Here is a 144,179-nt window from a genome sequence, read left to right as displayed (position 1 = left end):
TAACTATGTGATTCCAAATAGTTTCGTTTTGTCATGTGATTGTGTTAAAACTTTATTGATGAGTTTAATTAACTTTTTTTTATAAGGTTAATGGGTTTATTAGACTATATGTTATATTATGTAAAACAAAATACTTTAAGGAACTGGTTATTAAAATTCGTTCATATCCATGATTAATTTTATAGTATATATGCAATTAAAAGTTATTTTTATTTTTGGTACGCGTTATAATATTTGACAAATGATATCCGTACATTGCACGAACGTAGAGACTAGTACTATATTAAAAACATGAATTCCCTATCGAAATGTTGACTGACTTTTTTACCCTTCGTGAATGTATTCTATGGGTGGATAAAATTGTAATTGTAAATACTAATTATTTTTCTGGAAAAGAAAACCAAAAACTGTCGTTTGTTGCCTTTTTCTGTTGAGTACAACTTATTCTTATTTAGGCTTTGGATTCATTATAAATTTTTGGATTTTTCTGTCAATTAAGGTTACTAATTAATGCTACGTCTTACGTTTTCTAGGTATTCTTTTGTTTTGTTTAGGTATACGATTCACTAATTTTTCTTTGATTGGAAAAATAAAAAATTGCCACGTCTTTTCTTTGTTTAGTTTTAGGATTCACTATTATTTTCTTTTTGTAGAGGAAAACCAAAAAATTGCCCTTTTTTTAGAATACAGGTTTCCTTTATTTAGGTTTAGATCCTTTTCTTTGTTTCGGTTTGGCATTGACTAATTCTTTTTGGTGGAAAAACTAAAAAATTTAGGACCGAGGCATAACTTTTATTGTTGTTGTTGAATTGACATTGTGTCTAAATATTTTTTGACGTATTTTTTCTTTGTTTAGATTTAACGCTTCTTTTTAGATTTAATTTCTTTTACGAAAAATGCAAAATTCAGCCATTAATATCACTTTAGGTTTATGATTAATTTAGCGATTATAATTTTACTTACGTTGATTTTTAAACTTTTAAACAAAAGCCATTTAGTATAAAGAGGAGCTCAATATTTCATTAAAAGAATTTTGATAGTGTCGGCAAAGGTAAACTTGCTTGTGCTTTGAAGTAAATTTTATAACCTTTCGTTTGTTCTTGAAGTTATGTTATTCTTAATAGATAATTGCAATATTAAATGTTGTCATGTCGTGATTATTATTTACAATATCTCATATACAATTATCATTTTAAATTGACTTATTTACATTTTGTACAAGTTGTTTGGATCATTAATGGAAAATGACACTGTATAGCCGCTCTCAAAATAATATCCGAAAAATATATATTTACATTCGCTAGCCGAAAAAATGTATAAAGTTTATATAATTTTTGTATATATATAAATATTATATATATACAAAAATTATATAAACTTTATACACTTTTCGGCTAGCGAATGTAAATAATTTCTGGCACATGCTAAAAGTGATAATAACTCATTCATTAATGTAGTTCGTTACAGAAAATTAGTTAGGCATTGCAACTCATTTCAATTAAATATCTTATTAAGTCACTTTTAATATCGTTGAAACTTGCATGTAAAACAACTTTAGTCTATTTCATATTCACCATATATTCGTCTTCTACCGGATTATTACAGTCTTTTTGGCAAATGAATTAAAGATTATGAAAAAGGTTTTAAAGATTCAGAATATTTAAGAAAAACAAAAGTAGGGGACAAGAGGTAAGAACTTACGAGAGTGATCTCCACTCTCCAGTACTGCAAGCTACAAGGAACGTTATGTATCTTTGAGAGTTTTAGGCTTGCGAGTATTTCTATTTTTTTTTCATAATGTTACATTATGTTTTATTTCAGTATGTAGAAACATCTTTTCTTCTAATTTTGATTGAATTTCGTGTCTTCACTATTTTTAGAATAATATTAATGTAGTCCTTTCAGAATCAACTACAAAAAATTCCATTATAATCATAAAAGACCGGACTCGAATGCATCTGGATACATGGTTATATGCTTGAATAGGGACAGAAAATTTGATCTTCAAAACATGTAAGAGTCGTTTAATAAAAATATAATTAATACATTCTACTTATGCGATAGTGATTTATTTTCTATAATCGTTTGAAAATAATTACTAGAGTATTTTTTATTGATAAAAATAGTACAATTTTTACGAGAAAAAATAAAAAAAAAATATCTTTTGTTAATTGTTAATCAGGTTCGAGTCTTCTAGAATGAACTTAAGAATATATAGCTTTCCAACAAAAATTCAGAAAAAACTCTTAAATCTCAAGGATATGTATTCAAAATTTAAAATAATGTAATTATAAAATTGGGTAATATTTAAGTTGAATATATAGTGACTAAGATGATTGAGGACTTCTTATGAGATTTAGTTTCTTATTATTATCAGAGTTATCTAAATATGTTCAACAATCATTATTTTTAGGAGTTTATTTTTTTTCATTTAACTTCTATCATATACATCAAATAACTTTTTAATAAAATATTAATGTGATATTTTAAAATTTTAATTTATTAAGACAGGGTACACGCGCAAAGCACGTACCCAAAAACTAGTAGCATAAAACACGTACCTTGTGCTCCAAATATTTTTTTAGTCCTAGTAGAATACAACTATATAATGTATTTTCCAAGAAAATAACACAATAATATGAGACGAGTCATAACATTGTACTAAAATATTTAATAACAAAGATAATTGATGTGTGGCTATAATTCATGGTTTAGCACACTATTCGCCTTGCATTTTATACGCCTTAATGATAAATTACACTTTATTTGCTCGTAATGAAGTCCATTTTATGTTTAGGTGAATTGGAGATGAAAGTAGAGAAAAGGGGATACTTAAAAGTCGAAAGCGTACTCGGGAACAGTTGAAAAGGAGAAGTTGGCGAAGCCAGGCCTACACCAGGCGTTATACATGGCGAAGCCAGGCCTAGAGCAGGCCTTATACCTGGCGACGCCAGGCGTGTAGTGGGCGATAGACCCGGCGAGGCGAGGCATAAGCGAAATTGACCAGGCTTTATACCTGGCGACGCCAGGCCTGGGGCGAGCTCCGCCAGGCGTTAGGCCTCGCGAGGCTAGGTCTGGGTGTGCGCAGTCCGAGTTTTGAAGACTTAGTTCGTCTCCGATTTTGACTAGGATTTTTCCTATACATTTAGGTCTTTTCCTACACATATAAATAGACCTAAAAATGCCACTTTGGAGTACTTTCGCAACTGAAGGCAAGAATAGTTTATGGAATCAACCGTTGGGAGTTAGAATCATCGATTTCTACATCCTTTCATCTTTACTTTGTAATTGAATTATGCAAAATATTTGGGATATTGTTACTATGAGTATGAGTAGCTAAATTCTTAATCTAGGGTTTTGATGGAACCTATTGAAGGATGATTTTCTTGTTACGTTAATATAAATTTACCGTAGTATTTTCTCTATTTGTTTAACTATATTATTCATGTGGTTGATTGAAAGGCCCCCAATTAGCTGTGCCTATTTAGTATGTATTACTCGGGAGAGAGTGCATATTTAGGTAGTTGTTGAACAACATCACTCCTAACGTATATGAGGGATCAATACGAAGGGTTTAAAGGTGAGATTAGGGATAACAAAACCTTGGTGCGATCTAAGTGAGCCGTACTTAATGCTAGCTAGCGTAATTCGGGAGAATATGTCTAGTAAATTGTGGTAATTACTCGGGAGAGAGTTACGACAGTCATAATGCTTATGATCGATAGAGAAGACTTAGGCGAATTTATAAAAAATATAGCGGAAAAGGTTCCAACAATAGGGGAAATCACAACCTTAGATCATTCCAATTCTTGTTTACAAACCGCTCGTAGTTAGTTATTTATTATTGCATTTTCATTACGTAATATTTAGTTAATAAACATCCAAAGTGTTATTTAAATATTTCTGAAGATTGATTGCGTGAATTTGTGCGAGTCTAGCAGTTGTGGTTGATATTAAAAGTTAAAATTGTGAAAAAGTTTAAGAAATATTTATAAATTACATTATATTTATAAAATATTTAAAAAATTATATAAATGTAATGTCGGATTGATTTGACTTTTTTTAGTTAAACCAAACCAAACTAATTATGGTCGAATTTTTTTTCCCAATATCAAACTAAATCACATTTGTTTTTTTTTTTTTAATTTGATTCGGATTATCGATTTGGTTCAATTTATCATTTTTCTTTGTATATAATTTTTAGAGAGGTCACCAGCGGTGGCGGAGCTTCTGCTCCTTGCAGATGCAATCAGAGCATCAGTTCCCTTTATTTTACTCTGTTTTTTTCTTTGAGAAAAAAAAATTTAGGTTGGGGTAAAACTACAGCTAGTATAGTACAATATGATGCAGCTGTAGATACGTAAATTTGGGTAATTTTTCAGGACAATTGAACGTCATAGTTCATGACAATCATGTGAACTGAATGTCACTTTTCGTCAATCTCAAATCTAGTCGCCGTCCTTTCTTATCCATACAACCCAAAACTACACAAGTCTCACGTCTCAATAGCCGCAAGTAGAGTTGAAAATAAACAATTTCACTATCGTCTTTAAATACTAGAAATTCAAATAGAACGCTACAGAATTCTCTATTGTCCATCCTAGTACTGTTCTTGTTTTAAGCTAAAGATATTATATATCCCAAAACCATATTGGTAGTTATGCTACATGTTATAGTATACTTCACAACCGATAACTTAAAATTCCAAAATTAATTACCTTAAGACATTCTCCTATATAATGTAGCCATCTAGCATGGGCTTCGGTCTAGTGTGACTTTTGCTTTTTCAGAAATCATTGCTAAAAGTACGAATTGAATTCCACCTAATTTGCATCTGAAGATCATCATACATTATATCCCGGGTCGTCTAATAAATTCTCCCCAAACATATTTCTAATATATAACACATCTTTATTTATTTTCCTATTTTCACAAAGATAAGAACTCTCTATAAGCTACATCCCGAAGATATACAATAGATTACATCTAGACCATACCTAAAACCCCATGTGAAGATATAAGAGTACTGGAGAAAAAGCCAGGGAGGAAAATCCAAAAAATATTTATTTATACAATATACAAACAAAAAAACTTAGTAGTACAAAAACAATCTAAGGACCTCGAAGTAAATAGATTGTCACATTATTCAAGGAATGATGGGACCAAAAGCCTGACACTCCGATAATGACTTCTGTTCACCACCTTCACATAAAAATAATCTCAACGGGCACCGGTACAAACAGTTGTCCCCTAACCTCAGTGTTACTGAACCCGGTTTTAGCTCCAACATTGGACCCGGTATGGGTCCGAATAAGTAATTCCCTCCTAGCAACAGCCTCTCAAATTGTGATACCCCTTGACCCGGCAGCACCATTTTTAATGCATATTGGACCGGTATCATACCCGACAACTTGTTGTTCTCTAGTGATAATGATGATAATCTGGGCATTAAACCCAAAAACCCGGGTAATAACCCACGGATCTCATTGTTGCTCAAGTCTACTGCAATCAACTGACTGTTTTGTAAAAAGTTCCCGGGTTGTTGAACCGACCCGTATTGGTTATACGATAGTGTGAGCTGTTCAAGAGAGGGATGGGTGAAGAGATTCGCTGGAACTGACCCACTGAGTTTGTTGTGACTCAGATCAATAACTTGTAGGAAATTCAGTCCGGCGAGACTTGCCGGAATGTTAACCTCTAAGCTGTTGTTTCTCATTGCAAGCTCGACGAGAGATGCCGGAAAAGTCGCCGGAAGTTGGCCGGAGAAAGCATTGTCACTACCATCGAGGAAAAACAAATTATTTAACTGACCCAAATCGGGAAACTCGCCAGTGAGCTTATTGGCTTGAAATTCGAGCCTTTTTAAATTCTTGAGACCGTTGAAAGTTGAGGGTATTGTTCCTTCAAGGAAATTATTATCAAGGTAAAGTTGTTCAAGGTGTGAAAGTGAGCCTAGAGAACTGGGAATTGAACCAGAGAAGGAGTTTCTTGACAAAGTGAGTCGTTGAACACGAGTTAGATTTGAGAGCGAGTCAGGTACTGAACCGGTGAAGAAATTATTAGTAAGGTCTAAGGTTTGGAGATAAGGTAAGTTCCAAGAAACAGAGGAGAGGGAACCAGAGTAACCCCATTGGTCAAGAGCGAGTTCAGTGACTCGGCTAACTGAGGATACTACAATGTCACAACGGAGACCACAGGTGAATTTTTCAGTGGAGAGATTGTCACAAGGATCTACTGAGAAATCCCAAGAGATGAGGCATGAGCCAGGTGTCACCGAATTGGGGTCGACGCTATTCTTCAGCTGTTTCAAGACTTCAATGTCTTGCCAGTGTGTTGTTGAATGTGCATGCAAGAACAGAGCATGGAGAACTGTAAGGAATATGAGAGTTGAAGAAGATGAGAATACAGAGAATAACGAACGATCCATTTCTGCAAACTTTTTTCTCTGTTCGTTTTTCCCCCCTTCCTTTTGGGTAATGAGAATTGAAGAAGAAGCACCTTTAAGATTGGTTTTGAAATGAGTTCACGAGCATATATTCACAAAGAAAGGTGAAGAAAAAGTGAGAAAGGCTTAAGTGAACACTTGGCAAGGAGGAGTTCAAGGGGTATTTGTCTTTATTCTCTTTACTCTCTCAACACCACTAGTACGACGAAAGAAGAAAAAATATGAAATGTATTATATATGTCAATAAAAAAAAAGTAAAGTTCAATAAATTAAATTAAAAACTAGTAATAAAATATATTAAGAAGTATGTCTTCAAAAATATCTGAAAAATATTTTGAGAAATTATTTAAAGATGGAGATGATTTGGAACAATTTAAATACAAAATAAGACATACAATTCAAGACAAAGGAGTACGCTAAATTTGGCACAAATGTCTTTTGGTGAGAGAGGCTCACGGGAAAATGTAAATTTCATTATTTTGCTTATTGAAGATAAGAAGAAAAGGGGAAAATGATAGCTCTCTGCGACACTGCCATTAAATGTTATATAGGCAGAGAGCGGGGACAAGGGTCCCAATTTATGGTTGTTACTCAGTCAACAACGTTCATTTCAGGCTCTGATTTTCTTTTTTCACAACATATTTTACTAATTTCCGATGTTCTCCAGCTAATTGATGTTCTGTTCTTTCAATATATTTATCTTGTAACTAACCAAATATTCTCTCATAATGACTGAACAAAATAGGCAAATAAAGGATTCATGAATAACTTAGCTCAGCAGCAATTGCGCTTGCATTGATTGAGAGGCACCTACTTTTAATTGAGTAGCAATCACTTTGCTTCGACCAGTTAAAGAGAGCCACTTTCTGATTCTTTCGAAAAAGTTACTACCAGTAATTTCTCTTTGCGTTTCACGCTATTTGTTTAAGGATATTCTTTTATATTTTCGAAAAAGAAAAGGTGTTATTTTAGCTCTCTATGTTTGACTTTCCTGGTTATTGGACAAATTTTGCTTCGAGAAATTGTCTTGATTCAATTGTTAATTCTTCGAGAAACTTACGCTGAATGTTTGTAAAGCTTTCGCCCCTGAACTTAAAAATTAGTCTGCACGAGACAAATGATAGACCTTACCTAGGAAACTATATTCCGACCATAAAATAGTGTTATGACCCGTGACCTAACATATATCAACCAATTAATTTTAGCCCAACTAAATTTTAGACGAATTATCATTACCCCATTCGTTGTTTCACGCTATTTTAACTGGTAAAACCTGACAAAACCCACCATTTGATTTCTTAAGCTTTTAAATATATTTAATACATGAAAATATTTATTGTAGTGTAGTTTATAAATATTTCGTAAGTCTTTTTATAATTTTATCTTTTAACGTATTATTTCAAGCTTTGACTTATAATTTTTGAATGCTCCAATAAGTTTTATAGTCCATAAATGTTAGTAACTCAAATAAATCCTAAACCAAAATCAAATCAATACTAATGATAATAAAAGACATTCAATTCAATTGTACTATAAATGAAAATAGTGTTGAATATCTATTTTTTAGTTTTTTCATGGTTTAGATAAAATGCATAACTTATTTTTCTTTTAGTGTTTAGTCATGTAAATAATAGTACTTATTAGTCGTACTTATTTTAGCAACTTATTAGTAATTTTAAATTATGTTTGTTTTCATTATGGCTTATTAATAATATTTATTTTATGCGTTTTTCTCATCTTTATTGTTGAATATTTTAGTACAATGCCATTAATCATCTCATATTTATATTATTTTATTAAAAACACCTTATATAGTTCTGTCTTACTAGGATTAAAGAAATATTTGGAGCACAAATTCTATGTTTTGTGCTATGAAGACTTTATGGAAAAAAAACCCGAAACAACCCGAAAACCCGAGAAAAACCAAGATTTAAAACCCCGATTTCTATTGGTTTGATTTGGTCTTTAAATTTAATAACCCGATATAATTAGTTTGATTTGGTACTTAAAAAATCCGAACCAACCCGATCTATGTACACCTCTACTTTTTGACATAGCCAATACCTCCCAATATGACACATTATAATTTATAAGTTCAAGTTGTTCAACTCATTAAAAAAAGCTTAAAATATGCATCAATGTTAATTGAGAACATACTATGTTTTAAGAGCATATCAAGGATCGCTTAGAACTGAAAATGTGTAATGAATATTTGGTTGGTCGCTGTGGAAGAATATTGATGTGCTGTGAGAATTCTTACCCCATCCCCCTGAAGCCTCATTGGTCTGGATTAGCATCTTCAATGAGACGTTAGAATCCCAAATATTTTAGTGCATCATTAAAGAACGCATATCAAAGATGTGGAACAATAAAAAATAGGCTACTCTCTACCAAATCAGAGTAGCTGGCTCATTTCTCTACCAAATTGGCAAAGATGCCTTATGATTCGCTATTTTAAGAATTACTGAATTATCTTTTAAGACTATTTTTGTCAATCGTAGGAGAATTGCTCATTGTGATGTTCGCTGTTTTAATCCATTACAAGCCGCCAAGTTGGTATCTTGCCCCTCATACTGTCGAGTAGCGCGTGATTTTATGTAGTGTCAGTCTCATCATTGCTAGCTTACTTCAGACTTTCAGCAATGTTATACTATAAAGTTGCTTACCCAACCCAAGGTTGTTAAAGGCTCGTTTAAGGTGGTTTCAACTCTAGAGCCCAGGTAAAACCACATTCTAACTTTCTCTTAGCTTATATGGCGCCTTAGGTGCCGTTGTTAGTATATGAGATAAGAATAATAATTCCAAAATAAATTTTAGGATTAACTTTATCTCATGTTTGGTTTGAAATATTAGTTAATCCGGAGATAACTTTAACACTAAAATGATGAAATTAATTATCCCATATAAAAGGTGGAATAACTAATCCCCATGGGATATCAAGATATCCCATTATGATATCCCACCATTATACGGAATGACCCCTTGGTGTATGTCCTTAAAGTGCAAAGGCATCCCGATCACCTGTGCTGTCTTTGACGGGGCAGTATTAGGCAATAAGCAGACCTAGTAAAATGATACATTAATTGCTAAATACTCTTATGAATGAATATCTAGTCCTTGGGTTCATTACAAGGAAACTACCTCCAAAAGACATACAATTACATGTTTTTGTCAAATAAGAATTTTAAAATGATTCTCAAACTTGATTGACATGACTTCATACTTTGTATATTTCGCTTTACTATAGTTACTTCAATTCTGTTGTCCAAATAGTTGTTTGAGTTATATGGTTACATTTCCTAACATCACATATTCGTGTAGGTTTTTTTATTCTTTTATTTGCTTAAGCCCACACTTTTGTCACACTGCGCGCCCCAGATTATGACTTTTTCCTCGCTTTCGACTACTCTGGCCTAACCCTGCTTTTCATATAATCATTATGGAAAAACTTTTCTCATCCTTAACCAGGCAAAACTCTAGCACAAACCCACCACACTAATTGCAGATTGAGAAACTTTAATAGTTTGAGAAGCGTAATGATGGTCGCAAAGGTAATAATCTGTGTTCCGCATTTTGATCCCCACAGAAAACTAGAATCCACCGGCTATCTACTAAGTTTAAAAAGATAAGCAAAAGATTAGAGAGATTAAAACAAATAATAACTAAAAAAAACATCTTTGCGGCTCTCTATATCTCCCTTCAGAAAGGGGAAAGAAATGATTTAGGAGGCAAACTTCATATACAACTAAACCTCTGCAATCCGAGATTAAAAGACTAAAAACTATTAAAATCATCTAGGATAACTTTGACCTTTTTATCAAGCGAACGCTACTCTCAATATTTACATTTGAGTAGTTTACTCTTGAAAAAAATATTTGTACATGAAATGCACATCTTCCTCTAGATAACCGTAAAATTTAGACAATTCCATTTACACATCTAATAGTTAAAAACATCTTACTTTTACAAACACCTTGAAGAAACATAAATGCAATCTTAATCCCTCTCCTCCAGAACTGTTTACTAAAATAACTCTGGAAGAGAAAACTGAAAGTCCCAGTAAAACTACACGAATAGAGATGAAGAAAAGAAACAAAGTGGTAAGGGGATCTGGGCAGGTTAGAAGACCTTTAGACAGGAACATAAGGAGATATTAACACTTTACACATCCATTAATGAACAGAAGAAACTGATCCTCAACCAAGGATATTCATTCAACGTAAGGTTAATTTACAAAATAGAACAAGGATAACAATGGTACCTTATAAAGGTGTTCGTCTTGGTTTCCTTTCAGGTGACCATTCAAATTTGCCAAGCCTTCCTTTATTCTGGTTAATGCTATGTATGTACTGCTTGACATACTTACGGTTCATCTCAAACATAAAAGTCATTTCCCGTATCTGTAAAAGTGCAGTATGTTCCATAAATTATAAAACTGTAAGACTCCAACCAGTGAAAATATCATAATAGTGAACAATGCATGATCTCCATTTCCAGGGGTAATATAAAATGAAGATACTGCAGGGCATTTTAGGTATACGCAAGTGTAGCTTAGATGGATTTTCTCATCATTGCCATGACTAAATAATACACTCACCAATTACTCTCTTGACCACCCCCATATCCCCCAACCCCGCCCCCTGCAGAGGCAATCAGGGGAGGGGGCAACAAGTCATAGCACTTAAGAAGAAATTGAAATAAAAGGAAAAATCATGGCATGACAGGAAATACAAAAAACTATCTTTATTGGTTGATTGGGAAACACAACATTAGCAGCCAGGTTAGGCCAAATAAAATTTATCCAGTGGTAGGTGTAGTCTAATATCCACATGAAACCAATAGAAAGCTACCACTTCTCAAATCTATATCTCAACTGCAAAAATATAGTATTTGAACTTTAGGATTGATTTTTCACAAACATAGAAAGAACACCAATGTAAATATCTAGTAAAAAGGTGACAACATAAGTAATCAATAATTTATGAAGAAAACATGACCAAGCTGTTTGCTGGTCTCATACTTAGTGGTGAAGAACTTTGAGCGGACAAGGCCAAGCTTTTTGGCAATATAATGATGGTAAAAACAATCCTTCTTCTACCAATTCAGCTTTGAATTTGGTTAACAATCTTTGTAATGACAAAACGGAAATCCCTAATGCATGGAGTTGTGGATGTTGGTCAAAGCTTGGAAGGAGTGTGGAGCATTTTAGTCAACTTACTTTACAAATAAACATCATCTTAGAATAAAATCAGTGCAGAGAATTCATGTAGCAGATGACACCTAATTTAGGATTGATTGATTGAAACACCATCCTACTGTGGGGAGAAGGTCCAAAATATGTATAAGATTAAAAGGAAAATTTGTATAGTTTTGCTCTAAAGGGAAGATCTAGGAGCCCCCGGGCTCCCGTCTAGTGGTAAGAACACAAGGCGTGATGTGTGAATCAAGCGCAATTCACAATTCAGATCTTGCCACAAATATAAAAAACCGGTATTTAAGGAGAAGGGTAGAGTGGCGGGCCCATTATCCAACAAGTGTGGAACAGTGTGCTGCTGGCCCTGGTGAATTTTTGGGTTTTCATATTAAAAGAAAAAGGAGAAAAGGTCTAATTAACTAGTCATCCTTTCCTTGTTGATTTCTTTTAAGTTTCCCTTTTTAAAAAATCTTTTTCCATTTATGTGTTGCTTTCATCTAGCATTTTTTTTTTATAAGGATTTTGCACTTACGTTGATTACGTACTTCAATATTTTGTTGTCAACGGCTAAAAAAGGTTTTGTTGAATTTTCTTATTTAGAAAAACACTTCTATGTATTTCTGTATCATATACAGATAAATTGGCATTTGGAAAATAAATTAGGGCAATGTATAAAGTATAAGCAGGTCAATTTGGAAATAAAAGATTTAGTACTAATAACCAAATGTTGGATTCTAAAATGGTGGAAAAGATACAGGCCAGGTTGCAACCTACTAACTAACAACCACCAGTAGAGTTCTTTATCTCACTTATCATGTCAGATATGCCAAAGCAACTTAATTTGCTATCTTTTTTTTGTATTAACGTGATCAAGGATGTGTTTTATACATCAACTTTCAGCAAATGCTTTGTAATTTTTCTTTATCATACCTCAACTCATAGTTTAGAAATACCTTGGATGGTTTGAACATCCTTATTTCTTTGACATGAAAAGCAATGTTTTATTTTTCAGTGAACATGTAAAGCAATGTGTAATATTTGTTAGAGAGGATCTCCGACAATTAAGTAAATAAGGAGCAAGAGTCATAGGACGGGAGTACTATCAACCACAAAGCTGAACTTCCAAGACAAACATGTAGGTAACATGCAAGAAAATTTGTCCCTTAAAGGTAAGGAGAGTGACATACCTCTATCACACTACTAGAGCTAAGAGTCAGATACTGCCCAGTATCAACTGACTTGCCATTCACTGCTATTGAGCACCTCCCTAGATTCTTCAGACAGAAAGATCCATCCGATTCCATCTTGATGCTTGCCTAAGTAAGAACACGTGGAGAAATGACCAAAAAAACGCATCCATCTAATGCAAAACAATAAGGATGGCACAACATATAACTATCTGTCCCAGGAAATTTTACTAGCTGACAAAGAAGGCATTCTGAACTAAAGAACCTTAGAAATATTTACCTCCACCAAAATGATATAAACAAAAGGCAATATATTGTCTAGAACTGACTGTTTCATAATATGTCTACGAGACTATGCCACAGAGGATTATTCATCACGATGTCTTCTAGCCTCACCACCCAAGTGCTATTACCTGGTTTTTCCTTAAAAGTAACCCACAATTGTGTTTTAGACATCATCAACCAATCACTGCAACTTCCAGTGCTTGATAACATTGCATAAGTAATTTCTTTATTAAAAGAACATTGCATAGCTGATTAAGCAAGAACCTTGAACATCCTGTGTGTTTAAAGCCACATCACTTTTTATGCTCGTACATTATTACATTAAAAGAATTAAAAAGCGCCAAAAGAATCTCCTTCACTGAAGTTTTAACATCAAGTTGTACCCAAATCAAAAAAAGAAGTTTTAAACATAATAACATCAAGTTGTAACATCAAAAGGCACTCAAAACAAAGTCACAAGAAATCATCATATTGTTTGACATGTCTCCTTTTCATCGAGTACATAAACACAAACTATGTCTCAAGGAGTACTCCAACATCATTCTTAACAAAGAAATAATAGCATAACATAGAAGATGCAAACTAAATAATTCTACCTGACGCCGAGAAATTTTGTTAGCACGGCCTTCTTTTCGTAAATCAATGTCAACCTCAACATCTTCAGTGGATCTTCCAAGTATGACCTACAAAGGCAAGCTCATTTGATCAATAATATGCAGGCTAAATGGGAAAGCTTTACAATAATCAGGGTTTGATTTCCCCTATTAAAGCTGCAAAACCATATAGTGCTGAAACTCCATTAAGAAAGGGCGAAGAGGTCATTTGAAAAGGGCTTAGCCACGATACAATCAAGAGGCAGTTAGAGTAGGAATATACTAAGATGAGATGTCGAATCAATTAGCTGCAAATCCTTGTAAAAGTTTGGACAAAAAAAATGATGAGACTAAATCCAAAAAAATATCTTATTTCTGGATACTAAACAGAGACTTAAAGCACACTGCACTTGATCTTAGCCAAGAGGCCAAGAAAGGTATTACATTGTCCAAGGCAAGAATCAGGCAGTAGCTGCAGAATCCATGTCAGTAATATAAATGCCTGATGAAAGACAAGGCACTCTAAGGAAAGTACACAAGTGAGAAAGAAAATCACATTTTTTTCTTAAGATACGGACTCTTTCAAGAATTATTAATGGTTTTATAATTTTTACTCATAACGTCATAACCCGAGACTAGACTATTCTATTTAATCTCAACGAGAATAGGGTATTAAAGCAATTTCATATTTTGTAATAATTTTTTCCAGGAAATCCAGTCAGCGGTCTCCAGCCAAGTTTCCTAGTTACACTACATTTCTTTATTGTTTACTGGTGTTACAAGTAGGAACAAGAAATTTATCCCTATAAATTATATGTATTCTTTCAGTTTTTTTTTTTTGGGATAAGATAAATGTATTCTTTCAGTTTATTGGTGGAACAAAATTCATTGAATGAAACTTATGTAGCTTCGTTGGTGCATATGTGACCTAGGGAAACATTTTCTGCTTCGTATTAAATGGAACAAGAAGATGCCCCAAAGGGAAGCAATTACAAGGCCACATGAAAAAAGTCTGAAAATCAGTCTATACTACTAAAACTAAAACTTCAAAGGAACAGCCGCATAGAAAATAGAAATCATAGATGTGGAAGAGCATTGCCCAGCAGAAAGAATACAAATAAAGAAAGAGGGAGAGACAGAGAGAAGACGAAAGCTGCTAGACTAAAGGAGACTGTTGAATGCTATAAATATAATCATTCAATTAAATAACAAATGATGCAGGTCACAATCTGAGATATCTACCTTGGTCTTCCGAATATAGTGCCTCAGATGACGTCCATATAGGATAGCAAAGGCCCCTCGAGGTGTCATTTCTCTTCGCGAACAAGAACGAGCACACTGTTCCAACCTGATGGTAGTCCTTTTAAAGTCTTCCGCCTGATACTTTGGCTCTGAATATCACATAACCCAACAGTTCAAAGTCATAATAATCTACATCATATAGCATAATAATAGGCATTTTATTTTTCACTATGATGTAAAAACAGTAGCTTCACTATATAACACACCCATTAGCTGTTGGGGCAATCAGGAATTTCTTACTACATCAATTAAAACAGTAGATAGTCACACACCTGCAAATGTATGGATGACTAAATATGGATGTTATCTTTGTATAAGACTATAAGTTCGGCACATCAATCATGAGAAGAAGAATAAACAGATGTAAAAGTGATACCACAGAGTAAGGAACATTCAAGTCTTAAAAGTTGCTTCACATGATTTATCTCCAGTAAAAGCTACAAATGAACACAATCCATTCAATTTCAAATAACTCACCTTGCCTAGTTGTATACGGGTCTTGATCTTGTGGATCTAAGTCCATATCTAGTATCTGAATATTGAAATCCCAAGATCAAAAGGTTATATCTACTTTGGTAACTCTATAGATGAGATTAGCTTAAAAAAGAAAAGTACAAGAATTACCAAAGCTTCAACATCAGAAAAATAAGGTACATCATCATCGCTCTGAGGTTCCTCCAGTTCTGATGTTGAAGGGTTAATTGCTGACTCTATAGCAGCCGCTCTGACAGAGCTTGATTCGCCAAATTGTGGCATCTTGATGAAAGTAGCAGAAGTGTCCCCCACCTGCCACCAACAAATAAGCAGCTCTATAGGTTTCATACGGAAATGCTAAGTAGTTCAAGGAAGAAAGTATAGATAATATTTCAAGTTTTGATACCCCTCTAACTCTAACAATATCCTCCTCTCGCACATCATCTTTAGATACTTCTGCATTTGCAGGCAATGATCTGCTTTGACCTGCGACTCCAGCACCCTTCTTGCCATCACCAGGAAGCGCCGGCAAAGCAGTAGTACCAGACACCTTTACACGGGCAGTACTATCGACGGATGGCTGCACCGGGCGTGTTTCTCCAAAGATGTTTGGTGCAACCTTATTAGTCCATGCAAAAGACTTGACGGAATCTTTTCCACGAGTGAAGGAGTTAACTCTTTGTTCATTTTTATTACTAGCCGATGACAGGTCCATGGAACTTTGACCAATTGTTTGAGTTGCAGTAGAAGCAAATGATGTAGAAGGGTGGATAAGCAAGAAGATATCGTCATTACAAGGAATTTCTGTATCCTCAGTGTTCAGTGTACAATGCATATTCCCATCAGTAAGCTGTCTTATATCAGGATTTAATGATGATTCGGATGACAAATTAACTTCACAATCAGCTCTTACATCTTGACTAAGCAGGGAGGAAGTGTTCACTTCTGATCCTAAAGGATTGAAATCATCAGGAACTGCAACATTTGCATTCGAATCATTAACTACTTCAGATTCATGGTCGTCTGAACCACCTGCTGGAATATCGCTAGGAGAATCTGGAAGGAGCTTAAGATTAGCTTTAGACAAGTTGTCCGGTGAATCCTTCCCATCCACTTCCATCAAGAGGATGTCATCCTCATTTGAAAGGTTCAAGAGTGAATCTGGGAGATCCGTGAATTCACCATCTGAGGTAGCTGATGAATCAATAAAATCAGTGCTACCAGTCCTGACCCCCATCATTGCTCCTGCAAAGACAAAACTATACATACATGAACACTTATCATAACTATCGCCATCACAAGGATAAGACCTTGTTAACGGCTTATAACATATCTCCAACGCTAATCCTGCTACATTTTCCATTGTGTTCTAAAGAGGGAGAATGACTGAACAGATGGAAACTCCAGTGTATGAAATGAAGAGTTCTGACCTGATTCAGGGGAGTGGGAATGCTGTCTGCTTCCGAATCCACAAGGACCCCTACAGATATTTTGATGGTTGTCACTTCTTGAATGAAAGGTGGACAACTGTTTTCCTTCAGGACTACCAAAGATCTTTCTCTCGGGAGATAACTGTGATAGGCAGGGCCGCTTAACACCTGAGCACTTTTCAAAGTCAATGGAATTGTCTTTAAGAGCATCATGAATTTCTCTGTCTTCCATATCAGGCTGAAAAGAATTCCTCCTCTCTTCTCTTAATGATGAAGCGGAAAACTCTTCCAAAAACCTACTTTCTCTTAGAATTCCATCTGGACTATTATTGTCTACTGAAATTGAACACCTACTGTTATAGGCTATACGGGAATTAGCAATGGCAGAAGTGACAGGCATGTCTCCAAGTGCTTCTGGGAAAGCATTGCGCAAGATATCCAGATCTGATTCTTGAAGCCCAAGGTCATCTGAGATACAATTCCCAAGCATACAGTTCCCATCACGAGACTGAGCATCAATTCTGACATGCTGCCTAAAATCAGTTCCATGTCCATTGCATTCGTGTAGATTTGGCTCATCCAGAAAGCCTAGATCGGTGGAGTTGAAAAATTCACTTCGAAATTTCTTCCGCATCGTATAGTATTGTTTACGAATGCTGTCCACTTTCCTCTTTCCAACAACATCTTTGCTTCCTTTAAAATTATCAGATTTATTAAACTTTGACAATGGATTGATCCCTGAAAGTTCAAGCTCAACCATGCGAGCAGAAGCTGGAGCTGCAACATCAGAATCATACAGAAGAGAACGCCAACGGTCTTGCAGCTCTTGCAACGTGAATCTGCGGGAAAATCGCACTGCCCCTCTAGCAAGGGCTTCTAAGGATGCACCAGCCTGCCAGTATATGCAAGGAAAAATGAGCAAGTTTATTTAAAAATAAAACAACTGAGTAAGACTTGGCTATGAAGCAGCTAGATTTGGAGTGCTGATAAAAAAAAAGATGTGGAGTATTATCCCAAGCAACAGTAGACGGTGGAAAGAGACGGACAAGTACTTCAAGAGAAAATAACTGAAGCATTTCTATCCTCATCAATGTGAGCCAAGGTAAAGTAAGAAACATATTAACTTTGTAAGATGCAAAAACAAAAGTATTCTTTTGATAGGTAATAAGCATTTCATAAATTCTTGCACTAAGCCGGTGCATGAGGCACAACTATGCAAACACAAAAATATAGTATTAAGAAATGGACCTCGGGCCTAACTCAACCCCAAAAGCTAGATCATGAGGAAAGGATTGCCCAAGACCATATAAGGAGACCACAATCCATTTCCCTCACCAATGGGGACACATAACTTATAGAAAGCAGATTCGGTTCAGGGAAAGACAACTAAAGAAATTCCACAGCTACAGGCCTTCAGTTCACAGGTTGAAAAAATGTCAATTCCTAGTAAAACAGTGAAGAGGGACAGTGAGACTCAAAGGTTATGGTCAAATCGAAGAACTGGAGTACCTAATAGCAATCATTGTTTAGCTATTAATAATAACTGATGCATTAGTGTCTTTCGGGACATTGACTAAGAAAAGACGTACATTACCTGATGTATAAATAAATATAAAAGAAGAACTAGATCATTTTTATCCTAAAAACATCCCACAGTTTCAATCTGATCGAAGCTAAAACTTCATCACGTAATATGCAACTACCTGAGCAACAAACATGTAAAATTGGCTGAATCTCTAGCATCATTTGTTAAACGCAGTATTCTCGTATTTAACCCCAATTTAACGAAAATTTGAAGAGTGTGATTTTTTCATGTACCTAGCATTTCCAGCAAATTAGCTACCTTAAAATCTAACTCTCCATGGCTTAGCCTTTCTATATCATCGCTATCAAGTCAAATTTCCAATGTTAAAGTTGACTGAACTGATTTAATAGCACATATATGCCTAATGAAAGACAATAGGTGTGAAAATACATAAAAGAATGATCACAAATTAATGCGAAAGTAGATAAGATCGAGTCGAAGATAAAGTGTAACCTCGACGGCGTTCTTCAAGAGGAGGTCATCTTCGGGAATCCACGAAACGGGAACTGGAGCAGCACTTGCCATCTCCATCTTGTAAACCCTAAAATTCAGCTTGATTCCAGAATTAGGAGAGCTACTATTATCATTCTCAATTCTGGTTTGAGGGATTTCGGAAAGTGGATTGTGGAATATTGAACTCACAGTGATGGTTCGGAATCGGAACTGAGATTTTGGAAATGTTTTTATAGCTTTTTTGTTGTGAGAGCGATGTCACGACGCGGGTAACGTGCTCCACGGAATCCAGATTTTTCTTTTCTCCGTTTCCGTAATACTTTAACGTCCCTCTTTTTCTCCTTTTTCAATTTTCGAATCCCTCGTACATAATGATTTTGAGGGCTTAGTTTAAAGTAAAATGGTTTGTAATAAGTTACTAACAACAAGTTGGTATTTTGGCTGTTTACTGGGTGTTTTTTGGCAAGCTTGCAAGTTTATTTGAGCATCTTTGGGATTATTTATGCTTCGAAATGTGTAAGTTAATAAATCAAAATCAGTTAAAATAATAGGTTGGTCACCTTCAATTTATGATTTTACCACTTTTAAGTTGACCAAATATTTTACAGTATCATTTTCCCTAATATTTTTTATAACACTAAACATGCAATCCAAATAAAAATTCTAACTCACTCTCTCCATTCAATTTTCTTCATTATTCTTATGTGAAAAGTATATTTGCCAATGTACTATTTGAAATTGTTCAATTTCGCTTATTACACTATCGGCCTATTCATACTATTGATGTTAGTATTTTTTTTTGGGGGTCACTAACGACGCCTCAACATGAAATGCGTGAAATTCACGTATTCAAATTCTTCGAGAAGAAAAGTTTAAATTTATCTTTCAAACTGTTGAATATAATTTTGGATTATCTTTCGTGTTGGAACTCCATTATGGGGTCAACAATAAAAATGAGAATGTGTTTTTAACAATTGAGGTAATAGTAGTGTATACGGTCGGAATTGAGCTCGCCTACGACATGATAAGTTAGGTTCGGAACATGACTAACCAAATAGTGAAGATCGATCTCGAGTCCCATCGAGCTAGAACCCGGGGTCAGAACGCCTATCTTCGAGAACATTGAGTCTGTAATCTCGGAGTCGGCCTTAGCTCCAATCAAGATCGAAGAAATATTGTTAGCATTGTTACACCCCATGTTTTCGTACGTGAAAGTAAGACATAAGTAAATTGATATAAGCTCGGAAATGAAATGTTACATCCCGCATTTCGTACGTTAAAGTTTCGCCGTAAGATAATTGACATCAGTTCAAGAACAAGATTATTTGGAGATTATAAGTATTATGCTATTTTAAACAAGTGATAAGTAAATTCGTTACGGTGAGAGGGTAAGCGAATCGAAGAAAATGAGTTTCGTCGAAGTTTGACAATTTGGAATAAAATACGGTCCAAGCTATAATACCCCGTATTTATGGACTAGTGACATACAAGGTACCACATGACCATGATAATAAGGTGTATAAAGTATGTTAAAAGTGAGTAGTATTATAAGTAATTTGAGATAATTCTTAATTATGTGGATAATTGGTTAATTATTGAATTAGTGGGGGATTAATGAGTTGATTAAGGAAAGGGGGTGAATATTTGGATAAGTCTTAGGGAGGCTCAACGTGGCAGCCAAGAGCAAGGTAAATGTGACTCTTAAATTAGGTTGAAAGGTGGCATAATTTGGACATTCTTTGGCCAAGTCATACTTATCAAGGTGGGCCCACACCACCAAGACTTAAAGACTTCTTGAATTAACAAAATGAAGATACTTACATCTTCTAAAGTGACTGGTGAACTTGAGCAAAGAAAAGTTATACAAGATTAAGATCAAATTCAAAGAAGAGATATATCTATCTTCATAGTAACGTAAATAGTTTCAGCAAGAGATTCATACGAGACTTCCTAGCATAATAGTAACATAATTTTGCGATTCTAAGGGAATACAGTGCAATCTTTCTCAAGAATATCATACGGATTTTTTCCTACTTCGATCCGCCATTATGTGTTCTTCGCAAAAGACGTGTAGTAGAGGGAGTGTCAAGAGAATCGGCTCAGGTATGTTAAGGCTATCCCTTCTTTCTTTTTGGCATGATCCAAATGATACAAATGAAATAAGCAAAATACACAACTTTCATAAATGACTCTATTCATAGAAATACTAGAGGTGTCTATATTCTTGATTCCCCATGTGTCTTATTATTCTATCATATGTTCATGGTCTCAGAAAATACGTAAGTTGATAAAGTTTATTTAATGACATTAATCAAAGGCATAATGGTCATATGATGTTCCGAAAGATTTTATTGACGTAGTTCTCATGCATTGCATTCATTTATACATGTACATTGACCCATGACCAGATGGCGTTATATACGCGTATATATATATATATGTATATGAGAAATGGGAAAAAATTACGGCGTTATATACGCATCACCACCTGATCAGCTGGTATACGTTGGTGATTTGCCCGCAGTGGCCGAGATGATATGATGGGATGCCCTCAGAGGCTTGATGATGTTATGAACGCATATACCTAAGCATGGTATGACATTTATACGCATATGCATGACATTGTAAATATTAAAGATTCATAGAATTATTCAGACTTACATGTTGAATCTTTTACTCCATGTTTCTCGCATGTCTATTATTTACTGATTTTCATTCCTTACATACTCCGTACATTATTTGTACTGACGTCCCTTTTTCTTGGGGATACTGCGTTTCATGCCCGCAGGTCCCGATAGACAGGTCGAGAGTCCTCCAAGTAGGCTATTAGCTCAGCAGAAGATGTTGGTGCGCTCCATTTGCTCCGGAGTTGCTTGTTGGTCAGTATGATTTAGACGTGTATTGTTTGGTATGGCGGGGCCTTGTCTCGACCTTTATGATAAGTATGTACTCTTAGAGGCTTGTAGATAGATGTCATGTATACAGATACTTGCATGGCCTTGTCGGCCTATGTTTTAAGTATATAATGGATCACATTGGCCTTATAGACCGGTATGTCACAAGTATGACTTTCTATATTAGGTTGGGTCATTCTATGTCAGGTATTCTCTCATGTTTACTCTGTTTATCTCATGACGCCCCTTCTGGCTCACTTACCTATGATGATATAATAAGAAAGATACGATTACGTTGGTACTCGGTTGAGTAAGGTACCGGATGCCCGTCGCGGCCCATCAGTTTGGGTCGTGACAAAAGTGGTATCAGAGCAGTTCTGTCCTAGGGAGTCTACAAGCTGATATGGATTTCTATATCAGGTTGGGTCATTCTATGTCGGGTATTCTCTCATGTTTACTCTGTTTATCTCATGACGCCCCTTCTGGCCCACTTACCTATGATGATGTAATAAAAAAGATACGATTACGTTGGTACTCGATTGAGTAAGGTACCGGGTGCCCGTCGCGGCCCATCAGTTTGGGTCGTGACAAAAGTGGCATCAGAGCAGTTCTGTCCTAGGGAGTCTACAAGTCGTGTCTAGTAGAGTCTTGTTTATGGGTGTGTTGTGTACCACACTTATAAGCATGAGGTTATAGGGCATTTGGGACTGTCACTCTTTCGTCTTACTCTAGATCGTGTGGTAGAGCTCACTTGTAAGAATTCAGATTCCTAAATTCTATTTTATTCATAATAAGATGATACCTACATCCAGACAGACGATTGGTAAGAGATATAGCTGTGGAAGAGTTGAGTCAGAGGAACTCGATTTGGCATCATGCTTATGATGGATAAATATGAGGTATTCAATAGATCATATGCATACTAAGATATGTAAGCTTCTTGATAAGGAATCCTTAAGGCAAGAATATCTATCCACCCATATGGTTAAAAGAAATGAGAGAATCAGAAGGTAGATATAAGTTTCAATAATGTAAAAGAAGCAATGTGAAGAAGGGTATGAGGTACCCAGTTAATGAATATTGACATTATTTACAATTCAAGCAGAGAAATATAAGTATTTTGAGTTACCTTCAACAGTAACAGAGGTATATACAATAGATCACACCCATTTCAGTTATGCCTTATGGGGGCTGACAAGTGTAGTTTAAGAGAAGGAGGGGATATCGGGATCTGGCTGGGGTTAGAGTAACCCAAAATGGTGAATGGATTGTTTGTGTTAGTTGATACTTCCGAAGGATAGTGCAAATGCGGTATAGATATCCTTATGAGACACCCAGATGGTGCACTCTAGAATGGTACAGCTAGATATGAGTACTACAAAGATAGGCACTGAAAGCCTTGAAGGGATAAATATTACCTTAGTGTGGCTCCCATCCCTAGTAGAGAAAGAATGTTAGGCAAACCGAAGAGCTAGTAGATAGAGCAAGGGGAGCTAAAATCAAAATAATGTCTTGTTCGAGTTTTCAAAATAAAGTGATAGACATAAATGTTAGCGGGAAACAAGAAGAGAGTTAATTAAACATTATGAGTAAGATGTGATACATGGATGACAACGGTAGATAAAAAAGATGACAGTATTATAGAGTCTATAGTCAAGTGAGGGAAAAGACGAGATGTGACAGGCCTTGAGACAACAAAAGAGTATAGGGCATAAAGTTATATCCTCATTTCGAGAAATAAGTTCATGACTCTAACGTGATTACCAAAAGGAAAAAGTTAGACCCCAGAGTAATAGAAATCAGTATGGACTGGTGAACAAGATAAACAAAACATGAATTAGGGACTGAGTAATTTGATAATAGTTGGCATCATGAGAAATTTAGAGATTGTGTTCCGGTGATAATAGAATGGACGACAGAAGAATAACCCTTAAAGGTCATTCAAGAAGACGTTTTCCTAAAGCAAGCAATGTGAGCAAAGTTAAGCTTAAGGGACTGTATGTGCCAGTTATACTAAGTGTCACCCTCGCGAGTAAGGAAATTTGTTATCCTTGGTACAGAAGGATTACCGCAAGGCGAGTAAGGATCATCCATGATGTGAAAAGACGCCTAAGAGAAAGAGGTAAAACATCTATATGTAGCTCGTCGTAGCCCTAAATCTTAGTATTCCCCTAGGGGGAATATGGAGTGATGTGGCATTAAGTCAGAATTAAGTGATTCTAGTAATTATGGAATGGTAAAGGAAGAATGCGATAAAAAAATGAAAAAGGAATGAGCTTGCACTTATCCAAATCCTACAGATATGCTACGATTCCAGAACATTATGCGAACACGATGTCAAGGAGAGGAAGTGAGGGTTCCTTCCCGGGATGTTATTGATAAATAAGGAGCCACAATGAGAGGTAAGTTAAGACAAAAGAAATAACCCAAGAAATATTACGCGGAATATTGATATGAGAATGGGCCAACGAATAGTTAGCAGTTGATTCAGGAAGAGCCTAGTTATGGCTAGGCAAGAGGATATAGACAAATCAACAGATCGTGCAAGACAAACATAGTGAACCCCAACATGGGGAATTCAGTCTCGCAGATATGACATTGTGATCCTTGAGAAATATTCAGATAGGAGTTGGGATAGTTAAAGGTACCGTATGAGTGTTACAGAAATAAGAGAGAGTCCCACCGGGAAGACAGTCAAAATATCAGTTCAGAAGCAACCCTACAAGCACAAGGGCACGGAGGTAAGTAACTACAGATAATTATAGGCGAGGAAGGACATCAAAAATTCTATCGGGTATACAACGTAATAAGCTCTCAGCTTTACAGGAGTCAGAGGGTCTTACCTAAGTACTACAACGAAAGACTAGCTGAGGAGATAAGGAAGAAGGCTTCAACCTAAGCATAGTAACTTGAAGAAGAAGGTCATGTAAAAATAGTCTCACTACAAAATTGTATGGACTTCAAAGGAAAGAGGCACATACCGTGGCTAATGAACGGGAAGTAAATATCAAAAGTAATATTCGAGGCCATATGAGTTGCACGAAAATTCTGACATGCGTGGGAACTAAGATAAGTTAAGTATGCACGCAACAAGGGGACATAAAGACCAGGAAAAGTAATAGCTTACATTTAAAGAAGGTTGAGAAGGAACGAAAGGAATTATTCGATCAATGATCCAGAGTTAGTTACGTTATAAATGCACTTAAGAGTTCAGAGTATTATCCATGCAGCATATATGTTGAAAATCATACAGCCGTAAAAGACTCTGGTATAAGTTAAAAGAAAGAATTGAGTCCAAGTCATAAACAAGGGATTGAATTGTTAGATGATGGTATCACGGATATTCCATAGCGTCTATGAAAGGCTAAAGTAATAATTAATACCATGAGCCACAGATCGGAAGATAGATTAAGCCTACCTAAAGGTTGATCTGAGGAAAGAGGAAACTAAAGAGTTACATTAACTAAGTAAATCAGGAGTCTGATTGTTGGACCCAGAAAATCATAGACCTCGTGATTGAGAATATTGAATAATTACCCTTAATATCAGAGGTACAAGAGAGATAGTACAACAACCATATTCTATAATAGCTCTATGATAAAGCCAATTAGAATAGTACCAGTCTCATAAGAAGTTAGTATGAAGTTTCTACCGGATTATGTATGCACCAAAGGTGCAAGTGTTATAATAGAGCTTCAAGTTGTGGATGTGAATTATACCTATGTGAAAGGGAGGTCATGAAAGAGATATAAGATATGATGTGAGATTTTAAGGTAAGTAAGGTAAAGGTGAACAACGTACGAGATACTCAAATGTAGAAGGGTGTGAATAATCCATACTTCGGATAAAAGGCTAGAAGTGTTGAGATTCAGTATCCTGGAATGATAGCGGCGTCATCAGTGGCATATCTTCCAGCCTATGGTTTCTAGGTATTGAGAGGTCTAGTTAAGAGAGTAAAGAAGAGTTAGAGACGATATAATATCTCGTTTGATGTTCCAGAATAACATAAAGAAATCTATGGTACAAGCAAGATGAATGAGGTTGCGAGTAGTATAAATAAATATGTGTAGATCGCAAGCTAAAGTATGGTAAAGCGATAAGGTTTTAGGATGACGTTTGGGCCTTCGATTGAGTAATGAATTGTATGAAATATGGTTATACCCACGTAACCAAGGGGGATTTCATGAATTGTACAGGATTAAAATACCCACGTAAGGTGAATCACATTGGGATGCTATGAAATATGGTAATAGAAGCATGGTATTGCCCCCGGGTAGATCAGTCTAATCATTTCAGATGTTCCTCGATGAGACGTGAGCCCTAGCGGCAGTATTACATAAGAGGTCAAGTTATCGGTATTAAGGCGAATCAACAATGGATGGATAAAAGTTACAAAGTATGAGATGAGATTAGACCATCATTCTTAAGATGAGCAGTAATGAGGAAGCATTAAAAGACTTAGATTTATACATATAGGATAAACAATGAGAGTAACCTGGATTTTGGTAGCAGACCTAAGTAACGATAAATCGAAGTAAGAGTTATGGTATAGTATGACCTACCTAGATGCAGTAAAGTCATACGAATGGATAACCGGGTCTATGAAATAAGATATAGCAATATTTGTAAGTTCGACAAAGTACCGAGCGAAGAACTTCAGTATACCCATAGATGCCAGAGGGACATCTTATCAAGATATGTATATGTTTACAAAGTGAGGCCTAGAGATTGGCTAAAAGTTGGAGGGAAAAAGGAGAGAAAAGTCGCATAGGCGCACTTACAAGGTCAAAGTCGTACATGCTGCATGATAGAAGGTAGCAACAAATACGAGATTTGAAGGATTCCGACCACAAGTCGTGGTGTGAGAAAGAGTCCTAAAGAGAGGAATGCCCTAGCCTTTGGATTTATTTACAGAATAGTCGCTTAGATGGCAAGAAGAGTACTAAAGTATTCAGAAGACATAGGTTATAAAAATGATAAGTGCATCAGTCAACATTCGAGGATGAATATTCCAAAGAGGTGAATGATGTCACACCCTATATTTTCGTACGTAGAAGTACGCCATAAGTAAATTGATATAAGCTCGAAAATGAGATGTTACATCTCGCATTTTCGTATGTTAAAGTTTCGTCGTAAGATAATTGACATCAGTTCAAGGACAAGATTATTTGGAGATTATAAGTATTATGCTATTTTAAACAAGTGATAAGTAAATTCATTACGGTGAGAGGGTAAGTGAATCGAAGAAAATGAGTTTCGTCGAAGTTTGACAATTTGGGATAAAATACGGTCCAAGATATAATATCTCGTATTTATAGACTAGTGTCATATAAGGTACCGCATGACCATGATAGTAAGGTGTATAAAGTATGTTAAAAGTGAGTCGTATTATAAGTAATTTGAGACAATTCTTAATTATATGGATAATTAGTTAATTATTGGATTAGTGGGGGATTAATGAGTTTATTAAGGAAATGGGGTGAATATTTGGATAAGACTTAGGGAGGCTCAACGTGGCAGCCAAGAGCAAGGTAAATGTGACTCTTAAATTAGGTTGAAATGTGGCATAATTTGGACATTCTTTGGCCAAGTCATACTTACCAAGGTGGGGCCCACACCACCAAGCTTTAAAGACTTCTTGAATTAACAAAATGAAGATAGTTACATCTTCTAAAGTGACGGATGAACTTCATCAAAGAAAAGTTATACAAGATTAGGATCAAATTCAAAGAAGAGATATATCTATCTTCATAGCAGCGTAAATAGCTTCAGCAAGAGATTCATATGAGATTTTCTAGCATAATAGTAACGAGATTTTTCAATTTCAAGGGAATAGAGTGCAATATTTCTCAAGAATATCATATGAATTTCTCCGTACTTCGATCTGTCATTATGTGTTCTTCGCAAAAGACGTGTAGTAGAGGGAGTGTCAAGAGAATCGGCTCAAGTATGTTAAGGTTATCTTTTCTTTATTTTTGGCATGATCCAAATGATACAAATAAAACGAGCAAAATACGCAACTTTCATAAATGACTCTTTTCATAGAAATACTAGGGGTGTCTATATTCTTGATTCCCCATGTGTCTTATTATTCTATAATCTTTTCATGGGTCTCAGAAAATATGTAAGGTGATAAAGTTCTTTAATGACATTAATCAAAGGCATAATGTTCCTATGAAGTTCCGAAAGATTTTATTGACGTACTTCTCATGCATTGCATTCATTTATATATGTACATTGACCCATGACTAGATGTCATTATATACACACACACATACATATATATATATATATATATATATATATATATATATATATATATATATATATATATATATGTGTGTGTGTGTATGTGTGTGTGTGTGTGTGTGTATGGGGGGGATATGGGAAAAGGTTACGACGTTATATACGCACCACCACCTGATCAGCTGGTATACGTTGGTGATTTACCCACAGTGGCCGAGATGATATGATGGGATGCCCTCATAGGCTTGATGATGTTATGAACGCATATACCTAAGCATGGTATGACATTTATACGCATATGCATGATATTGTAAATATTAATGATTCATAGAGTTATTCAGACTTACATGTTGAGTCTTTTACTCCATGTTTCTCTCATGTCTATTATTTACTGATTTTCATTCTTACATACTCGGTACATTATTTGTACTGTATTTCATGCCCGCAAGTCCCGAAGATGTTGGTGCGCTCCATTTGCTTCGGAGTTGTTTGTTGGTCAGTATGATTTAGACGTGTATTGTTTGGTATGGCGGGGCCTTGTCCCGACCTTTATGATAAGTATGTACTCTTAGAGACTTGTAGACAGATGCCATGTATACGAATATTTGTATGGCCTTGTCGGCCTATGTTTTAAGTATATAATGGATCACATTGGCCTTATAGGCCCGTATGTCACAGGTATGAGTTTCTATATCAGGTTGGGTCATTCTATGTCGAGTATTCTCTAATGTTTACTCTGTTTATCTCATGACACCCCTTCTGGCCCACTTACCTATGATGATGTAATAAGAAAGATACGATTACGTTGGTACTCGGTTGAGTAAGGTTCCGGATGCCCGTCGCGGGCCCATCAGTTTGGGTCGTGACAAGCATAACCAACATAAGACCGAAATATCTGTGACTGGTCGGGTATTATGGCGAGAATCTCTGTGCGTATCAGTAAGAAACCATCAATCAGCTAATCAAATGATTTTTTTACCTTTTGTAGAATTATACCTAAAGTAGTACTCCTCTACTATATAAATGGGGGGTCTGATAATTGATTTAACATATTGTAACACGCATCCCAAAGCAAAACATTGTTATTATTTCTCTTTAACCTCTTGTTCTTCTGTATACTGACACTGATTGAAGCGTACCTGGCTCGAGGGTGGCTAACCTTCCAAGGCTGATACTATTTAATTTGTGTGGTTTGCATTCACTTTGTCATTATTTATTACAATTGCGATCTAATTTATCATTTTGTATCAAGTTAGTCCGCATATCCTTAAAACCACTTATAAATTTAATTATTATCCTATTTTGAAGGTAAACAGTTTGGCGCCCACCGTGGGGCTAAGGATAATAGTGGTTATTTGATTCAAATCTCCTTAACACACACTACTTTTCACTTGTTCTTTGAAGTGTCTCTAATTTCAAGTTAAAACTCAAAATGTCGAACTCTCAATCAGCACCCCTTACATGTTGACAACGAGTCTGACCATCACGGTAAAAATAACAACATAGCACCCGGTGATGAGGTACCGCCCATTGATTCCATCGGAATTCCAATCGTGGGCCCGATTGACGCTAATTCATCTGTGTCTATCGACGCAAACTTTCCTACCGACCCCGAGAATAGTGTCTGTGGTGGAGCCCAATCGGCAACTCAAAATATTCAAAACATTGGAGGAGACGGGATCAGTTTACGGGTGATCTTCGAAATGTTGCAGGCTCAATAGGTTGTGATAGCTCAGTTACAGAACCAAAGCCGTGCACCGAGTAGAGTTGAACCCGATCCACCCCGGGAAGTCACCCGCATGGATGAACCGGTCGCAGAAAGGTCACATGAAAATGAATCGAGGGCTAACCCCGAGATCATAAAGTTGCTCAAAGAGCTTACAAAATAGATAGAATCAGGGGAAAAGAAAATCGAAGCTAATGACAAAAAGGTGGAAACCTATAATTTTAAGGTGGACCAAATCCCAGGAGCACCGCCAATGTTGAAAGGCCTGGATTCCAAGAAGTTTGTACAAAAATCTTTTCCTCCGAGCGTGGCTCCAAAGCCGATCCCTAAGAAATTCTGCATGCCTGAGATTGCATGTAACATCTTACACATGCGCCATCAAAAGGAACAACTTGGAGGATGATGAGATCGAGTTTGTCTTGTTGAAGAAGTTCGGAGAGTCCCTGTCAAAAAGGGGCTATGATATGATATCACAACTTACCTTCTAATTCTATTGACTCATTTGCTATGCTTGCGGATTCTTTCGTGAAAGCACACACTGAGGCCATCAAGGTCGAGACCAGGAAATCGGACCTTTTCAAAGTAAAACAGAAGGATAATGAGATGCTTAGAGAGTTCGTGTTACGGTTTCAAATGGAACGAATGGACCTGCCACCGGTCGCTGATGATTGAGCCGTTCAGGCTTTCACCCAAGGGCTCAATATTTGAAGCTTGATGGCTTCACAACAGTTGAAACAAAACCTGATAAAATATTCGGCCGTTACTTGGGCCGACATGCATAATCGGTATCAATCGAAAATCAGAGTGGAATATGATCAACTCGGGGCGCCTTGGGGGTCCGTTTATCCTGTCAGAACCATCGACAGAGTCAAGGGAGACATCGATCGTGAACCGAGACCAAATAGGGATCAATATCAACATTATAATGGAGACCGAAGAAGTAGTGGGTCCGGGCGAAACTCTATGAGAAATGAAAGGAGAAGTGATCGAGGTTAGAGCAACCGGGAACTCATGAGAAAAAACAGCTTCTACAGGCCCATCGGGCCTAAAGAAGCATCGAGGTTATCATAATACAACTTTAACATCGATGTTGTCGCCATTGTATCATCTATCAGACGCTCAAAGATATCAAATGGCCTCGACCTCTACAATCCGATCCAACCCAAAGGGATCCTAACCAGATGTGTAAATATCACGGCACTCACGACCACAAAATGGAGGATTACCGACAATTGAGAGAGGAAGTAGCCCGACTATTCAACAACTGACATCTTCGAGAATTTCTGAGCGACCGAGCCAAGAACCATTTCAGGAATAGGGATTCTACAAACAGACCGAACAAGAAGAACCTCAACACATCATTAACATGATCATCGGTGGGGTCGATGTCCCTCAAGGACCGATGTTGAAGCGCACCAAAGTATCCATCACGAGGGAGAAACGAATTCGAGATTACATACCGGAAGGAACCTTGTCTTTCAACGATGAGGACGCGGAAGGGATCGTGCAACCCCAGAATGACACACTGGTAATATCTGTACTCGTAAATAAAATTTGAGTTAAGCGTGTGTTAATTGATCCAGGTACCTCAGCCAACATCATCTGATCGAGGGTCGTGAAGCAGCTCAGTTTACGAGATCAAATCGTTCCTGCAATCCGAGATCTAAACGGATTCAACATGGCATGTGAAACCACTAAGGGTGAGATAACATTACCGGTGAACAACGCCGGGACCATCCAAGAAGCTAAGTTTTATTTGATCAAAGGAGACATGAGGTATAACGCTTTGTTCGGGAGACCATAGATCCACAACATGAGAGCAGTGCCCTCGACACTACACCAGGTGCTGAAATTCTCAATACCCAGCGGAGTCAAGATAGTGTATGGGGAACAACCGACCATCAAGTAAATGTTCGCGGTCGATGGAGTGATCCCGACATCCACAATTTCAACACTAGAGGATCCGAACAAGCTGGTCAAAGATGGGGCCAAATAGCAATCACTGTTATCAACCTCGATAGAATTAGAGGATCGAGGGATAGACGAGGATGAGGACTACGGGGTCCCCAGATATTTCATAGCCCCCTGATGACTCCGACGCTACAAAATCAATGGTCGAGGAACTGGAACAAGTCGTATTGAGTGAACACTTGCTCGATCGAAAGGTATACCTAGGCACGGGGTTAAGCCCCGAGCTCAGGAAAAAACTCATTCCATTTCTTATAGCTAATGAAGATTGTTTCGCTTGGTACCACCTTGATATGACAGAGATCCCACCGGAGATAACCACTCACAAGCTGAGCTTGAACCTAAAGTTCCATCCGGTCAAGCAGAAGAGGATACCTAGTCCGAGGTCAAACATGCTTTCATCAAAGACGAGGTATCTAAACTCCTTAAAATAGGGTCCATTCGGGAGGTTAAATACCCGGAGTGGCTAACAAATATAGTAGTAGTCTATAAAAAAAGGGAACAAATTAAGAATGTGTGTAGACTATAAGGATTTGAATAAAGCATGTCCCAAGGACTCTTTACCTTTGCCCAACATCGATCGCATGATCGACGCCACAACCGGCCACGAGATCCTCAGTTTTCTCGATGCCTACTCCAGGTACAACCAAATATGGATGAACCCGGGTGATCAGGAAAAAAACCTCCTTCATCACTTTGTACGACACATACTGCTATAACGTGATGCCATTCGGATTAAAAAATGCCGGTGCCACTTACCAACGCCTAGTAAACCGGATGTTCGAGGAAAAAATAGGAAAATCAATAGAGGTTTACATTGACGATATGTTGGTTAAGTCCCTGCGAGCAGAGGACCATTTAAAACATTTGCAGGAAACCTTCAACATATTGAAGAAATACAATATGAAGCTGAACCTAGAGAAATGTGCGTTTGGAGTTGGATCATGTAAATTCCTCGGGTTCATAGTATCCAACCGAGAAATTGAGATCAACCCCGACAAAATCAAAGCCTTCGAAGATATCACGGTTGTGGACAACGTGAATGTCGTGCAAAGATTAACCGAGCGCATAGCCTCCCTGGGGCGATTCATCTCGAGGTCCTCCGATAAGATCCACTGGTTCTTCACATTATTGAAGAAAAAGAATAACTTCTCGTGGACCCCATAGTTCCAACGGGCCTTGAAGGAACTCAAGCGGTATCTATCGAGCCCACCACTGCTTCAACACGCCGAAGACAGACGAACAATTGTACTTGTACTTGGCAGTATCGGAGATAGCGGTAAGTGGAGTCCTGGTCCAGGAAGAGCAAGGTACGCAATTTCAAATTTACTATGTTAGCAGGACCCTAGGTGAGGCCGAAACTAGGTACCCTCACCTAGAAAGACTGGCGCTCGCTTTGCTAAGCGCCTCTAGAAAGCTAAAACCATACTTCTAGTGTCACCCCATATGTGTCGTGACTACTTACCCGTTGAGAAATGTTATGCATAAGCCTGAGCTCTTGGGCCGATTGGCTAAATTGGTCATGGAAATTAGTGGGTACGATATTCAATATCGACTCCGTACCGCCATTAGATCTCAAATTTTGGCAGACTTTGTGGCCGACTTTACACCGACCCTAATACCCGAGGTCGAAAGAGAGTTATTAGTCAACTAAGGGACCTCCTCAGGGATCTGGAACCTCTTTATGGACGGTGCCTCGAACGCAAAAGGGTCCGGAGTTGGCATCGTATTGAAGCCACCAACAGGTAATATAGTTAGACAATCTATTATGACAGTGATATTGACTAAAACCGAGGCCGAATATGAGGCCATGATTGTAGGTCTCGAACTAGCCAAAAGCTTGGGGGCAGAGGTGATCGAAGCCAAGTGCGACTCCCTCCTCGTGGTGAACCAAGTTAATGGGACGTTCGATGTCAGAGAAGAATGAATGCAAACGTACCTGGATAAGTTGCATGTAACATTACATCAGTTCAAAGAATGGACTTTGCAACATGTACCTCAGGATCAAAACAGTGAGGCTGATGCCCTCGCTAACCTGGGGTCATCAGTCGAGGACGGCGAGTTCAACTCGGGGGCAGTCGTACAACTTATGAAATCGATAGTGGAAGAAGGTCATGCCGAGATTAACTCGACGAGCCTAACTTGGGACTGGAGGAATAAATATATAGAATATCTAAAAACCGGAAAACTACCATCGGATACAAAATAATCAAGGGCCCTGCATACGAAAACATCCCGGTTTAGCCTGTCCGGAGACGGAACCCCGTTCAGAAGAACTTTCGATGGCCCACTCGCGATATGTCTAGGACCAGGGGATACCGAGTACGTATTGAGGGAAATCCACTAAGGCACCTGTGGAAACCATTCAGGCACCGAATCATTGGTTCGAAAAATAATCTGAGTCAACTACTACTGGATCGATATGGAAAAGGATGCGAATGAGTTCGCGCGAAAATGTGATGAATATAAAATACACGCTCCGATGATTCATCATCCCGGGGAACTACTGCATTCGATTTTTTCACCATGGTCATTCATGAAGTGGGGAATGGATATCGTTGGCCCCTCCCGTGGGCACCCGGTAAGGCTCAATTTATATTGTTTATGACTGACTATTTTTCTAAGTGGGTGGAAGACTATGCATACGAAAAGGTCAGGGAGAAGGAAGTCATCGATTTCATTTGGGACCACATCATATGCCGGTTTGGAATGCAGCCGAGATCGTGTGCGACAACGGGAAACAATTCATCGGCAACAAAGTTAGTAAGTTTCTTGAAGATCATAAGATCAAAAGGATCCTATCAACACCCTAGTGGGAACGGACAAGCAGAATTGACCAACAAAACCATACTCCAAAACCTCATGAAGAGGTTGACACGCCAAAGGAAAATGGAAGGAAATCCTGCCGAAATCTTATGGGCATACCGTACGACCTCGAAGTCCAGTACCGGGGCCACCCCATTCTCACTGGTTTACGGCTCCAAAGCTCTAATATCAGTCGAAGTCGGAGAACCAAGTCTCAGGATCCGATATGCAACCAAGGAATCGAATGACGAGGCTATGAACACGAGCCTAGAACTATTTGATAAAAGGCACGAAGCAGCCCTTGTCAGGTTGGCCACCGAAAAATAGCGGATCGTGAGATATTACAATCGAAGGGCCAACCTTTGACCCTTCAATGTCGGGGGCTTAGTGTTAAGGAAGGACACACTAAACACCAGGAACCCAAACGAAGGAAAGCTGGGGCCGAACTGGGAAGGACCTTATCAAATTATCGAGATCACTGGTAAAGGATCATACAAGCTCGGAACAATGAACGGTGAGCAACTACCGAACAACTGGAACATAACTCACTTGAAGCGATACTACTGTTAAGGTACGACCCCATTTATTTTCTTTTATTTATTTACATTACGAACTAACACTTGCAGGCAATCATCAAAGAACGATGCAATCTTTAGGACTGAAAGCACGCATTGCACTCTTTTTCCCTTGAACCGGTTTTGTCCCAAATGGGTTTTTCGGCAAGGTTTTTAACGAGGCAACAGTAAATCATGCTAACTTAGAATTGAAGTCCGGTTACGAATCGGTATCGAAGATCACGACAACATTATTCGAGGTCTCTCTACGCTCGTCCCCGAACACTGGGGGGCATCACCCTCGGATAACGACTTTAGCAAGGAAGGAAACTTTATGATTGAATGGTCTCGGCTCGATCGATAAGATTTACTGTAAGGGCCAAACGGTCAAATAAACCATGCCCGCATAGACTACTCGAGCCCTGGCACAAAACTTGTGCACATGTGTAACTGTTACGCACAAGAATAAAAAGAAGTTTCTACCTTGCAGATAAATATCTTGTCCCTTAAGAATTTCTCTTTTTTCTTTTCCTCTTAAGGAATTTCTTACATTCGATCCCCTAAAGGTATCGAGCCCAAGGGCCGCCTTTATCCGGGTTCAAACGATCACTGCCAATCGAGGGCTGCCATCCAAAAACAAACTCGGACGGCTCGGGCTATCGGAGCCCGGGGGCACGAGACCTATTAGGCAGCATCTGAACCTTAAAGGCTACGACCATCCCCATTCGGGGACTGTTATCTTAGGCAAGTCCGGATAACTTGAAGTAACAAGCCCACTGGGCAACACCTGAACTAAAGGCTACGGCCATATTAAAACGGCTCGGAAACATCTGAGACCCGTAACAAAAAGCAAGGCCTTCAAAATTTCATAACCAGTTCTAAAGGCTACCTTCGGCAAACTATAATCTAAAAAATCATAAGTACTTTGGGGGAAAAAATGTTTCTGGTCATACTGAACTCACACGATGCCATAAACAAAATAATTTTGAAGGCAAGGCCTGTTCGAACCTCCAAACATGACCTAACTATTTTATGCTAAGGCATTTCAATCTTTGCAAACATAAAGAATAAAGCAAAGAAAAACAAAATTCTTAAACTGTCGAAGGAAAAAAACAAGCCTTGTATATTATATACAGTCTTGACAAAGGCCAAATGACCTTAACAAAAAGTGCAAAAGTACGAAAAAAGCAAAAAACATCTACAAAGGCGTCTAAATAGCCTGGTCTTCTTCGCCCCCGGTTCCATCGGAACCCTCAGAGTCTTCTTCTTCTTCTTCTTCATCGAGGTAAGCTAATTTCTTAGCCTCGGCCTCGAGCCCCTTAGCGATTTTGATCTCGGCCGATAGATCAAAACCCCAAGTATGAACCTACTCGAGGGCCTCTCTTCGTGATTGTCGCTTCTCGTATTCAACAATGTCTTTCAAGTGGTCCTTGGCTGCTTTGGCATCCGCCTTATATTGGGACACCATCTCATCGGCGTCAGCTTTAACCACCGTGGCCACTGGCTTGGCCGTTTCAAATTCCATGCCCATAATTATTCGATCAGAGGTAGCAGAACTTAGCCGAGATTAGAGCTCTTCAACCTTTTTGGCCTACACCTTGGTCTTTTCCTTTGCTTCTCGAAGCTGGGCCTCAGCCTAAGTCAGTTGCACCCGGGCAACCTCTTTTTCCGAGGCCAAACGATCCATCCTGCCCTTTCATTCGTCGGTCTCGGCCTTGACAACATCCATCTCAGCTCGCAGTTGATCGATTTGATCAATGTTTTATTGGACCTGCGGATTCCGAACGTTAGTCATCGAACCTAGCTCTTCGTCACTAACCTCAAATATTTTTACCTGCTCAACCCAAGTCGGAATGCTCCTTTCGAGCCACCTCCAGCTCAGCTCGGAAGCTCTTAACCCCCCCTCGTATTTCTCACTGAGAAGTTTGTACATATCTCTATTCTCAATAAGCTCTTTGGCTTCGGCCTCAAGGAGACTCAGCTCTTCTCGATATCAGAGGAAGATCTCGTGGTGAAACACCGAGGCCTGCGAATACAAGGAAAAATATTAAGATCATTAAGTAACCAAAGCTTGAAAATGAAAAGGTTTGGTAACACCTTGCCCGATTCAATGCCTGTTATGCTTCATTGAACAAGCATGGAGACTCCACCTCATTCATCTTTGATTGGTCTTCTTTAGTCACCAGGCACCGGAGGTAACTAGCTACCCCAACAGGCGCGGAGAGGACCCGGGCATCCTCCGGAATAGAAATAGTGATTGAGCGCTTCCGACCGGGATCGACACTCGGGGCAGGAAATCGGTTGACCAATCTCAGACTCGAGCTAGACCCACCTGTCCCAGAGGGCGAACTCCTTCTTGGTACTTCTAAATCGCTCAATCCGGTGAGATCCTCCGTGGCAATACAATCCACGTCATAAAAAAAGCTTTGGAGGGGATCGTTCGCTCCTTGGACCCCCTCATTTGAACGCTCCTTCGCCGCTTGAGCTTCACCGATCATTGAGTCCGTAAACAAAGGCGATCCCGTTATATCGATGACACCGTGTGGAGAAGAACTGGCATCTTGAGGGTTCTCAACCCTCACTAATACATCGACCTTTTGAGTTTGGGAGGGATTGGCCTCTATCGTCCCCCCTTCGGTTGATGACCATTCTTTAGGGGCCGATGGCTCCCGGGCCACTAAAATTTCATCCTCTTCAGACTCGTCCCTGAGCCGGTAGAGGGAGTCCGAATCAAGTATTTGGGAGCTTGAGGTTTCTTTTGGCTTGCGGATCAGCCTCCTCCTTGGTTTCTTTTTCTCCGAGCTCGGAGAACTCGAAGCCCTTTTTCTCTTCTTGTGTTCACCCTGTTTCGGAGCAGGGGACTTGTCACGACCCAAAATCCTAACAGTCGTGATAGCGTCTATCTCAATACTAGGCAAGCCGACAACATCAATAACCCACGATTCCTTTTTAAATACGGTAAACATAATAATTTAAGTTTAATAGAAAATCCCATAAATACTGGATATAAATGCACTCCCAAAAATCTGGTGTCACTGAGTGCATGAGCACCTATACATTACAAGTCTGGAAAACACGGTCTATAATAGTGTGAGACTAAATACATTAAACAAGGAGATAGGGAAGGAGAGACAAGGTCTGTGAAACACGACAACTACCTCTGAATTTTCGAAAAATTAATTGTGCGAAAGAATCAACACCCACTGTGTCCGGGATCACCTGGATCTGCACACGAAGTGCAAGGTGTAGTATGAGTACAACCAACTCAGTAAGTAACACTAATAAATAAGAACTGAGAGTAGTGATGAGCTTCACAGCTAAGTCCAAATAAAGTATTTTTTAACACAAAAATGGTAGGCATGCTCTCATGTTCAACATTTGAAATTCCACAGTAATTTCATATCAACTTCAACTGAAACAGAAGATAATGTCTTTCAGAAATTTCCAAAACAGTGATATATGACAACTGAAATGCACCAATAATGAAATCAATGCATCCTCTCAGAGTAACAGTCACTTAGTCCTCCCATTCACTCCAACCTCACAGTCACTCTTTCCTCGCAGTCACTCATTCCTTTCAATCACTCAACACTCGACACTGGACACTCGGCACTCGTACTCAGTAGGTACCTGCGCTCACTGAGGGTGTGTATAGACTCTGGAGGGGCTCCTTCAGCCCAAGCTCTATAACAAGCCAATCATGGCAAAATCAATAAAACATGCTGCGACATGCAAACCGATCCCATAAATATCCTCACAATCAGGCCCTCGGCCTCATTCAGTCATCAACCTCTCCAGTCTCTCGGGCTCTCAGAAATAATAATAAGCAGCCCAAACAACAATGATATGATACATCAATAATGGACAATAAAGACTGAGATAAAATGTGCAAATAAAACTGTGACTGAGTGTAAAACAATAATTTAACATATAATTCCACAAGTACATGACCTATGTGTGCCCTAATAGTGTAAACACATGGTTTAAACATGATTTATAGTTTGATTTATCTAATACGTAGAAAATGTAGGGATATCAATAGATTATTCAATTACACAGTTCTATGGAATTTACCAAGTCACAATTCCTACAGTGCACGCCCACATGCCCGTCACCTAGCATGTGCGTCACCTCTGTGAAAAAACACGGGAGAAAATATATTATTGATATTAGATACTCAATATAATACAAGAGGTCCTATTTATAGCTACAGTCTACAAAGTACATATTACTCCCATTCCAATGTGAGACTATACATAACTAACACTCCCCCTCAAGTCTGTGCATACACATCATATGTACCGAGCTTGTTACACATGTAATTAATACGAGAACCAGTAAGAGACTTAGTGAAAATATCTGCTAGTTGATCATTCGACTTTACAAACTTTGTAACAATATCTCCTGAAAGTATTTTTTTCTCTGACAAAGCGACAGTCGATCTCAATGTGTTTAGTCCTCTCATGGAACACCATATTTGGCGCAATATGAAGAGCAGCTTGGTTATCACACACCAGTTCCATCTTGCTAATTTCTCCGAACTTTAACTCCTTGTGCAACTGCTTGACCCAAAATAACTCACACGTTGGCATAGCCATGGCCCGATATTCGGCTTCGGCGCTAGATCAAGCAACTACATTTTATTTCTTGCTCTTCCACGAGACCAAATTACCTCTTACTAGAACACAATATCCAGATGAAGAACGTCTATCAAAAGGTGATCCTGCCCAATCAGCATCTGTGTACCCAATAATTTGCTCGTGGCCTCGATCCTCGATCCTCGAATAGTAATCCTTTGCATGGAGCTGACTTTATATATTGAAGAATGCGAACAACTGCATCCCAGTGACTATCACAGGGAGAATCCATAAACTGACTTACAACACTCACCGGAAAAGAAATGTCAGGTCTAGTCACTATGAGGTAATTCAATTTGCCAACGAACCTCCTATATCTCGTAGGGTCTCTAAAAGGCTCCCTCTGTCCAGGCAGAAGCTTAGCATTCGGATCCATAGGAGAGTCAATAGGTCTGCAACTCATCATTCTAGTCTCCTCAAGAATGTCTAAGGCATACTTCCGTTGTGAAATAACAATACCTGAGTAGACTGAGCAACCTCAATACCTAAAAAATACTTCAATCTGCCTAGATCCTTAGTCTGGAAATGCTAAAAGAGATGCTGCTTCAGATTAGTAATACCATCCTGATCATTGCTAGTAATAACAATATCAATAACATAAACCACTAGATAAATACACAGATTAGGAGCAAAATGCCGATAAAACACAGAGTGATCAGCCTCACTACGAGTTATGCCGAACTCCTAAATAATTGTGATGAACTTACCAAACCAAGCTCGAGGGGACTATTTCAAACCATATAGTGACTTGCGCAATCGGCACACACAACCATTAAACTCCCCATGAGCAACAAAACCAGGTGGTTGCTCCATATTAACTTCTTCCTCAAGATCACCGTGGAGAAAAACATTCTTAATGTCTAACTGATAAAGAGGTCAATGACGTACAACAACCATGGACAAAAAGAGACGAACAAATGCTACTTTAGCCATGGGAGAGAAAGTATCACTATAATCAAGCCCAAAAACCTGAGTATATCCGTTTGCAACAAGACGAGCCTTAAGCCGATCAACCTGGCCATCCGGGCCGGCTTTGACTACATAAACCCAACGACAACCAAGAGTAGACTTACTTACAGGAAGAGGAACAAGCTCCCAAGTGCCACTCGCATGTAAAGCAGACATCTCGTCAATCATATCATGTCGCCATCCTGGATGAGATAGTGCCTCACCTATAGACTTAGGGATAGAAATAGTGGACAAAGAAGATATAAAATCATAATGAGGTGATGGCAAACGATGATAACTTAAACCGACATAGTGGGGATTAGGATTAAGTGAGGATCGTACACCTTTGCATAGTGCAATTGGTTGACTAAGAGGAGACAAGTCCGCAGTAGGTGCAGAATCTAATGCAGGGCGTGAATCACCTGGGCCTGATGTTGGATGTGGACGATGATGATAAGTCAAGAGTGGTAGAGTTGCAGAAGGTTGAACTGGATTATGGGAGGAACTAAAGCTATATGTGGTGGAACTGGAGCTATAGGTGGTGGAGCTACAACTGGAGCTGTAGGTGGTAAAGCTGGAGATGTAGAGGAAGATGAATAGGAGATAGTGACTGAATCTCCAACAGATGAAATTGGTAGTACCTCAGAAATATCTAAGTGATGACCTGAACCTGTGAAGTATGATTGGGTTTCAAAGAAGGTAACATCAGCAGACATAAGGTACCGCTGGAGGTCAGGAGAGTAGCATCGATACCCCTTTTATATTCTCGAGTAACCCAGAAATACGCACTTAAGAGCACGAGGAGCTAACTTATCTGTTCCTGGAGTAAGGTTATGGAAAAAATAAGTGCTTCCAAAGATACGGGGTGGAAGAGACAATAAAGGTAAGTGGGGAAACATGACATAGAATGGAACTTGGTTCTGAATAGCTGAAGATGACATAAAATTAATAAGATAGCAAGATGTAAGAACTGCATCCCCCCAAAAATGCAACAGAGCATGAGATTGTATGAGTAGGGTACGAGCAGTTTCAATAAGATGTCTATTCTTTCTTTCAGCTACCCCATTTTGTTGAGATGTGTACAGACAAGATATTTGATGAATAATCCCATGAGATTTCATAAGCTGCTGAAATGGGGGAGACAAATACTCTCGAGCACTATCACTACGAAATGTGCGAATAGAAACCCCAAATTGATTTTGAATTTCAGCGTGGAAGGTCTGGAAAATAGAAAACAACTCAGATCGATTTTTTATCAAAAATATCCAAGTGCACCTGGAATAATCAACAATGAAACTGACAAAGTAGCGGAATCCCAAGGTGGAACTGACCCGACTAGGACCCCAAACATCTGAATGAACTAAAGTAAAAGGTGACTCTACTCGATTATCAAGATGCCGGGGGATGCTTATCGAGCTGACATGACTCACACTCTAAAGGTGACAAGTGAGATAAAGCAGATACCATTTTATGTAGTTTTGACAAACTGGGATGTCCCAACCGTTTATGTATTAAATCTGGTGAATCAGTAACAGGACAAGTTGTTGAAGGAAGGTAAGATGTGAGTCCATGTGATTTAGCAAGGATAAGGTAATAAAGTCCGTTTAATTCACGCCCGGTACCAATGATCCGCCCCGTACTGCATTCATATATAAAAACATGGTCATCAAGAAAAAAAACAACGCATTTAAGTAATTTGGCTAAATGACTAACAGCTATGAGATTAAAAGGACTATTGGGAACATAAAGGACTGAATCTAAAGGTAAGGAAGGAAGTGGGCTTGCTTGACCTATTGCAGATGCCATGGTTTAAAACCCATTGGCCATTGTGACTCTTGGAAGAGATTGAGAATACGAAACAGTAGTGAAAAGAAATTTGTTACCAGAAATATAATCTGATGCACCTGAATCAATGACCCAAAATTCAGAGGATGAAGATTGGGAGAAACAAGTCACGTATTACCAGTTTGAATAATAGAAGCTATCTCAGAAGATGTCTGCTTACATGCTTTGTACTGAAGGAACTCAATATAATCTATTAAAAAAACCATCCGACTATTCAAAGTATCGGTTCCCATGTCGCTACAATTTGTAGTAGTAGGGTTAACTTGAAATAGTAGAAATAAGTAACTCCTCTGAGAAAACTGAAGAAATGGCTGGGAAAACACTGCTTACAGCAGAAAACAGAAAACTATTTTATGCCGGAAACATTGTTCACACCGGAAAATACTGTAGCTCACCAAAAAATTATAAAGTTGTCGGAATTTTTCGTAACCAGGATGGATAGACTCGTAATTCCCTTGCGAACAAGCTGTCCTGAAGAAATGTTTAAAAAGAAATGGCCAGAAAGGTCACTGTTCACGCCGGAAAAATATAAAAGTGGTCGGAATTTGATTTGAATTAGATGGGTAGGCTCGGAATTGTGAGAGCAGGATGTCCTGAAGAAGCTTCGCGAAAAAATGGCCGGAACCCTCACCGGAAAAGTTATTGTTGCCGGCGCATGGCAGCTTTTCTACCGGATAAATTTTCAGGGGTTGGTCGTCGGAGAGTGATCTACCTCGTGGTGGTGTTGGTTTTAGCACAACACCGATAGAAAGTGACTTTCACGTAGACAAGCCTTAGGTCACAGGAAAAATTCCACGATGACTAAGTTCTTTCTTCCCGGTTAACGCTGGAATGACGCACACCGATCTTTTCTCCCTAATGCTCTGATACCATGTGAGAAAGCACGGGAGAAAATATATTATTGATATTAGATACTCAATATAATACAAGAGGTCCTATATATAACTATAGTCTACAAAGTACATATTAATCCCATTCCAATGTGGGACTACACATAACTAACAACCTCAAAATCAATCACATAACACATAATTTGGGGTTTCATACCCTCAGGACAAAATGTAAAAGTGTTACTTACCTAAAACCGTATAATTCTTTATTCTGCAATGCCTTTGCCTCGCGAATCGGCTTCCAAACGCCTCAAATCTGGCCACAAATAATCTGATTTAGTCAATAAAAATTATAGGAATTAATTCCCTATGAAAATACAAATTTTCCATAAAAATCTAAAATTTCATCCAAAAATTGCCCGTGGGGCCCACAATCCGAAACATGACAAAAGTTATAAAATCCGAAAGCCCATTCAACCACGAGTCTAACCATACCAATTTTACCAAAATCCGACCTCAACTCGACCTCCAAATCCTCAAATCTTATTTTCAAATCCCTAGGTTCAAATCCCCGATTTAGACCTCAAAAACATGTAATCTAGTCGGATTATTCGATGATAATTCAATATTAAGAAGTAGAAATGATCACAAGGGACTTACCTCAAGTTTTCCCGTGAATTCTCGCTCAAAAATCGCCTAACCTATTTTGGAAATGTCAAAAATGACAAAACATTCTCGGACCCTTCTGTTTTTGTTCTGACCAAGGATTTTCGCACTTGCGATTCGCTCCTGCGATGGCCATTGCACCTGCGGACAAGGAGGCCGCTTCTGCGGACTCGCTTCTGCGATGAAGCGTCCGCTTCTGCGGTCCAAGGCTGCTCCCACTCACTCTGAATCTGCGGAGCCTGGCTCGCACTTGCGGGCTCATAGATGCGGAATTCTTCACGCACATGCGACGTAGCCCAGGACAAGCCCAAATCTACTTCTGCACATTGCCAGCCGCACCTACGGCAGCGCACCTGCGAGGATAGTTCCGCAGGTGCGATTGCTCTAGAAGGCAGGAACTTCCATATTTCTTCTAAGTCCAAATTTGATCAGTTAACCATCCGAAACTCACCCGAGGCCCCCGGGACCTCAACCAAATACACCAACAAGTCCTAAAACATCATACGAACTTAGTCGAAACCTCAAATCACATCAAACAACGCTAAAATCACCAATCACACCCCAATTCAAGCTTAACAAAAACTAACGAATTTTAACTTCTACACCCGATGCCGAAACCTATCAATTCAATTCGGATTGACCTCAAATTTTGCACACAAGTCATAAATGACATAACAAAGGTATTCAAATTTTCAGAATCGGATTACGGACCCGATATCAAAAAGTCAACTTCCCGACCAAACTTCCAAACTTAAATTTCTATTTTAGCCATTTCATGCCTAATTTAGCTACGGGCTTCCAAATAATTTTGTGGACACGCTCCTAAGTCCAAAATCACCATACGGAGCTATTAGAATTATCAAAACTCTATTCCGGTCCTTTACACATAAATCGATATCCGGACACTATTTTAACTTAAGCTTCAAACCTTGGAACTAAGTTATCTCATTCATTCCAAAACCTCACCGGACCTGAACCAATCACCACGGCGAGTCACATAACAAATGTAAAGCATAAATTAAGCAGCAAATGGGGAAACGGGATTGTAATACTCAAAATGACTGGGCGGGTCATTACAGGAGTCAGTGGGGAAATCGTCACTACCGGATGTGGGCCTCATTTGGACATCCTTGGGTAAACCTGCAAAGAGAAATAAAACAAGTAAGGACTTAATCATGGAGAAGGGAAACCAAATATTACTCATGAAAAGAGATCTCACTGTGCGAGCGGGCCTCCCATCAGCCTTTTGAAAGCTCGCACCACGAGCGCTCGGAATAAATCCTTTGTGATACGATGCCCTCGACCCACTCCTTGAGTCGAGGAACTGCGTTCGGGATCCGAGCAATAGCTGCACCATCACAGAACACCAATAAGAAGGAAGGAAAAAAGCGATAAATAAAATCTTGGAAGGAAAATTATATACTTACGTTTCATGTTCCATTTCTTAGGAAACGACATTTGCTCGGCCGGGATCAAGTTCGAGGTCCTCACTCGGACTAAACGGCCTAACCAACCTCGATCCCTATCTTCATCGATACTCGAGAACGCGACTTTACTGGCCCGAGGGCGAGCTTGATCAGCCCCCTCCAGTAGAGTTGGGGACTGTATAAACGCATGAGGTGGTCGATCGTGAAAGGGCACCCTTCGATATTGCTTACAAAGAAACGGAGGAGGATTACGATCCTCCAGAAAGAAGGGTGAATTTGACCGAGGGTTACCTCGTATCTTTTGCAAAAGTCAACGATAACCGGGTCCAAGGGACCCAACGTGAATGGATAAGTGTAAATACTTAAAAATCCCTCGTCGTGGGTGGTGATGGCTTCGTCAGGTTTGGGAACCACCACATATTTGTCAACCCAGTTACAATACTTCTTAACTTCGGAGAGAATATCCTCGGTGATCGAGCAGATGTACCTCGATACCTCCTCACACCGACCTGGTACGGAGGAGGGCTTTTTAACTTTAAAATTAGCATTGACCGGGCACCCCCCCGGATGAACATTTTTAGAGGAGGTTCTGGTGCTAGTTTCTCGACAACAGTACGTGACGCGGTCTCTTCGGTTGCCGGCCGTGAGGTAGAAGGAGTTTCTTTTTGGGGAACGATTTTGGAAGTTTTTGCCATTTCTTTATGGAGAGGAAATAAGGAAAAAGAGGGAGTTAAAAGAATACGCTTAATGGTTTGCGATGGAGACGGAACAAAAGTTCTTATAAAAAGACCTCAAATATAAGTGCCTGAAAATATTGAGATTGCTAAGGTACGAGGGCAGAAGCTTTTAGTGTAAAGTTTGAATGAGCAAATGAGGGGGTATTTATAGTTTTTCAACGACAGTTCGCATCCAGGAGTGGCCGACCAGCAACTGACAAACATTTAATGTCATTAAGACTTGACTGACGAGACGTTTCGACTATTTTGTCGTTTCTGTCGTGTGGTGTCGAAGAAAAAAATTGAAAGGCCATGTCGTATCTCGTCATTTACTCTCCGAAAAATGAGGGGACTATCTGTATATGGTCGGAATCGAGCTCGCCTACGACATGGTAAGTTAGGCTCGGAACATGACAACCAAAGACTGAAGATCGACCTCGAGTCCTACTGAGTTAGAACCCGGGGTCAGAACGCCTATCTTCGAGAATATTGAGTCCGTAATCTCGGAGTCGACGTTAGCCTCGATCGAGCTCGGAGAAATATTATTAGCATAACCAACAGAAGACCGAAATATTCGTGACCGGTCGGGTATTATAGCAAGAATCTCGGTGCGTAGCAGTAAGAAACCGGCAATCAGCTAATCAAGGGATTTTTTTTTACCTTTTGTAGAATTGTACCTAAAGTAGGGATCCTCTACTATATAAAGCGGGGTCTGATAATTCATTTAACATATTGTAACACGCATCCCCAAGCAATATATTGTTATTATTTCTCTTTAGGCTCTTGTTCTTCTGTATCCTGACATTGATTGAAGCGTACCTAGCTCGAGGGTGGCTAATCTTCCAAGGCTGATACTATTCAATTCGTATGGTTTGCATTTACTTTATTATTATTTATTAGAATTGCGATCTAATTTATCATTTCATATCACGTTAGTCCACGTATCCTTAAAAGCACTTACAAATTCAATTGTTATCCGATTTTGAGGGTAAACAAGTAGACCAGAAGTTTAATTGATTGTGCAATTTCGAATGATAAATGGACAACTTTCTTCTTAATATAGCATTTTATTCAAACCTTATGACAAATGATACTTTCCTTCACTTTCTTTCTCTCTTTTTGCCGTTCGATTTCATATCTTTTCAGTTGATTGAAAATGAATTTGGTAAGTAGTAATAAAGATGTCCAATCGATCTTTTAATAATTTTGTAATGAGATGAAAGCATGTAGTATAACATTTTAAAACTCTGGTTATATTTTTTGCTTTCGATGTTTTGAATGGAAACTACAACTCATACTTTCAAACACAATTGTGTTCTAAAACTAATTCCGCTAAAGCAAAATCAAAAGAACGCAATTTAATGACTATTTGTCGTCTTCCCAATAGCATCGAACTTCGAAGTATCCAACAGATTTAAGCAAAAGCATATTCGGGATTTTTTTCACTTATGCCAGTTCAAACGAAAGCTGCCTTGTGATACCTTTATCACTGCAAAATCCCAATTTAGATTTTCCCTTTAAGTAAAATGTGGATTACACTCGATCGAGGTTCAGCCATAACCCAAAGAGAAAATTTACAAGTCACAAGCACGCTACAGAAAGAGTGCCGCCTTTTCTATCAGCACAGAGCTTATTCCCAGTAGTTAATTGAAATAAGTAAAATTCGTCGATTCATATAATTCATAATAAAGCTATTACAGATCTTAAAATAAGTTTACAGCTCCTAACCAATATGCATCAACAAAATATTAAGAATTAGACTTATAAATGAGATGTGTTGCATAACATTCTAAAAAGAACAAACTACATGTGTAGATTTTCTAACAATAAAGTAAAAAAAATCAACATCGGAGAATTGAATTCATTCAAGATATCATAATTCATCTTCATAATTTGGCATCACACATAGTGGAGTCGAAACTCCTAGCTAGAATAATAAAGTGCTATAGACAATTAGGAGAGCAATCAAATCCAGACTTAGCGTAAAACCTAATTAGATAAAGTAGTCTTTGCAGCTTGCAATAGTTAACTTTTTTGAGTAATAACATATAACTTGGGAAGTTGGTTCGAATAAGTAAGTCAACATTTAATTAAGGGTTTAACCCCATTGCCAAATTGCTGTTTTCAAGCAAGGCGTAGATTACGAGAACCAAATTCTCCTCCATTTTGAAGATTGGGGTGCAACGATTGTAGGCGAAAAGCATAGAGGTTGTGTGCTCCATTGGCAAATGCCATAGCAGAGTTGTACTCTCCCTCATTTTCCACTACACCATACTTTGGATCTTCACTTTTTGCTTCCTTAATTTGATGAAGCAATTAACTTTTTCGTGTTAATTAACAATCCCATAAATCAATAACAAAAAAATCAAACATATCTATTTAAAATATACTTACCAAATCAAGCACGAGGTTTCCATGTTGCTCTTCTAAGTTCTTCACCTATTTTAGTCATCACATAAAGAATCCGTTGCACTTTGTAATATATTCCAAGCGAAATGAAAGGAAAGAAATTCATATCAAAGATAACTAAAAGGAAGACTAACCTTCTTCCTGAAGGTATCTGTTTGAGTCTTGATCACGTGGTACTGTATGTAATTCATAGAGTCACTTATAGTTAAGTACGTATATAATACATGTGGAAAAAGAATGTTAATTTTATTTGCTGATAATGTAAAAATAATTACACTAAATGTAATGTGACTTACTCCTAATATGTTATTCACCATCTTTTTGGATTTCAAACCCATACTTAATGTATTCTTAAGTGGTTTAATTGAGTACATATTTTTACACTTTATATAAAATTTATACTTGTAGGGAAAAGTAAAATATATCATGGCCGAGACAAAGGAGCAACTTGTTTTTTTACTTGGACTAAAAGCTTTGCGTGGTTTGTATATTTTTTTCATTTTTAAATTTCACTGAATTGACCCAAAATGTTTTGACATTTTCACTAGTTGACCAAGAGACTTTAAGACCAGCTTGGAGATCTATTAAAATGGCAAATGTTGTTTCACCAATGTTTAAATTAAGTTGGTCCAAGCTGAAAAAGAGTTGTTACTAGGGATGGCAGTGGGGCGGGGTGTGTGCGGTTTGCAAAACCCACAAAATTTTCGATCTGTCTCACCCTGATAGCTTAGCTATTTTTTCAGTTTTCTACCCACCCCGCTTAAGTTTTTTTCTTTTATTTTTTCTAAAACAAACTATTTTGACATTTCAATATTTTTAAAATGGAGAGTTAAATATTATTCAAGCAATTATGTTTTTTCTCTTTATCGTAGTGTGAAATTACATGCTCATACCAATTAATCTCATTTGTAGTAACATAATTTTCCAAATGTATAAAGCTAACCACGCAGTCTCCATGAAATAAGACAGACAAGATTCTATCACCCAATCAGCCAATTGCTATATGCATGATACATTTTTTTTTAGTTTTGCGTTCATCCTTAATTAGGAATATTTAATTACTATCAGCAAAATAGAGCTGGAAAAAATAAATCTTAAAAGCTTTATAAACCATCCTTTTTAACCGTTCATATGTATTTCACTTCCACGTTTCTCGATGTGTCTAAAATAAGAACCATTATCGTTTTTGAATACGAAAAGGTTAATGAAAATAAAATAATTGCAAGATAAAGAAACATGAATGCTTTCCTTGGATAGAAACCGAAAGTTAAATTGCTAGTAATAAAGATAAGTCTAACAAATTGTAGTAGCAGTCGCATAAAATTAAGAGGGAAATAGCAGATAATAATGCCAACAAAATGCAAGAGTAAAGGTAAAAATCATAACCTTTCTTTCACGTATCTCAGCTAGAGATTCAGAGATGTTCTCCTGCAAGTGGCACAACTCCAGCAAATTGAGGCCGCTCATGTCTTCCCCTGTTCTTTGCCTATGAACAGACAAGAGCATCGGTCATTTAACTATAGTTGCTGCATTACATACAAGTTTTAGGTTTTATTCATTATATAATCAGATTAGTTATAAAGTAACTTTTTACTAGAAATATTAAATGGTAACATTGTAAAGTTTAGTCCTCATAACTAGTATGTTATTGTAGGTGTTTACCCGGAAAATCGAATAGATAAGTAGTTCTAAGGATGTGTGATATAACTTGACACAAATTGTACAGAGAAACAGAAATGCGTATATTCTAGACTATGGGAATGAGAGATAAAATAGTGAGCGAGAAGAATGAATGAGATAAAGTAAAACAAGCTCAAGAGGTTGATCTTTCAATATCAGAAGTAGACTCTTGTTACAATGTGTGAATCTCCCCATGCTTACAACAATCCCCCTCTTTATAGTAGAGGAATCCTACTTTATATACAATAAAAAATATATAGTGAAGAACCCATGATTGAATTGTCTTTTTTCTAATTCCTGTCAGGATTTTCTCCCTTAGTGCGGTTGCAATGGTTCTTGTCTGTGAGCTCGATACTGATTCGAACTCGATATTGGATTGAGCCATCGGCCTTGACTCGAGCTTGATCCTGATTCGGAGTCTTGATATTCGGGGTGGGCATTGGTCGGTCTACGCATCTTTGACAACTTTCGCGTCGCCTCGTAGTTCAATTTGGTTATGGGCTCGATAATGATACCGAGTTGATCATTGATCGGCCTTAGAGCTCAAAACATGACATCCTTACTTCAGACCTCCACCTGACATTACGCAGATACCCTTTGATCGAACCATTATCATCTCGACCAGACCGTATGACTGACTAATAGGTTTCGACCGTATACAGACAGTCCCCGCATTTCTCGGGAAGGATATGACTAGAGACGATATTTTCCAACGGTATGATTAGATGTATATTGGTGTCTGTACTGAGTCCGACCATGACGCACGTGGTAGCTGTCCCGTCGGTTCAGCTTACCGAGACATTTAATGCATGTCAATCGATGTTTGCCATTACCTGAGGTTGAACCGCCTCTGTTCAGCCCATAAATAGCCCGTTTCTAAATCAAACTTTATCCGCATGTAGAGCCATCTTCATCAGAGTTTGAAACCGTCTTCTTTTTATCTTCCTTCGCCCCTCTTTTACTTATACCAATGGCAAAAACTTCAAAAACCGTACCGCAGAAGGAGAACGCTTCCTCTTCCCGGCCGTCCGGCGACAAGGCACCGGCGGAGCCGCTTCCCCACGAGTACGTTCCTGGCCCGTGTATTCTAAAGGCTGATTTAAGGCTGAAAACCCTTCGTCGGTTCAGGGCCGATGTGAGCATGTGTCGATGTACATGTGCTCGATAACAGAGAGCCATCTCGAGTCCGTGAGGAAAGACTGCAACTGGGGTCCCGAGGTTGTGCTGCAAATTCCTTCTCCCGAAGAGAGCATCGTCACTCACGTGGAGGGGTTTTTAAGTGTTTATACTTACCCCTTCACGTTGGGTCCCGTCGACCCAGTGATTATTGATTTTTGCAAAAGATATCAGGTCACTCTCGGCCAAATTCACCCTTCTCTATGGCGCATAGTAATCATACTGCGCTTCTTCTCCAACAAGGCCGGGGGGCTGGATTTTACTCTAAATCACCTCATGCGATTGTATCGGCCTCAAATCTTTCGAGGACTAATCAGGCTCCATCGATGGTCAACAAAAGCTTTAATGTCGAGCATCGATGAAGACAAGGATCGGGGTTGGATGGACCGCTTTATTCGGGTGAGGACCCGTGACCTTATTCCGGAAGAGAAGATATCGTTCCCCAAGGAGTGGAATTTCAACCGTAAGTGATTTTGTTTCTCTGTATCTTTGGGTTCGGAAGTTAGCCTCGACTTCCTCTTATGCCAAACGCACCTGGCGTGACTTGACAAAAGGTAGATAGGAGGCCAAGAATCATGGTAAGGGTCCCTTTTCATGTTTTTTGAAACATTTTTATGTTCCATTCGTTACTGACTTCCTTTCATGCAGGCATGACCAAGGACGCCGTTTCGAGGCCTTCGAGTGGTGAGGATGGAACCAAGTCCCCGGTTTCAAAACCGGGGAAAGATAAAAAGCGGAAAGTTGTTTCTCAGTCCGAGGACCCTAAGCCGAAAACTCGAAGGGTGAGGAAAAAGGTAATCGCTCTTGCGATGGACTAGGTCCAACGATTGAGAGATGAAGAAGAAGAAGGTGCTTTGGCACTGGCGGTCCGATCTGCGAAAGCCATCGAGGTCGCCAGGCCTTCTGAGCCGATGGTGGCTACAACGGATGGGGCAGGTTCTGATACCATTAGGATCGATCAGAGCGTCCCAAGCAATTTGCTCGGGACTATGACAGTGGGTCATTTGCCTTCTCTTCCGACTTTTTCTGAGGAGGCGTTAAGGGAAGCTCGAGAATTGAAGACCCCTAATATAGGCAGAGGCTCTAGTGTAGGGGATCCTTTTCGGGATTGCTTTACTGGAGTCGATGATGCCTCCTATATTAGTGACGCTTCTATTCTTCTAGAAGAGGCCCAACGTTTCATATCTCGGGTAATGATTTTACTGCGCTTGGTTCCTTTGTTCTTTTCTAAACCTGACTTGTGTTTTTTTCCCTTTTGTGTAGGCTCTTGGCAAGTTTCGAGCCGATCTCAACCAGTATGAGGCCGAGCTTCAAAAGGTCTCGGAGGAGAGATATGCTATGAAGCTTCTTTGTGGCCAAAAGGACGAGATTATAAAGGACCTCCAAACAGATTTGGCCAAGGCTCGTGAAGAAGAGGCCGAGCTAGATAAACAGGTGATCATCGTTCTGTTAGAGTATGGATTCGACCCTACTATGGAAGTTAACACTTCGTTATCTCAGCTGCAACAAAAGGTTGAAAAGATCGGGTTACTTCGGGGAGAAGTTGATCAGATCAAGGCCGAGTGTGATCGGTGGAAGGAGACCATGGACCGCTTGGCTGCAGAAAAAGAAACTATCTTGGCCAAACTATCATCAGCCGATGTTCAACTTCGAGGCGTCAAGCAAAATAGTTCGGCCCAGGCCAGGTGGATCGAGGAGCTTGAAACCGGGCTTGCTAAGGCCAAGGCAGAGATCGAGTTATCAAAAGTCATGGCGGACAAGTCTATTGCTATGTATCAGGCCAATGCCGAGGCTGCTCAAATGTAGCTAAGGGAGGCTTCTGACCGAGAGCAACGGGTTACTGACTTGGCAAAGTGCCAATCCCGGAGGGAAACCCTCGAGGAAGTCCACACTCGAGGTTTTGAACTTTCCGAGGAGATTGCCCGAGCCAAGATGCTCGAAGCTGAAGCCAGGCAGCTTGTCTCCTTCGACAACGAAGATGATGATGAAGAAGGCAGTCGGGGCGGGTCCGATGAGGAGCCTGAAGGGGAAGCATCTCCTGAAGGAGATATCGACACCGGCAGTAGTTAGGACTTAGTTTCCCTTTTGCGAAGTTTTGACCGGTCTCTTGTACATAACCATTTCTGTTAATAATAGAGCTTCTTTTGAATGCCTTCTCAGTTTTATGTTCAAATGTGCTTTTACTTTTGTGAAGATTTTGTTATTGCAACCTAGTTTTATGGCGATTCTTTGAGCTGAGTTATCTTGAACTTTGGAGTGATGGAACATTTTCGGTCCGATTTAAGTGAGAACAAAGCCTCAAACTCTCGCTGTATTGGTCCTTAAGCTTAATAATTGAGTGGGTTATTATTTGAGCTTGAAGTAAGATAGCCCTTAGGCTTGATAGTCGAGTGAGTGATTATTCGAACTCGAACTTGAAGTATTTGTAGCCCGTAGAATTTATGGTCGAGTGAGCGGTTTGCTCGACTCGATGTAGGATAGCCCTTAGGCTTGATAGTCGAGTGAGTGATTATTCGAACTCGAACTCGAAGTATTTGTAGCTCGTAGGCTTTATGGTCGAGTGAGCGGTTTGCTCGAACTCGATGTAGGATAGCCCTTAGGCTTGATAGTCGAGTGAGTGATTATTCGAACTCGAACTCGAAGTATTTGTAGCTTGTAGGCTTTATGGTCGAGTGAGCGGTTTTCTCGAACTCGATGTAGGATAGCCCTTAGGCTTGATAGTCGAGTGAGTGATTATTCAAACTCGAACTCGAAGTATTGTAGCCCATAGGCTTTATGGTCGAGTGAGCGGTTTGCTCGAACTCGATGTAGGATAGCCCTTAGGCTTGATAGTTGAGTGAGTAATTATTCGAACTCGAACTCGAAGTATTTGTAGCCCGTAGGCTTTATGGTCGAGTGAGCGGTTTGCTCGAACTCGATGTAGGATAGCCCTTAGGCTTGATAGTCGAGTGAGTGATTATTCGAACTCGAACTCGAAGTATTTGTAGCCCGTAAGCTTTATGGTCGAGTGAGCGGTTTGCTCGAACTCGATGTAGGATAGCCCTTAGGCTTGATAGTCGAGTGAGTGATTATTCGAACTCGAACTCGAAGTATTTGTATCCCGTAGGCTTTATGGTCGAGTGAGCGGTTTGCTCGAACTCGATGTAGGATAGCCCTTAGGCTTCATAGTCGAGTGAGTGATTATTCGAACTCGAACTCAAAGTATTGTAGCCCGTAGGCTTTATGATCGTCCATTACCTGAAATTCTTTCGATAGTGGTCGGCCCTTGAGCCTGTTTGAATCATGAAGTAGAAAGATCTTTTCGAAGTATGAGACATCTGAAAAGAAGAAGTTTTCCTTTATAAGTCATTATACATGCGTTTGTATCTTGCACCAGGGCTCGAGCAAAACTACGCGGGCATTGTTCGTTTTGACTATTTGGCCCTTACACTTTTCTCTATCGAGACCCTGTCTGACATGAATTTGATATCAAGAAACTTTCTTGTACCAAACTTGGTTTATTCTCAATGGTAGGGCCCCCCAGTATTTGAGGTTGATTATGAATAAGCCTTGGATATTGTTGAATTGCCCTCAGGTAGCACATGGTTGTTGCCTCGTTAAAAACCTCGCCGAAAAAAAACCCATTCGGGATAAAAGCTGATCTAAGGGGAAAAAGATTGCAACACGTACTTTAAAACCTGAGGTCTCGACGTCTTTGATCGAACTCCTGCAATGGGTTAGCTTCGAATATGTATATATGGGTGAAAGGGAAGAGAGAATCATACCTTAACAATAATATCGTTTGAGGAGTGATATGCTCCAGTTGTTCGATAATGGTTTGCCATCCATTGTTTTGAGTTTATAAGATCCCTTTCCAACTATATCGAGGACCTGATAGGGTCCTTCCCAATTTGGGCTGAGCTTCCCTTCATTAGGATCTCGAGTACTGATGATGACCTTCCTTAGGACTAAGTTCCCGACCCTGAAGTGGCGGAGGATGGTTCTTCTATTGTAGTACCTTTCGATTCGTTATTTTTGTGTAGCCATTCGAACAAGTGCCGCTTCTCGTTTTTCATCTAATAATTCGAGACTAGTGTTCATTGCCCCATGGTTTGATTCCACCGATGTATGTTGAAACCTTGCGCTGGGTTCTCCGACTGGAATTAAGGCTTTAGAGCCATACACTAAGAAAAACGGAGTTGCTCCTGTGCTGGACATCGATGTTGTTCAGTATGCCCATAGGATTTCGGGCAGAATTTTTCTCCATTTCCCTTTGACTTTGTTCAACCTTTTCTTCAAGTTTTGGATGATAGTCTTGTTTGTTGATTCGGCTTGTCCGTTCCCATTGGGGTGATACGGTATCGATAATATCCTTTTTATCTTATGATCTTTGAGAAATTTTGTTACTTTACTACCGATAAATTGCTTACCATTATTGCATGTTATTTCTGCGGGTATCCCGAATCGACACACGATGTTATCCCAGATGAAATCTATAACCTCTTTTTCTCTTACTTTCTCGAACGCCTGTGCTTCAACCCATTTAAAGAAATAGTCAGTCATAAATAAAATGAATTTAGCTTTACCTGGGGCCGATGGTAGGGGGCCGACGACATCCATCCCCCATTTCATGAATGGCCATGGGGATAGGACTGAATGAAGTTGTTCCCCGGGTTGATAGATCATCGGTGCAAACCTTTGAATTTTATCACATCTTTGAACAAACTCCTTAGTGTCCCTTTCCATGCTATCCAGTAATATCCCGTTCTGATGATTTTTTGAATCAGTGATTCGGCGCCGGAGTGGTTCCCACAAGTGCCTTCATGGACCTCTCGTAAAACATAATCAGTGTCTCCTGGTCCCAAGCATACTGCCAATGGTCCATCGAATATCCTTCTGTACAATATTCCATCTTCAGCCAACGTGAATCGAGCAGCTTTGGTTCGTAGGGCCCTTGACTCTTTAGGGTTCGATGGGAGTTTTTCGTTTCTCAAATATTCAATATACTTATTTCTCCAATCCCAGGTTAAGCTTATGGAGTTTATCTCGGCGTGCCCCTCCTCGATTACGGACCTCGAGAGTTGAACGACAGTCCCCGAATCAATCTCATCTTCCTCGACCGATGACCCCAAATTTGCGAGTGCATCGGCCTCACCGTTTTGTTCTCGAGGTACATGTTGCAAAGTCCAAATACCTACCCTAGGCCGTTTGAAACGGTGCAAAGTTACCTGTAATTTGTCCAAATACCTCTGCATTCTGCCTTCTCGAACCTCGAAGGTTTTGTTTACTTGCTTTGCTACCAGTAAAGAGTCACATTTAGCTTCAATCATTTCTGCTCCCAGGCTTTTGGCCAGCTCGAGACCTGCAATCATGGCCTCGTACTCGGCCTCATTATTAGTCAACCTAGAAGTTTTGATAGACTGCCTAATGATGTCACCCGTGGGGGTTTTCAACAGGATGCCAAGCCCGGACCCCTTCACATTCGAAGCACCATTTTTGAAGAGGGCCCAGACCCCCAATGATATACCCGATTTTAACAAGAGTTCTTTTTCAACTTCGGCTACGAGGGCTGGCGTGAAATCGGCCACGAAGTCTACTAAAATTTGAGACTTGATGGCCGTACAGGGTTGATATTTGATATCGTACCCGCTGAGCTCGACGGCCCATTTGGCCAATCGGTCCGATAGTTCGGGCTTGTATAAAATATTACGAAGTGGGTAAGTCGTCACCACGTATATGGGGTGATATTAAAGTATGGTCTTAATTTCCTAGAAGCGCTTATCAGTGCAAGTGCTAATTTTTCTAAGTGTGGATATCTAGTCTCTGCTTCTTCTAAGGTCCGAGTTACGTAATAAACAGGAAATTGTGTACCTTGCTCTTCTCGAACTAGGACTCCACTTACCGCGATTTCCGATACGGCCAAGTATACGTAAAGTCTTTCATATGTCTTCGGAATGTGAAGCAGTGGCGGGCTCGACAGGTATTGCTTTAATTGTTCTAAAGCTTGTTGGCATTCTGGGGTCCAAGCGAAATCGTTCTTCTTTTTGAGTAAATAGAAGAATCTGTGGCTTCGATCCGATGACCTCGAAATGAATCGGCCTAGGGCAGCTATCCATCCGGTTAGCTTTTGCACCGCTTTCACACTATCCACGATGGTGATGTCTTCGATGGCCTTGATTTTATCGGGGTTGATCTCGATTCCTCGATTTGATACCATGAAGCCAAGGAATTTGCCCAAGCCAACCCCGAAAGCACATTTCTCGGGGTTGAGCTTCATGTTGTATTTCCTTAATATCTCGAACGTCTCCTGCAAATGAGTTAAATGGTCCTCTGCGCGCAGGGACTTGACTAGCATGTCATCAATATAAACTTCCATCGACTTACCTATTGGTTTTTCAAATATTTTATTCACTAGGTGTTAATAAGTAGCTCTTGCGTTTTTTAGCCCGAAGGGCATTACATTAGAACAATATGTTCCATACTTGGTGATAAACAAGTTTTTTCTTGGTCCTCTGATTCATTCGAATTTGATTGTACCCGGAATAGGCATCGAGAAAAGTAAGGATCTCGTGACCGGCTGTGGCATCGATCATCCGATCGATGTTAGGCAGTGGAAAAGAATCTTTGGGGCATGCTTTGTTTAGATCTTTATAGTTTACACACATTCTGAGTTAATTCCCTTTTTTAGGGACTACAACAATGTTAGCTAACCATTCGGGATATTTTACTTCCTGAATCGACCTTATTTTGAGAAGTTTACTTACCTCGTCCTTTACGAACGCGTGCTTTAACTTGAACTGAGGTCTTCTCTTTTGCTTTACTGGTCTGAACCTAGGGTCCAAGCTCAGCCCGTGCATTGTTATCGACGGTGGGTTTCCTGCCATGTCTACATGGGACCAAGCAAAGCAATCTATGTTATCAATAAGAAGTTGAATAAGTTTTTTCCTGAGTTCGGGGGTCAACCCCATTCCCAGGTATACCTTTCTTTCTGGCAGATGTTCGATCAATATAACCTGTTCCAGCTCTTCGACCGTCGATTTGGTGGCGTCAGAATCCTCGGGGATGATAAAAGTTCGGGGTGTCAGGAAATCTTCCTCGTCATCTTCTGTTTCCTGCTTCACCAATTTGGTCGAGACTGGCAGCTGTGATTGCTATTTGGCCTCTCGTATATTTTTAATGCTCAATCTTTCTGAGGCTGATAATGTTGATATCGGTGTTACCTCATCGACTGCAAATATTTCCTTCGCCACATGCTGCTCCCCATACACTGGTTTCACTCCGTCAGACGTTGGGAATTTCATTATTTAGTGGAGAGTCGAAGGTACTTCCCTCATGTTGTGGATCCAAGGCCTTCCGAGTAGGGCATTATATCTCATGTCGCCTTCGATTATGTGGAACTTTGTGTTTTGGATGGTTTCAGCCACGTTCACTGGTAGAATAATTTCCCCTTTAGTCATTTCGCTGGCCATATTAAAGCCGTTTAAGACCCGAGCTGCGGGCACGACTTGATTCTGCAGACTGAGCTGCTCTACGACACTTGATCGGATGATATTTGTAGAGCTACCTGGATCCACTAAAACACGCTTAACATGAACTTTAGTTAATAGGATAGAAATTACCAGAGCATCGTTGTGGGGCTGAGAGATGCCCTCTGCTTCTTCGTTTTCGAACGATAAAGTGCCTTCGGGCACATAATCTCGGGTTCGTTTTTCCCCTGTGGCCGATACCTTAATGCGTTTGAGTGCGGGTCTCTATGGAGTGTCAACCCCACCGATGATCATGTGAATGATATATTGAGGTTCCTCTTGTTTGTCTTTTCTGTTGGAGTCCCTTTCTCTAAAGTGATTCTTGGCTCGATCACTGAGGAATTCTCGAAGGTGGCCCTCATTGAATAGACGGACTACCTCCTCCCTTAACTGCATGCAGTCCTCGGTCCTGTGGCCACGCGTACCATGATATTTACACATAGAATTTGGGTTTCTTTGGGAAGGATCGGTTTGCATGGGCCTGGGCCACTTAGTATCTTTGATTTTTTCGATTGCCGATACAATACTCGATGCATCGATGCTGAAGTTATACTCCGATAACCGAGGTGCCTCTCTAGGATCGGCATATTTGTCAAAGCCATTCTTGCTCATCAGTCTCTGAGAATTCTGTCTTCGATCACTCCTTTGATTGTTCCGGGCGGCATTGTGTGTCGAGCCGTTATTCATTCAATTTGTGACGTATGGTTGATATCAGTCTCTGTTCGACCTCGGTTCTTTATTGATGTCCCACTAGTTTTTAATAGCCGATCTGTTTGGATGTGCGGATCTGGAAGGAGTTCCTAATTGGTCGTCTTCGACCCTGATCTTTGATTGATATCGATTGTGCACATCTGCCCAAGTTATTGCCGGGTACTCGATCAAATTTTATTTCAGTCGACATGATGCCATCGAACTTCGCTCGTTCAACCCTTGAGTAAAAGCTTGGATGGCCCAATCGTCAATGACCGGTGGCAATTCCATGCGTTCCATTTGAAATCAGGACACGAACTCCCTTAGCATTTCATTATCCCTTTGTTTCACTTTGAAAAGGTTCGATTTCCTCGTTGCAATCTTTATGGCACCGGCGTGTGCCTTTACAAATGAATCCGCTAACATGGCAAATGAATCGATGGAATTTGGTGGCAGGTTATGATACTAAATCATTGCCCCCTTCGAGAGGGTCTCTCCGAATTTTTTCAACAACACGGATTCGATTTCATCGTCTTCCAAATCGTTACCCTTGATGGCACGCGTTTAAGAGGTGACGTGTTCGTTGGGATCGATCGTATCGTTATATTTGGGGATTTCGGGCATACAGAAATTTTTGGGGATTGGTTTTGGGGCTGCACTCGAGGGAAAAGGCTTTTGTATGAATATCTTGGAATCCAACCCTTTTATCATGGGCGGAGCCCCTGGGATTTGATCGACCCTGGAATTATATGTTTCTACTTTCTTATCGTTGGCTTCGATTCGCTTTTTGAGCTCCTCAAGTATTTTAGCAATTTCGGGAGTAGTCCCCAATTCTTGCTCGTTTGACCTTACTACGACTGGTTCCGTTCGGTGGGCAATTTCTCGAGGTGGACTGGGCTCCGGTCTGCTTGGTAGCTGGGTTTGGCTATGCAGCTGAGCTATTGCTACCTGCTGGGCTTACAACATTTCAAAAATCATGCGCAAGCTGACTCTGTTCTCCTTCACGTTATGGGAGTCTCGTCCTGCAGATCGAGTACTACCATGAATGCTATTTTCAGGCTCGGAAAGTTGGTTTGCCTCAAAGGCCACATGCGAGTTGACATCTAGCGGTACTTCGGCTCGAGCTTTAGGTACCTCGACTCGAGCTTCAATGACATTGATAAGCGGCCTTCCGGCCCTGAGTATCAAGTTATTGGTTTCGTCTTAAAGGCCGGCTTCGTTGTCGGTAGGTAATGCTATTAATCGAGTATTTGCCATTGCTAATTCGAAGTCAGAGACACCCTCAAAAGACGAGCGTAAACTGATGTGTGTTGCAGATTTGTATCAAACAAACACTGTTATCCTTAGCCCCACGGTGGGCGCCAAACTGTTTACCCGAAAAATCGGATAGAGTTAAATTTATAAGTAGTTCTAAGGATGTATGATATAACTTGACATAAATCGTACAGAGAAACCGAAATGCGTATATTCTAGACTATGGGAATGAGAGATAAAATAGTGAGTGAGAAGAATGAATGAGATAAAGTAAAACAGGCTCAAGAGGTTGATCTTTCAATATCAGAAGTAGACTCTTATTACAATGTGTGAATCCCCCCATGCTTATAACTATTCCCCTCTTTATAGTAGAGGGATCCTACTTTATATACAATAAAAAATATATAGTGGAGAACCTATGATGAATTGTCTTTTTCCTAATTCCTGCCAGGATTCTCTCCCTTAGTGCGGTTGCAACGGCCCTTGTCTGTGAGCTCGATACCGACTCGAACTCGATATTGGATCGAGCCATCGGCCTTGACTCGAGCTTGATCCTGATTCAGAGTCTTGATATTCGGGGTGGGCGTTGGTCGGTCTATGCATCTTTGACAACTTTCGCGTCTGCTCGTAGTTCGATTTGGTTATGGGCTCGATAATGATATCGAGCTGATCATTGATCGGCCTTAGAGCTCGAAGCATGACATCCTTACTTCAGACCTCTACCTGACATTACGCAGATACCCTTTGATCGAAGCATTATCATCTTGACCAGACCGTACGACTGACTAATATGTTTCGACCATATACAGTAAGTTAAACTATACTAGTGAATACTATAAAAAAAATTACGCTATATAAAAAAATTACGCTATCTTTATATAGCTTAAATCTTTATTCCAAAAGGTTAGAATAATGATACAACCAATTAATCATTCTTGAATTTCTCGGAAACGCAAATTACAAACCTGCTAATCAAAATCAGATAAAAAGTATCAAGCAAGGATCGAACTACATATTACTCCTAGTACCATATGCCTTACCTTATCTCTCTTCTTAGCTTGTTATTGATCTCTTTCAACCTCTTCAAGTTTTCTTGCATTTTCTGCACACATTGAAAGAACAAAGGGATTTTGCAGGAAAAATTACATGGTAAATCATTCCTAATATAGTAAATACTATTAAGTCACAACGTTAAACCACATAATGAGAAAACTAGAGTTTATAAGGAAATTACCTCGTAGTGAGTGCTCCAAATATCAACCCCAAGCGTCCTCTGATACTGATCTATCATCTTTTTTTGCCTGATTAACACACAGAAGAAGTTGGAAAGCAAGAAAGAAAGAAACAAAAAGTAACTCTTTTTTTTTTTTGTGTGTGTGTGTAAAAGACATACGTAGTGTTGGGGCTGGTGTATTCATGGAATTTCCTGGTGCTAGAGAGCATGAGGAGTGAGATCTTAGCATCACAAAGAACAGTAAGCTCTTTAGCTTTCTTGATAATACCATTTCTTCTTTTGGAGTAAGTGACTTGCCTGTTTGTTGAGTTCTCTATCTTCTTTATCTCAATCTTTCCACGACCCATGATCTCTTCTTCTCTTCTGTAATATTGAAACAAACACAGAAAGTAGCTAGCCTCATCTGTCTGTCAAGTGATGAAGTTAAAGAAGAAACAGAAAGGGAGAGTTAGTAGCGAAACTATATCGGGAAAAAGAAAGTTAAAGTGTAGTAGCTGCACTAGTAGGAGCTTTTGCCAATTTCGTGAAAGTCTTTTGTGGCTCTCATGATGACTACTGTTTAACGTGTGATGTTCGGTTCTTTGACCATGACAAGTCCCTGTTCAGCATTATGGCGTTTGTTTGGAGTTAGTAAACTTTAAGGTTGTAAATTCTGTTTTTTAGTTTTTCTATTGTGTTTATATGGGTCTGTTTAGAAGAAATTATTCTAAAAAATTCAAACTTATTTGTTCAGATCTTTAAAAAATTCTTAATAAAGATGGAAACAAAATAATCTCAATTCTATGATCCCGGCTGAAGTAAGAAAAATTTTGTTGTGTCTCATACACTAATTGTGTGAGGTTTTATTTTATTTCACAATAAAATGAATTCAAGAATTTATGGACCCGAATGGGTAAGAATTGGGGACCGAGGTCACGAATCAAACTAAGAGCAGAACATGATCACGGCCTTCAATTACATGAAGTCCATGGCATTTTGATTTACCAAAGGTCACGCAGTGATTCCTATGAACTGACAGTGACGAGATAATGAAAAAGTATACACGGCTCCCGATACAGATTAATTAATAATCCAAACTGATTCAAATAAGTAAATAGAGTAGTAAGTACTGTAGTGACGCGTTTCTTCCCTTCCACACAGAGACTTTTAATTTCCAACCTTACGGCCTTAAAAAATCTCCAAATTTGCACAAGAAGTTAGTTATCGTTTACTCAAATATTTAGAAGTTATTGTGGTTTGGAAATCTATAGCCCAAACCATCATAGGTGCCACTAGGTAATATTTGATCAAATTGTAAACGGTAAAAACTGGTTAGTACTTCGTACGAACTGATTTAAATGGCAATACATTTGATCGAAGAAGCGTCTTCATAGTATTAGGTTGAGGTCCGAAGTCAGGTCACCAAGCTTCGAGCCCGAGTGACCGATCAATGTCGAGCTCGATATCATTATCGAGCTCGAATCCAAGTCGAACTACGATGCAAAGTAAAGTTATCGAGCTTATGAGGCAGAGACCGACCAACACTGACCCCTAATCAATACAAGGATCCGAGTCAGAATTGAGCTCGAGTCAATATTGAGCTCATAAACAAGAGCCGTTGCAATCCCACTAGAGAAGAGAATCCTGGCAGGATTATGGAAAAACTGATTTATCATGGGTCTCCCACTATGTATTTTTTATTATATCTAAAGTAAGATCACTCTACTATAAAGGGGATGGTTATTATTTTTGTAAGGACCAAGCTTTTGCTTACATTATAACTAAAAGACCATACACTCCTATATTGAAGGATTATTCTTTTGGGCTTCATAGAGTGATTCATCTTGCTTAGTCCTTAAATCATCTTCTTTCCAACCTTGTGTATTTTTCATTCTTTAAAATTCGTATTTTATACTTTCAATTTATCCTTACGATTTGTATTAAGTTTTACCACATATCCTTAGAACTACGTATAACAGTCGTTATTTGATACGAATCTGCAAAAACACGTCATTTTGCGCTTGTTTCCGGAAGTGTCTTTGATTTCGGATTAGCAACGACTAAACTATCAATTAAATGGACTTACCTATCGACAACGAAGCTGGTCTTCAAGATGAGAATAACAACTTGACACCCAGTACCGAAAGGCCGCTTGTCAATACCGTTGGAGCTTGAATCGAAGTGTCGATAGACATTAATTCGCATGTGGCCATTGAGGCGAACCTATATTCTGAACTTGAAAATAGCATACATGGTGGCACTCGATCTGCAGCTCGAGATACCTATAACGTCGAGGAAAACTGCGTCAGCTTGCGTATGATTTTTGAAATATTGCAAGCTCAACAGGCAGTGATAGCACAGTTGCAGAGTCAAACCTAGATATAGAGCAGGCCGGGGCCCAGTCAACCCCGAGAAATCGCCCATACAACGGAACCAACTATAGTGAAATCAAATAAGCAGGAGTCGGGGACTAATCCCGAAATTGCTAAGATGTTCGGAGAACTGACCAAACGAATAGAATCGGGAGAAAGGAGAATCGAAGCAAACGACAAGAAGATGGAAACATACAACTCCAGGGTTGATCAGATCCCGGGGGCACCACCAATATTGAAGGGCTTAGATTCCAAAAATTTCATACAAAAACCTTTCCCCCCAAGCGCGGCTCCTAAACCGATCCCAAAGAAGTTCCGCATGCCCGAGATTCCTAAATATAACGGAACTACCGACCCAACGAACATGTCACCTTATACACATATGCCATCAAAGGGAATGATCTAGAGGATGATGAGATTGAATCTGTATTATTGAAGAAATTCGGTGAAACCCTGTCAAAGGGAGCGATGATATGATATCATAATTTGCCATCTAATTCTATCGATTCTTTTGCTATGCTTGCGGATTCCTTCGTAAAAGCACATGCCGGGGCCATAAAAGTCGAGACCAGGAAGTCGGACCTGTTCAAGATAAGATAAAAGGATAACAAGATGCTAAGGGAGCTCGTATCTCGTTTTCAAATGGAACGAATGGATCTGCCACCAGTCACAAACAATTGGGCTGTTCAGGCTTTCACTCAAGGTTTGAACGAACGAAGTTCGACGGCTTCACGGCAGTTGAAGCATAACCTGATCGAGTACCCAGCTATCACTTGGGCCGACGTGCACAATCGGTACCAATCAAAAATTAGAGTCGAAGATGATCAGTTGGGGTATGAACCCGCTGCTCGAAGGGATATCAATCGGGAACAAGGTTCGATCAGGGACCGATACCGTCCATATAATGGAAACCACAGAATCAATGAATCAAGACGTAACCCCGGACAAAGCAACAAAAGAAGTGATCGAGGTCAAAGGTCTCGGGGGCTGATGAACAGAAGTGGGTTCGACAGGCCTACCGGATCTAAGGAAGCACCACGGTTATCAGAGTATAACTTCAGCATTGATACATCCGCTATCGTGTCCGCTATCGGACGCATCAAAGACACTAAATGGCCTCGACCCATGCAGACTGATCCTGCCCAGAGGAATCCCAATCAAATGTGCGAATATCATGGCACCCATGGCCACAGAACGGAAGATTGCAGGAAACTAAGAGAGGAGGTAGCCCGGTTATTCAATAAAGGGAACCTTCAAGAATTTTTAAGCGACTGGGCCAAAAACCATTTCCAAAACAAGGATTTTGGCAAATAAAATGAACAGGAAGAACCACAACACATCATCCACATGATCGGCGGCGTCGATACCCCTCAAGGGTCGATGCTTAAATGCACTAAGACATCGGTTATGAGAGAAAAGCGACCTCGAACTCAGGATTACGCACCCATAGGAACTTTGTCGTTCAATGACGAAGATGCAGAAGGAGACATACAACCTCATAACGATGCACTAGTAATATCCGTACTTATGAATAAAACTAAAGTTAAGCGTGTGTTAATTGATCCAGGTAGCTCGGCCAACATCATTAGATTGAAGGTTGTAGAACAACTCGGTCTACAGGACCAGGTCGTACCCGCAACCCTGGTTCTAAATGGATTCAATATGGCATGTGAAACCACCAAAGGCGAGATAATTCTGCCGATAAACGTGGCTGGGACCCTCCAGTAAATGAAGTTCCATGTAAGCGAAGGCGACATGAGGTACAACGCCCTTTTTGGAAGGCCATGGATCCACAACATGAGAGCTTTACCTTCGACCCTACACCAGGTTCTTAAATTCCCAACATCGAGGGGAGTCAAAACAGTGTACAGAGAACAACCGGCCGCAAGAGAAATGTTTGCCGTCGAGGAAGCGAATCCGATATCCTCACCTTCGTCAATAAAGGGATCAGATGGTTAGCCAATGTAGTTGTAGTCCCTAAAAAAGGGAACAAACTTAGAATGTGTATAGATTATAAGGATTTAAACAAGGCATGACCCAAAGATTCTTTTCCGCAGCCCAATATTGATCGCATGATCGATGCTACGGCCGACCACAAGGTCCTTACATTTCTCGATGCTTATTCCGGGTATAATTAATTCCAAATGATCCCGGAAGACCAGGAAAAGACTTCATTTGTCACCAAGTATGGAACATATTATTATAATATGATGCCCTTCGGGCTAAAAAATATAGGTGCTACTTACCAACGCCTCGTAAATAAAATGTTCGAGGAACAAATAGGTAAATCAATGGAGGTTTATATTGACGACATGTTAGTAAAGTCCCTACGCGCAGAGGACCATTTGGCTCATTTGCAGGAAACATTCGAGATTTTAAGGAAATACAACATGAAGCTCAACCCCGAGAAATGTGCTTTCAGGGTCGGTTCGGGTAAGTTCTTCGGCTTCATAGTATCAAATCAGGGGATCGAGATTAACCCCGATAAAATCAAGGACATCGAAAATATCGCCATCGTGGACAGTGTAAAAGTCGTGCAGAGGCTAACGGGACAGATTGCTGCCTTAGGCCGATTCATTTCAAGGTCGTCAGATCGAAGTCACAGATTTTTCTCTCTACTCAAAAAGAAGAACGATTTCGCTTGGACCCCGGAATGCCAACATGCATTAGAGGAATTAAAGCGATATCTATCGAGTCCACCACTGCTTCATACTCTAAAAATAGACAAAAAACTTTGCTTGTACTTGGCGGTATCGGAAATCGCGGTAAGTGGTGTCCTAGTTCGAGAAGACCAAGGTACGCAATTTCCCATTTATATGTAAGTCAAACCTTAGGAGAAGCAGAAACTAGATATCCACACTTAGAAAAATTGGTACTTGCGCTAATAAGCACCTCTAGAAAGTTAAGACCGTACTTTCAATGTCACCCCATATGCGTATTAACCACTTACCCATTCGTAATATTTTGTACAAGCCCAAACTATCAGGCCGATTGACCAAATCGGTCATCGAACTAAGTGGGTACGATATCGAATATCAACCCCGTACGACCATCAAGTCTCAAATTTTAGCGGACTTCGTGGCCGATTTCACGCCGACCCTCGTACCCGAAGTTAAAAAAGAATTCTTATTGAAATCGGATACATCATCGGAGGGATGGACCCTTTTCACGAACGGGGCTTCGAACGTGAAGAGGTCCAGGCTAGGCATCGTTTTAAAGCCGCCCACGGGTAACACTATTAGGCAATCTATCAAAACTACTAGGTTGACTAACAACGAGGCCGAGTATGAGGCCATGATTGCAGGTCTGGAGCTTGCTAAAAGCTTGGGAGCAGAAGTCATTGAAGCCAAGTGTGACTCTTTGTTGGTGGTAAATCAAGTAAACAAGACCTTCGAAGTTCGAGAAGATAGAATGCAAAGGTATTTGGACAATATTCAGGAAACTTTGAACCGTTTCAAAGAATGGACCTTACAGCATGTACCTCGAGAACAAAACAGTGAGGCCGATGCACTTGTAAATTTGGGATCATCGGTCGGGGAAGATGAGATCAGCTCGGGGACTGTCGTTCAACTCTCGAGATCCGTGATCGAGGAAGGTCACGCCGAGATAAACTCTAGAAGCTTAACCTGGGATTGGAGGAATAAGTTTATTGAATACTTGGAGAACGGAATGCTCCCATCAGACCCTAAAAATTTGAGGGCCCTACGAACCAAAGCTGCTCGGTTCATATTGACTGCAGATAGAACATTATATTGAAGGACATTCGATGGACCATTAGCAGTATGCTTAGGACCAGGGGACACCGATTACGTCCTACATGAGATTCACGAAGGTACTTCTGGAAATCATTCTGGTACCGATTCATTAGTCCGAAAGATAATCAGATCAAGATATTATTGGATCGATATGGACAAAGATGCAAAGGAGTTTGTTCGAAAATGTGACAAATGTCAAAGATTTGCACCAATGATCCATCAGCCCGGAGAGCAACTTCACTCAGTCCTATCCCCATGGCCATTCATGAAATGGGGAATGGATATCATCGGCCCTCTGTCATCGGCCCCAGGTAAAGCAAAATTCATTTTATTTATGACTGACTATTTCTCTAAATGGGTTGAAGCTCAGGCGTTCAAAAAAGTTAGAGAGAAAGAGGTTATAGACTTCATCTGGAATCATATCGTATGCCGATTCGGGATACCCGCCGAAATAGTGTGTGACAATGGGAAATAATTTATCGGCAACAAAGTGACAAAATTTCTCAAAGACCATAAGATAAAAAGGATATTATCAACACTGTATCACCCTAGTGGAAACGGACAGGCCGAATCGACGAACAAAACTATCATTCAAAATCTAAAGAAAAGGTTGAACGACGCTAAGGGGAAATGGAGAGAAATCCTACCCGAAGTTCTTTGGGCGTATCGAACAACATCAAAGTCCAGTACGGGGGCAACCCCATTCTCTTTAGTATATGGCTCTGAAGCCTTGATTCCAGTCGAAGTCGGAGAACCCAGTGCCAGGTTTCGATATACAACAGAAGAGTCAAATTACGAGGCTATGAATACTAGCCTCTAATTATTGGATGAAAAACGAGAAGCCAATCTCGTTCAATTGGCCGCCCAAAAGTAGTGGATCGAAAGATACTATAATCGAAGAACCAAGCTTCGCCATTTTAAACTCGGGGACTTAGTGCTAAGGAAAGTCACCCTCAGTACCCGAAATCCAAACGAAGGAAAATCGGGTACAAACTGGGAAGGACCATACCAGGTTCTCAAAAACGTCAGAAAAATATTTATAAGCTCGGTATTATAAATGGCAAACAACTATAAAGCAATTGGAATGTATCGCACCTAAAACGATACTATTGCTAAGGTACGACCCTCCCATATTCGTTTATATTTCGAAACTAACCCTTGCAGGAGTCCGATCAGGAGCAAGGATGGACCCTTCAATACGAAGCCCTAGGTCTGAAATCACACGTTGCACTCTTTTCCCCTTAGACCGGTTTTATCCCAAACGGGTTTTTTGACAAGGTTTTTAATGAGGCAACCATTAATCGTGCTAACTTAGAAACAATTCGACAGTATCTGAGGCCTCTTTACAATCGACCTCGAATACTGGGGGGCATTAGCCCTCAAATATATCAAGTTTGATGCAAGAAGGTTACTTTATAACAACAGGGTTCCGATAGGAAAAATTGTAAGAGCCAAATGGTCAAAACGAACCATGCTCATGTAGTTGGCCCGAGCCCTGAACGCAAAACATGAACACATGTATAACGACTTATAAAGAAAGTTTTTTACCGATATCTTATATCCAAGAAATATTCCTCTATTTCGAGATTTATTATGCAAACAGGATTAAGGTAAATCTTTGAGTTCGAGCAAGCACTCACTCGACTAAGCCTACGGGCTACATTACTTCGAGTTCGAGCAAGCACTTACTAGACTACTAAGCCTATGGGCTACATTACTTCGAGTTTGAAATCACTCACTCGACTATTAAGCCTACGGGCTACATTACTTCGAGTTCGAAATCACCCACTCGACTACTAAGCCTACAGGCTACATCACTTCGAGTTCGAAATCACTCACTCGACTATTAAGCCTATGGGCTACATTACTTCGAGTTCGAAATCACTCACTCGACTATTAAGACTACGAGCTACATTACTTCAAGTTCGAAATTACTCACTCGATTATTAAGCCTACGGGCTACATTACTTCGAGTTCGAAATCACTCACTCGACTATTAAGCCTACGAGCTACATTACTTCAAGTTCGAAATTACTCACTCGATTATTAAGCCTACGGGCTACATTACTTCGAGTTCGAAATCACTCACTCGACTATTAAGCCTACGGGCTACATTATTTCGAGTTCGAAATCTCTCACTCGACTATTAAGCCTATAGGCTACATTACTTCGAGTTCGAAATCACTCACTCGATTATTAAGCCTACGGGCTACATTACTTCGAGTTCGAAATCACTCACTCGACTATTAAGCCTACGAGCTACATTACTTCGAGTTCGAAATCACTCACTCGACTACTATGCCTAAGGGCTGCATTACTTTGAGTTCGAAATCATTCACTCGACTATTAAGCCTACGGGCTACATTACTTCGAGTTCAAAATCACTCACTCGACTATTAAGCCTACGAGCTATATTACTTCGAGTTCGAAATCACTCACTCGACTACTAAGCCTACGGGCTACATTACTTCGAGTTCGAAATCACTTACTCGACTACTAAACCTACGGGCTACATTACTTTGAGTTTGAAATCATTCACTAGACTATTAAGCCTACGAGCTACATTACTTCGAGTTCGAAATCACTCACTCAACTATTAAGCCTACGGGCTACATTACTTCGAGTTCGAAATCACTCACTCAACTACTAAGCCTATGGGATACATTACTTCGACTTTGAAATCACTCACTCGACTATTAAGCCTACAGGCTACATTACTTCGAGTTCGAAATCACTCACTCGACTATTAATCCTACGGGCTACATTACTTCGAGTTCGAAATCACTCACTCGACTATTAAGCCTACGAGCTACATTACTTCGAGTTTGAAATCACTCACTCGACTATTAAGCCTACGAGCTACATTACTTCGAGTTCGAAATCACTCACTCGATTATTAATCCTACGCGCTACATTACTTCGAGTTCGAAATCACTCAATTGACTATTAAGCCTACGGGCTACATTACTTAGAGTGCGAAATCACTCACTCGATTATTAAGCCTAAGGGCTACATTACTTCGAGTTCGAAATCACTCACTCGACTATTAAGCCTACAGGCTACATTACTTCGAGTTCGAAATCACTCACTCGACTACTAATCCCACGGGCTACATTACTTCGAGTTTGAAATCACTCACTCGACTACTAAGCCTACGGGCTACATTACTTCGAGTTCGAAATCACTCACTCGACTACTAAGCCTACGGGCTACATTACTTTGAGTTCGAAAATGCCCACTCAGATATAAAGTCTACAAAGTCCAAATTCGATCAAATTGCCTAAAGCCTTATGAAAATATTCATAAGGCGTGAATAAAACAAAATCTTCACAAGGCAGAAAATAAAACAGAGGTAAGACTGGAAAAGAAAAGATATTTGTATATATTTACAAGATTGTTTACATGATTGTTTGCAACATCCAAAATAGAAACTAAGGGACTAAGTTTCTTGGTTATCCCCGGGGGCAGTCTATTCTCCATCGGGCTCAGACCCGCTCTTGCTCCCATCATCGTCATCATCATCATTGGAAGCCAAGGCTTCAGCATCAGCTTCGAGCTCTTTAGCCCTTTTTATCTCTTCAGTAAGGTCAAAACCTCGAGCATGGATCTCCTCAAGGGTCTCCCTCTGAGATCGGCACTTAGCAAGTTCAGCAACCCAATGTGCTCGAGTGTTGGCGGTCTCGACTACCTCTCTTACTTGTACCTGAGCAGCTTCAGCATCGGCCCGATTAACGGCCACGAATGCATCCGCATAGGCCTTTGCCTTTTCAGTGTCAGATACGACTTTAGCAAGTTCAGAGGCCAACCGAGCCTCAAGATTCTCTATTCTTCTTACTTGAACCGAGCTTTTCTCCTTCATACTTTGAAGCTGGTTTTCGGCCGATGATAATTGGGCTCGAGCGGCCTCTTTCTCTGTAGCAAAGTGGTCCATACCTTCTTTCCACTTCAAGGACTCCGCTTTTATCATATCGACCTCCTCACGGAGTTTCCCGATCATCTCAACTTTCTACTGTAGCTGTGAAACCGAAAAGTTAGCCATCGTTCCGGTATCCAGCCCATAGGCTTTTAAAAGTAGCATTACCTGCTCAGACAGATCGGTCTGATCTTGGTGAGCCTTGGCCAACTCAGCTCGTAGGTCTTTGATTTTCTCTCCCCTTTTCCCTAAGAGGAGTTTAAGGGAGTTCCTCTCCTGCGTGACCCGTTGAAGATCGGTCTCAAACCGATGCAGCTCAGCTCGAGACCGAGAACATGCTTTTTGATGAACCGCCACGGCCTGCGAAGAAAGAAGAATAGAAGTTAGGAAAGAATAGCAAAACACAAAAGGTAATATCAACAAATAGAGTTAAGAGCTTATCTGATTCAGAGCTAGCTGCACTTCACAAAGAAGGACCGACACATCACTAGGGCCAGCAGCGTCCTTGACCACAGTAAACAGATCACAGAAAGGGTCCTCCCCTTCGTGAGACCGGCTCATCTTGAGGGTCCCCAAAGCTTGGGCTTCCCAAATATCCCCTTCGGAAAAGGCAGGGAGAGTGGGCGAATCTACGATTACTATTTCCCCAAGCGACTCGCTTAGGGCGTTCTCCTCAGTTCGGAGATCTTCAGGACCCTTCCGATGTACCCACTGTTTGTTGACTTCGGTAGGAAGCATCCTCGATCTCTAATGACTCGGGGACTTTGCCCGAGCCTTCCTCCGATATCTCCTTGGTCCGAGGCAGAGCCTTATTAATCACCATCGATTCAACCGTCGTTGGGGCATCAGTGCTTTTCTTCATTCGGGCCGCCAGCGCGGACCCGTCGTTTTCTTCTTCTTATTCTTCTTCGTCTTCATCCCTTAGACATAGAACTAATTCTAGGGTCAAAGTAATGGTACTCTTCTTCGGCTTACGATCCGTCCTCGTCTTCGATTTTAGATCTTTGGGAGCGGAGGCCATTTTCCTCTTATTATCTTTCACCGGCTTCAGAACAGAGGCCGAAGCCTCTTCCTCAATGGACAAAGGCATCAAAACCGTATCTTTGCCCACTCCTATATACGGGAAAATGTATCAAAGTATATGGAAAGCATTTTGTTCGAACTACCAAAAAATACGAGAAAGGGGCTTACCGTGATTTTTGGCCTCCCATCGGCCCTTTGACAAATCACGCCATGAGCGCTCGGCGTATGTGGAAGTCGAAGCCAAATCTTGTACCCATTTCTTGAGATCGGGAACTGTGCCGGGCATCCAGGGAACCGCTGCATCACAAAAAGGGGATATCGGTGAGAAAAGAAATGAAAGGGAAAAATAGTAGGAGATAACAAAAGAATTACACTTACGCTTCATGTTCCACTCCTCAGAAAAAGGCATCTATTCAGTTAGAATCAGGTCCGAAGTCCTTACTTGAACGAACCTGCCTATCCAGCCTCGATCCCTGTCCTCGTCTATGCTCGAGAACAGAACCTTGGGTGCCCGACGCTAAAGTTTTATTAACCCTTCTCGAAAAAGGCGAGGACAGTACAATCATATGAGATGGTCGAGGGTGAAAGGCATCCCCTCGATTTTGTTCACGAAGTATCAGATCAAAATAACGATCCGCTAAAAAGAAAGGTGGATCTGGCCTAGGGTTATTTGGTATTGACGACAGAAGTCAATAATAATGGGGTCGAGGGGACCTAACGTAAAATGATAAGTATACACACTTAAAAACCCTTACACGTAAGTGGTGATATCATCGTCAGAAGACGGGATTACTATTTCTTTGTTCTCCCAATTGCAATCTTTCTTTAGCTGTTTGAGGTGCCTCTCGGTTATCGAGAACATGTACCTCGATACTAGCTCACATCGGCCGGGAATCGATGAGCCTTTATCGACCTTAAAATTAGAGGTAAGAACACACGCCCCAGGAATGCATTCCTCGGGCCGTGGATCTACCAGTGTTTTTTCGGCGGCAGGCTGTGAAGAAGAAGCTTTCTCTTTCTGAGGAATGGTTTGTGATGTTTTCACCATTTTTGAATTTAAAGGTCGAGAATAGAAGAAAGTGACAAAGATTTGGTAGTTTTGAAGAATGATTTTTGCAGAAAGGAATCACAGATTTGCGAATGAACTCAGAAGATACGAAAAAATAACTTGGAAAATTTGGAAGATTGAAGATGTAAAAGTGATAAATGGTAAAAGGAAGGGCTATTTATAGATTAAAGCAATGGCGGTTCAATATCAGCGGTGGTCGATCGTCGTCTGACACGCATTAAATGCCTTAAAAAACTAAACCGACGGGACAGCTATCACGTGCGTCATGATCGAGCTCAATATGAACGTCAGCTTATATCTGATCTAGCCGTTGTGAAATCATGTCGTTTCTCGCTATATCCTTTCCGAGAAACGAGGGGACTATCTATATACGGTAAAAACCAGTTAGTCCTTTGTACGAACTGGTTTAAATGGTAATACATTGGATCGAATAAGCGTCTTTATAGTATCAGGTTGAGGTCCAAAGTCAGGTCACCAAGCTTCGAGCCCGAGGGACCGATCAATGTCGAGCTCGATGTCATTATCGAGCTCGAATCCAAGTCAAACTTCGATGCAAAGTAAAGTTATCAAGCTTATGAGGCAGAGACCGACCAACACCGATCCCGAATCAATACAAGGATCCGATTTAGAATCGAGCTCGAGTCAAGATCGAGAGCTCGAGTCAATATTGAGCTCATAGCCAAGAGCTGCTGCAATCCCACTAGAGGAGAGAATCCTGGCAGGATTATGGAAAAACTGATTTATCATGGGTCTCCCACTATGTATTTTTTTATTATATCTAAAGTAAGATCACTCTATTATAAAGGGGATGGTTATTATTTTTGTAAGGACCAAGCTTTTGCTTACATTATAACTAAAAGACCGTATACTCCTATATTGAAGGATTATTCTTTTGGGCTTCATAGAGTGATTCATCTTGCTTAGTCCTTAAATTATCTTCTTTCCAACCTTGTTTATTTTTCATTCTTTACAATTAATATTTGATACTTTTAATTTATCCTTACGATTTGTACTAAGTTATACCATATATTCTTAGAACTACGTATAACTTCAACTCTATCCATTTTTCGGGTAAACACTAATCTAAAAAATATGTACATAAAACACATAGTTTGACGGAGAGAACATGGATTCACGTGTCCCATACATGGCGGCGCTATACCCCTGTAAACCAGAGTCTAGTATATTATCAACATAAACAAACAGAAAAAACTACCCACTTTTCAAATTTATATATATACTCAATATATATGTCAACTGCAAGACGTAAATTGATAGTAGGCTATAATTATGTAGTTTAGCTACTATTTGCACTCTAACTTAGATGCACTTTATTGATATTTGAATGTTAAATGATAACAAATTACTCTAATTAAGAACTTTATGCTTTGCAGGAGCAATTCCGGTCTATGAGGACGTTAAAGAGTGTTTTGGAGCTAATATGGAGCATTGAAGGCCAATTGGAGGTTAGCGCACTTAAAAAGAAGAAAGAAAAAAAATGTTGCAGAAAATTCTCCAGGTGCGCGGTCTATGCGCGACCGTGCACTAGGCCGCGCATGTCAGACAGAAACTGGCCAAAGTGCGCGGTCGATACGCGGTCGATGCGCGACTGCGCACGTGCTTCCGAGAAACATCGTCCAAGGCCAATTTTGTAATTTGAGAGGCGAATAACCTTGACCTATATGAAGCCCAGCTCGCCCAAAAAGAGGGTATCTATCTTTTTAGAAGAACTTTGGAGGCAAGAACACAAAAGGAGCAAGACAGAGAATTCTCCTACAAGTTTTTCATATTCTTCTTCTTAATTCCATTGTTGGTTATGACTTTTTATATTGTAATCGTGCATAGCAGTATGAGTAGCTAAACCCGTCATCTAGGGTTGATGGAACTAATTGTTGGATGAAGTCTTGATTATGTTTTGATATAATTGAGTCGTTTTTACTCTATAATTGTTCAACTATGTATTTCTTGTGATTAATTGAAAGTGTCCTTGATTAATCGTGTCTAGTTGTCTAGTGTTGCTTGAGAAAGAACACTTGATTAGATTGTTGCTGAACAATGCCACTTTCGAGTAAGTTAAGAGATTTATTACTTGAATTTAAAAGCGGGATTAGAGATAATGAAGCTTTGGTGTGATATTTATTAGTTGTACAATTTGTCAAGTAGAGTAGTTCGAGAGAATGCTTCTAGTAAATTATCGTAATTGATCGAGAGATAAGAACGGTAAGCAAGAACTCATAATCTTTATAGAGTGTTACGGCGAGATTATAGCTAACGTGTCAGGAATTAATCTGACAATTGGAGAAATCAATAACCTTAGATTCTTTTACCCTTGAATTCAACTTCATTCTTGCTTATTGATAGCTTTTATTGTCATTTTTCCTTAGTTAAATAATTCTGTTAATTATCAAATAAAATCTTGAACTCTGACAATTATCTGAGCTTACCATTAGCGATACTAAAAGTTGTAGTAAATAGGTCAGTTCCCTGTGGGATTCGACTCCGGACTCTTGAACCGGATTATTTTTGCAGCGACTGCTTAGTCCTTTTTATAAGCATAGTTGGGCGTGATCAAATTTTGGGCCGTTGCCGGGGAACTAACGGTGTTATTTATTACAACTTGGAAGAATTGCTAGGATTTTTAGTTTAGATCAATTTTCTGTGGTGTTAAAAATATTTCCATTGAAATTCTCATGTTTGAACTCTTCTGTGACTCAGATGCATGCCTAGAAGCTCCTTGAAAACTGGTGAACGTTTTGAAGGAATATCAGATCCTGAGAAAGCATTCAGGGCATTGAATCAGGCTAACAAGAAGGGCAAACAGCTAAAACAAGACGAACAATTCAAAATTGAAATGGACGATGTTGAGAACGTCAATGAGAACAATAGGAATGATCGAGTTGACCCAAACATCGGAGTGGTAGCACCTCTTGTGCCGGAAGATGCTCTATATGATTGGGCCCAACCAACTACTGATAACCTGGCCACCGCAATTGCAGTCCCTCCGATACAAGCGAAGACGTTTCAGATTACCAATAACATGTTGCACTTGCTGCAAAATACTCCGGGTCGTACATCGAAGACCCACAACAATATCTGAAGAACTTTCTATCAATTTGTGTCACTCAAAGACAGCGCAATCAGATTATTACTGTTCCCATTCTCAGTGACTGGGGAGGCTCAAACTTGGCTAAATTCTCTCCCAATAAACTTCATTACTACTTGGGAGGAACTAGTCAAGCAGTTCTTAAACAAGTTCTATCCACCCAACAAAACTGCGAGGCAAATTGATGAGATATTGCAATTCAGGCAGAAACCAACTGAAACCTTGCAGGAAACCTGGGAGAGGTTTAAGGGTATGCTGGTTAAGTGTCCACACCATGGCATCCCAGATCAGATGCTTGGACAGAGATTCTATATGGGTTTGGCTGACAGTCTGAAGGCCAATGTAGATGCTTCAGCTGGGGGTGCATTCTTGAGCAAAACATTCACAGAGTGTAAGATTCTTCTTGACAAATGGCTCAAAATTCAGGCTGGATGACGAGAGATACAACACTCACTCCAATAGTGTATTCTGTTGCTCTTGACCCAAACAATACATATGCAGAAAACAAAGCCACTCTCATGAACCAGATGAGCTTGTTGACAAAGAAAATTGATGAGATGGGTACGAAACAGGTGCACATTGTTGATACGACAAATAGAGGCCTATGCACTCCCTGCATAAATCAGTCATATGTTTGCTCGTGGAGTGGAGAGAAAGATAACCAGGGCTTCAGAGAAGACATGAATTACGTCAATAATTTTGGGGTCAGAGGCAAGGTGGTCAGCAATGGGGACCTCAAAATCAGTAGTACAGACCAACCCAGAAACAATACAATACCATTCCAGGGGGAGCACAACCACAAGGCCAAGTTGTGCCTTATCAAAGTGAGCATGGCTACAGTCAGCAGCACCAATAATAATTGGCTTACTAACTGCCTTATCAATAACAGGACAGTAATATGATAGAAATCAAGGGAATGCTGCAACAACTCATTGGAACAAATGGAAAGATGCAAGAAAAGTTAGCCGCACATGATTCGGTTATTAAAGGCATTGAAACTCAATTAGGCCAGTTATCTATGGCCTTGAACAATCGCCCACAAGGAACATTGCCTGCAGACATAAACATCAATCCAAAGGAGCAGAACCCAAATCAGCTACTAGCAGTGAGTCTCATGAATGGAAGGGATTTAGACAGAGAGCAAGAAGTTGCTCAATCTAGGAGAGACGCAGTGCCAATTACTCCAGTGACATTAGAGACTGATGAGTCAACGGAGCTCACAGAAGTTGTAATTGAACAGGCACAAGTGGACAAAGGCAAGGAGAAGGAATTTGAACAACTCCCAGAACAGGTGGTGGAAAAGGCTCCTAATAAAGAAAAGACACCAAGCAGTGGGCAGAAGCTAACTCCTGCACCATTCCCTCAAAGGTTGGCAAAGCAAAAGAAAGATGATCAATACAGAAAATTCATGGAAATGCTTAGACAAATTCAGGACATGTCTACTGTAACTCTAACTCAAACTTGCAGCGCGGTAGTGACAAGACTTATGGCTCAAAAATTGTCTGATCCCTGTAGTTTCACTATCCCATGCACAATTGAAAGTTATGCTTTTGCTAAAGCATTGTGTGACTTAGGAGCCAGTATCAACTTGATGCCTTTGGCAATCTACACAAAATTAGGCATTGGCAGAGCTAGACTGACCTCAATGTTGTTGCAACTTGCAACTGGCTGATCGCACAGTCAAAAGGCCGACAGGAATTCTGGATGATGTGCTCGTCCAAGTGGGGAAGTTTGTATTTCTTGTCGACTTTGTTATTCTTGACTGTCAAGTTGACGAATAAATACCAATAATTTTGGGGAGGCCGTTCTTAGCCACTGGGAGAGCATTGATCGACTGTGAGACTGGAAAGTTAAAAATGAGGTTGAACAACGAGAAAATAATATTCAATGTTCAACAATCTATGAGGAGGCCCAGCGAATTTGCAAATTATTCACTAGTGGAGGCGGTGGATGTAACACTACAAGAGAAGGATAAGACCCTTAATGTCAGAGATCCGTTAGAAGCTTGCTTGATGAATTTGGAAGATGTGGATGGTGAAGAGTTGGCAGAGTGGGTCATGGATCTCGAAGGTCAACGGTTCTGGAAAAGGGAACCACAGTTTGAGCCACCACACTTAGAAGAAAGGGAAACACCACCTGCGAAGCCATCAATAGAGGAGCCACCACAGTTGGACCTGAAACAGCTTCCAGCTCACCTCAGGTACACTTTATTACGGCCTAACTCTACTTTACCTGTTATTATCTCATCTGGTTTATTAGTTGTGCAGGTAGAACAACTTCTACAAGTGTTATAGGAATGTAAGACTACTATTGGTTGGACCATGGCAGATATAAAGGGTATCAGTCCGGCCTTTTGCATGCATAAGATTTTCTTGGAAGAAGGGCACAAACCTTCCATAGAACATCAAAGAAGGCTTAACCCAAACATGAAAGAAGTGATCAAGTGGTTAGATACGGGTATCATCTTCCCCATCTCTGACAGTTCAGTTCGGTGTGTGCCAAAGAAAGGTGGAATGCCAGTCGTGCAAAATGAGAATAACGAGTTGATCTCGACTCGTACAGTCACGGGTTGGAGAATTTGCATGAATTATAGAAAACTGAACACAACCACCCGGAAATACCATTTCCCCTTACCATTCATTGACCAAATATTGAATAGGTTGGCTGGGCGGTCTCACTTATGCTTTTTGGATGGATATTCGGGGTATAATCAGATCTCAATAGCCCTTGAAGATAGAGAGAAAACATCCTTTACATGTCCATATGGCATCTTTACCTTTCGGAGAATGTCGTTTGGCCTGTGCAATGCACCAGCTACATTTCAGAGGTGTATGTTAGCCATTTTTACTGATATGGTGGAGGATATTATGGAAATCTTTATGGATGATTTCTCAGTGGTGGGGGATTCATTCGAAGATTGTCTTCACAATTTAAGAAGAGTGTTAAAAAGGTGTGTTGAGACAAATTTAGTGCTGAACTAGGAGACGTGCCATTTTATGGTTAAAAAAAGGTATAGTGTTGGGGCATCGAGTGTCCAGTAAAGGTATTTAGGTCGACCATGCTAAGGTTGACGTGATTGAGAAGTTTTCAACGCCCACTTCGGTCAAGGCAGTGAGAAGTTTCCTTAGGCACACCGGGTTCTACAGGCGATTTATAAAAGATTTCTCTAAAATTGCTAACCCCTTATGTAAACTCCTTGAAAAGGATCATCACTTTGTGTTCTCTGATGATTGCAGGTTGGCATTTGAGGAGCTGAAGAAGAGACTAGTGAATGCACCAATCATCGTTACACCCAACTGGGAGTAGCCGTTCGAGCTCATATGTGACACAAGTGACTATGATATAGGAGCAATCCTGGGGTAGCGAAAGGACAAGCTTGTGCACCCAATTTACTATGCAAGCAGAACGCTAAGCGGTGCACAACTCAATTATACCGTGACTGAGAAAGAGATATTGGCTGTGATGTTTGCATTCGACAAATTCAGGTCTTATTTGATTGGTTCAAAAGTGATTGTTTATACTGACCATGCAGCACTTAGGTACTTGATAGCAAAGAAGGAGTCAAAGCCATGCTTGATCCGTTGGGTTCTGTTGCTACAAGAATTCGATTTGGAGATTCGCGATAGGAAAGGGACAGATAACCAAGTGGAAGACCACCTTTCAAAGTTGGAGGGAGCTGAAAAGAAAGTAGAGGTTGAAGATAGAACTAAGACATTCCCAGATGAACAATTACTAGCAGTGGCAATGGAGGAGATGCCATGGTATGTTGATATTGCTAATTATTTGGAAAGCGATATTGAACCTTATGAACTCTCTTCGATTAAAAAAAAAAAGTTTTTTCGCGATTGTCAGTCTTATTACTGGGATGAACCTTTACTTTTTAAAATATGTGTAGATAACATGATCCGAAGGTGTATCCCCGAGAAAGACCAATCTTTTATTTTGCAGGCTTGCCATGCTTCACCATATGGTGGGCACTTTGGAGGAATTCAGACAGCGGTGAAGGTGTTGGAGTCGGGTTTGTATTGGCCGACTTTATTCAAGGATGTCGATGCTTGGGTGAAAAGTTGTGATGAGTGCCAAAGGACAGGCAACATCTCTCGCCGTCATGAGATGCCGATGACTACAATTCAAGAGGTGGAAGTATTTGACATGTAAGGGATTGATTTTATGGGACCATTTGTTAGCTCGTATGGTAACAAGTACATATTGGTAGCAGTTGACTATGTCTCCAAATGAGTTGAAGTTGTGGCCCTTCCAACAAATGATGCCAAAGGAGTGACATGCTTTCTAAAGAAAAATCTTTTCACACGTTTTGGCACTCCGAGAGCTATAATCAGTGATGGTGGAACCCATTTTTGCAATAGAGCGTTCGCAAGGCTGTTAGAAATTAAAAGTATCCTGACCAAAATGGTGAATGCGGCAAGGACTGATTGGGCAAAGAAGTTAGATGATGCATTATGGGCATACCGCACAACATTTAAAACTCCAATTGGTATGTCTCCATACAAGTTGGTGTTTGGAAAAGCATGCCATCTTCCGGTGGAGCTTGAGCATAAAGCCTTATGGGCACTGCGGCAGTTGAACTTGGATATGGAAATCGCAGGCACAAGTAGAGTCACAGAGCTACATGAACTTGAGGAATTCCGGTTCCATGCATTCAAGAATGCAAGAATGTACAAAGAAAGGATGAAAATTATGCATGATAAGCATATTCTAGATCGTAACTTCAATCCCGGAGATCTAGTGTTGTTATACAACTCGAGATTAAGATTGTTTCCGGGTAAGCTAAAATCTAGATGGTCAGGACCATTTAGAGTTGTGCAAGTGTTCTCAAGTGGAGCAGTAGAAATTGAGTCTGAAGATGGAACGAATAGGTTTAAAGTGAATGGACAAAGGCTGAAACACTACCTTGGAATGGTTGAAGAAAAGGGGAGAAAGTTGTGATGTCTTTGGGAGAGCCCCAATATGTGAGCGAAGTGCAATCATGAAAGCATGAGTTGTGCTGCGACGTTAAATCAGGCGCTTCCTGGGAGGCAACCCATGATTTTGTTATAATTCGTCGTGTCGCGACATTAAACCAGGCGCTTCTTGGGAGGCAACCCAATATATTTTCTTTGTTCTTATTTTTTGTATTTGATTTTGAACGGTGAAAGTATTGACAGGTCTATTAGTGTGCAAGGATAAAATTGTGTGCGACGGAAGGATTCGGGGTGAAGAAATCCATCCGGAGATAGGTAAAAAATGGCTGAAAGGGAGAAATTTCGAAGAACAAACGTGCGCGGCCGTGCACTTTCGGACCCCTACTGTTGTACAGGCGCGGCCGCGCACTGACCGCGCATGGATCGTGCACTTGGTGACCTCCACTGCCCCACGTGCGTGGCCGCGCACTGACCGCGCATGAACCGCGCATTGGGCGACGTTTTTAGGTTATTTCATTAGTTAATTTTTTTTTATTTTTTTCCCTTTCTTTTCTTTTCGTTTATTTTATTTCTCCCTTACTAATAAATGACCCCCCCCTCCCCCCTTATTCCTCCCCTAAAATCTGAATAAAAAAACAAAACAAACCCTCCTCTCTCACAACAAACACACGCCCAAAAACAACCCTCCATTCTCCCCAATTTCAAAAGCAAAAACCTACCTCCCTTTCCTCCCCTTCCCTACTCAATCACTCCCCAATCTCTATTCCTCACAAGCTTCTTCAGGTAAGTACCATGTCTTCTATTTTCCTTTTCCTTCAATTTCTACTTTTTTAGTTTTTCCAATTTTTTCTTTTCTTTTTCTCTTTTAATTGTATGGTAGTAGAAGTCATTGTTGTTATTTTCTTTGCTTTGTATTACTAAGTATATTTGTTGGTATGTGAGGATAGTAAAATTTCATCTTGTTGGGTTGGATTAGACATTGTTAAGATTGTGGTGGAATTGAGGTATAATTGGGTGTTTGGGGAATTTGGGGTGAATTTGCACATCAAGTATTTGTTTAAATGCCACAGTGAGTTCGTGAATGTAATTTGTGACCAATTGTGCGGGTAAAGTCTGAGTAACAGCTATTGGTTCACATATCCCCCCTTGTACTGATAGTGGTATTTGTTTTGTAGGTACTATGACACCCTAAAAGAAAAGACGAACCACGTGCGCCTCTTTTAGTGGTCATGCAGGCTCGTCCCGGGCATGGGCCTCAACCAATGCGCCTTAGTTTGATATCATAAGATTTATATCAAGCTCAACCCATGAACGTTTTAGTCAGAAGGCTCCTAAGAAGCCCATACCGGAACGGGGTATTGATAGGGGGTCCCTCTAGATTGATTGCCCCAATATGTATCATGAGTTGGTTCGACGCATGCTGGATATTTTTTTTGAAGAACCCGAGGAGGCCAATTGATGGTTGTACGAGAGTTCTACGCGAACTGCTCTGAACATGAGGACCATATTTGCACTGTACGATAAAAGAGTGTTTATGCATCGATAGACGCCATTAGGAGGGGGTATCGGCTGCCAGTATTTGGTAGGGAGGAAGACTATTATGATACGTATAGCCGAGAACCAACCTCCTGGAACCTATATTTCAGAACAATCTGTGTGCCAAACAAAGACATAGTGTGGGTTACGCCGGGGCGGAAGTTTCACTCGGCCTAACTCACTTTTGAAGGGAAATATTGGCTTTATACCATCAATAGTCGCTTGCTTCCTTCCTCCAACACCACTGAGGTGAACGGTCCTAGAGCTACATTGATCTGGTGCATCATGAATGGCTACGATTTTGATGTGGCTAAGGTTATTCACGATGAGATGTTCATCCGTTGTCCTGTGCAGAGGTATGGGTTCTTCTTCCCTTAACTATTCACTAGATTATGTTGGGCAGCACGGGTGTCGGAGAACAAAAACGTGGATAGAAGAGTGGAAAAAGAACCAAAGTTTTAGGCAGATAAAGTGACCATTGGGAAGGATCATGTGGTACCTGGCAGAGCTAATAGTGATGAGTCTGATGCGCCAGAGGAGGGAGATGAAGGGCAGGCTGAGGCTGTGGCTGAGTCACCCCCATACGAGCAAGTTGCTGAGGCTGAGGGAACATCTGTGGTCAGATGGGATACGCGGATAATAACCCTAGAACGTGATATGGCAGGGTTACGCACTTTTGTCAAGGATTTGGGGACTCGAGTTGATGCACTGACCACCCAAAATGCAAAATCTGAGAAGAAAATCATGGCTTGCCTGCGTGCGCTGGGAAGGGCGTGCCATCTCGACCCCGGCACTGGATTCGATCAGGATTGATGTACTAGGGAAGTTTCCTTTACATCACAATTTTTTTATTTGTGTGGCATGGGGACATGCCACCATTTTAAGTGTGGGGTAGGGGATATTTTGTATGTATGTTGTATGTATAGATTTATGTAAAGTAGTGTAGTTTCGTTAGTTAACTGAATATAAAAAAAAATATCTTCAAAAGTTTCGATTTGTCCCGACGATGGATATCATTCGACGGATTTCTTGAGGGATTCAAGTCGAAGAAAAAAAAAACACAAAAAGATTTTCTTTTGTTAGGAGTGTAATAATTCCCCCTTGATTTTTCTTTGGGCCACGGTTCTTTTTCAAGGGTTTCGTTTGAACCGGGTGTAGTTAGTTTTTTTTTAATTTTTTTTAAAAAGTTAGAAACCCTTGGGCTATGGGCTGAATTGGAAATAGGATTTCTTAACTTCGTTATGCCTTGAATATAGCGGGTACTTTAGTGTGATACTTAGGCTCAATTGTTGATTCTTGTAAGAGTGTCTTAAATTGTATGTTCTTAACTTGGCTTAAGTACCCTGACTAGAGTGTTTTGATGATCCAATCTGGAGTGACTCTTGTGCCATGTGTGTGTGAGGCTTGTTGTATTCTATGCACTGGATTTGATGCCTAGAACTTGCCCCGTGTGTTTGCAAAGCGAAAAATAGTCTTGTTCAGTCTTGGAAGTGATGTAGGCATTTCTTTGTTGAGCCATTTATATATATTTTACGCACCTAATTATTATGTATCGTAATTAACCCGTTTGAGCTTGTAATCCTATTTCTTTGGCAACCACATTACAAGCCTTACCTATTTGTTTGAATCAACCATCTATTTGAACCTTCTAACCTCTCATGAGCACTTGAATTGTTATGAACTGTGTAAGTGTGGGGTGGTTAGTTTGACTTTTGAGTGGAACTAATGAAATAAGGAGAAATGTGCACTGTTTTAAAAAAGTAAGAGCCATTTGAATTGAAAAAGAAAGAAAAGGAAACAAATAGTGGTATTGCTGTGAAAAATAAATATTCCTTGATAAGTGGTGACTCTTGATGTAATTGTGCTTAAAGAAGTATGGAGTTAATATATATTAATGTGAAGGTGGAGTTATGGTTTCACATAAGTATGGACTTGAATGTTAAAGTATATGTATTAAAGTTCTTAGGGAGGTGTAGTCACTCTTATATCCAAATATATCCAACCCGGCCTGCAGCCTACATTACAACCAAATAAAATCCTACTTGATCCTAGACTGAATGAGCTCGATTAGTAGAGTAGTACACTACGGGCAAGCCTATGAAGCATCTTTTGTGGCACAAGAATATCGTTTCTGAGGGTGAGTGAATTCTGTCTATTTTGAAGTCCCTCATTGTGCGTGAATTTTATTGATTGTGGAATGAGTCTCTTTTGTTGCGAGCAAGCACATGATTCATGAAGGAAAGGTAATTCTTGACCTCTGTGTTAGAGTAAGTGAGTAAGTTAGGAATATTGCGTGGTGCGTGGGAGTCATCTCTTGAGGTGAAGATGTTACACTACGGTACTCAATTTATGTGAAATATTATTGGTGTGATGAGTTAGGGAAGTCGCTTAGTGAAGTTAGGCCTCTGTAGAGTGTGGTTTGATTGCTCGGGGATGAGCAATGGTTTAAGTGTGGGGTATTGATAGTAGGCTATAATTATGTAATTTAGCTACTATTTGCACTCTAACTTAGCTGCACTTTATTGATATTTGAATATTAAATGATAACAAATTGCTCTAATTAAAAACTTTATACTTTGCAGGAGCAATTTCGGGCTATGAGGACGTTAAAGAGTGTTTTGGAGCTAATATGGAGCATTGAAGTAGCGCGCTTAAAAAAAAGAAAGAAAAAAAATGTTGCAGAAAATTCTCCAGGTGCACGGTCTATGTGCGGCCGCGCACTGAGCCGCGCATGTTAGGCAAAAACTCGCCAAAGTGCGCGGTCGATGCGCGACCGCGCACGTGCTTCCGAGAAAAATGGTCCAAGGCCAATTTTATAATTTGAGAGGCGACTAACCTTGACCTATATGAAGACCAGCTCGCCCAAAAAGAGGGTATCTCTGTATTTAGAAGAACTTTAGAGGCAAGAACACAAAAGGAGCAAGACGGAGAATTCTCCTACAAGTTTTTCATCTTCTTCTTCTTAATTCTATTGTTGGTTATGCCTTTTTATATTGTAATCGTGCATAGTAGTATGAGTAGCTAAACCCGTTATCTAGGGTTGATAGAACTAATTGTTGGATGAAGTCTTGATTACGTTTTGATATAATTGAGCCGTTTTTACTCTACAATTGTTCAACTATGTGTTTCTTGTGATTAATTGAAAGTGCCCTTGATTAATCGTGTCTAGTTGTCTAGTGTTGCTTGAAAAAGAATACTTGATTAGATTGTTGTTGAACAACGCCACTTTCGAGTAAGTTAAGAGATTAATTACTTGAATTTAAAAGCGGGGTTAGAGATAACGAAGCTTTGGTGTGATATTTATGAGTTGTACAATTTGTCAACTAGTACGAGAGAATACTTCTAGTAAATTATCGTAATTGATCGAGAGATAAGTACGGTAAGCAAGAACTCATCATCTTTATAGAGTGTTACGGCGAGATTATAGCTAACGTGTCAGGAATTAATCCGACAATTGAGGAAATCAATAGCCCTAGATTCTTTTACCCTTGAATTCAACTTCATTCTTGCTTATTGATAGTTTTTATTGTCATTTTTTCTTAGTTAAATAATTCTGTTAATTATCAAATAAATTCTTGAACTCTGAAAATTGTATGAGCTTATCATTAGCGATACTAAAAATTATTGCAAATAGGTTAGTTCCCTGTGGGATTCGACTCCAAACTCTTGAACCGGATTATTTTTGCAGCGATTACTTAGTCTTTTTTATAAGGCATAGTTGAGCGTGATCATACTGACTAAGTTGTAGCAAATAGGCTCGTCGTAAGGCATAGACGAGCCTACCAAGATTTATGTCTTTTTTATAAGGCATAGACCACCCTACCATTTCCAACGCAAGTAGGAAAATAATGACAAGAAAGTTAATCAATAATTTGTGAAGGAAACAGAGCCAAACTGTTTGGATGACTTCGTATTTAATTTAGGCACTTTGAGCGGACAAGGCCAAGCTCTTTGGCAATATAATGACTACAAACACGATCCTAATTATATCCTTACCCTACTTTAAGCTTCTCTAATATGTTTCTTTTACTTTTTTTCCCTCTGTTTTTCTCTTTACTTCCTCAATTTTTGCTTTCTTCAGAAGGAAATAATTACTCTTGCTGATGAAGGTGAACTCTTGACAACTTTCTGCGTACATCTCTAGATCTTGTACCTCGGCGTATAATGTAGAAGTCTTGAAACAATTGAACATGATAAGAAGTTTAATTTTGCCGGCGGCAAGAATGGACTGGTCAAATGGGCATTTAACTTGGGGTAATTGACTATCAAGATCATTTATTCAAAAGTCAATCTACCTTACCTAATTAGCTTCAATGGTTATTTTCATCAGATTTAGTATTTTTCTGTAATACTTAGTGTCGTGGCAAGTTTAATTTCGAGAAAAATATTGTTAAAGTACTAATTAAGAACTGAATCAATTTACAAAATCCTAAACCAACTCAATACCTGAGCCGACACATTCTTTTTTGTTCTAAAATAAATGCTCATATTTTTGTTCAGTGTCGGCTCCATATTCCGTTCACTGATTTACAATATTTCATATGTTGAATGTTGTTTTGATCAATATACTAAGCAAATGTAATGTTAATTTTTTTGATGTGAAATTTGAGAAATAAATGGTACTAACTAACTTCCTATTTTGCTGTAATTATTATTGGTTCTATGTACCCTTAGTAATTATTTTATTTTTCATGGACTTCTCCTCCATTTAAGTATTTTTTACCGTGAAAGTTTTCATTGTCTTGATTTAAGAAGATCGTATAAATTGCTGTATCCGAATCCATAAACTTCATGCTTAACATAACTATGTTCCATGCATCCTGTAATAGTTATTATCTTGTAATCTTAGTGGGCATTTGGACATAAGAATTGTGAAATTTCGGGGGGGGGGGGGAGGGAGGGAGAATAAAAATAAAATTCAAGTGAAAATGGTATTTGAATATTAGAGTTGTGTTTGGACATGAATAAAATTTGGAGTTGTCTTTGAATTTTTTGTGAGTGATTTGAAGTGAAAATTATGAAAAATGACTTTTTGGAGTTTTTCAAATTTCCGAAAAATTTTGAAAGACAATCTCAAGTGAAATTTGAAATTGCCATGCCCAAACACTAATTTCGAAAAAAGTAAAAAAAAATCTTTATGGCCAAACGGGCCCTTAGAATGATTGTTTTTTCCAAATTTAACACTATTCGATCGATTGATACCCAACAAAAAAAACTAAAATCCTGGTGGAAGTATCCTCGGAAGTTATCACTGTACGGAACAATGAACGGAACTATGAATGTTTGGGAACTTTTTTAGAATAAAAAGGAACGAGCCGGGTCAGGTATTGGCTCGATTTAGAGTTGGGTTAGGCTCTAAATTGGTCCAAATTCTTAATTCGTGTTTTAACTATTTTAAAAATTGAGTTAGTGTACTTAGTGTATTTGGGCTTGGCCCATATTTTATTTATTTCAGTTCAGTGGACTAAGTCGGGTCAAATAAAAATAGTGGCCCGCATTTTATTTTACACAGATGAACATTTATTTTACAGAGATGAAATAAGAAAGCCGATGGTTCTCTCTCTCTCTCTCTCTCTCTCTCTATATATATATATATATATTAAACTTCGAGCCTTATTTATCTTCTTCTCAAATCCATGTCGATTCTAGCTTATAACATGGTATCAGGGCTTGGATTATGGTAGAGCTCATCCTTGTCTATCGTCCGATGTTACCCCTGTAACTTCTCGCCGGAGTTTTGTTTAAGTTCTCTCATCAGAATCCTTTTCCGATTTCTAGGTTTTCAGTGTTTGCTACTTCAAATTTTTCATTGGTTCGTTGTTATATCGTCTTATCCTTCTGATTCCTGCAAGCGATTGGGACAGTAAGGATTTATCAGCTGGATTCCCGTCGGATTCTAGGGTTTTGGCTTCCGCTTGGTATTTTCTTCAATTTTCATCTATTGGTAACATCTCAAGGTCGTGTCTTTCCGGTTGTGAAAGAATTGGTAATATCGTTTTATCTCTATTTATTTTTTCATTATCAGATTCTGCGATCTCACTTGCATGTCTAACTAGTTGATATTGTTTGAGAAAAATGACGATTGGTATTGTTACTCTTGTTGCGAATAAAAGTGTTTCTGAGTCTTCCCCTATTCCAATTAACTCCTCTGCTTGCCACACTGCTTTTCATCCTGATGATTTTACTCATCCCTATCACCCTCTCTATGTACATCCCTCAGATATCTTAGGAGCTTCTTTAGTCTCTGTTATTTTCGATGGTACCTGTTATGGTAGTTGGCGAAGGAATATTATGGTTGCCTTATCTGTGCGCAATAAGCTAGATTTTATAAATGGGGCCACTGAGAGACCTCCTGTTAGTTCTCCTATTGCCAGACAGTGGCAACGCTGTAATGACTTAGTTGTATCCTGACTAAAAAATTCCCTCACTAAGGAAATCCCTCGTAGTGTTGAATACTTAGAACTTGCCAAAGATATCTCGAATAAACTAGAAGAGAGATATGAGAAAGCTGATGGTGCTAGGATTTTTGAATTAAAGAAAGATCTAGCACATATTTCCCAAGGATCCTTAGATATTGCCTCCTACTTTAATAAAATCAAACAGCTATGGGATGAAATAGCCTTTATCTCTGTCAATCATCTGAGTGTTTGTATATTTGGGGGAAATAAAAAAAGGTTGAAGATGAGCAAAAGGTGTATCAGTTCCTGATGGGACTCAATGAGACCTATCTTCAAGTCAGGAGAAACATCATTATGTTAAAGCCTCTTTCTTCCATGAACATTGTATACAATATATTGCTAAGTGATGAAAAGCAGAAACAAGTTTCTTCTACCTCTCATTTTTCCTCAACTTCTGCCTCATTTAATATTGGTATTTCCAAGTAGAATTTCCAATCAAAGGTCAGCTTTGATACTCCTAAACCTTCTCTTATCTGCAAGTACGGTAAAAAGCCAGGCCATACTATTGAAAAGTGCTACAAATTGCATGTTTTTTCTCCAAATTTCAAATTCTCCAAAACTAATGGTCCAAGGAAAATGGCTGCCAATGCTGAACAATTGTTTGCAGTGCCTGATTTAACTAAAGAGCAGTATTCCCAATTAATGATGTTGTTGCAGCAGTCACACCTATCTAATTCAAGCTCCACTCCAAATCTCTTGGCTTCAGCCAACTTTTCTAGTGACTTAATGCCCGAAAGTAGTTTGTTCAGAACCTGCTTGCTTACTAAAATAGAGAACATAGTATGGATTATAGATTCTGGAGCTTCTGATTATATGACTTCTGACAAATCTCTTCTTTTCAATATTCAAACTCTTTCCATTCCTTATCTTGTTTCACTTCCCAATGGGTATAAGGTTAAGGTCACCAATATTGGTTCTTTGACTTTGTCCTCTGATTTAATACTTCACAATGTCCTATATATTCCTTCATTCCATTATAATCTAATTTATATTTATAAATTTGTTGCTAGACCTGGTCACCTTGTTTAGTTTTCCAATGCTGGCTGCACTTTTCAGGGCCCTTCACTGAAGAAGCCAGTGGTACTTGGTAGACCAGAAAATGGACTTTACAAGCTCTTTCAACTTCCTGCAACATCCTTCTCTTGTGATTCTCCTACTTCCAGTATCATTCCTTGTAATGTTTCTCCTGTTGAATGTTCCAATATTTCTAGTGTTGATGCAAATATCTTTTCTGATGCACATGTACATACTGATCATGCACTATTGAATAAAGTCAATAAAGAGGATATTGTTTGGCATTATAGACTTGGTCACTTGCCTTTTTTTTAAGATGAAGTGTATTTCTGATTGTAATACCAAAATTTCTTCTAAATAATCTTTTACTTTCCATGTTTGTCCTCTGGCTAAACAAACCACATTACCATTCTCTGATAGTTCAATACAAATTGTTGCACCATTTCAATTAATCCACATTGATACCTAGGATACCTACCATGCCCCTACTTATGATGGATCAAAATATTTCTTGACCATTGTTGATGACTATACTAGAGCTACTTGGACTCACTTACTGGGTGCCAAGAGCAATGCTTTTGACCTCTTAAAGGCTTTTATTACTATGGTAGAAACCCACTTTCATTCTAAGGTACAAACTGTGAGGAGTGATAATGCATTGGAGTTAGGGTCTAGTTTATCTGGATCTTAATATTTCTCTACTCTTGGCATTGTGCATCAAACTTCTTGTCCACACACTCCACAACAAAATGGAGTGGTGGAAAGAAAATATAGGCATTTGTTTGAAACCGCGAGGGCCCTACTCTTTCAATCCCACCTACCTATTAAATTTTGGGGAGATTGTATCTTGACTACCATTTATTTGATCAATAGGTTCCTCTCTCCCTTACTAAATCACCAAAGCCTTTATGAAGTCTTATATGGTAAACCTCTCAGTTATTCCCACCTTAGGGCATTTGGCTGTTTCGCTACTCTACTGTTCCTAAAACACATAAGGACACGTTTCAGCCTAGAGCTTTGCCTTGTGTTTTCTTGGGGTACCCTTTTGCTAAGAAAGGCTACAAATTGTATAACTTGGAAACTATCTCTTGTCTTGTATCTAGAGATGTTGTTTTTCATAAGCACATTTTCCCATTTCTTCAGTCTTCTTCTAGTGCTCCCAACATTTGTCCTTTTCCTTTTTCTACCTATTCTGATGACTTCCCCTCTACTTCATCTTATGTTCCCTCCCATCCCACATGTTCTGGTTCTCCCTTACCTGCTTCTATTTCTCCTTCGTCACCTCCTACTTATTCTGGTTCTCCCTTGCTTACTCCCGATTCTCCTTCTTCTTCTTCTTCTTCTTCTTCTTCTTCTTCTTCTCCTATCTCTCTCTCTTCATCCTCTTCTGTCTCATTAGCTTCTCCTTCTTCACCTATTTCTGTTCCTTCCTATTATCCTCCTATACCTCTTTGTCCTCATTCTCCAACTACACTCAGAAGATCTTGTAGGGTGTATAAGCAGTCCTCTTACCTTCAGAGTTATGACTGTCACTCTTCATCCTTATACTCCAGTTATGTTTCCTCTACTTCTCATTTTAGTGAGCAACTTGTTCCTAACCCTTCACTTATTCTCAGGAAGCTCCTGTCCCTGAGTGGCATGATGCAATGAGGAAAGAATTTGAGGCTTTGAATCTAATCAAACTTGGAAAATTGTTGAATTTCCCCATGGTAAGAAACCCATATGATGCAAATGGGTGTGCAAGGTTAAATATAAAGCCGATGGCACTATTGAGAGGTACAAAGCTAGGTTGGTGGTTAGGGGTGATACTCAGGTTGAGGGGGTTTATTTTCATGAAACTTTCTCTCCTGATGTGAAAATGTCTATTGTTAAGACTATTATTGTTGTAGCAGTTAAAAGGAAATGGCCTCTTTTTCAACTAGATGTCAACAATGCATTTTTGCATGGTGATTTGGATAAGGAAGTATATATGAAACTTCCTCCTGGTTTATCTGTTCCCTCCACCTCTTCATGTGCTACCCTAGTGTGTAAGTTGCAGAAATCTCTCTATGGGCTAAGGCAAGCTTCCAGGCAGTGGTATGCCAAACTTTTCCATGCTTTACATTCTAGAGGTTATGCTCACTCCTTAAATGATTACTCTTTATTTACTAGAGGGTCAGGAGATTCTCTAGTTATCTTGGTTATTTATGTGGATGACATAGTTCTTACTGGGACTGATTTAGAAGAAATTTCTACTTTGAAAGATTTTTTGCATGATAAGTTCAAAATCAAAGACTTAAGATTATTGAATTACTTTCTTGGTATTGAGGTTCTGTACACTCTGGTGTCTTACTCCATCAGAGAAAATTCCTTTATGATCTCCTCAGAGAATTTCATTCCGATGTCTTTCTCTTGTGGTTTGCCCTCTTGAGCTACATGACAAATTGAGGGCTAATATGGGTAATCCTTTACCCAGTCCTGAGTTGTATAGGAGTTTGATTGATAAGCTGAATTTTTTAACACATATCATGCCATATTTGTCATTTGTTGTACAACATTTGAGCCAATTCATGCATCATCCTTGTGTTTCTCATATGAAAGTTGCACTGCACTTCTTGAGGTACTTGGAAGGGACTTCTGATTTTGGGTTATTCTTCAACAACTCCTATGATCTTTCTCTTCAAGTTTAATGTGATAGTGATTGGGATTCTTGTCCTGATAGTAGACGGTCAGTGACTGGTTTTTGTCTTATACTGGGTGGCAGTTTGGTCAGCTGGAAATCCAAGAAACAACATGTTGTATCCTTGTCCTCAGCTGAAGCTGAGTATAGGTCCTTGAGCAAAGTTGTGGCTGAGGTTACCTGGCTCTCTAGACTCTTATCTGATTTTGGGCTTACTAATATCTCTTCTATTCCTATTCGTTGTGATAATCATATTGCCATCTACGCTGCTAAGAATCTTGTTTTTCATGAGCGGACCAAGCATATAGAGTTGGACTGTCACTTTGTGCGCACCAAGCTGGGTGATGGCCTAATCTCTCTACTACACACTTCGAGTTCTACTCAAATGACTGATGTTCTCACCAAACCTCTACTTGGGGTAGTCCATCATCTACATATCAACAAGTTGGGTGTGTTACCACCATCCAACTTGAAGGGGGTGTTAAGTTTAGTGAATGTACTGACGTGGGCTAGTTAGTGTACTTAGTGTATTTGGGCTTGGCCCACGTTTTATTTATTTCAGTTCAGTAGATTGAGTCGGGTCATATAAAAATAGTGGCCCATATTTTATTTTACACAGATGAACATTTATTTTACAGAGATGAAATAAGAAAGCTACTAGTTCTCTCTTTCTATGAAACTTCGAGCCCTAGTTATCGTCTTCTCAAATCCATGTCGATTCGAGCTTGTAACATTAAAGTCATTTATTTGCTAATAATAAGTTTGAATGATTTAGATCTTATACAAAATCTAATATTACTAAGACATTTCTTTTGTTTTATTGTTTTTAACGGATACGTTCACTCAGACATTCATAGTGAAGGTAAGATTTTACCCAATACTGTATCCATTACAATCACACAATTATTACAATCAGTCTCCCGCGCATAACCATCGCCAACTACCACCAATGACTTCCTCTGACGCCAGTCACCAGGCACAACCTACCATTGCACAATTACCACTGCCTGTAGGCACCTCCACCATCACAACTACCACCGGTCCATCTCACAATCCTCACCATCAACGACAACCATTGCCAACATCTTGGTAGTTTTTAGAGTGTGCCCCATCAAACAAATAGTAGTTTTTACAATATTAAATAAATTAAATATTTTTGTAATATTTTATTGACATTTATTGCAATTTATACTCATACATTTTATTTTGCGTGTCTTACTTTCAATTAGTAAATTTAAAAATAATATTATATTTCTATATATAGTATTTTTTTAGATTTTTAATATTCTCATTTTTTTCTTAATAATACTTCGATGTAAGAATGATTTGACATGTTTAATATCACAAAATTCCATGGATATTTTTGGTATGTTATTTACATCTTTAATTTGAAATTATAAAATTTTAAAAATCTTCTTTTGAGTCTTAAATTTCATGCCAAGCCAAGTTAAACATTAGATATCTTAACTTTAATTAAAACGAACAAGACTATATATCCACTTTCAAAAAAAAAAAAATAGAGGTAGTTGGTTTTTTCTTTTCTACTACACGCTTGCTTTTACTTGTCATATTTCGTTTTTCGAAAGTCAAACTATATAAACTTTGACTGTCGTTTTAATATGTATTTTTTCACCATACTGACATGAGAAAAATTATAAATTATAGTACTTTTCATATAGTTTCCAAATATCTAAATTTTAAATTTAAAATATTAAGAAAATCTAATGCAATTTTGCTTCAAATATTAATCAAATCGACTCTAGAAAAGTAAAACGTGACAAGTAAAAGTGAATGTATGGAGTATTTGTGACAGTGATATTGCCAGTTGTTTCTTCAACCGTAGTATTAATTGCAATATGAGTTTTAAATTCGACCAAACAAGTAGTTAGACATTCAAGACTTTTGACTCTTGAATCAAAGTGGATATAAGTACTGCCCCTAGTAAATTAATAACTTATTGCTGGAGGGGCCTATGAGAAAAAGCGTGGGAGATACTAATTAGGAGCTCACTCCATCCAAAAAAACTGGAAAAAGTATATAAAAAGTAAAACTATAACAAGAGGCGGAGCCAAGATTCAAGTTTATGGGTTCGAAATTCTAATTATTTTAAATTACTGGGTTCTTAATAATAATTTGTACATATTCAATGAATTTTTAAGACAAATACAAGGTTAGAATCAAAGTTATTGGATTCGGTCGAACCCGCTCCCGGTACTCTAGCTCCATCCGTGACTGTAACAGGGCAACCTGTTCTTTTACTTGATCAATTTTGTTAGGTGAGCCTTCTGCATGGGAGCTTTAAGAGGCAAGAAAAATCAATTTCATATGGCATGTGATAAGTGAGTCCGGAACCAAAATAATGCATTTTTGGACTCAAAGAATAAAAATATGTAAAAAAAAATATACAGTGGCCAAAATATATATAGCGTCGTTTTAAAAGACGCTATACCTTAACGGTCGTTTGGCCAGTTAGGTATAGCGTCTTTTAAAACGACGTTATATATATATATATATTTTGGTTTAAGCGGAAACTATAGCGTCTTTTGTTAAGACGCTATATATATAGCGTCTTAACATAAGACGCTATACATATAGCGTCTTAACAAAAGACGCTATACATATAAATATATACCGTCTCCTTCCCTTCCCCAAAACAGAATCGTCGAGCCTCCCCCCCAAAACCCCCCAAAAAAAATAATTTAAAAAATCTAAGCATCCTTCATTTTTAATCCAAAAAAAATTATGTGGAGCCCACCCGTCCCACAAAAAGTAAAGATTCTCTGTCCCACGTTCTAACTAAAGCGTTATCTTGGACATTGTTGCTTGTTTCGGCTCCAAATCACAAAATCTTCGACTTTTTAAAAACCTTAAATCGAGATATTCCGACTTAGTTTTAGCTAAACCTTGTATAAAAAATACATATTAGTTATTTTTTATGTGCTCTATGTTATTTTGTGATTGTTTTGCGATTTAACTAATTTGTTGTTTTTTATCCGGACTATAATTTTAGTGTGCTAAAAAAATTCGTAAAATAGAGAAATTGTTATTAATTGTTAAAAAAATATTAATTAGTTACTTTTTACTGTGGTATATGTATTTTCGTGATTGTTTTGTGTTTAAACTGATTTGTTATTTTTATCCGTTTTAGATTATTTATTTGCTAAAAGACTAGTAAACTAGATCAATTGTTACTTTAGTTCCTTGTAGTGGTATCTTATGGCCTAATGTAGTGCTCGTATTTGTAATGTAGTGACCTTTTAGCATAGTAAAACGTAATGTCCTTTAGCGTAATATCCTTGTAGTTATAGAAATTAATCATTTAAGTATCTCTTATTCCCAAAAATATGTCAAAAAGCTGACAGTAGAAATACAAACTATCCCCAATTATAGTCAACAAACGTAAAAATATAAGAATTCAGGATACATTGTTGCTTCTGGGCCTCAAATATTGTGTCCGGAACCAAAATGTGAATATTTAATAATTAAATCTTGTATAGTTATGAAAATTAATTATTTAATTTTAGTATAGTAAAAAATAAGTCAGTAACAAACAAGCAAACAAACAAACAAATATATAAAATAAAATAATAAAACCAACATCTGCATGCAATGTCCACTTGTCAAGCTCATGTCGCATCAACCAATGATAAGCTCTTTCGTCTTCCTACCTGATAGATTCCATGCGCCTCCTGAATTTGCACTCCTGGTGATCAGTTGCAGCCATCCACATTAAATCATGCAAGTCCTTATTGGGATGTGCCTTCTGAAAATTGGCCTTCAAGTGCCTCACACAGTAACGGTATTATGCATACGGTTCCTGCCATTCATGCAAATGCTGTATAGAACTTAAAATACCTGTGACCACCTAATTTTTACTATATTTGAATTTTTATCACCTTCTACTATGTAAATATTTTCAGAAATTTAATATATATATATATATATATATATATATATATATATATATTTTATATTTTTTTTATATATATTTGAATTTTTTATATATATATATATATTAGCTTTGTTATATTTTTTTATATAGGGTAAAAATTATTAATAATTTAAAAGGTCAATTATTACTATTAGTATTATTTTTATTTTTATTTTTATCTTTATTTTTAAATAAAATGAATTGAAAACCAAAAATAAATAAACTTATTATTATTATTATTATTATTATTATTATTATTATTATTATTATTATTTTATTTTTTTTGTAAATTTCAGATGGGAATTAAAAAATAGTAAAAGTAAAAATATAAAATTAAAAAGTAAAAGTAAAAGTAGGTGAAAATTATTTAATAAAAAAGTAAAAGAAAGTGAAAAGTTAAAAAAATAAAAGTAAAAGAATGTAGAAATTTAAAAAATAAATAAAAAGTAAAATAAAGTTGGAATTAAAAAATAAAAGTAAGGGTATCTGATTTTTTTTTATAAAAGTAAAAGTAAGAGAAAAGTTTTTTAAAAAAAAAGAAAAGTAAAATAAGTGGGGAAATAAAAAAAGAAAAAGTAAAATAAGTGGGAAATAAAAAAAGAAAAGTAAAAAAGTGAAAATTTTAATATATTAAAAATAAAAAAAGTGAGAAATTAAAACATAAAAGTAAAGGAAAGTGGGGAATTATTTTTAAAAAAATAAGAAAAATGGGAAGTAAAAATTCTTTTAATTAAAAAATAAAAATAAAATAAAATAAATCTGAAAATTCCGAAAAAGTTTCTATAAATAGAAGAGAAGGAGAAAAAAAAATAGGGAGGAAGGAAATGAGAGAAATTTATTTTCTTCTTCTAGGATAAGGAAATTTCTACTCGTGTCATTCTTTCTTCGTCTTTCTTTCAAAAATTCCAGCAAAATCACCCCCTCCCCAAAAAAATAGCTTTAAACCCAACAAAAATAAGGCACTAAATCACCGGTTTTGTAAGGTCGATCGGGGTTGCAAGTCGCGATTTTTTGTTCGAGGTTTCGTGGCCGGTGAAAGCTCCAGACAACACTCGTCGAATTGTTTAACGCTCTTGTAATTTCAACTCTGTTAATTTATATCAAAGGTCCGTTATTTCCCTTTTTTCACTGATTATAATTGTCCATTTACCTTCTTGTCTATTGGTGTGGTTATTGGGTAGCATGAAGTAGTAGTTCACTCTATTGATATTTGGATCATTTGAATCTGATTGTTTCCTTATTCATATGTTTATTGGACCATGATGTTAATTTTAAAGTTGCAAAGTTTTGTTTTGAGTTGATTTAACCGGATAAAGGGTCTATTGAATCACTGTAATTTGGCTTGTTTACCAATTTTGTTCATGAGATTGTGGTGTCATTAGTTTTGTTTAAGAAATGTAAGGAATATGGGATATTGGGTTGGATAATTTGCTTGGGCCACGATTTGTTTCTAAGGAAATTGGTTTTGGGCTGTTGGAGAAGAAAAGATTTTGGGCCAAAAGATTTAGTCTCATCAGGCCCAAAGTAATAAATAACATAGCTGGCTCATCTTTCTCTAAACTAGCCCATTTTTCTATAAATAATAAAGTCAATTCTTTCACAAATAATTACATACCTCATGACCTTACAATAATCTCAAAATTCGTAATTGAATAATATTCGAACATCGTAGCTTGCTTTAGACGCGATTAATAATAAATCATCTTGACTGTGGGTACGGTTCCCGTAGCATGGTCACGATACGTAATCACCAATTCGATTGTGCGTTTCACGTGACTCGACCACAACTTCAAACAATAAAAAATAAAATTAAACATGTTGTAGATTGCGGGTGCGTTTCACGTGACGCGATTTGCGATGTGTATAAACAACGAGTGTACGACAACGTAACTCGTCTCATATTAATTCCATAAAAGTTTAAAATGCAGTAATGTAATAAAAGCAGGAAAAGGAATAAAAATGCACATAGGTTTAAAACATGTATTAAATCAGATAACTAGGCCAATTATTAATAGTTGAGCGACCGTGCTAAAACCACGGAACTCGAAAGTGTCTCACACCTTCTCTCGGATTAATAAAATTCCTTACCCGGTCTTCTGTGTTCGCAGACCATAAATAAGAGTCAATTTTCCTTGATTTGGGATTCTAAAATAAATTGGTGACTTGGGACACCATAAATTATTTTAAGTGGAAAAACTCCCTATCCCCCGAAAAAAAGGAGGCGTGACAGCTCTAACGACTCTACTAGGGATAAGAACCCAGAATCTCTGGTTCAGGGCTCAGAATTCGAGCTTAGAAAAGTTATTATACTTGACTTTTATTTATTATCTGATTTTTACGTGTTTGAACCTAATGTTCTAAATGCCACTTTTTACCGCTTTTATATTGCTTGAACTGTATATAAACTGTTACGAAACCCTCTTCTCTTTGAGTCTTCTAAATCTTCTGGGAAGAGTGCGCTTCGCGTGGCTTCTTTTCTGTTAGAGTCATACCCCTAATTTTAGAACGAGGATCCGACAAGTTGTAAAGCCGGTGAAGCTTCTGTATTCCTGGTACGCTGTCCCACTTCGGCTCGAGTTGTCCGCTCGGATAAGCCAGGTCTAGAACAATATACCCAGGATTTAAACTTAGAATGACATAACCACATGCCGGATCCCTAGTAGGTACATTTATTTGTATCACGTGCATTTGACTTTGGGGACTCAACACACGGATTGGGTCCGTCTAGGACAGGTGTACCCAATATAAAAGACCATCCTGATATATTTTACGTGCTACTTGTTCATATGTTTGTTTCGGCTTGCATGTTGACTGGCTTCTAGAATAGGGAAAAGGAACAAAAAAATAACAAAGAGTGAGGTAAGAGAGAAAATACATTTTACCCGATTTTGAAAATCCAAGTATTTGAAAAGTACTGAAATTCTGCCGAATTTTTGAAAAAAAAAAAAAAGTCATTCTCAAAATAAGTCATATTTTCCTATTGCGCCAAAACCTACCGAACTATGCGGGTCTGATTCTCACCGAATGTGAGATACGCAGGCAACCCCTATTAGGCCCGTCCATATTTTTTCAAAACCGACCAAAATAAGAACCTTTTGAAACATGATCATCACCCGAGGCCGTTCTTGTCAAAATAGCCTTAAAATATTCTCTTGGAGCACCGGAAGGCTATTTTCACAAGAATAGCCACCATGTAAACCTAAGTCAGTCTTTTCTCCTATAATCAACCTCAGTTGGCAGACACAACCCTAAAAACTTTCCTCAAGTGCTGAAGGGCCGTATTTGCAACAAAATAAAAACAATTTGGTACGAAATTTACTGATTTGGATTTTTAAAATTAACCACTTTGTGTTTTTGAAAAATATGTGGGTTTTGATCTTTGTCCTCAATTTGTGTGCAGAATGAGCACTGTTGAGAATGTACCTTTTCGGGTCGTAGATGAGATTCCACTAGGACTCCACATGTGGTGGAATGACCTAGGGGAGGTCAGCAAGCGTTATGTGACAAAGACTTTAGGTGGGCTCACCGGGCTTCTGAAAATTAAACCAAGGGTTGATATAATTGAAACTTTGATACCGTTTTGGGACCCGACGCACAATGTTTTCCACTTCTCTGATTTTGAGTTGACCCCTTTGCTAGAGGAGATGGTAGGTTATGTTGGTCTTGACGAGAATCTCAGGCACCGATATCTAGTAGCACCAAGACCTGTAACCCCTCATAAGTTTTTTGACCTTCTGAGTATTAGCCGGCAGGTTAAAGATGGAAATTTGGCCAAAGGATTTTACACATTCCATTTCTTATACAACCGGTATGGGGATCCCCGAGGATTTGAGGCTCCAAACACTGGTTTGAGTCATCAGGGAAATAAAAACAAATGGGAAGCACGCAGAGGTTTAGCCTTCGTAGTTGTATTTTTAGGCACTCTGATATGCCCAAGGAGTGACGGACATATAGAGTTGGTACTTGCAGGAATGGCCGACTTTATGGTCAAAAAGGCCAACGGCACTCTTATACCTGATGATTCTCGCAGAAATCTATCGAGCTCTAACCGCCTGTCGAGCTGGGACAAAGTTCTTTGAGGGTTGCAACTTGCTTTTGCCAATGTGGCTGGTGGAACATCTTTGCCATCGCCCGAGGTACATAAACTACGGTCTGACCGGACTCGATTGCATTGAAGAATACAGAAACCGGGTAAACAGTCATGAGTTACCAGAGGGTACTGAGGCTTGGTTTGCGTATTTGGGTTATTTGACCGCAAACCGAATTGAGTGGACTTTCAGTTGGCTCTCGGTCAACGAGGTTATTTACATGTCCGTCGGAGCGTGCGTTCTTTTATTGATGGGACTTCGGAGTATTCAGCCATATGCTCTGCATCGGGTCCTACAACAATTGGAAAGATACAAAACAGTCCCTTATGATGAAAATTTGAGTCCACAAGTTATTGAACTATACCCAAAAGCCGCATTCCCAGAAGAAAAGGTTCGCCAGATTTGGCACCAATTTCGGTTTCTGGAGCCACAGACTCAAGTACGAGATTTTTCCTCGGGTGAAGTAGAATCTAAATACACAGCCTGGTATGGAAAGAGAGTTCGAGTCGATCAAGAGACAGAACAGCCCGCCAAAAGACCCCATGTCCAACAATTCACCGATGGAGCGCGAGAATAGTGGGTTTGGTTAGCTAAAGAGAAGGAATACCAGACCACCATAAGCAAGCTAGAGGATCAAATCAAAAACCTCAAATTTAACAGTAGTTTGCAGGCTGCCAAGGATGAAGGAAAAAAGAAAAGGTTGGCCGAGAAAATGAAGCCCTCCAAGCTCAGATTCAGAAAATGAAAATAGTCGCTGAAAACCCGGTAAGAAGCGAAAAAGATAAAAGAATCATAAGCAATCTGAGGCGGAAAGTTCATGATTATGGGTTTGATTTGAAAAAGGCCGGGGATGAATTGGCAAAAGCTCGGGCAAAATTGGCGAATAATGCAGAAGAACGGGCAAGGTGTGTTCAGCATTTAAAGCAAAAGTATGATAGAGGGGTCGCGGTCTTATGGTAAAAGCCGACTAATCTCGAAAATAAAATGGTCCAACAGACAAAGGATTTCAAAGCTGAAAGAGAGCATTGCTATACATTGATTTCCTGATTAGAAGAAGACATACAGCAATTGCAAGACAAAACCATACGGCCATGCAGGTGTTGGAGGCCCGGTCTCAGCAAATTGGATGCCTGCTCCAAGAAAAGGGCTTCATTAGAATGAGGATTAAAGAAATTATTGATTACGTCGCAATGAAATGCCATGAATGCGAAGATATGACCAGGTCCATGTTCTTTGCTTCTGTGATGACTTTTGTCAGTCAGGTGATGGATGATTTAGAGTACCTTCAAGAAGAGATTGCACGCAGGCCCGCGTCGAGACCGACTGATGTACCGCGGACCCCCAGAGTAGTATTGTAGGCTCTTATGTATTCCTGATTTATTATTATTATTATATTTGGCTTTGAGTCTGTATTTTACCTTTTCGAGTCTGTTTTTTCTGTTTTAAGTATGTATGTTTAATTGTTAGTATTTCCAAAGTCTTTGTAATAGAAAAACCCAAAAAGATTTTATTTAATGAAATATTGAAAAAAAAAACCAAAAATTTTCTTTTCTTTTATTCTGCATTTATTTCCTGAACTACGTAATGATCTGATTCATGCGGCGTCATGATACGTAGGCAATCCCCATCGGATTTGATCGTAGCAATAGACAATCTGAGTGAAAAATAAAGAAAAAGAGAGAAAAAGAAGGAAAATTGAGTGAACAAGAAAGAAAAAAGAGTGAAAAATAAAAGAGCGAAAACAACAAAAAGGGAAGGAAAAAGAAATGAGGATTCGAAATTGAGAAAAGAGATAGTAAAGCCGGGATGAAACATACAGTCGTTGCAAAGATATTTAGAAACTTTTAACTATTTAAGTGCATTGCATCCCCAGTATGCGATTCCTTATCTGTTAAATATCTCAAACTAACCAGGTTGTTGCGTGTGCAAATATCAAAGGTCATGTTTAGGTGGTTGGTTTTGTGGTAATCTGGCTTCCCATCCTTACTTCACGAGATCTAAAGGCAGTGTTCCTATGGCCTCCGAAATTCATCTACCAATTATTGAGCCTGAGGATAGTCCAGTATCGGCTATTCCACAGTCAGAGTCCGCAGTCGCTGAAGAAAATAAGAGGATGCGCGTCGGCATGTTAGAAATGTGGGACGCTTGGTCTAGTGGCAAAGAACCGCCCAGTATAATCCCCGGATTTCCTGAACTGCTTCCCAGGACAAGTAGAACATCCAATGTCCCCATCCCCATAACCAACCCATTCATCCCCAATGTCTCCTACTCCGATCTGTGCATGTTTCCTCATGTTCATTTGCCCGTTGGTTTTAAAATTCCAAAATTCGAAAAGTACGAAGGGCACGGAGACCCGATCGCTCATTTGAAAAGATATTGCAATCAGCTGAGAGGGGCAGGTGGAAAAGAAGAACTTTTGATGGCCTATTTCGGGGAGAGCTTGACGGGAATTGCGTCAGAATGGTACATAGACCTGGACATCTCCCATTGGCATATATGGGATGACTTAGCCCGAGATTTCGTCAGGCAAATTCAATACAATGTTGATATAGCTCCAGATAGGAATTCTCTGACCAATTTCAAGAAGAAAACCGCGGAAAGCTTCCGTGAATATGCTATCAAGTGGCGTGAGCAAGCAGCCAGAGTGAAACCGCTTATGGATGAGACATAAATGGTCAATGTTTTCTTGCAGGACCAAGAGGCCGATTACTTTCAGAACATGATGTCTGCCATGGGCAAACCTTTTGCAGAGGCCATAAAAATTAGAGAAATGGTAGAAAATGGCCTGAAAACTGGCCGAATCATAAGTCAATCTGCTTTGAGAGCCACCTTCCAAGCCATCCAAAACGGCTCGGAAGGTTTAGCAAATCGAAAGAAGAGGTAAGAAGGAGTTATGATGGCTTCAGGTTTGAGAGGCCCCCGTTGATCCCGCGATCATTCTTACCTGCCTTCCAGAACCCCAAAACACTACTACCCCTATCAAGATGCAGCTTATGCCGTGGCACCGCCTCCCTATGCGGTGATGAATGCCCAACCTTATACACGACCACAACAACACTATAACAAAAACCGAGCTCCACCTCCCAGAAATAACCATACTTACCAAGCTCTATATAACCCTCGCCCCCCACAAAATAATTACCAACATAATACACGCCCCTGTGAGCATCCTAGGAGAAACGACTTCACCCCTATTAGTGAGTCCTACTCTAGCCTGTTTCCAAAATTAGTCCAGATGGGTCTATTGCAACTTGTGCCACCAAACCGGCAAAATCCGAAATCTCCATCATACCGGCTCGGTACCAGGTGTGCCTATCATTCGGGGGCAGAGGGTTATGATACAAAGGATTGTTGGACTCTCAAGAGGGCCGTTGAGAATTTGATAGAACAAAAAAGAGTGGTGCTGAGGGACGAGGAAGTCCCCAATGTGACTAACAATCCATTACCGGCTCACAACAATGGGCCGGTCATTGGAATGATTTGTGATGATAAAGATTTTTATCCATCTTTGAAAGCTATCATCGCCATTGCCGATTCAGAGGCAAGACCTAAAGCGGCGGCGAAACAAGCCAGAAATGAGAAAAAAATCACTCCAACTCCTCAAGTTGCAGAAAAACCTGTGGAAACAAATACTGGGGCAGGACCTGCTAAGGATGCAATTCTCTATGTTCCTAGGGCCTCAAGGAAAGAACAACTCATATTGAACACTCCTAAAAGATTTAAGCAGAGGAAAGTCGCGCTAAATATGCCAAAGTTGTATGTGCCAAAAGGGACTTATGTGGCATGGGGGCCGGTAATTTCACCAAGGCTGACTGAGCCCGTGGTTATCAGCCGCACACCACAGAGCCCTATAGGAGACCCCACGATAGTCCCCTGGAATTATAGCAAAACAGTGGTTACTTACAAGGGGAAAGAGATTATGGGAGAGGTGAACGAAATGAACCAACCTAGGAAGTACCATAACCCAGAAGAGCAAAAGAAGTTAAAACTGACCAAGGATAAATGGTTTCCGCCCAAGAAGCCTGTGAGCGCTGAGGAAGCAGAAGAGTTTTTTCGAAAAATGAAAACTTCGGAATATGCAATAATTGACCAGCTCAGGAAGACTCCTTCCCAGGTTTTACTTTTATCTCTTTTTATTAGCTCAAATGAACATAAGAAGGTACTCCTGAAAACATTGAACGCGGCATATGTCCCGGTTGAAACTTCAGTTGAACAACTGGAAAGAATGGTTGAACGATTCTTTGAAGTTAATAGGATTTCCTTCAGTCGTGATGATTTGCCCCAAGAGGGAGCTGCCCACAACAAAGCCCTTCACTTGACTGTCAAATGCGAAGGTTATTATATGAAGAGAGTCATGCTAGATGGCGGGTCTGTGATCGACATTTGCCCTCTCTCAACGCTCCAGAGGATGAAAATTAGAACAGAAAGAATTCGACCAAACAATGTCTGTGTGCGCGCTTTTGATGGTGTCAAGCAAGACACGATAGGGGAAATTGATTTGATTTTGACCATTGGCCCTGTGGATTTCGAAGTAACTATTCAGGTTCTGGACATGGACACTTCATATAATTTTCTCCTAGGAAGACCATGGATTCATGCTGCAGGAGTTGTGCCCTCCACTCTTTATTAAATGGTCAAATTTGAACATGAAAACCAAGAAATTGTTGTCCACGGGGAGGAAGAACAGTCCATTTACAGGGACCATTCAGTCCCATGTCTCGAAGCTAGAGAAGAAAGTGAGCACATTATCTACCAAGCCTTCGAAATTGTGGTCGCCTACCAATGGGAAGAAGGGGCCCCGTTCCCTCAACCTTGCTTATCTAATGCCTCTGTCATGGTCGCCACTGAAATGATTAAATATGGGTACAAGCCAGAAAAGGGGCTTGGGGTATCTCTACAAAGCATCATAGAGCCCGTTACTTCAACCGCCAATGAGAAGTTCTTCAGCATAGGTTTTCGAGCTACAGAAGCCGATAGAAAATGGGCTGATGAGCGCAAGAAAAATGGGTGGGTCCTGCCTCAGCCCGTTCCGCATCTCGCCAAGTCATTTATTGATCCCAAATATGTAGAAGAAGAAGAGGAAGAAGAGGTATTCACGGCCGAAGAGATTGATGATATTTGTGAAGCCATGAAACAAATATTGTACGAGTCCCACATGGTCCAGCCGGGGAAAGGAACGAGCCCTGCTGAGGTGTTATACATGGGGCCAAATGCCAAGATTCAGAATTGGAAATCTACCCCATTCCCTATCAGGAGGGAATCCTGGTAGTCTAGTCTTGCCATTTTTTCTACATTACGAGTTATTTCAGGGTGTAACTCGAATGTTTTTATTGTATTGTCTTTTGATTTCGATGTAAACCCTCTTATCTTCAATTCAATTCAATGAAATCAATATTTCATCATCAATGGATGTTTCCTTTTTCTTTTATTCTAATTTTGCTATTTTTCTTATCTTTTCCTTTTCCGTTGTAATAATGCGGACTTAAATAACATGACATGCTTGCGGACTTCATGCCTAGATCCTAAAACGTTATCTAACTATGAAATAATGAATCAAGATCCAGAAGACGAGGCTTTTAGGAAAATAAATCGAGAATTGGAACAATTTGAGAATAAGCCTAAGCCAAACTTAAATGAAACCGAGCCAGTTAATTTGGGCAGTCCAGAAGAGGTCCGAGAAACCATAATAAGCATTCACGCTAATGAAAGAACTGGGGATGCATTGATCCAACTTTTTTTGAATTCAAGGATGTGTTTGCATGGTCCTATGATGATATGCCAGGTTTGAGCATTGATTTGGTAGTACATAAATTGCCAACATATCCCGGTTACCCACCCATACAACAAAAGCAAAGAAAGTTTAAAACGGAAATCAATGATAAAATCAAAGAAGAAGTCACCAAACAATTAAAAGTTGGTGTGATTCGGGTGGTCCGATACACCACGTGGTTGGCTAATGTGGTCCCAGTTCCGAAGATAGATGGGAAAACCCGAATGTGTGTTGATTATCGGGATTTGAACAAAGCAAGTCCCAAGGACAACTTTCCACTGCCAAACATTCATATTCTTGTTGACAACTGTGCCAAACATGAGATACAGTCTTTCGTGAATTTTATACTGAGTACCACCAGGTTCTGATGGATGAGGACGACGCAGAAAATACGGCTTTCACCACGCCGTGGGGAACTTATTGTTACAGAGTCATGCTATTTAGTTTGAAAAATGTTGGGGCAACCTACATGAGAGCCATAACTGCCATCTTCCATGACATGATGCACCGGGAAATTGAGGTCTATGTGGATGATGCGATCATTAAATCCAGAACACAAGAAGGCCATGTACGAGATCTGAGAAAGTTCCTTGAGCGTCTGCACATGTATGACTTAAAATTGAATCCAGCTAAATGTGCATTCAGAGTTCCATCTAGGAAACTTCTGGGGTTTATAGTCAGCCGGAGGGGTATTGAGTTAGATCCGACAAAGATAAAGTCTATTTGGGATTTGCCACTCCCAAATGCACTTCGTTCATGATCTTTTCAGCTTCTAGGGCATCTACATACCTCAAAAGATTCAGATCTGGAGTTTTTTTGTACAAGATTTCTCCCTCAAGAAGAAACCGCTGATAAGCCTTCTAATGGTTCTCTTTTGGTCTCCACTAGCCTGCTCGGGATATTTCTTTATTTTCAAAAACCTTTTGATATCATGATACCATGGCTGAACATCTGGTTCTATTTCAATTATATTACAATAACCATGCCTTTCTCGAATTTGGATTTCCAGCGGGTCAATATGGACATTGCCCAGATACGACAGCATTGAGGCTAAAGTAGCTAATGCATCAGCTAACTCGTTGTAGAATCGAGGAATATACCTGAACTCAACGGACTTGAATCATTTGCTAAGATCTTCCACTATTGCCTCTATGGGATAAGCTTGATATCTCGAGTTTCCCGTTCACCTTGGGCTTGCCGAATGATCAAATTTGAATCTCCCATAATTAATAATTCTTCCACATCCATATCAACTGCCATATTCATGCCCATAATGTAGGCTTCATACTCAGCGGTGTTGTTGGTATAGAAGAACCGAAGACGGGCTGTGGCCGGATAGTGCTGACCGGTGGGCGAAACCAAAATTGCCCCAATCCCGACACCTTTTGCATTTACAGCTCCATCAAAGAACATTTTCCAAGAATTGGTGTCTTCTGAAATTACTTCAACTAAATTTACTTCCTCGTCCAGAAAGTAAGTACTTAGGGGTTGGTATTCATCATCAACCGGGTTCTCAGCTAGTTGATCTGCCAAGGCTTGAGCTTTCATCGATGTACGGGTGACGTAGACAATGTCGAACTCAGTGAACAAGATTTGCCATTTTGCTAACGTTCTCGCGGGGCATTGGTTTCTGGAATATGTACTTTAGAGGATCCATTCTAGTTATGAGATATGTGGTGTAAGCCAAAAGATAATGTTTGAGCTTCTGGGCGACCCAAGTTAGGGCGCAACAAGTTCTTTCCAACAAAGTATACTTGGCTTCATAACTAGTAAACTTCTTGCTCAAGTAGTATATGGCCTTCTCTCTCTTCCAGGACACATCATGTTGCCCCAGGACACAACCAAAGAAATTTTCCAAGACTGTCAGATACATGAACAAAGGTCTTTCTGGCTCGGGTGGAACTAACACTGGCGGATTTGACAGATATTCTTTGATCTTATCAAAAGCCTCTTGACATTCATCTGTCCATTTGATCACTGCATCTTTCTTTATCAACTTAAATATGGGCTCACACGTGGTAGTAAGCTGAGCAATGAACCTGTTGATGTAATTCAATCTCCCTAGCAGACTCATGACCTCTTTCTTGGTTGACCTCACATGAACGGATATGTCCTTGCAAAGAAAATCCTTCGGGCAGGTTATTACTGGATGACCATGGAAAAAGATTGCTTCAGTTTTGTCCGGAAGTGTCATCAGTGTCAGATACACGGTGACTTGATTCATGCACCGCCTTCAAAGTTACATTCTATGTCAGCACTTTGGCCGTTCGTTGCTTGGGGTATGGATGTCATTGGGCCAATTGAGCCAAAAGTTTCAAATGGGCACAGATTCATCTTGGTTGCCATTGATTATTTCACAAAGTGGGTTGAAGCAATCACTTTCAAATCCGTCACCAAGAAAGCGGTGGTGGACTTCATGCATTCCAACATTATTTGTCATTTTGGTATTCCTAAAACCATCATTACAGACAATGCTGCAAATCTGAACAACCACTTTATGAGGGAGGTATGCGAACAATGTAAGATTATGCATTGTAATTCTACCCCTTATCGGCCCAAAGCGAATGGCGTTGTTGAAGCTGCAAACAAGAATATCAAGAAGATCCTCAGGAAAATGATTCAAAGTTCTAGACAGTGGCATGAAAAGGTGCCTTTCACATTATTGGGATATCGCACAATCGTGCGCACATCAGTTGGGACTATGCCTTACTTATTGGTTTATGGCACCGAAGCCGTAATACCTGCAGAAGTTGAAATTCCCTCTCTTCGAATCATTGTTGAAGCCGAGATCGAGGATGATGAATGGGTCAAGTCCCGGTTGGAAAAATTAACTATGATTGATGAAAAGCGAATGACCGCAGTTTGTCACGGGCAGTTGTACCAACAAAGAATGGCCCGTGCCTACAACAAGAAAGTGCGGCCCAGGAAATTCGAAGTGGGGCAACTCGTTCTGAGACGTATTCTCCTGCATCATGAGGAATCAAAAGGAAAATTTGCTCCAAATTGGAAAGGTCCGTACATTATAAGAAAACTGTTGCTGAAAGGAGCGTTGTACTTGGGAGACATTGAAGGAAATAACCCCGAAACGGCTGTCAATGCAGATGTGGTCAAGAGGTATTATCTTTGACCCTTTTCGCAACTTTAATACTCTCCTATTGGGATGACGAAGGCTTTCATTCTCGCTACCAAACACTGCCAACCCTTGCAAACCCTTTGAGCCAGTTCCTTTTTTTTTTTTTTTGATCACCCTCTTTGGAACCTAGAAGTTACTACGGAAAAGGAGAAAAAAGAAAAAGATTAAAAAAATCAAAAAAAAAACAAAGTTCCTTGAACTACGTTTGACTTGATTCCGAAAGGATACGTAGGCAGCCTCTCTCTGGGATTCAGTCACACCAAAATAAAAACCCAAATTCCCCCTAAAGTGAAACTGGGGCAGATGTTATAATGGTTTGGCGATGGTTTTGTCTGAAAGGTTCCAAAGTTATAATTCAATCCAAATCATTTTTACCCAAATTCTTTTCAAGTCCTTCCGATCAATCGGCAAAGAGATTCAAAATGGGAGGATACAGTTACCCGGATATGATACAACAAAATGAGAGAAATAAAATGAGAGAGTCTTATCGGTGAAAATCCTCACGGGCACCGTAAGGCTATGGTAAGCAGAGAAATTCAAAAATGAGAGTCTTGTTAGTGAAAACTCGCAAAGAGAACTATAAGGCGATGGTGAGAAGAGAAATGAGAGAGGCCAGATGGTGAAAACCTTCAAAGGGCGCCACTGATCGAAAAGAGGATTCTCACAGTCACTAGCATTGACACAGTCCTGGGCAAAGTTTCTCAGTCTCAAGGCAGGAGTTGTGATGAATTTCTAAGAATCGGAAAGTTTACACAGATCAAGCATCTAGTCCAAGAGGCATGTCATGTTCATTGAAGTTCGTATACACTCCAGTTAAGTCCTTCTTTCTTTTCCCCGAAAGGGATACCTCTTGTCTAAATTCATTTGTCCATTCCATTATTTGCTTTTCTTTGAATCCTTTTCGGTTTAACTCTGTTCCAAAATTAAGACAAAGAAGGGAAGGCAGGACTGATTTATAGGGTTCTCACTTGATACAAGCCAGTATGCAAAAGAAAAGGCACCCAATCTCGGCAGGGGCATCAAGTCAACTCCAACTGGCCATGTTGGCCAATGTTTCGAAATCAAAAACTGTTGAAAGAAGAAATTCAAAGTCAAATGCCCACAAGGGCAAAATAAAAGTTGAAAAGGTTAAGTCCTACGTGACTAACCATCATGGCAAAGTCCGGAAAAGCCAGAGGTTCTCCAAGGTTAGAAGTGCAATCGATATTCAGAAAACAACCAGTTGTAGCTGAAAGGGCCGAGACCAAGTGACTGAAACAATCAAGGCCACAAAACCAACTACCGTTTCAAACTGACAAATTGTTCTTTGTTTGAAAAAAAACAGGAAACAGGTGCAATCCAAAAGCAACCTTGCAAGAAGCAGGTGCAACCAAAACGAAATTGCGCAAAGGCTAGAAACAGTTTTGCAGCAACTACTCCAAAAAGGAAGTCTCCTCCAAAACCTTTTTCCCGCATTTACTCATTCTCTGAAATAAAAAAAATGATGATGAAAAAAAAAAGAAAAAAAGTTCAAAATCACGGTAGTATAGGGTCTCCACTCCCTAGTCTGATTTTCCAACATAGGGTCTTCACTCCCTAGTTGATGATTATTTTATACATAGTGTCTGCACTTTCTAGTCGCTTTTCCAACATAGGGTCTCCACTCCCTAGTTGATATATTTAGACATAGGGTCTCCACTCCCTAGTCGTTTTTCCAACATAGGGTCTCCACTCGCTAGTTGATGATTTTTAGACATAGGGTCTCCACTCCCTAGTCGCTTTTCCAACATAGGGTCTTCACTCCCTAGTTGGTGATTTTTGGACATAGGGTCTTCACTCCCTAGTCTCTTTTCCAACATAAGGTCTCCACTCCCTAGTTAATGTTATTTTGGACATAGGGTCTCCACTCCCTAGTCTCTTTTCCAACATAGGGTCTCCACTCCCTAGTTGATGTTATTTTAGATATAGGGTCTCCACTCCCTAGTCTCTTTTCCAACATAGCGTCTCCACCCCCTAGTTGATGTTGTTTTAGACATAGGGTCTCCACTCCCTAGTCTCTTTTCCAAAATAGGGTCTCCACTCCCTAGTTGATGTTATTTTAGATATAGGGTATCCACTCCCTAGTCTCCTTTCCAACATAGGGTCTCCACTCCCTAGTTGATTTTTATTTTAGACATAACATCTCCACTCCCTAGTCTCCTTTTCAACATAGGGTCTCCACTCCCTAGTTGATTTGATCTTAAATGCAGGGTACACCACTCCCTCATATATTTGCTAATATAAGGTATCTCACTCCCTGGCTACATTTTCCCAACATAAGGTACACCAATCCTTAGTTGAGACATACTTTTGATAATAAAGGAACACCATCCAAAAAAAGGGACTTTTTCGGGGTACACCACTCCCGACCTTTTATTGCTTCCAATAAAGAAGTAGATTAGAATTTTGTTACAATAACTCACGAAATTTTTCCAGTGCAAAATGGGGCAGAAAATTTCGTTTGTTTGTTTGTTTTGGTGTCTGAGTAGGTTTTACCTCGAGGCACATGGTTCGAGATGACCAAAAGAAGAAGTCTCAATTCAGAATAAAAGAAAAAAAAAGTGAATCCAAAATGCAACAACAATTGAAAAGATGTGGAATGCTCAAGACATGACTGAAGCCACGAGCATTGGAGTCCCGGTTTGATTAGAAGAAGCTATAGAACAATGAACTGGAACCCACAACTAGTGAGCATCAAGGTTTAGATCAGAGTCTGCATGAAGAACCAGTCAAGACTCAAGATCAAGTTTCAGAAGACTCATAGATAGGAATCTTGTAACTCATAACCCATATGCTTGTTTAGTTTCTTTTTTATTTTGATATAATAGCAGGACAGCGGACCGGAGCCTCGACGGAACCTCACCCGACTCCTCAACTCATCATTCCACCATTCTTCTTGAATTACACGCGACCTGATTCCCTTATAACCTGGGATATATAGGCTGTTCAAAATCAGGACTCGGTTGCACCCTATCTTTTATTTCTTTTTCCTTTTGAATAATGGTTTGATAAAAAATTAGTCACATGGCTCACCTAGTCTTTGCCTAAAAACTCTTCATGTTTCCAAGCAAAGAGGGACAGCTGTGAACACCTAATTTTTTACTATATTTGAATTTCTATCACCTTCTACTATGTAAATATTTTCGAAATTTAATATATATAAATATTTTCAGAAATTTAATATATATATATATATATATATATTAGCTTTGTTACATTTTTTATATAGGGTAAAAAATAATAATAATTTAAAAGATCAATTATTACTATTAGTATTATTTTTATTTTTTAATCTTTATTTTTAAATAAAATGAATTAAAAACTGAAAATAAATAAATTATTTATTATTATTATTATTATTATTATTATTATTATTATTATTTTTGTAAATTTCGGATTGGAATTAAAAAATAGTAAAAGTAGAAATATAAAATTAAAAAGTAAAAGTAAAAGTAGGTGCAAATTGTTTAATAAAAAGGTAAAAGAAAATGAAAAGTTAAAAAAATAAAAGTAAAAGAATGTGAAAATTTAAAAAAATAAAAAGTAAAATAAAATTAGAATTAAAAAATAAAAGTAAAGGTATCTAATTTTTTTTTTAATAAAAGTAAAAGTAACTGGAAATAAAAAAAAAAAGTAAAATAAGTGGAAAATAAAAAAAAAAGTAAAAAAGTGGGAAATAAAAAAAGAAAAGTAAAAAAAGTGGGACTTTAAATATATTAAAAGTAAAACAAAGTGATAAATTAAAAAATAAAAGTAAAGAAAAGTGGGGAATTATTTTTTTAAAAAAAAAGAAAAATGCGAAGTAGAAATTCTTTTAATTAAAAATTAAAAAAAAAAAATTGAAAATTTCGAAAAAGTTTCTATAAATAGAAGAGAAGGAGAAAAAAAAAACAGGGAGGAAAGAAATGAGAGAAATTTATTTTCTTCTTCTAGGATAAGGAAATTTCTACTCGTGTCATTCTTTCTTCGTCTTTCTTTTAAAAATTCCAGCAAAATCACCCCCTCCCCAAAAAAATAGCTTTAAACCCAACAAAAATAAGGCACTAAATCACCGATTTTGTAAGGTCGATCGGGGTTGCAAGTCGCAATTTTTTGTTCGAGGTTTCGCGGCCGGTGAAAGCTCCAGACAACACTCGTCGAATTGTTTAGCGCTCTTGTAATTTCAACTCTGTTAATTTATATCAAAGGTCCGTTATTTCCCTTTCTTCACTGATTATAATTGTCCATTTACCTTCTTGTCTATTGGTGTAATTATTAGGTAGCATGAAGTAGTAGTTCACTCTATTGATATTTGGATCATTTGAATTTGATTGTTTCCTTGTTTATATGTTTATTGGACCATGATGTTAATTTTAGAGTTGCAAAATTTTGTTTTGAGTTGATTTAACCGGATAAAGGGTCTATTGAATCATTGTAATTTGGCTTGTTTACTAATTTTATTCATGAGATTGTGGTGTCATTAGTTTTGTTTAAGAAATATAAGGAATATGGGATATTGGGTTGGATAATTTGCTTGGGCCACGATTTGATTCTAAGAAAATTGGTTTTTGGGCTGTTGGAGAAGAAAAGATTTTGGGCCAAAAGATTTAGTCCCATCAGGCCCAAAGCAATAAATAACATACCTGGCTCATCTTTCTCTAAACTAGCCCATTTTTCTATAAATAATAAATCCAATTCTTCCACAAATAATTACATACCTCATGATCTTACGATAATCTCAAAATTAGTAATTGAATAATATTCGAACATCGTAGCTTGCTTTAGGCGCGATTAATAATAAATCATCGTGACTGTGGGTACGGTTCCCGTGGCATGGTCACGATACGTAATCCCCAATTCGAGTGTGTGTTTCACGTGACTCGACCACAACTTCAAACAATAATAAATAAAATTAAACATGTTGTAGATTGTGGGTGCGTTTCACGTGACGCGATTTGCGATGTGTATAAACAACGAGTGTACAACAACGTAACTCGTCTCATATTAATTCCATAAAAGTTTAAAATACAGTAATGTAATAAAAGCGGTAAAAGGAATAAAAATACACATAGGTTTAAAACATGTATTAAATCAGATAACTAGGCCAATTATTAATAGTTTAGCGACCGTGCTAAAACCACGGAACTCGGGAGTGCCTCACACCTTCTCTCGAATTAATAGAATTCCTTACCTGGTCTTCTATGTTCACAGGCCATAAATAAAAGTCAATTTTCCTTGATTTGGGATTCTAAAATAAATCGGTGACTTGGGACACCATAAATTATTCCAAGTGGCGACTCTGAATAAATAAATAATCCCATTTCTAATAATGTCACTTAAATTAGAAAAACTCCCTATCCCCAGGAAAAAAGGAGGTGTGATAATACCGCCATGCCGATCAGATATTAGACAAATACCTGAACGTTGTTTGACAACGTGCTCCTTCAAGTGGTTCAAAAATAGCATCCATGTCTCTTGGATTTCATTGGCACAAATAGCAAAAGTTAGGGAAAATATTTGTCCATTAGCATCTACTGCAACGGTGATCAACAACTTAATATCATACTTTCCATAGACATGAGTGCCGTCTATGGATATTACCGGCCGACAATGCACAAAACCATCAATTGTTGGTTTAAAGGCGTAGAACGTGTATCTGAATATATATATATATATATATATATATATATATATATATATATATATATATATATATATATATATATATATATATATATATATTCTGGTATTCCCGCACTCTGCTCAAGTTTCCATTCAGCAACAGTCTCGGGGTTAAAGTGTTGCAATGCGGCCATGTACCTAGGTAGAGATGCAAATGACTTATCCCAGTCACCGTATACAATTTCAAACGCACGTTTGCGCCCGAGAATTGCCTTTCTTTTGGTAATGGTACACCCATATTCCTGGTGGACAGATGTAATACACTTTTTGATCTTGTACCTTATGGAGGCTTCAATGTGTGGAATCAAGACAAGAGAAATCAAGTCAACATCCAAGTTAAAGTGATTTCCGCTGAATGTGTCCATTTTACAATTGTGGGTGCCAATGTATTTACCCACAACCTACATATTTATTTTCTTCTTCCTCGCACGCAGTATTCAATTACAACTCGTAAACCATCTACGGTAAACGGCCTTGTATACATCCGGAGATGACTCCCATTCCATCATATCACGTTACTCTTTTACGCTGTACATTTTCACCGCCCTGATTAGGCGCGCCTTATCAGGAAAAAAAATGCCCTTTGACAGCACTGTTGGTCTAGATTCATTCCACATTGCTGACCGAATTTCGTCAATATCCCTTGTGAGGGCATCCACATCCGGCGTACTTGGCAAATGATCAAGTTAGGGAATATGCCTCGAATAAAACGGCACGTGGGACTCGTATACTTTTGGTCTAACGGGAGGTGGAGCATGCTCCCTCGTCAAATCAGGTTCGACATTCTCTTCCTCCTCAACATCACCCTCGTCAGGGAAGGGTGTGTTATCTTCAGAATCATCGGTATTGTTGTCATAATTACTATTCTCTTCCTGACTCTGCGCATCTACCAGATCCCGATTAAATACGCCGTCTTCGAGCAATTGAGTAAGGACGGGACCATCAAGTTGCTCATTTTCACTGCACAACCAAAGAAATAATGAGTTACTCAAATTGGTCCAAACAACACATATAATTTTATATATTCACTTATAAATCATAATGTGTTGATCCCATGATGCACATTATCTTGTTGATGCTGACTCTGGATGGACCACCATGATCCAACACACCAAAACTCGGCATATTCCAACTGACCGTTGGTTCATAACTTGTAAAATTCATATCTGGTCGGTACCCCATGTGGAATATATGAGTATTAATACAAATACAATACACAAATTTATACATCGTAACAAAGTAGGAAAATTAAAGTTTACCACTCTGCTTGTGGATTATGTATACTAGGGGAGAAATTATTTTCTCGCTCCTCATTCGCCCGTGGAGATAAGTTTAGATCCGGCCAAACTCTTTCATCCGGAACCTGTTAGGCTAAAACTGCTCAAAAATAACCACCCGATGATTGAGAAATTTTTCTACTTTGCGCAACCACATTATTGCGAACGTCTTCAACCTTAACGTACATTTTCAACATTTTTATCACAATAAATTCTCGGTATTCATCCGGAGTCCTCAAAAAATCTCTCAGAGTTTCATCGTCTTCGATGTTAAACTCAGCATAACAAGTAATCCCGTGCGGAGTCACAAAATACGGATATCTTTCGGTTATTTTAAGATTCACCGAACGTTTGCTCACACTCATTTTTTTACATAACAATGATACCAATGTATCGTACTCCATTGTAAGTGGCAACTTAACATGAGATTGTGGAGATAAACTATAACTTACTGAGTTATTCACCACCACAACCTCACCCCCCAATATAATAAAACTCTAGTTCTTTGCTCTTCAGGCATTGTGACAAAATGCAAAACAACTAAACAAACAAAAATTTCACAACACTTAGAGTAATTCGGAATGGATTTTTACAAAATCCTTAACGTCCTTATATAAGGCAAAAACCATTCCGGGTGTGAATTATTTGAGGTATAGCGTCTTAGCCTAAGACGCTATACCCAGTTGAATTATTGTTATGTGAGTTAAGCCCACAAGAATTATTTGTGGGCCCACAACAATACATATAGCGTCTTTTAAAAAAAAAACGCTATATATAGCATCTTTCTAAAGGACGCTATACTTAACTGGCCAAACGACCGTTAAGGTATGGCGTCTTTTAAAACTACGCTATATATATTTTGATCACTATGTATTTTTTCACATTTTTGTTCTTTGAGTCCAAAAATGCATTATTTTGGTTTCGGACTCTTCGATAAGTAAGGACCACTTTTTATAAACATAAATGTACCTTACTCTAAAAACCATCTTACTAACATAAATGTCATTTTTCAGAATTCCTGAAATAGAGCGGACGATTTAATTCTCATATTGTCCTGAATAATTTACCCATTAGCTATTACAATGCCTAATGGGACGTTCGTCAAATTTGATTAGGGTTGATATGGTTCGTCAAGTACTCTACTACTGTAGTCTAAATTAGTCACAATAAAGACATAACTCTCTCTCTCTATTTTATTTCTCTTTTTTCAGAAGGTGTTGTCAAAAACGTCTCAAGTAAACTCCCATCCGATTGTAAAGTTATGTTAGATGGTGTAGAGGACAGTCTTTACCAACCATTTATTAAGTAACCACTAACCACTTGAAGCAGAGGCGCATTCATGGTTGGGTTCAACTCATAGTTTTTCCTTATACCCTATTATTTTGTCCAAAACATATTAGATATGTATAAATAATAAATTTTGAACTTATTAAATGAGATGATATGTGGTAGAATTGTAAATTTAAACCAATAAAATTCAAATCATGGATCCGCCTATGACTTGAAGAGGACAAAATAGTTGTAGTATCTTATTTTCTCCATTTCAATTTATGTGAACTTATTTAATTTGATATAATTTTTTTTTTTTTAAAAAAAGACTTTTAAATTTGTAGTGTGAAATGAAGCATAGTATTATTGCATACAAATAAATGATTTTCAAATATGAAAATAAATCATTCTTTTGTGAACGGATTAAAAAGAAAATAAGTTCAAAGAGATTAATACTTATCAAACTATATGATGTCTTCAATGTTGTTGCTAATTTCTTTCCCCTAATAAATGTATCGACAATATAGTTGTCATAAATTTTTCAAAATTAGTCGTTTATAGTGTTTAAAAACTAGCAGCCCATATCATCCTAAAACGGTGTGGAAATATTACCCCGAAATAAACTGCACAAAACTACAAATAAAAACACTTGAAATACCACGTGATACTTAATGCTTGCAAAAGACTTGAGGGCAACAGCAAAGCAAAATTAGTAGAGAAAGGACAGATGCTGCATGTGGAAGAGTTCCTTAATAAAAACTGATCGAATTGGGGAAAGAAGAGTGTTTGTTTGAGTAAATTTGAAGAAATGGATAGAGTCGAAGAAATGTTGGGTGAAGTGAGAACAACATTCAGAGGAGGAAGAACAAGAGGGGTTGAATGGAGGAAAGCACAGCTTCAAGCCCTTCTCAACCTCCTTGCTGAAAATGAAGATAAAATCTTTGAAGCACTTAGACAGGATCTTGGAAAGCACCCTGTTGAAGCTTATCGTGATGAAGTCAGTACCTACTTTCTCTCTCTTTTTTTTTTTTCAAAAATAAAAAATAAAAAATCTCTTCAACTGATTTATGCACCTGGTGCTTCTGTTTCGTACACTGTTAATGTTTACGAGCTCAGTTTCAAACTATTAAGAGTGCAAATTTTGCTTCTGTAATATACCAGCTCAAAGTAAGTTGATATCTATATGTGTTAGGCTAAAACGAAAGTGATATTGTATGCTTGTACGACTTCCTAAAAAAGAAAAGCCTCACACCATTAAAAATATACAAATCCTAGTAAGTAGATCATTTTTCTTTTCTACTTTCATGTAGTATACACACCCAACAGTATGATTAGCTGTTTCCTGAAATGGAAGGTTGGATAATTTGGATGTGATATGTGGATGCTAAAAATCCAACAATTACGAATAACAAGGCACTAGCAGCTTGAATAGAAAGTTAATCGTAAAAAAAAAGATTAAAAAAAGTAGAGAATGAAAGCTGTAAAGAACTTGGTGATGATATGATACCGGAGGCATTGATTCAAGTGATAGGAAGAGCGGAAGTGTAACGAAGCGGTAGAGCTCAGTAGAGTGTAGTTGGTCAAGAATTTGATGATCCCCTTTATTAGAGGACCTCCAATAGCTAGCTAGGGTTGAAAACGATTCCTCATTTGTAGTCTCTTGATTTGTGGGAGATGGTTACACGAATCTTGGAATCCGAAGAGAAACGTAGAGCAGTAACGGTTGTTTTGGATTTAATCCGAAGTGGAGATGTGGAGCAGGCAGGTATAATTGGGTGGGACGGGCCTGATAAGTTAGGCACGCTGGTCAGGCATCTCGGGACTTTGTTGTGTCTTCTGAATTCTGATTTGCACATGCTGAGCTAGTTGATCCTACCTCAGGAGTAGGACCAAAATTAACCACTACTCCGATAGTGATCAACCTATCATGCCAGAGAAATGGCATATACACTTGAAATTCATATTATCAAAGAGTTTTAGACAATAAAATTTGGTGTATTTAATTAGTGATTCATCATATGACCAGAGTTTGGTTTTCCACTCATTTCAGGTTGGGGTGGTGAAAAAATCAGCTACCAATGCTTTCCGCTGTGTTGAGAAGTGGATGGCCCCTCAAAAGGTTCGTAATTCTGCCCTCTCCCCTGCGAAATAAATAAAATTATCCTTAACTGTTATAGCAATCTTCTGCAAACATCTTTGATGTCATATCCTTAATAATAGGTTGTGGATGTTGGTTGTAACTTCTCTTCCTTTCTGTCTTGAGCAAGTGTGTTAGCTACTGTAGAAACAGGTATTGTCATATTTTACAACGGTCCTTGTTTAAATTACTATTGATGTTAGAAACAGTTTACAGAGACAAGCAGACCCAGAATTGTTTTGAAAATGACTTCGAAGGAAACAGATCTAGAATTGAATTTTTCTGTTACTAATTAGTCTGTTAAGTAGTAGCAACAGGAGTTGCATTACATCCGCCAAAAAAGTGATTCAATAACAAACAATCTGCAGTTTCAAATGAATTGCTCAAAACCAATCTATCCAGAAGTAACAATGAAGTAAACCTTGTGATACTATGACCTTATTGAGACATCAAAATGAGGTTACTGCAGTATGTTATTACTCTTTGTGCGTGAAAGTGTGGTAAATATCTCTTATGTTTACTTGCTTCTTGGTCATCTAACCAGCAAGTGAAAGTTTAAAAAGTTCTTTTATTCATGTCTCTCAGTCATTTGACAACAATTTGTATTATCTATAACTAGTGCATTTTTCCGCGCTTCGCGCAGTCATTAAACAAAATAGTAAAAATATCATGTGATCCTATTATAAACTTAATTGAGATAGAAGAGATACGATTTTCATGCATTATACACATATAAATTTTTCCTCCTGTTAGATACAAAACTCACAATATCTCCAAAAAAATTAACAAAATTATATATAAATAAAACAGTAAATATTATATAGTCAAAGCCTGTAAAACTCGAAAATAGTATACATTAGTTATTGAGTATTGCAGTATTCTCGTGGTTGTGCATTGATTCTATGTAAAATTTTAGAAAGAAATACTGTTTGTAAATGAATACATGAACACTCCTACAATTTAAAATCTAGAAAGAACAAAAAGAAGAGATACACTATATTCAAAAACAAATTTATACCTGCAGAACTTAATAAAAGCAAATGTAGAGGACTGTAAATGAAAATCAAAAGAACACTAAGAATGAGATTTAAGAAATTAAATGTAGAATTAAAAACTTTCCAGCTATAGCTCATTCCAGATGTTCATACGACAACCTTCAGTGTTTAAGGTGCAGAAAGAAAAGAAAATGCTCATTTTCTATCAGAGAATAAATCTTCCCTATATTCCTCTTGATTTCCTTCTGTTTCATCCCGAAACCTTCTATATGATATTAGTCTTGTAGTAATCCGTAGTCCTCATTACTAATATCAAAGTAACGTGTGCTTCAAATATATTTACCCAAGCAAGTAGGATAAAAGCATGTAACATTGTTTCCCAATACAAGCCAATTCTTTGACTGTTGATCTTGTAATCCTATTGTTGCATTCAACATGACTTTCAACTTCCATTTGAAATATGACTCACTAGTCATTCATCGAACTCCTCCAAATTAAATTTGCATTCTTTGCATCTTGCTTGGTAAACCTCAGTCACACTTTCATCAACACTTTCAATTATACTAAAAATTTTGGAGGTATGTGCCCGCGGAAAAGGTTTGCACACAAAAATACTCCACTTCAGCATTCAAAATGAAGCTAAAACTTCTAATTGAATGGTCATGAGAACACATACCCTGCAGCCTAATGACAATTAATGCATGGAAGAGATACTCAAAACCATTTCAGATTTTTTGTGATCCTCTTCATTCATCTCGTGTGTATATGCCCCTAATATGTGCAGAGCTGCATTTCAATGATTCGGGATTAGGAATAAATACTATATCCATAAAGTCACAAAATATTTTTCAAGAAAGAAAAGGAACATAAATAGTTAATTATGGACTGCTTGTGATAGAGGGAATGGTATCAGATAAGGAATAATGGAGCTGATGGCAGAGTAGATGTTTTTCTTAGCCACATGCATAATGGCATACAAAATCAGACAGAATAATCCATTTATTTAACTGTGCTACCTAACAGAATTTTTTGAACAAAAAATTGCAAATCTAGTACATATGGTAATCATGATCCCAGGACATCATGACATTATCAAGCGATATTTTTCAGAATAAACTCCATACTATTCCCCGATTATTCAGAATAAATAAGCTGGATAGTGCTAATCAAAATTTTCTTTGAAATGTTGCTGAATAGGCAATTGAGTAGTATGAAGAATGAAGTTCTACGAGGAAAAGCAAGACTCGTGGAAAAAATATAAAGGAAAACCAAAGATGGAAAAACTCTAGTAGAAATGAACTTCAGTGCAAATTCTCTATTTAGGAAGCTATGGACCAGGATTATACAACATGATTATGAGATAGACTGCATAAATTTATTGAAAGATTAAATTCAAACGTTAAATCAGTTGCTTCATATGCCAACAAATGAAAAGATTCTTTAAAGGTCCATAGGAAAACAAAAAAGGCTAATGAAATGCTGAAAATTGACTCATTATATTTAGCTTAGCATTATATGGCATCATAATTGGATGCCCTTGAACAGCAGAAGCTGAGAATGATCTAGTGAAAGAGAAGTATCCGTAATGATACCGTAAAGGAAAACATAAGTTAGAAAATGCGAGCCACAACTCTCCTCATCTGCGAGCCAAAAAGAATAAAAACTAATGGAGCCATATGCAGAACTTCGATAGTACATAAAGTAATTAAATAGAAGTAGATCTCGATACAAAAAATCTACTAAAAAGAAAGAGTGGAGAAGGAAGACATTATCAACTAGTGATGATAATGGTTGATGTTTTGGTCCAATTACCCAGAGAAATAATTCTCTTCCAATTTATGATCAAATCTGCAAAAAAGTGAAGCCAAATGACCAAAAGCTTGAAAACTTGGTGACGACATGTTGTGAAAAACAGTCCAAAATCATTTTCCCTATTAAAGAATATCAAGAGAGCAAAGAGTAAAGAATATTATATTTGAAGCAGATATTTGGATCAGAAATTTCAGATTAAATAGACTTTTTAGTTGTTAATCGATTTTAAAAAAAAATTACCAGCCTTTTCCCCCCTTAAGTTACCACTTGATTGTCAACTAATTGAATTCCAATTCAAATGACATCCTGGATGTACAAACAAACAAACAAACAAACAGTGCCTTTATTTTCAGATAATAACAAATAGTGACTTCAATTTCACAAAACATAACAAAAGTCTGATTAACAAATTATAGGAGTAAAAGATGCCATTAATTCAATCACTGTTCCAGATCGACCATACTGCAAGGTTTACAAAATATAACATACAAAAATATTTCAAAGGAAAGCTAAATGGGGATCACAGAAGAATTTGAATAATATATTATCAGTAATAATGATTATGCTAAAATTAAATTATTCAACTCTTTCACAAGCAATTTTAATTAGCAAAAAACAATCATTCATCTAGCACAAATATATATACTTAGTTCTGAGAAATCCAACATAAACCAATATACAAATTGCCAAAACATGATAATTAGTGAAAAGAGTATCCTTTGCGCAATGTGTATAACATGAAACATAGAAATAGAAAAAGGGTGTACCTTTTCTAAATCTATTAAAGGAGCCATGGTGAAACCGAATTGTGCCTTTTTGCTCTTACTGTTCCTTTTCAGGTTCTCCTTTGCTATTCAATGATAATGATGAACGTTAGTATGCCTTCAATTTTAAGAATTATTTTGTTGAGCCTTAATTTTCCATAGGTTTAGCACTAATTACAGAACTTTTCATGAAAGAGAGAAGATAGATTAGTATTCGGAATTGCCACCATTAATGAAAGAAAAAAGACATGGTTTGGTCGAAACTGATGGGCTACCATATTCAGCTCCAAAATCATATCTTTTGGAGGGGAAGAAGAGGACTTGGATAACGACGAAAATGCAATAATATAAGAAATTTGGTAATATTGAGTTCACGTCCATCAAAATAATGCCGAGGTATTTTTTCTCCAAATCATTACAATGTTGTAGCAATGTTAAATGCATATGTCGCTTCAAGCAGAACATAAAAATGTAGAGTAGATTGAAAAACTTAATGAGTAAACTATAATTTTCATTGAAAGACATTGTCGAACTTCGTTACCAAAATGATAATAATATACTTCAGATAAATAACACCTTTAGTTATCAATTAAGCCAATAATTATGGTAATAGTATTCAACAATGTTTAGAGCAGTAGTTATCGATTGTGCAGAAACAATAGTTATCGATTGTGCATAAATTGTAATGGCGACGATTATTTGGAGTGTACCTCAATCTCGTAACGGCATTTTGTATCTTCACAATCCTTGTGTGTCCACACCTATACAATTAGATTAGTCAAGTATATCAGTATCTCTACTCCGCACAGGCTCAAAGCATAGAGTTATTTTTGGTTGTATGTTATTCTTATATTTGCCGTACAACAACAAAATTGAAGCGACTTTCGTACTTCCTAATTAATGTGCAACGGTTGAATTATTGAGTCAACACGCAGAAAGTGGGAAAAAAATTAAAATGATGGGAAAAAAATAACAAAATAGAGCAGTTGGCACATTGGCACTTCGCATAGAAGAGAATACTCATTCACACACAACATAGACCACAAATATTAATTGGTTGCATACATAAGCACGAACCTAATCCCAATTATGCTCTTTCAATAGAATTAGAGTAGGCAAATATATCATTGATTAGATTAGAATTGCTTAGCATAATGGGTAAAAATTAAGTTTGAAAGAATTACATACCGGTATCTGTTGATCGAACAGAAGTAGTTGCACATTCCGGGTGCTAGTGCGACATTTTTTCAAACAGTTCATGGGGGTAAAAATAAGAAGGGAGAGAAGGGTACAAAAGAGATGGAGGAGTACAGAGAAAGAGAAGGAGGAGTGCATAGAAGTGAAAGAGATGGAGGAGTAGAGAAAAAGTGAAAGAAAATAGAGAGTAAAGAATCGGTGTGGAAGAAGTGGTTGCACCTGAATGGGTTTGTATATTTTGAGTTTTTTTTTTGTTATTTGCTGGGAGTATCTCTTTTAAAATGCCAAATAAGCACAGAGGCAAGACACGGGATTTGCTGTTGAATGAGAGCGCCATGTCACCGGCCTTAGGGCCCTCCCATCTCTCTCTCTCTCTCTCTCTCTCTCTCTCTATATATATATATATATATATATATATATATATATATATATATATATATATATATATATATATATAAACTAAGTGTGGGGTCCATCCCATAAATTTAGGAAAAAATTGATTAGAAGCCATCTTTTCTTTCTTATTGTCAAATAAGGTAGGTTGCAGAAGGAAAATGTCAAACTTCTTAGGCGAAAGAAAGAAAAAATTTGCATTGCAAATTTTCAACCAATCCTTCATTCTGATTGGTTGAAGAAGTAGGCTATTTCTCCTATAAAAGGAGAGCTTCGGCTTCTTCATTTTATCACACAGAAAGAAAAGTAACACAATAGTTGCAGAGAGTATTTCTCAGGCATTGTGAGAAATAGACTGTGTAGAGGAAAATAGAGAGTGAGCGATATTGTAGTGAGGTGAGAAATTCAAAAGAGGGTTATTTCTTTTGAGTGTTGTAGTGGTCTTTGGAGTATTTTACTCAGACCTACAAAGTGTAAAATTCCTTGCTATAGTGATATTACTTGCTCGTCTCGGGGCCGTGGTTTTTTCCGTTATTCAAAAGGGTTTTCCACGTAAAAATCTTGGCGTCGTTGTTACTATTTTATTCTTGTTAATTATCGTATCTCGGTGCTACATTATTATTCCGCTTTTAGTTTCGTGAATATTATTTTTGTTGGGGTTTATTCCCAACAACTGGTATGAGAGCACAGGTTCTGCTCGTTCACAAAAATACTATTCAGTGTCGGTAGTACTATACTCGATGAAAAACAAAAATGTCCGGAGTAAAGTACGAGGTAGAAAAATTTAACGGAGATAGCGGTTTCTCAACATGGCAAAGAAGGATGTGAGATCTGCTCATCCAACAAGGATTACACAAGGTACTAGAAGCTGATGCCAAAATGTCTGATACCATGAAAGCTGAGGATTGGGCTGACTTGGATGAAAGAGCTGCTAGTGCAATCAGGCTGCACTTATCAGACGATGTGGTAAATAACATCATTGATGAAGACACCGCATGTGGCATTTGGACAAGGTTGGAAAGCCTATACATGTCCAAAACGCTGACAAATAAATTATACCTGAAGAAGCAGCTATACGCCCTACACATGGGTGAAGGTACGAATTTTTTGTCACATTTAAATGTGTTTAACGGACTAATCACATAGCTCGCCAAACTCGGAGTGAAAATCGAGGAAGAAGATAAAGTCATCTTGCTGTTGAACTCGTTGCCATCTTCGTATGATAATCCGGCAACAACCATCCTGCACGGTAAGACTACCATTGAGTTGAAAGATGTCACATCGGTTCTTCTACTCAATGAGAAGATGAGAAAGAAGCCTGAAAATCAAGGACATGCTCTCATCACAGAAGGTAGATGCATGAGTTATCAAAGGAGTTCGAGCAACTATGGTAGATCCGGAGCTCGTGGGAAGTCTAAGAACCGATCCAAATCAATAGCTAGAAATTGCTACAATTGTGATCAACCAGGTCACTTCAAAAGAGATTGCCCAAATCCAAGGAAGGGCAAAGGTGAAACTAGTGGCCAGAAGAATGACGACAACACATCCGCCATGGTGCAAAACAATGATAATGATGTCCTCTGTATAAACGAGGAAGAGGAATTCATGCACTTATCAGGTCTAGAGTCGGAATGGGTGGTTGATACAACATCTTACCATGCCACACCGGTAAGAGATCGTTTTTGCAGATATGTAGCAGGTGATTTCGGCCTTATGAGAATAGGTAACACAAGTTACTCAAATATTGCGGGGATTGGTGACATTTGTATCAAGACAAATGTCGGATGCACATTGGTTCTGAAAGACGTGCGACATGTACCTGATTTGCGGATGAACTTGATCTCAGGAATTGCTTTAGACCGAGATGGATACGAGAACTATTTTGCAAATCAAAAGTAGAGACTCACCAAGGGATCATTGGTGATTGCAAATGGAGTTTCTCATGGCACGTTCTACAGGATAAATGCAAAAATATGCCAAGGTGAATTGAACGCGACACAAGATGGGATTTCTGCAGATTTGTAGCACAAAAGAATGGGTGATATGAGCAAGAAGAGATTGCAGATTCTTGCCAAGAAATCACTCATTTCTTATGCCAAAGGTACAACGGTAAAACCCTATGACTACTGTTTATTTGGTAAGTAGCATAGAGTCTCATTTTAGACATCGTCTGAAAGAAAATTGAATATACTTGATTTGGTATATTCTGATGTTTGTGGTCCAATGAAAATTGAATCGATGGGCGGTAACAAATATTTTGTTACTTTTATTGATGATGCTTCACGAAAATTATGGGTTTATATTTTGAAAACCAAAGATTGGGTGTTTCAAGTTTTCCAAAAGTTTCATGCTATGGTGGAAATGGAGACAGGCCAAAAGCTAAAACGTCTCCGAAGTGGCAATGGAGATGAGTACACTTCAAGGGAATTTGAATAGTACTGTTCGATCCATGGGATCAGACATGAAAAGACAGTTCCTGGAAACCCACAACACAATGGCGTAGCCGAAAGGATGAACCGCACCATTGTGGAGAAGGCGAGAAGCATGCTCAGAATGGCTAAACTGCCTAAGTCATTCTAGGGTGAAGCAGTTGAGACAACCTGTTACCTGATCAATAGGAGTCCATCAGTTCCATTGGCGTTTGACATCCCGGAGAGAGTTTGGACCAACAAGGAGGTGTCCTACTTGCATGTGAAAGTGTTCGGTTGCAAAGCTTTTGCACATATACCAAAGGAGCATAGAACAAAGCTGGATGATAAATATGTTCCTTGCATATTCATCGGATATGGAGATGAAGAATTCGGATACAGATTGTGGGATCCCGTAAAGAAGAAGGTCATCAGAAGCAGAGATGTAGTCTTCCGAGAAAGTGAAGTTGGAACTGCTGATGATATGTCAGAGAAGGCCAAGAATGGTATTATTCCTAACCTTGTTACTATTTCTTCTACTTCTAACAATCCCACAAGTGCAGAAAGTACGACCGACGAGGTTGCCGAGCAAGGGGAGAAACCTGGTGAGGTTATTCAGCAGGGGGAGCAATTTGATGATGATGTCGAGCAAGTGGATGACTCCACACAGGGAGAAGAACAACCTCAACCTCTGAGGAGATCAGAAAGGCCAAGGGTAGAGTCATGCAGGTACCCTTCCACGGAGTATGTCCTCATCAGTGATGAGGGGGAGCCAGAAAGTCTTAAGGAGTTGATGTCCCATCCAGAAAAGAACCAATGGATGAAAGCCATGCAAGAAGAGATGGAATCTTTGCAGAAAAATGGCACATACAAGCTGGTTGAACTTCCAAAGGGTAAAAGACCACTCAAATGTAAGTGGGTCTTTAAACTCAAGAAAGATGGAAATGGCAAGCTGGTCAGATATAAAGCTCGATTGGTGGTAAAAGGCTTCGAGCAGAAGAAAGGTATTGATTTTGACGAAATTTTCTCACCTGTTGTCAAAATGACTTCTATTCGAACAATCTTGAGCTTTGCAGCTAGCCTAGATCTTGTAGAGCAGTTGGACGTGAAAACTGCATTTCTTCATGGAGATTTGGAAGAGGATATCTATATGGAGCAGCCAGAAGGATTTGAAGTAGCTGAAAGGAAACACATGATGTGCAAACTGAATAAGAGTCTTTATGGGTTGAAGCAGGTACCAAGGCAGTGGTACAAGAAGTTTGACTCATTCATGAAAAGTCAAACTTACACAAAGACATATTCTGATCCATGTGTATACTTCAAAAGATTTTCTGAAAATAACTTTATTATATTGTTGTTGTATGTGGACAACATGTTAATTGTAGGAAAAGATAAGGGGCTGATCGCAAAGTTGAAGAGATATTTGTCCAAGTCATTTGATATGAAGGACTTGGGCCCAACACAACAAATTCTGGGTATGAAGATAGTTCGAGAGTGAACAAGCATAAAGTTGTGGATGTCTCAGGAGAAGTACATTGAACATGTACTGGAACGCTTCAACATGAAGAATACTAAGCCAGTCAGCACACCTCTTCCTAGTCATCTAAAGTTGAGCAAGAAGATGTGTCCTACAAGTGTGGAGGAGAAAGGGAACATGGCTAGAGTTCCTTATTCTTCAGCAGTCGGAAGCTTGATGTATGCAATGATATGCACCCAACATGATATTGCTCATGCAGTTGGTGTTGTTAGCAGATTCCTTGAAAATCCTGGAAAGGAACATTGGGAAGCAGTCAAGTGGATACTAAGGTACCTGAGAGGTACCACGGGAAATTGTTTGTGCTTTGGAGGATCTCATCCAATCTTGAAGGGCTATGCAGATGCTGATATGGTAGGTGACATTGATAACAGAAAATCCACTACTGGATATTTGTTTACATTTTCAGGGGGAGCTATATCATGTCAGTCTAAATTGCAGAAGTGTGTTGCATTTTCAACACCTGAAGCAGAGTACATTGCCGCTACAGAAGCTGGCAAGGAGATGGTATGGCTCAAACGGTTTCTTCAAGAGCTGGAATTGCATCAAAAGGAGTATGTCGTCTATTGTGACAGTTAAAGTGCAATAGACTTAAGCAAGAACTTCATGTACCATGCAAGAACAAAACATATAGATGTGAGATATCATTGGATTTGTGAGCAGGTGGAGAACGAATCTTTACAGGTCAAAAAGATTCAACCGAGTGAAAATCCTGCTGATATGTTAACCAAGGTGGTACCAAGAGACAAGTTCGAGCTATGTAAAGAACTTGTCGGCATGCACTCAAACTAGAAGACACTGCTACCTCATTCAGGTGAATGGGACTGGAGGAGGAAATTTGTGGGGTCCATCCCATAAATTAAGGAAGAAATTGATTGGCAGCCATCTTTTCTTTCTTATTGTCAAATAAGCTAGGTTGTAGAAGGAAAATGTCAAACTTCTTAGGCGAAAGAAAGAAAAAATTTGCATTGCAAATTTTCAACCAATCCTTCATTCTGATTGGTTGAAGAGGTAGGTTATTTCTCCTATAAAAGGAGAGTTTCGGCTTCTTCATTTTATCACATAGAAAGAAAAGCAACACAATAGTTGCATAGAGTATTTCTCAGGCATTGTGAGAAATAGACTGTGTAGAGGAAAATAGAGAGTGAGCGATATTGTAGTGAGGTGGGAAATTCAAAAGAGGGTTATTTATTTTGAGTGTTGTAGTGGTCTTTGGAGTATTTTACTCGAACCTATAAAGTGTAAAATTTCTTGCTATAGTGATATTAATTGCTCGTCTCGGGGCCGTGGTTTTTTCCCTTATTCAAAAGGGTTTTCCACGTAAAAGTCTTGGTGTCGTTGTCACTCTTTTATTCTTGTTAATTACCGTATCTCAGTGCTACATTATTATTTCGCTTTTAGTACCGTGAATATTATTTTTGTGGGGGTTTATTCCCAACACTAAGGTGTTGAGCAGCTACTGATGATGTTATATTAGCAGGGCCGGATACCATTAGTTTTCTTTCCTGCAAGAGGGGCAGTAGTATCAGAGCCACTGGGAGTGGTGCTCATATTTGCATCCTGGAATTTTCCCATCTGTGAGTAAAATCTTTTTGACTACTATTGTAATTGTACAATGAAACTAATTCCTTGAACTCGGTATCAATATTACTAATTCAGGAACAAAAGCAGTATGGATTTTATACTATTCCATTATTCGATTGACATCTGCTAGGTTCTCTTAGCTGGTTGTCCACAACTGTCGCTTTGTGTTTATTAGTTTGCTATTTCATCTGCAGCCCTAGCTTTAGACCCAGTGATTGGAGCAATTTCGGCTGGAAACACAGTTGTCCTCAAACCTTCAGACTTAGCACCAAAATGCTCCTCTTTTCTAGCCAATACAATACCTCTTTACTTGGATCCAGAAGCTATTAAAGTTGTCGAAGGTGGAAAAGACATATCAGAACAGCTATTGCAGCTAAAATGGGATAAGATATTTTTTACAGGTATGTATAGCTTAGCCATTTTTTTTCCTGTAATCTTTCTCATGTTTGGAAGGAGCATTTTGCAGGAGGACATTCAGCAATTATGATTTATGAATAATTAAGAAGTGACCTAGAATAAAGAGTTGTTAGTTATGAACAGCCCCTTTGTGTTGATGATATAATTCCGGCCTCCTGTTTTGTAGGTGGTCCACAAGTTGCGCGCCTCATAATGTCAGCAGCTGCGAAGCACTTAACACCTGTAACTCTAGAACTGGGTGGAAAATGTCCGACCATCCTTGACACTCTATCAAATTTCTCCGATTTACAGGTTTCCAATGGTTAAATATCTTCTAATGCAATAATGATTACTTCATATTTCATTTAAAAAGAAAGTTAAGCTATAAACTTTAAGGGTCAAGGCATCTCTCATAAATAACAACTTTATTTGTTGCAAATAAAAGGAAATTTTTGTCCTAGGTCATTGCACCAAAGTTATGGGTTGCGTTATAGAAGCAAGTAGAGTTGAGGGGAGTAGAGTATCCAATTAATTCAGGCCTTATTCATGTTTTGCTCACAGTATAATGTTGGTTTTAAGGTGGCTGTCAAAAGGATAGCGGGTGGCAAGTGGGGACCATGCAACGGACAAGCATGCATAGGAATCGATTATGTGCTCGTGGAAACACAATTTGCTTCAGTTCTGGTATTAATGGCAGCATGAGCTGTTATATTGATCTTTTCCGCCTTGCTTGCTCATTAAAAGATTTATTCTGTTGTCTTTTTGAGGCAGATAGTGTAGCTGCCTATTTATTGTTGTAGTTTCTGGTATTCCAGATCGAACTATTGAAGAAGTTCATCAAGAGATTTTATGGTGAGAACCTGAAAACTTTGGAAAATCTCGCCAGAATCGTGAACAAGCACCACTTTAAAAGAGTTCACAACCTTCTGAAAGATCCGAATGTTGCAGCATCTGTTGTTTATGGAGGCTCAGTAGATGAGGAAAATATGTAATCCTCTGTATTCTCTTATACTATTGCTTACACACCGCGTTCCTCATTCTATTTGATGAATTTTTCAGGGTTATTGAGCCAACAATCTTGTTGAATCCTCCCCTAGATGCTGAGATCATGACTGAAGAAATATTTGGCCCATTGCTTCCAATCATCACAGTAAGGCCAAACTGATTCTCAAACAATATCATTGTTGTTTTTCGCTTACAAAATGTTATCTTTGCTTTCAATTGGAGTAAAAGGACTTGACTCTGGATTCACTTTATCAGAAAATCTCCTCAAAAAAATGTCTGACAGGAAAGTGGTTCTTTTAACAGCTGAATAATATTGAAGAAAGCATTCAGTTCATAAACTCGAGGCCAAAACCTCTTGCAATATATGCATTTACCAAGAACGATTCGTTGAAGGAGAAGATCTTGCAGGAAACATCTTCTGGAAGTCTGACTTTCAATGATGCTATGGTTCAGGTGTGAAGATCCCTCCACCTCTTCTCTTTCAAATATATCCTCACTCCCTCAGCTAAATATAAGCATAAAAGGATATGTTGATTTACTTGTCATAATTTTGCAATGTCAGTTTTTAGCTGACACATTACCATTCGGAGGCGTTGGTCAGAGTGGTTTCGGACGTTACCATGGGAAGTTCTCTTTTGACACATTCAGTCATGAAAAAGCAGTCTTACATAGGAGCTTCTTAATTGAGTTGGAACCAAGGTATCCTCCTTGGAATGATTTCAAAATGGACTTTGTCAGATTGGCTTACGATTTTGACTATGTTGGTCTTGTACTGCTCTTGCTGGGGTTGAGAGGATTATTCAGAAGAAATCGAAGGCAGTAGAAGATGAAATCTTCTCGGTCAAATAAGGGTAATCTATCAAACAAAGTGCCTTAATCAATCGTCAAGAAAAGTTAAAATGTTGTCACTTGCTTGCCCCAGTGAGAAGTTGGTTTTTAAAACTAATTTACACTTGTCCTTTGTTTCCAGCAATCTGTTGAAGTGGTTTTATTTGCCTCTCGACTTGCCTATCAAGCATATAATAGACAAAGTAAATTAATTTTCATGAAAGTGATTGTTCAGTAAACAATGATATAGGCTTTTGAATTGTTTTCGCTCTTTAGTTTTTTGGCTAAGACAAACTACTAAAGCAATTTACAGTAAAGTTACCTTAATTCTAGAGTTGCAGCTTACTTTCTGATGTGATTCGGTGAAACCTGCAGAAGAAAGAAACATAGTTACTGAATAGACTGCTGCCAGGGATTTGGAATTATGATTGTGTTTCATTCTAATAGAAGAATAGACAGAAATATAGTTCCCACTTACGGCAAGTTATGAATTCACATAACTTACAACTCCCAACTTAAATGGTATTAGAGATAAGGAGGCATCGTTATATAACTATACTAGTTAATTGGCCGTGCTTCGCGCTGTCAAACATCTTTGTTTTATATTAGTTGATTCAAAGGAAATAAATTACTTATACTGCCAAAAATAAAACATATTATATAATGCAAGATGTAACATAAAAAAAAACTTATGAAAAAAATCTAACAGAAAATCTAATTAAAATAAATAAAGCATTCACTACTTATTTAGTTTTAAAAGTACATGGTTCTCGAGGAACACCTCTTTCAATCTAAGAGGTGAAGTTAAATGCTCATTTTATAGTGAAAAGCTTATCATACAACACGGATAAGTGTTATGGTTATTAATATAGTTATAATTATTAATTTTATCGGAAACTAAAATGGAATGTTAAATCCATTACAGTGTAAATATTCTATAAAATTAAGAGGCAGCGTATAACTGTTATATTGGTAAATTTTTTAGTTATTATGTTTCCTTTGAAGTCTAAGAGACTAAAAGATTTAAGGGAAGATAAATGCTGCTAAACAAATTTTACAATAATCTCGTGCGTAATTTTCTTTTCTTCATCATATGGAAATTGAATGCCAAGTGCAACAAACTTTTAACACATTTGATAGACTGATGAAAGAAAATTCTCTTCTAAAATTAAAAAAAATGTATTTCGGAACGTTTTTGCAACTTTACCTCAAATTTAGCCACTACGTAACATTAAAAAATTATATTATAAGCAAACAAACATACCATACGGTGAGAGGCTTCATGTTCCTGTTTCAAAATTGGTTAAGACTACTATTTTCTTTTTCTAATGAAACATATATTGTATCAAAATATTAATGCTATAAAGTCAGCATAAAATTATATATCAGTTCCAGATTGTACATGTTGATTAACTTCAAGACCTTTGCAAAAGAGTAGAAAAGCCATATGTTGAATAGCAAATGAATTCTCAAAACCACAGGCATAGGTTTCCTTCACAAGATTTTCTTGCAACCCCATGTATCTAAGCTGCTGTAAACCTCATCATTGCCAACATCTTGGTAGTTTTTAGAGTGTGCCCCATCAAACAAATAGTAGTTTTTACAATATTAAATAAATTAAATATTTTTGTAATATTTTGTTGATATTTATTGCAATTTATACTCATACATTTTATTTTGCGTGTCTTACTTTCAATTAGTAAATTTAAAAATAATATTATATTTCTATATATAGTATTTTTTTAGATTTTTAATATTCTCATTTTTTTTCTTAATAATACTTCGATGTAAGAATGATTTGACATGTTTAATATCACAAAATTCCATGGATATTTTTTTGTATGTTATTTACATCTTTAATTTGAAATTATAAAATTTTAAAAATCTTCTTTTGAGTCTTAAATTTCATGCCAAGCCAAGTTAAACATTAGATATCTTAACTTTAATTAAAACGAACAAGACTATATATCCACTTTCAAAAAAAAATAATAGAGGTAGTTGGTTTTTTCTTTTCTACTACACGCTTGCTTTTACTTGTCATATTTCGTTTTTCGAAAGTCAAACTACATAAACTTTGACTGTCGTTTTAATATATATTTTTTCACCATACTGACATGAGAAAAATTATAAATTATAGTACTTTTCATATAGTTTCCAAATATCTAAATTTTAAATTTAAAATATTAAGAAAATCTAATGCAATTTTGCTTCAAATATTAATCAAATTGACTCTAGAAAAGTAAAATGTGACAAGTAAAAGTGAATGTATGGAGTATTTGTGACGGTGATATTGCCAGTTGTTTCTTCAACCGTAGTATTAATTGCAATATGAGTTTTAAATTCGACCAAACAAGTAGTTAGACATTCAAGACTTTTGACTCTTGAATCAAAGTGGATATAAGTACTGCCCCTAGTAAATTAATAACTTATTGCTGGAGGGGCCTATGAGAAAAAACGTGGGAGATACGTTGTCGTATTCCTCTCTTACTAATTAGGAGCTCACTCCATCCAAAAAAACTGGAAAAAGTATATAAAAAGTAAAACTATAACAAGAGACGGAGCCAAGATTCAAGTTTATGGGTTCGAAATTTTAATTATTTTAAATTACTGGGTTCTTAATAATAATTTGTACATATTCAATGGATTTTTAAGACAAATACAAGGTTAGAATCAAAGTTATTGGATTCGGTCGAACCCGCTCCCGATACTCTAGCTCCATCCGTGACTGTAACAGGGCAACCTGTTCTTTTACTTGATCAATTTTGTTAGGTGAGCCTTCTGCATGGGAGCTTTAAGAGGCAAGAAAAATCAATTTCATATGGCATGTGATAAGTGAGTCCGGAACCAAAATAATGCATTTTTGGACTCAAAGAATAAAAATATGTAAAAAAAAATATACAGTGGCCAAAATATATATAGCGTCGTTTTAAAAGACGCTATACCTTAACGGTCGTTTGGCCAGTTAGGTATAGCGTCTTTTAAAACGACGCTATATATATATATTTTGGTTTAAGCGGAAACTATAGCGTCTTTTGTTAAGACGCTATATATATATCGTCTTAACATAAGACGCTATATATATAGCGTCTTAACAAAAGACGCTATACATATAAATATATACCGTCTCCTTCCCTTCCCCAAAACAGAATCGTCGAGCCTCCCCCCCAAAATTATAAAATCTAAACATAATTTAAAAAATCTAAGCATCCTTCATTTTTAATCCAAAAAAAATTGTGTGGAGCCCACCCGTCCCACAAAAAGTAAAGATTCTCTGTCCCACGTTCTAACTAAAGTGTTATCTTGGACATTGTTGCTTGTTTCGGCTCCAAATCACAAAATTTTCGACTTTCTAAAAACCTTAAATCGAGATATTCCGACTTAGTTTTAGCTAAACCTTGTATAAAAAATGCATATTAGTTGTTTTTTATGTGCTCTATGTTATTTTGTGATTGTTTTGCGATTTAACTAATTTGTTATTTTTTATCCGGACTATAATTTTAGTGTGCTAAAAAAATTCGTAAAATAGAGAAATTGTTATTAATTGTTAAAAAAATATTAATTAGTTACTTTTTACTGTGGTATATGTATTTTCGTGATTGTTTTTTATTTAAACTGATTTGTTATTTTTATCCGTTTTAGATTATTTATTTGCTAAAAGACTAGTAAACTAGATCAATTGTTACTTTAGTTCCTTGTAGTGGTATCTTGTGGCCTAATGTAGTGCTCGTATTTGTAATGTAGTGACCTTTTAGCATAGTAAAACGTAATGTCCTTTAGCGTAATATCCTTGTAGTTATAGAAATTAATCATTTAAGTATCTCTTATTCCCAAAAATATGTCAAAAAGCTGACAATACAAATACAAACTATCCCCAATTATAGTCAACAAATGTAAAAATATAAGAATTCAGGATACATTGTTGCTTCTGGGCCTCAAATATTGTATCCGGAACCAAAATGTGAATATTTAATAATTAAATCTTGTATAGTTATGAAAACTAATTATTTAATTTTAGTATAGTAAAAAATAAGTCAGTAATAAACAAGCAAACAAACAAACAAACATATAAAATAAAATAATAAAACCAACATCTGCATGCAATGTCCACTTGTCAAGCTCATGTCGCATCAACCAATGATAAGCTCTTTCGTCTTCCTACCTGATAGATTCCATGCGCCTCCTGAATTTGCACTCCTGGAGATCAGTTGCAGCCATCCACATTAAATCATGCAAGTCCTTATTGGGATGTGCCTTCTGAAAATTGGCCTTCAAGTGCCTCACACAGTAACGGTATTATGCATACGGTTCCTGCCATTCATGCAAATGCTGTATAGAACTTAAAATACCTGTGACCACCTAATTTTTACTATATTTGAATTTTTATCACATTCTACTATGTAAATATTTTCAGAAATTTAATATATATATATATATATATATATTAGCTTTGTTATATTTTTTTATATAGGGTAAAAATTATTAATAATTTAAAAGGTCAATTATTACTATTAGTATTATTTTTATTTTTATTTTTATCTTTATTTTTAAATAAAATGAATTGAAAACCAAAAATAAATAAACTTATTATTATTATTATTATTATTATTATTTTTTATTTTTTTTGTAAATTTCAGATGGGAATTAAAAAATAGTAAAAGTAAAAATATAAAATTAAAAAGTAAAAGTAAAAGTAGGTGAAAATTATTTAATAAAAAAGTAAAAGAAAGTGAAAAGTTAAAAAAATAAAAGTAAAAGAATGTAGAAATTTAAAAAATAAATAAAAAGTAAAATAAAGTTGGAATTAAAAAATAAAAGTAAGGGTATCTAATTTTTTTTATAAAAGTAAAAGTAAGAGAAAATTTAAAAAAAAAAAAGAAAAGTAAAATACGTGGGGAAATAAAAAAAGAAAAAGTAAAATAAGTGGGAAATAAAAAAAGAAAAGTAAAAAAGTGAAATTTTTAATATATTAAAAGTAAAAAAAGTGAGAAATTAAAACATAAAAGTAAAGGAAAGTGGGGAATTATTTTTAAAAAAATAAGAAAAATGGGAAGCAAAAATTCTTTTAATTAAAAAATAAAAATAAAATAAAATAAATCTGAAAATTCAGAAAAAGTTTCTATAAATAGAAGAGAAGGAGAAAAAAAAAATAGGGAGGAAGGAAATGAGAGAAATTTATTTTCTTCTTCTAGGATAAGGAAATTTCTACTCGTGTCATTCTTTCGTCGTCTTTCTTTCAAAAATTCCAGCAAAATCACCCCCTCCCCAAAAAAATAGCTTTAAACCCAACAAAAATAAGGCACTAAATCACCAGTTTTGTAAGGTCGATCGGGGTTGCAAGTCGCGATTTTTTGTTCGAGGTTTCGTGGCCGGTGAAAGCTCCAGACAACACTCGTCGAATTGTTTAGCGCTCTTGTAATTTCAACTCTGTTAATTTATATCAAAGGTCCGTTATTTCTCTTTTTTCACTGATTATAATTGTCCATTTACCTTCTTGTCTATTGGTGTGGTTATTGGGTAGCATGAAGTAGTAGTTCACTCTATTGATATTTGGATCATTTGAATCTGATTGTTTCCTTATTCATATGTTTATTGGACCATGATGTTAATTTTAAAGTTGCAAAGTTTTGTTTTGAGTTGATTTAACCGGATAAAGGGTCTATTGAATCACTGTAATTTGGCTTGTTTACCAATTTTGTTCATGAGATTGTGGTGTCATTAGTTTTGTTTAAGAAATGTAAGGAATATGGGATATTGGGTTGGATAATTTGCTTGGGCCACGATTTGTTTCTAAGGAAATTGGTTTTGGGCTGTTGGAGAAGAAAAGATTTTGGGCCAAAAGATTTAGTCTCATCAGGCCCAAAGTAATAAATAACATAGCTGGCTCATCTTTCTCTAAACTAGCCCATTTTTCTATAAATAATAAATTCAATTCTTCCACAAATAATTACATACCTCATGACCTTACAATAATCTCAAAATTCGTAATTGAATAATATTCGAACATCGTAGCTTGCTTTAGACGCGATTAATAATAAATCATCTTGACTGTGGGTACGGTTCCCGTAGCATGGTCACGATACGTAATCTCCAATTCGATTGTGCGTTTCACGTGACTCGACCACAACTTCAAACAATAAAAAATAAAATTAAACATGTTGTAGATTGCGGGTGCGTTTCACGTGACGCGATTTGCGATGTGTATAAACAACGAGTGTACGACAACGTAACTCGTCTCATATTAATTCCATAAAAGTTTAAAATGCAGTAATGTAATAAAAGCAGGAAAAGGAATAAAAATGCACATAGGTTTAAAACATGTATTAAATCAGATAACTAGGCCAATTATTAATAGTTGAGCGACCGTACTAAAATCACGGAACTCGGAAGTGTCTCACACCTTCTCTCGGATTAACAGAATTCCTTACCCGGTCTTCTGTGTTCGCAGACCATAAATAAGAGCCAATTTTCCTTGATTTGGGATTCTAAAATAAATTGGTGACTTGGGACACCATAAATTATTTCAAGTGGAAAAACTCCCTATCCCCCGGAAAAAAAGAGGCGTGACAGCTCTAACGACTCTACTAGGGATAAGAACCCAGAATCTCTGGTTCAGGGCTCAGAATTCGAGCTTAGAAAAGTTATTATACTTGGCTTTTATTTATTATCTGATTTTTACGTGTTTGAACCTAATGTTCTAAATGCCACTTTTTACCGCTTTTATATTGCTTGAACTGTATATAAACTGTTACGAAACCCTCTTCTCTTTGAGTCTTCTAAATCTTCTGGGAAGAGTGCGCTTCGCGTGGCTTCTTTTCTGTTAGAGTCATACCCCTAATTTTAGAACGAGGATCCGACAAGTTGCAAAGCCGGTGAAGCTTCTGTATTCCTGGTACGCTGTCCCACTTCGGCTCGAGTTGTCCGCTCGGATAAGCCAGGTCTAGAACAATATACCCAGGATTTAAACTTAGAATGACATAACCACATGCCGGATCCCTAGTAGGTATGTTTGTTTGTATCACGTGCATTTGACTTTGGGGACTCAACACACGGATTGGGTCCGTCTAGGACAGGTGTACCCAATATAAAAGACCATCCTGATATATTTTACGTGCTACTTGTGCATATGTTTGTTTCGGCTTGCATGTTGACTGGCTTCTAGAATAGGGAAAAGGAACAAAAAAATAACAAAGAGTGAGGTAAGAGAGAAAATACATTTTACCCGATTTTGAAAATCCAAGTATTTGAAAAGTACTGAAATTCTGCCAAATTTTTGAAAAAAAAAAAAAAAAGTCATTCTCAAAATAAGTCATATTTTCCTATTGCGCCAAAACCTAACGAACTATGTGGGTCTGATTCTCACCGAATGTGAGATACGCAGGCAACCCCCATTAGGCCCGTCCATATTTTTTCAAAACCGACCAAAATAAGAACCTTTTGAAACATGATCATCACCCGAGGCCGTTCTTGTCAAAATAGCCTTAAAACATTCTCTTGGAGCGCCGGAAGGCTATTTTCACAAGAATAGCCACCATGTAAACCTAAGTCAGTCTTTTCTCCTATAATCAACCTCAGTTGGCAGACACAACCCTAAAAACTTTCCTCAAGTGCTGAAGGGCCGTATTTGCAACAAAATAAAAACAATTTGGTACGAAATTTACTGATTTGGATTTTTAAAATTAACCACTTTGTGTTTTTGAAAAATATGTGGGTTTTGATCTTTGTCCTCAATTTGTGTGCAGAATGAGCACTGTTGAGAATGTACCTTTTCGGGTCGTAGATGAGATTCCACTAGGACTCCACATGTGGTGGAATGACCTAGGGGAGGTCAGCAAGCGTTATGTGACAAAGACTTTAGGTGGGCTCACCGGGCTTCTGAAAATTAAACCAAGGGTTGATATAATTGAAACTTTGATACCGTTTTGGGACCCGACGCACAATATTTTCCACTTCTCTGATTTTGAGTTGACCCCTTTGCTAGAGGAGATGGTAGGTTATGTTGGTCTTGACGAGAATCTCAGGCACCGATATCTAGTAGCACCAAGACCTGTAACCCCTCATAAGTTTTTTAACCTTCTGAGCATTAGCCGGCAGGTTAAAGATGGAAATTTGGCCAAAGGATTTTACACATTCCATTTCTTATACAACCGGTATGGGGATCCTCGAGGATTTGAGGCTCCAAACACTGGTTTGAGTCATCAGGGAAATAAAAACAAATGGGAAGCACGCAGAGGTTTAGCCTTCGTAGTTGTATTTTTAGGCACTCTGATATGCCCAAGGAGTGACGGACATATAGAGTTGGTACTTGCAGGAATGGCCGACTTTATGGTCAAAAAGGCCAACGGCACTCTTATACTGATGATTCTCGCAGAAATCTATCGAGCTCTAACCGCCTGTCGAGCTGGGACAAAGTTCTTTGAGGGTTGCAACTTGCTTTTGCCAATGTGGCTGGTGGAACATCTTTGCCATCGCCCGAGGTACATAAACTACGGTCTGACCGGACTCGATTGCATTGAAGAATACGGAAACCGGGTAAACAGTCATGAGTTACCAGAGGGTACTGAGGCTTGGTTTGCGTATTTGGGTTATTTGACCGCAAACCGAATTGAGTGGACTTTCAGTTGGCTCTCGGTCAACGAGGTTATTTACATGTCTGTCGGAGTGTGCTTTCTTTTATTGATGGGACTTCGGAGTATTCAGCCATATGCTCTGCATCGGGTCCTACAACAATTGGAAAGATACAAAACAGTCCCTTATGATGAAGATTTGAGTCCACAAGTTATTGAACTATACCCAAAAGCCGCATTCCCAGAAGAAAAGGTTTGCCAGATTTGGCACCAATTTCGGTTTCTGGAGCCACAGACTCAAGTACGAGATTTTTCCTCGGGTGAAGTAGAATCTAAATACACAGCCTGGTATGGCAAGAGAGTTCGAGTCGATCAAGAGACAGAACAGCCCGCCAAAAGACCCCATATCTAACAATTCACCGATGGAGCGCGAGAATAGTGGGTTTGGTTAGCTAAAGAGAAGGAATACCAGACCACCATAAGCAAGCTAGAGGATCAAATCAAAAACCTCAAATTTAACAGTAGTTTGCAGGCTGCCAAGGATGAAGGAAAAAAGAAAAGGTTGGCCGAGAAAATGAAGCCCTCCGAGCTCAGATTCAGAAAATGAAAATAGTCACTGAAAACCCGGTAAGAAGCGAAAAAGATAAAAGAATCATAAGCAATCTGAGGCGGAAAGTTCATGATTATGGGTTTGATTTGAAAAAGGCCGGGGATGAATTGGCAAAAGCTCGGGCAAAATTGGCGAATAATGCAGAAGAACGGGCGAGGTGTGTTCAGCATTTAAAGCAAAAGTATGATAGAGGGGTCGCGGTCTTAAGGGAAAAGCTGACTAATCTCGAAAATAAAATGGTCCAACAGACAAAGGATTTCAAAGCTGAAAGAGAGCATTGCTATACATTGATTTCTTGATTAGAAGAAGACATACAGCAATTTCAAGACAAAACCATACGGCCACGCAGGTGTTGGAGGCCCGGTCTCAGCAAATTGGACGCCTGCTCCAAGAAAAGGGCTTCATTAGAATGAGGATTAAAGAAATCATTGATTACTTCGCAATGAAATGCCATGAATGCGAAGATATGACCAGGTCCATGTTCTTTGCTTCTGTGATGACTTTTGTCAGTCAGGTGATGGATGATTTAGAGTACCTTCAAGAAGAGATTGCACGCAGGCCCGCGTCGAGACCGACTGATGTACCGCGGGCCCCCAGAGTAGTATTGTAGGCTCTTATGTATTCCTGATTTCTTATTATTATTATATTTGGCTTTGAGTCTGTACTTTACCTTTTCGAGTCTGTTTTTTCTGTTTTAAGTATGTATGTTTAATTGTTAGTATTTCCAAAGTCTTTGTAATAGAAAAACCCAAAAAGATTTTATTTAATGAAATATTGAAAAAAAAACCAAAAATTTTCTTTTCTTTTATTCTGCATTTATTTCCTGAACTACGTAATGATCTGA

At 38.4% G+C, this 144,179-nt stretch overlaps 8 protein-coding genes, 3 long non-coding RNA genes and 1 other non-coding gene across 14 annotated transcripts; 5 read left to right on the top strand and 7 right to left on the bottom strand.

Annotated features, from left to right (window-relative positions):
• Nucleotides 1–5,046: 5,046 nt before the first annotated feature.
• Nucleotides 5,047–6,956, bottom strand: LOC104100368 (receptor-like protein 34). Its single transcript, XM_009607580.4, has one exon. The coding sequence runs from the start codon at nucleotides 6,425–6,427 to the stop codon at nucleotides 5,147–5,149; it is 1,281 nt and encodes a 426-aa protein (XP_009605875.1). The 5' UTR covers nucleotides 6,428–6,956; the 3' UTR covers nucleotides 5,047–5,146.
• A 3,394-nt stretch (nucleotides 6,957–10,350) lies between these two features.
• On the bottom strand, nucleotides 10,351–19,283 carry LOC104100369 (uncharacterized). 2 transcript variants are annotated; one of them, XM_009607582.4, is made up of 9 exons: nucleotides 18,949–19,280; nucleotides 16,911–17,802; nucleotides 15,887–16,725; nucleotides 15,631–15,792; nucleotides 15,484–15,538; nucleotides 14,947–15,095; nucleotides 13,708–13,794; nucleotides 12,827–12,955; nucleotides 10,351–10,845 (listed from the first exon to the last, which is right to left on the bottom strand). In XM_009607582.4, the coding sequence occupies exons 1-9, from the start codon at nucleotides 19,024–19,026 to the stop codon at nucleotides 10,708–10,710; spliced, it is 2,529 nt and encodes an 842-aa protein (XP_009605877.1). In that variant the 5' UTR covers nucleotides 19,027–19,280; the 3' UTR covers nucleotides 10,351–10,707. The 2 variants fall into 2 exon arrangements, 1 of the variants encoding a protein (XP_009605877.1); XR_001970078.3 differs by having other exon boundaries at nucleotides 10,618–10,845; nucleotides 12,827–12,999; nucleotides 18,949–19,283.
• LOC138906446 (uncharacterized) lies at nucleotides 13,366–13,673 on the top strand. Its single transcript, XR_011413842.1, has 2 exons — nucleotides 13,366–13,490; nucleotides 13,550–13,673. It is a non-coding gene; the product is annotated as an uncharacterized lncRNA (long non-coding RNA).
• Nucleotides 19,284–48,057: 28,774 nt separating the features above from the next.
• Nucleotides 48,058–62,635, bottom strand: LOC104100370 (agamous-like MADS-box protein TM6). The gene is made up of 7 exons (XM_009607584.4): nucleotides 62,318–62,635; nucleotides 62,159–62,225; nucleotides 61,965–62,026; nucleotides 50,006–50,105; nucleotides 48,754–48,795; nucleotides 48,605–48,649; nucleotides 48,058–48,508 (listed from the first exon to the last, which is right to left on the bottom strand). Exons 1-7 carry the CDS (start codon nucleotides 62,503–62,505, stop codon nucleotides 48,335–48,337), a joined length of 678 nt encoding a protein of 225 aa, XP_009605879.1. The 5' UTR covers nucleotides 62,506–62,635; the 3' UTR covers nucleotides 48,058–48,334.
• Nucleotides 62,636–77,546: 14,911 nt separating this feature from the next.
• On the bottom strand, nucleotides 77,547–77,653 carry LOC117277766 (small nucleolar RNA R71). The gene has a single exon (XR_004508104.1). It is a non-coding gene; the product is annotated as a small nucleolar RNA R71 (small nucleolar RNA).
• A 150-nt stretch (nucleotides 77,654–77,803) lies between these two features.
• On the top strand, nucleotides 77,804–79,044 carry LOC138904704 (uncharacterized). Its single transcript, XM_070193211.1, has 2 exons — nucleotides 77,804–78,211; nucleotides 78,262–79,044. Exons 1-2 carry the CDS (start codon nucleotides 77,804–77,806, stop codon nucleotides 79,042–79,044), a joined length of 1,191 nt encoding a protein of 396 aa, XP_070049312.1.
• Nucleotides 79,045–81,782: 2,738 nt separating this feature from the next.
• Nucleotides 81,783–82,319, top strand: LOC138904702 (uncharacterized). The gene has a single exon (XM_070193210.1). The coding sequence runs from the start codon at nucleotides 81,783–81,785 to the stop codon at nucleotides 82,317–82,319; it is 537 nt and encodes a 178-aa protein (XP_070049311.1).
• Nucleotides 82,320–105,215: 22,896 nt separating this feature from the next.
• On the top strand, nucleotides 105,216–106,610 carry LOC104087359 (uncharacterized). The gene has a single exon (XM_009591794.1). It carries the CDS (start codon nucleotides 105,216–105,218, stop codon nucleotides 106,608–106,610), a length of 1,395 nt encoding a protein of 464 aa, XP_009590089.1.
• A 1,939-nt stretch (nucleotides 106,611–108,549) lies between these two features.
• LOC117274431 (uncharacterized) lies at nucleotides 108,550–109,298 on the bottom strand. Its single transcript, XM_033653716.1, has 2 exons — nucleotides 108,949–109,298; nucleotides 108,550–108,850 (listed from the first exon to the last, which is right to left on the bottom strand). Exons 1-2 carry the CDS (start codon nucleotides 109,296–109,298, stop codon nucleotides 108,550–108,552), a joined length of 651 nt encoding a protein of 216 aa, XP_033509607.1.
• Nucleotides 109,299–119,672: 10,374 nt separating this feature from the next.
• Nucleotides 119,673–134,384, top strand: LOC138906444 (aldehyde dehydrogenase family 3 member F1-like). Of its 2 annotated transcripts, none has more exons than XM_070195253.1 (10): nucleotides 119,673–120,105; nucleotides 121,159–121,227; nucleotides 131,829–131,925; nucleotides 132,127–132,333; nucleotides 132,516–132,640; nucleotides 132,908–133,012; nucleotides 133,144–133,316; nucleotides 133,388–133,478; nucleotides 133,637–133,786; nucleotides 133,896–134,384. In XM_070195253.1, exons 1-10 carry the CDS (start codon nucleotides 119,917–119,919, stop codon nucleotides 134,154–134,156), a joined length of 1,467 nt encoding a protein of 488 aa, XP_070051354.1. In that variant the 5' UTR covers nucleotides 119,673–119,916; the 3' UTR covers nucleotides 134,157–134,384. The 2 variants fall into 2 exon arrangements, with proteins under 2 accessions (XP_070051354.1, XP_070051352.1); XM_070195251.1 differs by having other exon boundaries at nucleotides 132,890–133,012.
• LOC104087367 (uncharacterized) lies at nucleotides 122,327–125,761 on the bottom strand. The gene is made up of 2 exons (XR_011413841.1): nucleotides 124,820–125,761; nucleotides 122,327–124,088 (listed from the first exon to the last, which is right to left on the bottom strand). It is a non-coding gene; the product is annotated as an uncharacterized lncRNA (long non-coding RNA).
• Nucleotides 133,920–135,444, bottom strand: LOC138906445 (uncharacterized). The gene is made up of 2 exons (XR_011413840.1): nucleotides 134,484–135,444; nucleotides 133,920–134,341 (listed from the first exon to the last, which is right to left on the bottom strand). It is a non-coding gene; the product is annotated as an uncharacterized lncRNA (long non-coding RNA).
• Between the last annotated feature and the right edge of the window lie 8,735 nt (nucleotides 135,445–144,179).

This window comes from Nicotiana tomentosiformis, chromosome 2, assembly GCF_000390325.3.
Source record: "Nicotiana tomentosiformis chromosome 2, ASM39032v3, whole genome shotgun sequence".
NCBI lineage: Eukaryota > Viridiplantae > Streptophyta > Magnoliopsida > Solanales > Solanaceae > Nicotiana > Nicotiana tomentosiformis.
The sequence above is the reverse complement of the archived record's forward strand: the minus strand, read 5'-3'. Positions and strand labels throughout refer to the sequence as shown.

Excerpts from the sequence above, each read along its gene's own strand:
- LOC117274431 (XM_033653716.1), bottom strand. The coding sequence starts at position 109,298 with ATGAAAGCTCAAGCCTTGGCAGATCAACTAGCTGAGAACCCGGTTGAT. Across the intron at positions 108,851-108,948 it reads GATTCAAATTTGATCATTCG|GTATATTCCTCGATTCTACA; the intron begins GCAAGCCCAAGG and ends CGTTGAGTTCAG.
- LOC104100369 (XM_009607582.4), bottom strand. The coding sequence starts at position 19,026 with ATGGAGATGGCAAGTGCTGCTCCAGTTCCCGTTTCGTGGATTCCCGAA. Across the intron at positions 16,726-16,910 it reads TTCCCACTCCCCTGAATCAG|GAGCAATGATGGGGGTCAGG; the intron begins GTCAGAACTCTT and ends TTGTCTTTGCAG. Across the intron at positions 15,793-15,886 it reads ATATTGTTAGAGTTAGAGGG|GTGGGGGACACTTCTGCTAC; the intron begins GTATCAAAACTT and ends TGTTGGTGGCAG.
- LOC104087359 (XM_009591794.1), top strand. The coding sequence starts at position 105,216 with ATGGGTCTATTGCAACTTGTGCCACCAAACCGGCAAAATCCGAAATCT.
- LOC104100368 (XM_009607580.4), bottom strand. The coding sequence starts at position 6,427 with ATGGATCGTTCGTTATTCTCTGTATTCTCATCTTCTTCAACTCTCATA.
- LOC104100370 (XM_009607584.4), bottom strand. The coding sequence starts at position 62,505 with ATGGGTCGTGGAAAGATTGAGATAAAGAAGATAGAGAACTCAACAAAC. Across the intron at positions 50,106-61,964 it reads AAGCTAAGAAGAGAGATAAG|GCAAAGAACAGGGGAAGACA; the intron begins GTAAGGCATATG and ends GTCTGTTCATAG. Across the intron at positions 48,509-48,604 it reads GAAACCTCGTGCTTGATTTG|GAAGCAAAAAGTGAAGATCC; the intron begins GTAAGTATATTT and ends CATCAAATTAAG.
- LOC138904704 (XM_070193211.1), top strand. The coding sequence starts at position 77,804 with ATGACGAGAGATACAACACTCACTCCAATAGTGTATTCTGTTGCTCTT. Across the intron at positions 78,212-78,261 it reads TCAAAGTGAGCATGGCTACA|GACAGTAATATGATAGAAAT; the intron begins GTCAGCAGCACC and ends TATCAATAACAG.
- LOC138906444 (XM_070195251.1), top strand. The coding sequence starts at position 119,917 with ATGGATAGAGTCGAAGAAATGTTGGGTGAAGTGAGAACAACATTCAGA. Across the intron at positions 131,926-132,126 it reads ATCCTGGAATTTTCCCATCT|CCCTAGCTTTAGACCCAGTG; the intron begins GTGAGTAAAATC and ends TTTCATCTGCAG. Across the intron at positions 133,787-133,895 it reads TCAATGATGCTATGGTTCAG|TTTTTAGCTGACACATTACC; the intron begins GTGTGAAGATCC and ends TTGCAATGTCAG.
- LOC138904702 (XM_070193210.1), top strand. The coding sequence starts at position 81,783 with ATGGTGAATGCGGCAAGGACTGATTGGGCAAAGAAGTTAGATGATGCA.